The following is a 121,896-nucleotide window of genomic DNA, read 5'->3' on the forward strand; positions in this document are numbered from 1 at the left end:
CTCACTTGTCAAAATTTAATTTGGTGGGGTGATTAGCTCAAGCACTACTTTTAAGCAATTTTTATTGTTACCTAATATATGATTTATGGTTTAAATGTGATCTCATTTCTTTGCTACTTATTATAAAAAGGATTTGCTTTCAAAACTACTGATTCTTCTGTGAACTCAATATAAAGTGAAATTTGTTTTTTTGTTTTTAAAGATTGGCACCTGGGCTAACAACTGTTGCCAATCTTCCTTTGTTTTTTAAGGATTGGCACCTGGGCTAACAACTGTTGCCAATCTTTTTTTTTTCCTTTTTTTTTCTGCTTTATCTCCCCAAACCTCCCCTGTACACAGTTGTCTATCTTAGTTGGAGGTCCTTCTAGTTGTGGGTGAAATTTGAATCTCAAAGATGAGCCACGCTTTGTCCTAGACGCATCTGCCATGCACCAGGGAAAGGGGAAAGAAACCTATCTCTGATGTCTGATTGAATGGAAGGATGGGGATAAAGAAATCTTTAAAATTCCTTCAACTCTTGGTCACAATGGAATAAATGGTATGGAACTTGCATTTCTTCATATATAGCTATAAAACCAAACAAAATAAATGAGGAAACTATTTTTAAGGTTTGGACAACAGGTAGAACAGTACTGTAATTCCTAAGGTTAGAGAAACACAAAGATGAGCTACACGTTTGCTCCAGCTCTCGACTTGTGAGCCCTTTCCCTAACATAGCGTGAATACATGGAGTCCAAGTAGAGCAGCAGACTTGATGAGCTGAAGAGGCAGAGACTGGAGTTTGAGCTGCTGACATGTCTAGAATTTTCAGTACAGGGTTCTGGAGAGGAGGGAGCTGCACAAAGCAGGGATGTGGCAGAGATTGTCACAAGAATTCTTGCCTAAGGGCTGGGCTGTTCATGCATAGGGTGAGACTTGAAGTATCTTGCAAAAAGTAGCTTCTGTGGGGCTGAACGCTAAATGCATGTAACACAGTTAATACTGTGCTAGAAGACACTCTGTTCCAACCAGAGGAGAGATATCTCACTGAGCACCTTGGCCATTTAGTTGAGACTTAGGAAAGCACACTCCTTGGTCATAATAACAGATCCTTTAGCATGAACGACATCATAAGACTAAGAAAATAACTAAAATTGACCCAACCTTAACATAAAACCAAGTCTGACAGGATACAAAGAATACATCAGCAATTTAATTGTTTGGTAGAACAAAATTCAACACCCTATAAAAGAATGCAGCATAGTCCAGCCTCTCTATAACATATCATCCAAAATGTCCAGGATATAGTAAAAAATTATTAGACATCAGATGAATCAGGGAAAGGTAATGCATAATCAAGAAAGCAGTTAATAGAAAATTCAGATGTTGGAGTCATCAGATAATGACTTTAAACTAGCTATAATAAATATGATCAATAAGTTAAAGGAAAAGATGGTGATAATAAATGAGAGATAGGTATTATCAACAAAGAAGTTGGAACTATTAGAAAGAACCAGATGTAATGCAAATTCTAGAACTGAAAGTGTATCTAAAATGAAAAATGTACAAGATTGCCTTAAGAGTAGATTGGGGACTATAGAAGAAAGGGCTAGTGACCTGGAAGGCAAATCTACAGAAATTATTTTATCTGAAGATTTGAAAGAACAGGCTGTGAGAAAAGTGAGCAGAGCCCTTGTGGCCTATGTGAAAATATTAAGAGGTCTAATAAATGTGTAATTGGAATACTAGAGGGAAAGAAGACAGAGAAGGGGACAGAAGAAATATTCGAAGAAATAATGGCCCCAAATATCCTGAATTTGATGGAAAACATCAACTTGCAGAACCTAGAATCTCACCAAAACTTGAGCAGAAAAAAATACAAAGAAAACTACGCCTGAACACATCATAGTCAAGCTGCTGAAAATTAAAGGAAAAGAAAAAAAAATAAAATGACCAGAGAGGGCGAAAAAGGAGAACAATGATAGGAATGATGGCAAAATAAAAAGGAAGGAAGGAAGGAAAGAAGGAAGCAAAGAAACTAGCAATCAAGACTTCTATATCCAGGGTAAATATCTTTCACAAATGAAAGTGAACTAAAGACATTTTTAGATAAACAAAAGCTGAATTTGACACCAGCAGACATGAACTCCAAGAAAAGGCAAAGCATTCTTTAGGCTGAAAAAGAATGAAAATTCAGATCTACCAGGAGGAATTGAAGAGAACCAAAAATGGCAACTATGTGGGTAAACATTAAAAATATTATATTTTTTCTTCTCCTAATTTTTTAAAAGACAACCGACTGTTTAAACACAGACACACACCCACAAACACTGCCTGTGAGATTATACCGTTTGTAGAAGTACAATATATGAAAATAGTAGGACAAAGGAAGGAGTGTGTAAGTGGAATTATACAGCTGTAAAGCTATTACATTTAACACGACTTGAAACAATATTTACACTAAGTGGACTGTGCTAAGTTAAGGAAGCATACTGTAATCCTGAGGAACCAAAAGTCTTCATGCTAAACCCACTAGCAATGGCATTCACGTGTCTATTCTTCCACATTTTGTCAATGCCAGCGAAGGTCTAAGTTAGTAAAAGCAACTCTAGACGGCGTAAAAGTCATTTGGTCAAGGTAAACAGCTTTTGAAAATGATCTGGCATGAAACAAGGATAAAATTTAATGCATTTTATATCCGTGAGTGTTATTTCTGAAACCCAAATTTTTGACAAGATCTAACATCTAATAAATTCTTGAATTGGTATGCCTTGTGGTGTTTTCTGTGACCTTTCCTGGGAAAGGCCATATTACAAATAAGGAGTTTTCTTCTTGTTTTATTTACCTTTGCCTTTGATTCTTTGGGCCAATTTTTATTAGTCCATATGTATTTTTGTATCAAGCCCACAAAATTTCAAAGACAATTTTAAAAATGTGAAATATTTAATTGCAGATATTGGTTATTAGAATGACTATTGAAAATACTTTAATTAACTGTAGCAAATAATATAGAGATTCCATTCTGTAGCAAAAACATACTTTCAAAGGACACCTTCCTATACCATTTCCATTTGGATCCAATCCACTAATCCTTCAGAAAGCTCTACTCTACAAATTATAGTCCTCAAATCCAATAATCTGAGTTGGTGACCTCTCTACACATTGATTAATATCATATTATTACATTAAACATATAATTTTAGTGTTTTACAAAGACTGGCAAGTGACAATGTGATGATTTTGAAGACAATCAAAAAAGACTAATATGATAACACATAATTATTTGTTTGTTAAAGAAGGCTCTAGCATCCCGCATTCTGTATAATTTTAACAGAAGCAAAAACATGAAATACCTGATGATCTTGCAGGTTTTTCTCTTGGCAAAGATTGCCTTCTGCTGGAATCTTTGCCCTTAAAAATTCTATCTCTGGATCAGATTTTGATTAGGAACTAGAAATATTGATGTATGCGTCAAAATAAAAGGAACAGAGTTATAAAATAAGAGCACATTTGAACTATCTCCATTTAGAAAAGAAATGAAAACAGAACTTAACAAAAAAACTTGGGCCTCAGGACTGCATGCCTGGGTCTGAATTATCTAGCTTATTATTTCAAATGGGTGTAACGAACATAAGTGGGACAGGGAATTCTTTTAAAAACATGTTTATTCTCTTTGGATTCTAGTCAGACTAGCTTGACTTCTGAGGCTGGCCTCTCACCTTTGAGCTTTGTTTGGGACTATTGTTTCCCAGTCTGCCCTGCCTGGGATTCATCAGATTTGGTTTCTTTCTACTTGCTACCATCAACAGTGGTTCATCTCATTCATGCCAGGGTCCAGTTCAGCTCAAGAGATTAAAATTCCAATCCACACCAGTCTCCGTCACCCAGAGGGAGAATTTTGTGGCCCAAGTACCTCTCTAGGTGGATGAATAAATGGTTTAAAGGTTGGCATCAGTATGGCCAACTTAATGTCCAACTAGGACACTAGTGATATAGAGTTGATTTGGGAAAAATTGCTTGGTGCCTATTTTGATCATCTTTACTGATAAAGTAGATGAATATGATGCTTATTAACATCTACAACTCTCATAAAGAATGATTGCTAATACTCACAAACACAGGAATAGAATTCAAAACAAGTTGTCTAATTTCGAAAAATGGTGCTTTTCAAAATGAAAGAAAATTCCATATAGAAAACTCGAGTAATGGCACACACTCTTGAAGACAAAAGCCAATTCAAAGGACAAAAGCAAAATCAAATGGAACTGAGAGGCTAAGCAGAAAAACACGATAAACCGAAACACTAGAAAAAATCCAAGTGTTAGGACATGTTGAAAATTTATTAGCCCAAATTTGATATTTCCAAATTAGAAATGAATTTTATCTTCATAAAAATTTCCTCCTCAGAACAGTTGTTGCAAAAGGATTTTAAAATTTGCAATTTTCTTAATGCTGGGCCACAAATAATTGTATAACACTAAGTGCAAAAGTAAAACAAGTGGAAAATATGTATAAATCAAGAATAATCAAAGAATAAGCCATAATCAAGAGTAATCCATACAACCTTCAAATCCTTGTCCACATAAGGATTTGAGTTACGGGCTGCGCTTGGGTCAGATCATTGGAAAACAGTTCAGTTGGACATCAGTAAATATATAAAAGTGATCACAGAATCGGAAGAAAGGCCTCACGATAAACCCAGAAGCATTGCAGTTCACAGGAACGGGTTCTCTGCCTTAGACTAAACTATTAAAGGAATTAGTTTAGGTCTCCAAACGTATGAAGAAAGGACATAAAATGTTGTTACTATAGAAAAGAGACAACCTACAGGAACTTTGTAGTCAGGTGTATCCTATGACTTTGGGACAAAGGAAAACACTGTCGTTTTTGATACGCTGGATTTGTTTATTCAACAATTATTAATCTGTAGGTGATCATGTCAAACACTGAGCAAGATGCATAACATACTGAGATAGAGGCTGACACCTCAAGGCGTTTAGGGTCTTGTAGGGAAGCTAAGACATGTTTACATAAGACTAAAATGGAGACAACTATACCGGGAGTCCCAAGTCCATCCCAATCAGAGAAGGGAAAGATCATTTCCAGACCAGAGAGATCAAGAAGGCTTCAAAGTGGGAGTGGAGAGGGAATTTTGAGGAAATATTTCTGGAATGTTAGATGCAGGTAAGTTTAGGGAACAGCAGCATCACAATTAGCTTGGAGTAAAAGGTTAGTCACCTCAGAGAAATCTTAAGACTTTGAGCCACAGTTTGAAAATTACGTTATAGAATCTGACCGTTTAAGGTCTTCCTTAGCTCTCTAAAGAATCTGAAATTTATCTTATTGATAATGGAAGGAACTGAAAGTTATCTCACTGATCAAGGTAGTTTTTAAAGACTATGGAAACTGGGAGCAAAGTACAATGAGAAATGAATTGGGAAGGGAGGTGAAATGGACACAAGGTGATCAGATAACAGATCGTGGTCCAGGTAAAGACACTGGAGGAAGCAAACCATTACGGGACAAAAAATAAAGATTAATTTTCAAGGTAAAAAAATGACAACATTTAGGACTGTTGGACTACTTATCAGCCTGCATACCTAAGGGTTATGCTTTTTTTGTTTTTAACCTTTCTTTGAAAATAGTGTTATCTTTGACTGAGAATCTAATGACAAATCCTCTTTGGAATGTTATTCCAAATCCTTTTTGGAATATCTGCAGACTAGCAAAAGAACTTGAAATGTTTTCTTCTTGCCTATAAAATGTTAGAGAAACTTGCTTTTCAAAATATCGGCTGCAGGATGAACTTCCAGAGAATAAAGCTATAGAGGTTCCCTTTCCTTTTCTTTTTAACCCATACAGTCTGTGTATATTTTTCAGTGTATTTTTTTCTACACCCTTTAATATTAATCCTAAGTGATGAATGGCGGCTGTGGAAGGAAGGGGACTGAAGAAACTCTGTCAATTTGAAAAGAGTTCATTATTTTTACTCTATTTTGCAGAGTGTCATTTTAAATAAGTGCTAGCCTGGAGAAGGTTTTTATTGTTTTGAACCACAAGCTTTATATTACCTTAAAAAAAAAAACCCTCTCAGCCGCAAGTTGGATGCTTCTGGCAGCAATACAAATCTAGCACCACCCAGGGAGGGAGTGTATTTGCTTCTTCGCTCACTTCTGGCAGGGTAGAGGAATGCTGGACATTGAGAGACAACAAGGAAGGCTGCCCAGAGCATCGCCACGCTGCTCCCCGGTCCCACGCCTTGGGCCTCCTCCTTTTGGAACACACAGGTAAGTATACTGAGGTGCTGATTCAAGTGGAGCATCCTAGCTTGTTGGTTGCGTGCCATGGAAGTCAAGTGCAATGCCGTAAAGGGGCATAATAGGTCTCCTCAACACCGTCGGGGACCTCAACTTGACCTGGCTTAGGTCGCAAGGTTATTATTTGACCCAATAAATTGCTAAAAAGGTTCTTCTGTGTTTTATTATTACGTTATATCTTTTTCTGCCACTTTGCAGCATGCTTTCTATAGACCATGAAAAAAAATTAAAACAGCAACTGAATGTTTTTTACAAATCTGTAGCTAGTTGTTAATGTTATTCTTTCGTCTTCAGAAATTATAAGATCTTATAGCAATCTTTATTGGGGAAAAATGAAATATCATATAAAGTTTAGTTTTCAATGTCAATGTTTTAAAATACTGCACGTGGATAAAGGGAAGGCTTAGCATTAGACAGTGAACTGAAAAACTATAGAGATAAAATTTCCTATAGCACGGCAGTAGTCTCTAAATATAAAGCTCAATGTTATAAATTTGGGTTCTTAATGAATTTTTTATATCACAAATTCTGTTTCCACTTAGATGTCAGAAACTGAGCCGGAAAAGATAAAAGTAAAAACAGCTGAGCATTTTGAAAATGATAAAAATAACGTTTCTTGGTTGAAGGAAGGTAAGTCCTCTTGCTGTCAACTTTCTATCAATGTGAAAACTGTGCTTTTCTTTATAAACAAGAGATAGTGTGGGAGAAGGAGGAAAATGCCCCAGCAGTTTAGATGATATTAGTATTTCTGATTTTCCTTTTTCTTTCTTTTTTTGGGGGGAGAGGGCTAAGTGGTAGTTTGAGGCCCTTCAGTATTGAACTGTTTCTTGTATTCCCTGTGTCGCAGTAAATATAGATTAATTGTTGGTAAGACAGTACACATTTTCAACACAGATATACATTATCTGTGGGGTTCTTGTCGTGTTGTAGAATTTTCTCCTTTACAGTCAAGAAGACTAAAAAGTTGAGGACAAGTACTTTTTAAATAATAATGACAGAAAGGCATGCACGCTGTAGGAAGTAATATCTACAAATAGAATCGGCATTCACTGCAATTAGAGAAGCCGCTTTCCCAGGGGACAATGCTGTCGGCCACAGGCACGGCGTGCGTTAAGATGGTTGCCTGAAATACACTCACAAATCGATATGTTCTCCTATGGAATACAAATTTGGGCACTTTTGAAAAATGTATAAACTCATGATTGTTTACTAGAAGGTTTGGTTTTATAATCTTTTCATTTTGTGAACAGTTTTAATGTCTCTTAAAGGAAACTGATTTGATATTTTATCGAAATAGATATATGTCTTTTACACTGTTTCAAGAATCCATTCACTTGTAGAGACAGCTCTTACGTGGTTATCATCTCTCAAAATTGTTTTATAAGGTCATAGGCGTCTTTCATAAATGTCAAGTAAGGCCTATAACACCAAAACAATAATAATAATATCAACCACACTGACAATGTGTATTAATGATTATGCTGAATCGTCATAGCAACCCCAGGAAGCAGTAATTATTCCTAATTTTCAGATGAGAAAATAGAGGCTCAAGGAGTTTAACTAAATTGCCTAAAATTACAAAATTAGAAAGTGATAGAGCTGGGATTTGATCCCACACTGTATGACTCCACAGCACGTGAATGTAACCACCACCTTACACTGTGTTCCACAGGAAAGATGTTTCCGTTACCTGTCAAGGCATGACCTGCGCTCAGAAGTTTTCCTACAGTGCTTAAATCATCACCTCCTCCTTCCTGCACACCCTCACGTTCATTCTTATCCTTAATCCTGCCCTACCCTCACCCTCATTTTAAAAATGTTTACCTTTTGTTAAAAAGATCATTCCTTCTGCCCTATGGCCCAGTAATCAAAATTAATAGCTGGAGCTCGTCTCTACTAGAAACCCTATTTTAGGATAAAAGTTGGTACAGACATGAAGTATTTGAGGAATCATTTCCTTCAAAAAGTCACAGGGCGAGAAAATTCTCTAACTTCTCTCTATAAAAAGATCTTTAAATAGAACATTTTGAAAAACAATGTTGAAGTAAGAAATTGATCTTCCTTTGTTTTACTTGTGAACCCCAAATCCGTGAAGACAGAGATGTTCTTCACGACTATTTTGTGTTATTTATATGATTTCATTTTGCTTTAATTGCTCATGCTATAGGTGTCTCATCTAGAAATAAGGATGAAATTGGTAGATTAATCAACTGTTTCCTGAAGAATTTTCTTTTTAAAAAATTGTGTCCGTTAAGTACAATTTAGGCATTGAATTCTTATAATCTGTAAATGCTAATTTCCCAGGTGACCTGTTTTATCCCATTTGGACACTTCATTTAAGCTACGCTCAAATTATATGTACTATATTTCATAACAGGAAATTGAACTAGATGCTAGATGACAACATCTTAATTGGGAATTATCAGGATGAGTTAGTTTTCGAATTTAAATATCTCTTTTTTTAATGTTAAGAAAAAGCGTATATGTTGCTTTGTTAAAAAAAAAAAAAAGAAGGCAAAATGGTGCAGTGGAAAGACCACAGCATTTGAAGGCAGGCAGGCATGGTTTTTAAATCTGAGCTCAGCTATTCCCTACTTGTGTGACTTCGCCATGTGACCTAACGTCCCAAGCCCCAGATTCCTTACCCGGGCACTATAACAGCTCTTTGTGAATTTATGGAGAAGACATTTCATTATTTCTCTTTCCTTCCCTCTTTTTAAAGCATGCTTCAAAATAATATTATGTCTTTCGAGAGCCTGGTTGACACTTTGAACAATGTGCAATAGGAATAGCACTGTATATTTTTATAGTATTTTATGTAAATTCCTTCATTTGGTCCCTACAACAACTTGGTACGCAGTAGTAGTATTGTCCCCATTTTACAGACCAAAGGACTGAGGCTCAGAGAGACTTTGGATCTTGCTCAAACTTGCAGAGCTGCTCAGTGGCAAATAGAATCCTGAACCCGCGTCCTCTAGCTCCAAATTCTGTTCTTAGCCTTAAACCACTTTATCACAGTGACTTCTCCAACAGTTATCAATCACTATTTTAAATTTATCAAGCCCTTTCCCTTTTAAAAAAAGAATGAAATAGATGCTTTAAAGTTGTTCAAAAAAGTTGTTCCTGAATGACAAAAGTGGTTGGTTCTCACACCACAGTCTCTTGCCTCCTGCTGGAACTTCAGCTAAAAACTCCCCGTTGTGAAAATGTAGGGAGTCACAGCAATGCCTTGTCAGGGCTGGAGCAGGCACCCACTGCGACAAGCTACGTAAAGCACAGAGTGCAATGTAACCTCAGCAAGAATATCGCCATGGTTGCCAACCTCGTACTGATAGTCATTCTCACTTCTCATCCTCAAACATTCATTCAGTTTATCCAATGTGATTCAACATTTATTAATAGCAGCATTACTGGAGATAAGGCATGAGTGTGGTAGAGAAAAATTTCAAAAAAAAGAACCACAGTCTCACAGTCAACAAGTTTATTATGTAATTGTCTTGCTTTTGCCTGAAAGCTAAAGAAGCTCTGATTTGCCTTCCACTTTTCCTTGGACGAATCGTGGGCCTGATGGCCTCAGCAATGGTGTCAAAGAGCCGTGTAAGCCACACCCACAGCTGTTATCAACAATTAGGATGAACAGTGTCTGAGAAACACTTTGGCAGACCTGAAAATGCACTCATTGTAACATTAATTGAATTCTATTTTACCTTCTATCAAACCATCAGGCAATCCTGTACCACTATTGGTTATCTTGCCTTTAAATTCTAGACTTCTCAAATTTTGGATTTATCAGATTCCTGGGTCCCAAGTTAAGGAATTCAGGAGGATACAGGTGGAGCCCAGGAATAAATACTTAAGAGCCAAACAGGTGATTCTGGAGTAAAATGTCCAGGGACTAGACTTTGGCAAACCCTGTTTTAAGACAATCAGAGAAAGAAAATGTGATTTTGATATAGGCACCAGGCAAGAGGGGCTGGCTGCACTGTGCAACTGTGGACCACGGTGGACCAGAAAGGCCAGTGTTGAAGGCAGTCATGATCTACTTGCACAGGAGGAAAGAAGGAGATAATGCTGGAGCAGATGCACAAGAGGCTGGAATATGCCTGCTTTGGAGCTAGGGAAATGGGCAGATTGGCTAGTTATTTGTGGATGGATTAACTCAAAACGAGCGGGAAAGACAGACTGAGTTCCGACTATAGTTCAGTAGTTGGACATGGATTCTGGGTTGTCACTCCAGGTCTGAGGACCAGGACTAACATATGGAAGAATGGTTTGGGCATATAAATCTGTAACTGGTGTGTAGAGTGGGATGCGGCAGGCAGAGAGGAAAGGCGACAGCAGGAGAGATGATGATGGCTAAGACAGCAATACATTCAGTAGCCCTGAAGTGAGGAAAACACGACCTGGATAAAAGTCATAACAAGGAGAGGAAGAAAATAGGCCTGAATGTGAAAAACTTTATGAAGGAAAAATTGATATAACATAGAAATTGGGGGGAAAATTACAGGTGGAATAAGATGGCATGTAATACCCCATTAAGCCAGGGAGCATTCTGGGTAAGCATTTCAGTTCCTGCACCTAACACCATTTGATACGGAAGAGAAATATCAAAATGAAGGGATGGAAGCCTTTAAATTGTTGTCATTTGCAGTTTAAAATCATAGCATCACCACTGTTTGAACTGCACACAGTTTCTTACAGTGTCTCCCGATTTTTTCAGAAAAAGTTGGAAATCCGGGTTTCTATGTGAATGCCCTTGGTTTCTAAAGGTTAAGTAATAACAACAATAACAATAATAAAGTACCATGCAGGACAAATGAAACCAGGTTCTGTGAGTCTATTTCAGCCCATAGGCTACCAGTTCGTAACTTTCGTTCTAAGAGATTGTACCTCTAAACAAAATCTGTTACAATTTCCTGAAAACCAATTTTCCATAAACATTACTACACTGGCACATAAAATAAATGAATATATGTAAAATATTTGTGTATGTATAGATATACACACATATTTATATGTATGAGCAACGTCAAGAAATTGACTAAAAAATGTGAAATTAACAACATTGCAATAAAACCAGCCTTTAAAAGACTAGCTACCTATAATTGTTTTAGTGAAGCTTTCTCTTTATGGGTGTAACAGATAGAGGGACCAACAAAATCATCCTGAGTTAAAAATGCAGCCTCAAAGTACCAAAGTGTAGTTCTGTAATCTTCTAACCAGGTGTTGACTCGGTCCAAAAACTGCTAAATTGCGTAAGCCCCCAATGGGAAAATTCATACTTAGAGAAAAGATTTGATTAAAAAAAAGGGAGTGGAGGGCCATGAACAAGCTTTTTTTCCCACCTTTCGTAAATGCCAGGAATAAAAGAGCATGGGAGAAGAGAATTCTGCAGTTATTTTGAGCTAAGTATAGCTTCTGTTCTATAAGCAGTGACATGGTGACCATAGTCTTTGGTGATTTCAGAATCATCATTTAGATACATTTTAGAAGAAACTCCCCCAAATTTACTTAGTATTGATGTAGAGGGGTTGGGTCATCAGTGACTTGGCATCTGGAATGCATTGGTTATCATTTAATCAGAATTAATGAATATTAGAGACTGATTATCCAAGATACTGCAAAATAGCCTAGAGGTACCTAAAGCCGTGTTCCAAAAATTCCCTTCTCAATATAATGTAAAACCTCAGGTCCATAATACAAGAATTCCATCTCATTCCTGACCAATGTCTGTTTGCAAACGAGATGGAGAAAGTGAAAATCTTACCTCCATTTATTGACATTCGTAAGTTCACTGGACTTCCCTTAATTTTAAGTGAAGACAATTTACTTTATTTGCTCAAAAAATAGTTTCAGATCATGAGCATTAAGACAATTTCAAAATATGTATTTTATTCAATTCAGCAACCATTTGACGAGGCTCCTCTTGAACTCACAGACAACATGTTAGGTAAAGAAACAAAGATGTCAGACAATGAAAATGCCCCCGTTCCTGCCCTCAAGGAACTCATGTATTTAAGTGCTTTATTTTAACGAGTAAATATTAATCCATGTTAATTCCCTCACTCAGATAATTCTCATTTTTAAAAGGGCTCCTTTTTCTGTCCAGCTTAAAAATTAAGCCACACTAATGCCTATTTTAAATTGTTAATTTCCACAAATAGCATATCATGAGATTCCTTTTACATGTATACACAGGAGGCAGAATCATTAGCTCTTATTTCTGTAGTCTCCATTACTTGTGAAAATGTGTTACCTAATAACCAAATTACAGGAGAGAAAAAAGTAACAGCCAAATAGAATGCTTTTTTGTTTTTAAACATAGTTGAAAGGAGAAATTAGATGTGAAAATATGCCCTGGCAAGTCATATAAATAAGTAAAGTAAGCATAAGAACAAGATAATTTCACAAGGGCAATTGTTTTTGAAGCTTTGGAACAAGAGGATGTGATAGAGATCGGCATGGGGAAGCACTTTAGAATCAGTGGTCAAGGAAGTTCTAAGGGAGAGATATCTGAGTTGACACTTAAACGACAAGGAGTCAGCTGTGCAAAAAATCTTGGAAGAGTATTCCAACAGGGAGAAGAGCCTGTGCAAAGATAGGATGGCTCAGAATGGCTGGATGGGAAGGAAGGAGGGGTGGAAGGAAGGAGAAAGGGAAGGAAGCTAAAAGAAAATGAGGGAGGGAGGGAAAGGAAGGTGCTTAAGTTGGAAATAATGTAGGAGCTTGCTGGCCACAGTCAGGAATTTGGATATTTTTTCCTAATTGGAATTAGAAGCTACTGGAGATTCTAAGCAGGGGAATATAAGCAATCCCTTATATTGTATGAGGTGAAGAGCGTACACAGAAATACAATAGAGGATATTGTAGTTGACCGAGCAAAAGATGATAAATGTAGGATAAAACTGTGAAGGTGAAAGAGGGAGAATAGGATTTGGGATCTATTTTGGAGGTAGAGCCAACTGAACTGGTTGGTGCCTTGGCGTGGGGCAATAGAAAGAAATGAGTTAGGGCTGACTTCTGGCTTGAGACAGTGCATGATGATAATGCTGAATGGATAAGAATGAGAGAAAACCCGGCCGGATACGAGAGAACCAGCAGATCTGGGTCGGTCAGGTTAAGGGTGAAATGCCTAGGAGGCATCCCCAGGAAAATTGTCAGTTGGGCAATAGGATATATGAGATCAGTTGTCCACTCTGAGTAATGTTGACAGGGAAATTCTGCTAGAAATTTTGCTCAGACCTGAAGATTGAGAATGCATCTGTGGATGGGGAGAGTAAAGGAAATGAAACAAAGTTTCAAGTAGAAGAAATGGAGCAGAAAAGAACATTTCATCCTCAAAGAAGTGAATGAAAACGTGTGGCTGGAGCATCTTGACCCAAAATAAAGTTGGCATTTGATAAGTGTGGGGAGTTTGCCCAGGAACAGAGCCTAGAAGCTTTCATAGACCTTGGCCAGCATTTTGAATTCCAATAAACTCTTTACCCTGGACATACCTTACATACTCAAAAGAATGTAAGATAAAAGACTATCAAAGAATAACACACTATTTTAAAAATTTAACAATTACAAAATGAAGCTTTAACAGTTTGTATTAGTCAGGATTCTGCAGAGAAACAGAACCAAAAAGATGGATAGATACAAAGATGATAGATAGATAGATAGATAGATAGATAGATAGATAGATAGATAGATAGATAGATAAAGATTTATTATGAGAGACTGGCTGACATTATTATGGAGGCTAAGAAGTCCCGGGAGCTTCTATCTGCAAGCTGGAGGCTCAGGAAAGCCAGTGGTGCAGTTCCAGTCTAAGTCTCAAGTTCTAAGAGCCAATGATGTAAATCCTGGTCCAAGTAAGAAGTTCTGAGAACCAGAAGTAATCATGTCCAAGGGCAGGAGAAGATGGATGCCCTACCTGAAGCGGAGAGAGCAAATTCGCCCTTCCTCTGCCTTTTTGTTCTATTTAGCCTCTAATGGATTAGGTAATGCCCATCCACATTGGTGAAAGTGGGATTTTCTTTAATCAGACTACTAATTCAAATGCTAGTCTAGTCCTAAAAGATCCTCACAGACACCCTCAGAAATAATGTTTTACCAGCCACCTTGGATCCCTTAGCCTAGTCAAGTTGACACATAAAATTAATCATCACATAGTTCTCGAGAGGAAAGTAGCAGACACTGATTCTAGCTCAATTAATGAAAAGAGGAGTTTACTGGAAGGCTTGGAGGTGGCTCACAATCTAGAAGGAAAATCCGGGTCCAGAAGAGGCAGAAACTAATCTAGCTCTGGCGATTCAGATAACAAGACTTAACAATATATTCAGGTCAACATTCCCAGAGCAAATAAGATCCACATGCTTTTTTGTCCTCTCATCCCCCTATACTCATGATTCTAAATCCCAAGGAAGAAGGTTCAGTAGCGTTGGCCAAGAGTCGCCCTCCTGGCTAGGCAAGGCGGGGAACCTTGACTGACAGCACCACAAGACTACACATAAAGGGAGAGAGGTGTTTCTTTACAGGGTCCTAGCACCAGAATCAGGGATGAACAGATGCTGTATGGCCCCAAAATAATGTCTATTCTGAGAGCCAGTACCCATGACCCAATTTCCAGTACTTTTCTCCACAAGGGATAATATTTTCTTAAGAACCTGACATGTGCTGTTGATGGAGTGCTCCACATTTCAGGAAGGAGAGTACTCACTTTAGATGTATTGGCCTTCCACTGAAGTTCAAATGTCAGATTTTGATTCTCTGATAATCTTATTTTATGTTTAGAAAGTTCAGTAAAAGATGAGATCTTCTGTGTTCTCATAGGTCAACAAATTAAATTCCAGTGGCACATTCTACAGCTGACGGTTGAAATTTCTTTCCAAGTAAGCCTATAAAGTAGTAAGTTCATTTCTTATAAAATGATGACGTTGATCCCTATGGAATGGAAGGCCTAGAAGATGCCATGTCAGCCTTGAGACTATGACCAGATGAATTAATCAGTGCAAAGTCCCTATACGTTGTTAAACAGCAGATTTAAAGACTCTCTTTCAATGATGATAGGGCAGTACATCAAATCCAGAATGATCTTAGCTCACCATTATTAATTGCAATTTTATGAACTAGGAGAGAAGCAATCTGTAGAGACTGGGAACTGATCTCTCCCGTCTCAACAGGAAGAAGAAAATCATAGATAACTAGAAACTTCAAGACATTTACTCCTTTCAACTGAGATGTCGGTAGACTTATTCATTTTCCTATATGTCACAACAGCTGTTGATGTGGTACACTTAATCAACATTAGTATAAAGAGCAATCTTGTAGTGAAAGAAAAAAAATGCCTCATGTTCTATGCCTCAGGAATAAGGACATTCCATTTCTTGTAAATTCTACAAAGAGATACTTTATTTTTATATGATTATGGCCCATTTCTTTCAGCTTAGGAACAGCATTTAGAGAGAATATACTCTCTAATAAAATGCACCTACACTAGGTGTTCACCAGACCATTAGTAAAAAAAGGAATGTGAACAGAGCAAATGAAGACATCACTCTACAGGCATAAATCACTTCAACCATTTTAGTCATTATTTAAGCCTGTCGGAAAGTAAATGTGCAGCAAAGATGAAAAGCAAGGGCAATGACAGTAGTTTTGCCAGTGTATAACTTCAAGAAAAAATAGAGAGGACAACTCAGAGAGGCGTAGCATTAAATAAGACATCAGGCAGTTCTTCCTCTTGAGCTGAAATTCCACACCAATACGATTTGAAAAGAAACAGCTACCTTGCGGAAGTTAAGAAAGGCGCTTCATGATGTCTAATCTCAAATAACAGACAATAGGAAAGGAAAATCTACATTTTAGCTCTTCTTTCATGTAACAAATTTATTTTCTTTTTTATATTTAGAATATTCACCATCATAGATAGGAAATAATATTTATTCTAGAATTAAAAAAAGATATATATTAAGACTAAAGCATCTTGAATGTGAATTTCATAAAAATATTGAAAGTTTATATAGACATATATATATATATATATATATATACACACTCATATACTTAAATCTATAAACTTTTCTGGAGAATGAAAAATATATCAAAAGTTATTTTCAGACCACAATTAATTAAAAAAAAAGATTCCACTCTAAACTTATGTCTTAAAACTAATTTCTTAGACCAATAAGTGAAAATTCAGATCGCTAAGACAAACCATTCATACTATAAAAGAAGCATTTGTTGTATAAAATAATATAAATTAAGTAACCCAAATCAAGAAATCTTTTGATTTCCTGCAAGGAACAGACTTACACAAATAATATACTATGACTACCGTGCTCAAGGAACTTATAATTCAGGTGAGGAAACAAAATAGCAACAACACATCCTGTTTGCCATATGATTCAGACAAAAGCAAGTTCTTCAGCTGTGTTTGAAATTCGGTAGAAAGTGCACAACCAATCTGGATGGAATTTGTCAGTGTTAAATTTCACACACCAAACCATATGAGTACAGCCAATTCCTTAGAGACACGCAGGTTTCCCTTGAGATTAAAACAGAGCTTGTTGGTTTCTTTTTAATGGATTTAGCAAATTTGGGCTAAAACAACTATACTAAAAAGTCACTTGAAAAGAGCAGGATTCATTTAAAAATATTAACTTAGATTTCTTACATATGTTTCTTAAAAGATTTTTATGTAAATACTCTTTATTACCCAATCTTTTTTCTTTAGAAAAAAAGGAAAACAATACCTTCATTTTAAAATGAGGAAAAACAATAACATAAAGAAATAGATATACTTAATAGATAGTAAGGGAGCTCAGTTTGCTGAGGAAAATTGCTAAGTGAATTATTTCTTTAGTGAGGAGGGAAAATTGCACTAAGGACTTTTTTCTTTAGTAACAACACAACTTGGAAGCACAGTATATTTATAGGGTATGAATACATTGGAATGTCCAAATTCAGTACACTACTAAACCTCTAAATTCTGTAGGCCAACCCATTAATTAGGAAGCAACATTCAGGCCTCTGAATTCTAGGCCAAATTGCCAAGTATGAGTTCTGTAACATAACTTATTCTCTAATAGAAGAATGAACTTTTTTCTTCAGTTTTACTTAAGGGAATCGATCTCATGTTGGACTCTCCTGGATACAAGTAGCAGAAATAACTTGTTCTCATCATTTTAGAGACCAAATTAATAACGCTAATTAGGAATCAAATTTAATTTTCAAAAACACCATAGAGGGAAAAGTTACATGGTTAAAATATATATACATATCGGTATTATATATATATGTATATAATACATACGTTATATAAATAACTATCTTACTGAAACAAAATAGTTTATTCCTTCTTTCTCTCTGGCCTTCCAACAATACATTTTTTTACTATCTTCTATTTGTAAGACAACATAGTAGTTTCTGAGAGAGAATCAAACATATATAACACTCAAGGTACCTGCAATTAGTGTATGTGTGGTGTTGCAGGGGGAGGGAGTAATCAAGGAAACTTCACCATAAGTCAATAGATTTAAATAAAGGAAAAATGTTAAGCATTAAATTGTTAATTGTTCAAGGGTAAGGGGTATCTGGCTACTTAGCTCTGTATTTGAGCATCCAGATAGCCCCTGGAGCAGAGCAGATGCCCAAACATGGTATAACCACATGAATGAATGAATAAATTTCAAGGATGATATGAGATCCAGAGGTAGGAAAGAGCACAACCAGAATTCAGAAAAATTGGGAATTTAGCTGGGCTGTAAATTATGAGTAGAATTTCAATAGACAGTAGCATTACAAACTGATGGAATATGATGGTTTAAAGTGGACACAGAAAAGTATGTCAGGTGTTTAGAGCACAGCAGTTATGTTTGGCTGGAAAAACGGTATGTATGGGAGAACAGGAAATAAACCTTGGCTACATTATGAAAGGCTTTTAATGCCAGGCTGAAGAGCATAAACTGAATGTTCTAGAATGAAGAGAAGTTATCAAATATATCTGGGTTTGGAGAGGGAAGGCAGGCAGGACCTAAAGCTAACAGAATCAACTCTGTGCTTTAGAAAACATTTATCGTTTGAGGATCTTTATGAGGATGGGTTGGAAGCGTAGAAACAGAGATGAAGGGTAGAAATAGAGCAACCTGTTGGAAGGTTGTTGCATCTACAGATGAGAAAGAATGATTTCTAGATTGGGATACTGGTTGCCAGGGCATTGGAAACAAAGAGACTAGCACCCAAGTGTGCTGACCTCAAAGCCTTGGCCATGGACTAGGTATTAAGGGGAAGGAGAGAGAGGGAGTTTATAGAAAGCCTCTGGAAAGAAACTGGGATTGTGTGTCTGTGTGTGTGTTTGTGTGGCCTTATGTAAGTATTCTATGTTTATTTTAGAAAAATTAGAAGATGAATATAGCAAAAAATTATCCCAAATTTCAACACCCAGAGATAGCCACTGTACATCTTTTCTTATATGTTTTATCTCCCCATGTCAATGTGTATGTGTGTATTTGTATAGACACACATATGAAGTAGTAATTTTAATAAAATCTGATGATGGAATATATTTAATATTGTGTCTTCCTTACTCATAAATGAATATGAATACATTTCCAGATTAATAAACATAGATTTACATCATTTAAATGGTATACTCATGGTATTCCACTATTGAAATAATAAAATATATGTAACCAATTCCCCGTTTTGAAATATTCAGGTTGTTTCAAAGTTTTTGCTTTTAAATTTCAAAGGAATACACTCTGCATGTATTGGAATTTCCTTATAAGAGGACTAACTAAAAGCACCTTGTGGAATCCTCACATCTTAGCTGTGGCATTCAAGTGACAGTTCACAACGTATTGCACATCAGCGCTTCAGTTCAGTTTCATAAAAGGCATGTGCAGAAGGCCTTATCATGCTCTCGTTTTACACTTGAAGAAAGTCAAGGTCAGAAAAGGTGAAATAATCTGGTTCCAAGTCACACAAGTAATAGACAACAGGACCAGGTCTCAAGCCAGATATTCTGCTCCCAAATCCAGTGCTTTTCCATCATAGACTCTTCTTTGAAATATACTCGAAGGTAGATAACCAATAACCCCTCATCTGCACTCATTTTGACAACTAAAATTAAAGGAGACTGGAAAAGTTTGGGGGAAGTCATACAGATGATGCATCTTTAAACCTATTATTCATTTAGTTGGATTCTCTACACACCTATTCTTCAGCAGTCATGGTGATTTGAATGGGAAAGAGGACTTAGTTATGACATCAGGTGAAGATTCAGAAGCCGACTTATCTACAGATTGTAGTGATTAAATAGTTCAGAACGAATTACAACTTTGTAATATTACTGCATTCATATTTAAGAGATAAAAGTTGGAGTTCAGCTCTCATAATATCCAGTCCTTTAAGACACAGGCAAGGTATAAGGATTAATCATTTTAATATCTTCCCATTGAAGATGGCTCACTAAACAAAAGACATGGCTGATGGAGGAGGAAAGTGGAAATCTTATTTTGTTTGCTGATCTTTGTAAAACAAGCACTTGAAAATAAAACATATCACATCAAAGTATGGGGGAGAAATAACTCCAGTGGCAAAATCAACTCTGATCAGATTAAGAAACAGCAATATATTTTTGCATGGCTAATAAACAGATCAAAAACCTGCAAACCTAAGGATGTTTGGATGCCAAATCTAACTTTAATTTTCAAATATCCCTATCTGGTCCTATCATCTCTCAAGTAAGAAAATTATATTACACACAGCCCTGTTTTTTCATATTCAGCAGATAGCACCCCACTGTCAACCTTAGATGTGACCTTGATTTTCCTTGTTATATATAGAATTTTAAAAAATTTGTTCTCTTAAATCTTTAAATAGTAGGATTTAGCAAAGAATAAAAGACACTACTCTGTAAAAGCTTGAAACCAGAAGTAAACATAACGTATTTCAGAGAGCCATCACGAATACTGAATCCATTGTATTTTTCAATCACGAATTAAATACAATTATCCTTTGGTAATCAGAAGCCCATGAGTTTACAACAACAATATTTTTTAGTTAAAATTATAAACATTTTGTTTTTGGGTAATCAAGTGATACTTTACAAATCACCTGATTTCTTAATATCTCTCCCACAAAAGAGAAACAACAGCGATAACAAAACGCTGAAGGAAGGACTTTAATTCCTCGTTCTACATAACAGAGGAAATTAAGTCAAATATTTTTCTACCTTCCAAGAAGAAATTTAATGCAACTCGAAGAATTCTGATTCCACAAACACACTTACTGCTCCACACAGCACCCAGACATATGCAATAATAAGCATTCATATTTCTGTCTAACCAACTGAAACTACAGAGATTTTATGAATTTGGTATTAGTAGTAAGAGAAACTAAATGAATAACTTGGGGGTTAAACAGAAGTATAGTCTAATTACAGCCCTCCAGTGGCTCAAATATCCAAACTGTTCATTTCCACTAAGACATCCAGTCTTTTCGTGGTCTGTGGCAATTATCTTACAAGCTCTATCTCAACTTTCCCCAGCATATTTAAGTAAACAGGTAGCCTCTTTGGTTCTTTCACTTTGTTTTTGTAAGGACTCATTTTACAGCAACTAATTACTCAGAGCCAGGCAAACCAATTTGGACATTTATTAAAATTGTCCAATATTAAATTCGACAAGCAGAGAATTGTGCTTAAATATAAATTGTTTGTTCTCTTATTTAAAGTAAGCAGAGTTCAGAGAGAAACAGGTTTATGTCACTTCAGAAGAACCATTTGATAAGGAATAATATTTACTCTAATTAGTCAATCAATAAACATTGGTAAAGTGACGATACACTGGGAGGTATTGGACCAGAGCCTGGCAAAAGGCTAGACTGGAGAGGCAGATCCCACAGTATTCATTAGCCATGGGAAAGAAGTTGCTCTAAGGACAATGGGAAAATATTAACTGTGTTAAGCACAGAAAGGTCATTCTTAGATATGCCTTTTAAAAAGACCACTCTGGTAGCAGTGTGGATTGGAGAGGAGAAAAAGTGGATTGGTGGAAAGCAGGTAGGAGACCTTGCAGCAGCTGAAGTAGGAATTAAAAAGAATGATGATGTGAAGAAGAGAAATTTTGAAATGCATTGAGAATGAGAAAAGCCAGGACTTCCCGGTAAATTGGTTGTGAGGATGAAGGAGATGGAGACATCAACGACAGCATCTAAGCTATTGAGTAAATGATGAAGCTCTTTGCTCAACTAGAAACACAGGCAGTATAGAGTATACGCCACCCGGTGTGAGTTAAATAACTAAATGATTTTTCTTTAGGCTACCTTATTTGGAAAAGTATGTTAACCACTGTCAAGGTGTTAGAAGTGAAAGGTTCTGGAAATTGGAACTGAGTGTTTCTTGGACTTTGATTAACTAAAATGAGGTCCATCATATTTTCTGGTAGGCTCTGGAAGCAATAGTTAGTAGGGAGAAAAGTATCATGTTTAGAGTTTGTTTCATGTTTAGAGTTCTTTCTTTAGTCAGGAAGAATAAGCTGAAGATTTGGAGAGGCAAAAGAAGGATAGGGTTTAAATTAAGTTTCACAGCATCTCATGTTTTAAATGACAACTTATTTGGGGATTTACCGGAAAAGGAAATCTAAGGTTCATGATAGGTGTAAACAACTCATTCATTTTATCTTTGCCTTGTTACAAAGTGAAGAAAATGTCTTGACGAGCAAGCCTTTCACCCTCTCTCCATCAGTAAAAATGCTGCTGCTTTGAATGAATTGCAAGATGTAAAACAGATTTAGGATTTTGTTGATCTCTTCAAAAAGTTGACACGCACTTTAGATGCAACCTTAAATGGTGTAGAAAGAGGTTGTGAGGTTTGCAAGTCAGGGTTGTTTCTATTTTTAAACACAGTTTAGCTTTGTCATTCCCATGAAGATGAAGGAATATAATGAGCAAGTATGGGCAGTAAGGAGAAAATAAAGTAGGGGATGTATGTTTTTGTTAAACTATATTCAGTTTCATAAAATAAGGTCTTATATCGAGAACAAAATGCAACATCTCTGCCCGAGATATTCCTCATGAATCAAAAGATATCATGGATCAAAAGATACAGCACTTTAAAATATTTCCATTGCAGTATTTATACCCTTGGGAATGATGCAGTCAAGAGTCGAGTCTTTGGAACCACACTGACCTGTATTTAAAATCTGGATCTACTACTAATTAAACATAGATCTTAGTCAAATCGCTTAACATCATTGAGTTTCAGTTTCAAAAATTATAAATAAAAAATAGTAAAGGTTGCTCATCAGACAGAGTTTGCTGCCTACCCATCATCCATTCTTCCCTTCTTTTTTTTGAGGAAGATTAGCCCTGAGCTAACATCTGCCGCCAATCCTCCCTTTTTTGCTGAGGAAGACTGGCCCTGAGCTAACATCTGTGCCCATCTTCCTCTAGTTTATATGTGGGAAACCTGCCATAGCATGGCTTGCCAAATGGTGCCATGTCCGCATCCAGGATCCGAACTGGTGAAACCCGGCCTGCCAAAGCGGGACGTGTGAACTTAACCTCTGCACCACTGGGCCGGCCCCTCTCCCCTTCTTCTTAAGGACGCTCAATTTTGTTCATCAACCCACCTATCTCAATGTAATCATGCATTTCCAGGGAGGCGGGTTCCATTATGAGTCCCAGGAGTGGGATGAATTTTGATTGGTCTAACCCAGTGGTGGTGGTCCCATCACCCTGGCCAGTGATCGTTTCAGACAACAGTTTGTGAAACAATTCAGGACAATGAGATATGAGTGGTTGTCTGCTGAGAGCTTCTGGTAAAGGTTTTTGTTTTGCTTTGTTTCATTTTATTTTGTTTTGTTTGGGGGAAGGTGAGTTGGTTTGTCACTTATTTTGCTTTTTGGTTTGTTTTTGTTTTGTTTTGGCTTCTAAGAGTTCACAGGAAAACATTCTTTCCTCTTTTGGATGCTGTCAAGTCTTTATGTGATGCCTGAACATGGGGAAACCTCTTATTATCACAAAGGGAAGCAAGACTGATAATAAAGCCACACATAGAAACCAGAATGACATAGAGAAAAATGGAAAAATAACTGGTTCTTATAAATGTCGTGGAGCCATTGATTTGATCAATCCTCGAGCTACCCTATCTCTGAAATTGACTTGTGAGTAACAAATCACCTTATTTTTTAAGCCAGTTTGAGTTGGAATTTTCTGTTATTTGCAGCCGAAAGCTACTTTGCAGAATAAGCAATAATGAATGAACAGTACTGAGCACCCAATAAGAATGACTGTTATTATTATTTTACCTTTTTTCTGATGGTAACTTTTTAGGTCTCCTTCTGCCTTTTTATGACCCTTTTGAAGCCATCAGGGAATGTGTGGTTTCTTAGTCCTTTCTATATTCCCCTACAGACCTACAGCAGTGTCTGTCAACAGTAAGTGCTTATAAATATTGTCAAATTGAAATATAATTGAATCTAAACATCCTCACATATTGTACTGTAAGGTCTATTAATGAGCTAGAGTGGATAGATTTCACCAGCAAAAAGAGAGAACATTTTATAAAGAACAGTATGAGAAAAATCAATATAATTTTCATTCTAAAGAATGACATTTTTCATTCTAAAAAAATATACATTTCTATGAACTGAGTTTTAAATGCTAGAGCGATATTATTTTGAATTCTAAAGCACTGAGAAAAAGAAACTAAGAGGAGAAAACTTAAAATATGACAATATCCAGGTAAAACCAAGCTGTATCTGTAATAAAAATGGATAAATATTAAAAATTCATTCAACTGTTGCCCAAAGTACCATCCTTGATCTTATATTCATATTCCTGAGTGATAGCTTGAACTTTTTATGTTTGTATGCTCCTTCTTTCACTAGATAACTCTGCTCTCTCTCTGGCTTCAGAAGTCCCTTTAGGTCTCAATGTGTAACACAAAACTAAATAAAGTGATCAAATAGAAAGTAGTACAGTTAATTCTACCAATTAGCAAATATAACCACATTCATAAGAAGGTTTTCTTTCTTTCTTTTCAGTAAGGTTCAGACACTCATTCATCTTTATTTTTTTTCCTTAAGACTGTCTGGTGAATATTAATATCATTTAAAAAAATCCTGTTACTTTTAGTGAAGTCAAGTGTTGTGTTGAAAAGAGAAAATGGGGGAAAAAGGAGCAGATCTACAACAAAAAGTCTCATTTGGAGACAAAAACCAAGCTACCACTGATTTACATTACTCTAACACCCAACTAAAACACAAGTGTTTTGTTTTCACGAACCTCTAATTAAAACTGAGAATTCTCTTCGATCATAAATATGGGCAATATCACAATAGTTTTATTTTATGCTTTTAAAACATTATTTGTTTAAAAAATAGTTTTATTTTATGTGTTTAAAACATCATTCTGAGAAGGAGTCTAGAGGTTTCACCAGGCTTTCATGGTACAAAAAATAATGTTAAGGCCTCTTGAATTAAAGAACACAAATGGGCAAAACACTTCCAGAAATCTGAAAAACAAGGGGCAGAGGCAGGTTTGGCCAACACTGAACATCTGCTCCTTCCATCATATAATTTGTTGGTAGGACCTGAGGGGATTCTGACTCCTAGTGACCCTGGGTGCAGCAGAGCAGAACCCTGCCTGGTGTTTTTGCGCCACCCTCTCACCTTCCGGTGCTGATTCAGACAATGCTCCACTGCAGCTCATAGGGTTTTCATGGCACCGCTCATTAGGCCATGTTGAGGTGGCATCCCACATACCACAACTAGAAGGACCCACAACTAAAATATACAACTATATACTTGGGGGATTTGGTGAGGAAAAGCAGAAAAAAAGAGAAGATTGGCAACAGTTGTTAGCTCAGGTGTCAATCTTTAAAAAAAAACATAAAAATACATAACGGATACTTAATACTCCTACTTAAAAAAACCACCAGCTTATGACCTTCTTTTCCCAATGTCTCTGAAACTAAAGCAGCCAGACACACACAGCTTGAATTCCGTCTTTGCAATTGCTTCCAGATTCATCCTTACTATCATTAATAGTGATTAACAGTAAGTAACAGTAATTGGGTTTACTATGTGTCAGGTACCATGGTTGAAGCTATAGCTATCAGGGGGAACAACACAGGCATAGTGACAACACTGAGAGGCTCAAGTCTAGTAAGGCAGATACTATATATTACAAATAATCCAGTAAATACAGTTGTTATCAATATTATGAAAGAAAATCCTAGAGTGTATGATCTTAATTCTTCCAGCAACTCTATGAGATAGGTATTATTATCTTCATTTCATAAAAAGAAGTTTGAATTCAGAGACATGGCGTAACTTGCCCCGCATCATAAGGGGGCCACAGAGCTACTAGTATAACAGGAGAGGTTGAAATACACAAAATTAATCATAAAATAATAATTTTATATTAATGCTGACCCTCTTGAGGGAAGAGATCGTTTATTTATTTATCTTTGAAACTATCCGGTCTTATATGTGACAGGCAAACTTTAATGAATGATGACTCAATAAAAATAAAACACTGGACAAAATTTAAGTCAGAGGTGAAAAATGGGAGAACAAAAGATATTACACTCCTACATTCTTTCAGGAAGCCAAAGACAAGATCTGCAGACTATGCATTTGGAATAAGGTTAGGTTCATCCTTGGTAAAAACAAACAAACAAACAAACAAAAAAGGGCCATTCTGGTGAGTAATGTTTACAATGGTGGAGGCTGTGCACGCGTAGGAGCAGGGGGTATATGGGACATCTCTGTACCTGCATCTCAATTTTGCTGTAAACCTGAAACTGCTCTAAAGAAATCATCTTTGAAATTTTTTAAACTATAAATAAAAAGGCAAGGGAAATACTTTATATTATTCAATATTTGATGAGCATCTACTATATGGTAACAAACACATAGCATCTTGAACTGCTTAGTTCTCATCTATTTCAGTGCCTCCTAGGAGTACTGTGTCGACGAGGACTCTGAGTGGGATAAGGGTAGCAACACTGTCACGAGTACCAGAGGGGAAAAGGACAGCACGTTTGCCAAAGATTTGCCATTCTTGGTCACTGATCTTCCCAGCAGTGTGCTAAGGGGATTATCTTGTCCCTTCTCAGGAGAATCTCAGAGTGTAGTGGGAGATAAGGCCAAAGAAAGAGAAAACATACAATACACTGTGACAAGTACAGGAACAGAGCTATGTTCAAGATTCTGGGTCAGTCCAGAGAAGTGAGACAGGAGTTCTGCTTGGAGAAATTAATAACTCAATTTATTAGTTATAATGATAACAATAACAGTGTACATATACTGTATGCTTACAATTCACCTAGCACTGTCCTAAGCACTTACATGTTTTAATTCACTGAATTCTCTCAAAAATCCTATGAGATGGCTGCTATTACCATCTCCACCTTACAGATGAGAAAACTGAGAGCTAGAAAATGTAAGCTAACTTGCCCAAGATCACACGGTAGGTGGGGAAGCTGGGTGCAAATCCCAGATGGTCCAGAGCCCTAGAATGGTAACCAGTAAAATATGTGAAAAATACTTTTTTGCACTGGTATATTTCCTACAGAGATAAGTAAAATAACTTCAAGAACATTCTTTTCCTTAGTAAGAAACAAGTAATTTGGAACGATAGTGATTTAAATTCAATCCACATAATATTGTCAATGAAACTTCAAAAACATGGATCAGCTATACCAATTCCATGTACCCTTGATGTTAGTCATTCTTCAAGGACAGAGATTGTTCTTTTTGGTTTTGTTTTTGCTTTTTTTTTTTTCCAGAAAGGTTAACAGAGTTTTGCAGGAAATATATGAAAAGTCTACTAAAATTTTACTAGTTTACAATTTGGAATTGAGCTAACCTCACTCTATAAAATCATAGGGCGGGATTACGGAAATAGATCATAGGATTAGCAACAACAAATATCCTTGCCTTGTCACTTTTCCTGCTAGTCAACCTTCATTAAGTCTCTCTAATGAGAAAAAAGCTATAAATGAAGCACAACGTGACCCTTGCTTTCATGGAACTTTAACCAGAGCAAGTTTACAGTTTTAAGAGTTGCACTCGTGAAAACAAGTCTAATTGGGCTTTAAAACCAAGTTCAGTTCAGGATTTGAAAAAGCCGTTAGCCGGTACCTCTGCCACCCAAAGCAAGGAAAACAGTTTGGTGAGAAGGTAGGATGGTGGGAAGACCAGCGATCAGGGATCAGAAGCAGAGTTAATAATCTTGCAAGATTATTAACAGCACATATATTAACTACTTAATTTTTGACATTTTACACATTCTTTTAAAAATATATTATTTACTCACCACCCAGATTTAACAGATGTTAACATTTGGCCATATTTGCCTCAGATCCTTTTTCTTTTCTTTTCTTTCCTTTCCTTTCCTTTTTTTTTTTTTATTTTTTTTATTTTAGGAAATAAGCATCGCTTACTCTTTATTCTCTCTTACTCTGCATGAAATTAGCATTCTAACTGGAAACCCCCTTGAAATTCAGACACCCAAACCCCAACTCTTATTATGATAATAACACAAAGAGCCTGACCCAAGACTCAATTCCTTTAATCTGTGCAAACACCACGGGGGTGGGGGTGGGGGGGACACAGTGATGCCCATTATGCAGACGAGGTACAGAGGCTAGGAGAGGCTGAATCTTGCTCAGGCTAGTAAAAGACATGTGTGGGATCTAAACTCAGCTCTGCCTGTCTTCAAAGTCCTTATTCTTTGCACGTGACTACAATATCCCGGAAGAATAATGATATCCATCAGTCTCGACAGCAACCATCCAGTCTCAACTTCTGCCAAATCCAGGCCCCATTCATCCCACCCTTACCAAGCACATACTATCTGCCAGGCACAGTGCATTAAAAACACAGACCAACCAAAGAGCAATCAATCAGAGGACTGCTGATTTTACAAGGCTTCCACAGATCTATTCCAGTGTCCTCCTTCCTGAGAAAGCTGGGATTCACGGGCATCTCCTGCCACAGGACCACTGATGCTCCCAACCACCTCGTGCTGCTGCTAGTGCCAAGATAAATGGATTCTGTTGTTTGATTATCAATCACCCCAAAAGCCATGGGTGGAGAGAATCCTACTGAGGTTCCCAGACCACTAGCCTCAAAAGCCTTGAGCTTAGGATGTATTCAACTGCTTCTTCAGTCTCCTGCTCCATTTTATCTTGTTACCAGGGTTAGTCTTTGCAACAGGCCTACCTTGGACACTGAATTGCTAACCTCATCTTTTATTCCCCATTTTCCTACTTTGTACTGGTGAAACAGTATTAGCAGATTCATTTATTCTACAAATATTATGAATACCTCCCTTTTCCAGGTACTGTTCTAGGCACTGTGGAAGGAAAAAAAAAAATAGCCTCGATGTTTGTATTTTAGTGGAGAACGGTAGGCAATAAGCAAATAAGCAAATAAGTATACAGTATGTGTGATAATGAGAAGTGCTAAGGAGTGGAGACAGGGAGGGTATAAATAGGGTAGTGAAGGAAGGCCTCTTGGTTAGGTAACATTCTGGCAGGGACCAGAATAAAATGAAGGCAAGAGCCATATTTATATCTGGAGGGAAAGAATTTCCAGCATGGGAAACAGGCAAGTGCAAAGTCTCTGAGTCAGGAGAATGCTTGCCATGTTCAAGGCCAGGGAGTTAGGATGAGTCTGGCTGAGTGCAAAGAGTTAAGGCCACAGAGGATCAGAGGTTGGATCACAGAAAGTTTTAAATTTTAGTTCGAGAGGAATAGGAAATCATTATCATGTGTGGGTAACATGATCCAATTTATAAAATTTAGATTGTAGGGATAAGACATGTGGACATTTGGGAATTCGGTGGGAGAACTCATTAGATTCCATGTGTGTGGACAGATCTTCTTGAGTGATGTGTCTGTCCAGAAGAGCTTATTCCCAGCCAGGACGTGCCATGTACAGTTCACAGAGTATTGAAGTATGATCAAGGGGCCACCCACACTGGAATCACCCGAACTGCTTTTTAAAACTGAAGATTTCATGGGCTCCATTCAAGATAGGATGAACCAGAATTTCTGTGGCTGGGCCTAAATAATCTGTCTTTCAAACAAGTCCCAGTGAACTCCATGTGCAAAAATTTGGGACAACCACTGGAGTCAGGGAAAGCTTTGCAGAGAAGAGAACTCTTGAACTGAGTTCCAAAGACAAGAAAGAGTTAGTTTGTGGGGGAGGTAAGAGAGTAATGATGGTGAGGATCCCTCAGGGAGAGGAACCATCATGGATAAATATCTAGAGACATAAAATATCACCCAACCTTTAGATTCCTCCATGTGATTTGACAAAGCTGGAGAAACTTTTTTTTTAACTTTTACCCTATGCCAGGCATTTATGTGATCTCATTTTATCACCCCAATCACTGTGAAAGGGACTTTAAGGGAGCAAGGGTCAGAGAAACTAAGTGGCCTACCTAAGATTACTTGGCTAGTAAATGGCAAAGGCAGAATTCAAGCCAATGTGGTTTAACTCTGAAGCTTGTGATCTCAACCATTAATTAGACCGAGGAGAGTCAAATAACGAAGTTTGAGAAGTAACACAACAGATCAGGAAGTCCTTTGAATGCCTTTGTATAAGCCAAAGAATTCGCATGTTGACACGAAATCCATGGGGGATTACTTTGAAGAAATTTATACTGGGAGTGAAATGACCAGATGTGAGTTTTGACACGTGACCTCGAGTAGCAGGAATATAGGCAAGAAGTAGAGATGGTTAGAACTAAGTTAATGAAAAACACAATGCCTTAGCTTAGCTCCTCTAGAAAGCAGAGCTTGAGGCAAGGGTAAAGTGCTGATGGCTTATTTGAGAGGTGCATACTAGGGTGGTGGAGGTAAAGAAATAATGTAAAAGCAGGAGGCTAAATAATGGCCACCCAGAGATATCACATCCTAAGCCCTGGAACCTATAACTGTTACCTTGTAAGGAAAAAGGTGTTTGTAAATGTGATTAAATTAAGGAACTTTATTTGGAGAGATTATCTTGGGATTACCTGGGTGAGCCCTAAACTCAATCCTAAGTGTCCTTATAAGAGAGGCAGAGGGAGATGTGACACACAGAAGAGGAGAAGGTGATGCAACCACAGAAACAGAGATTGGAGGGGAGAAGTCACAAAATTTAGGCATGCTCATGGCCAGCAGAAGCTGGAAGAGGCAAGGAATGACACCTCCCCAGAGACTCCAGAGAGAGTACAGTTCTGCTGCCACCTTGATTTTATTCCAGTGAAACTGATTTAAGACTTCCAGCCTCAAGAATAAATTTCTGTTGTTTTAAGCCACCAAGGTTATAATTTGCTATAGCAGTCCCAAGAAACTAATATAGTAGCAAGGAAGGAAAGGGTGCAAAGCAATGGGATATAATGTATTATGCTGCCTTACCATGCTGGCCACCACTTTGCAAAGAACTAGAATCATGACATGACCTGGCAGGTGGGTTGGCAGGTGGAGGGTGGAGTTTTGCAGCCCAAGAGACTTCTTGAGAAGGTATGCAAGGAGAAATCATACTCCAGAGCATCCCATGAAAGGAAAAAGGGTGAGGAGTTATGTGCCTGAGTGCGTCATCCAGCCCCTAGGCAACTACTCAAGAAACTTGACTCTGTACCCCATAGTGTGAATTTCATGTAAATGCAGAAATAGAGGAGTTACTTAATGCAAATAGGACTCAGAATGTGGTACGAGAGACACATGCAACGCTGAGTCTTCGCCTCTGATTCCCTCTAGACTGGGAGCTCACAAAGGGTGCCAGTAAGGTGATGGCAGGGTGACACATTTGGCAAGAACATTGTCAAGGGAACCTGAGAAGGTGGTGTACAAGATTTGCATGCAACATAAGGGATAAGATAAAATTCAGGGATGTGTAGGAGATCAATTCAAGGGGACTTTCTGACTAATTTGCTATATAGAATTGTAGTTAATCAAATAAGGATTGGAGTCAAACAGATTTGGTTTCAAATCTTAGTCCTACTGCCCACTCTATATGTGATCAACAATAATTCAGTCTCTCAGAGTTTCTTCCCATCTGTAAAATAGAAAAAATAATATGCACTTCAGAGAGTTTTTAAGAAAGAATACTTGTAAAGCACTTCTCACAGTGTTTGGCACATAGCATTTGCTAGATAAAAAGTAGAAATGGTACTCATTGTTGTCATTATTGCCTGTAGTGAGTGAGGCAGAGGAGAGAATGAGGGAAGACATTCAGGAGTCTGACTTGGGCAAGTGAGAGGATATTAAGGAGTGCAGAACACTTGACGAGGTAGAAAATAAGGTGCTGATAGGCAACTCTATAGAAATGGATCTTTTCAGAGCAGCTTCACTGTTTTGCTCGACTGCCCAGACCACTAGGAAAAGGGGACGCAAATTATTCGTTGAGCCCCAGCTGTATGCCAGACACTAATTTTCTACATTACATGTGTTATTTTACTTGTCTTTATGACAGCCATTTGATTTGGGGTGTTTTGCCATGCTTTACAGAAGAGGAATCTGAAGCATAGGGAACATAAGTGACTTTACCAAGACTATCCATTTATAAATTGGTAGAGATGGAGACATGAACCTAAATGCCTCTGATTCTAAAACTTGTGTTCTCACTTCCTCCCCTCCCACCATCATATTCTCCACCCACGCTCAGGTGTACACAGAAAATGTATTCTAAAGTCAACTATATTTTTCTTGAATTTTCTGTATATGCAGCATATAAAGGCATTCAAATGGGGTTTGGCCCGGTGGTGCAGTGGTTACGTTTGCACATTCCACTTCTGCAGCCCGGGATTCGCTGGTTTGGATCCCAGGTGCGGACATGGCACCACTTGGCAAGCCATGCTGTGGTAGGCGTCCCACATATAAAGTGGAGGAAGATGGGCACAGATGTTAGCTCAGGGCCAGTCTTCCTCAGCAAAAAGAGGAGGATTGGCAGCAGGTGTTAGCTCAGTGCTAATCTTCCTCAAAAAAAATAAAAATAAAAAATAAAGTCATTCAAATGTATTAAAGCAATATTGCAACTGACAATACCAAGTCCTGGCAACAACACAGAACAACTGGAATTCTCATATGCTGCTAATGGATGTATAAATTGGAACCATTTTGGAAAACTGCTAAGCAGTGTCTACCTAAAGCTAAAAATATGCCTATTCTGCAATGCGGCAATTCTACTCCAGGTCTATACCTAACAAAAATGAGTGTTTATGTCCACCAAAAACATATATAAGAGTGTTCAAAGCAGGTTTGTTCAAAACAGCCAATCACTGGAAAAAGGTTCAATGTACCCCAACAACAAAATGGGTACATGAATTGTGGTGCCATCCTTAAAAGGAATACTACACAGCAGTAAAAAGAATGAACTACTGGTACACATAAAAATGTGGATGACTCTTACTGACATGATGTTAAGCAAATAAAGTTAGATATAGAAGACTATACATTGGATGATCCCATTTATATGAAGAACAGGCAAAAATAATCTATTTTGGTAGAAGTCAGAATAGTAGTTACTCTTGGGGCAAAGGTACTGACTGCGAGTGCAGCTCAAGGGAGCTGTCTAGGGTGCTGAAAGTGTTCTTTATCTTGATGGGTAGTGGTTACATGGGCGCGCACAAAAAATTAAACCAATCTGTACACTTAAGATTTGTGCACTTTCTTCTATATAAAATTGTATCTCAATAAAAATGTAATTTAAAACATTGAATAGGTCAATGAAATCTAGCCAGCAGACTCTCAATCATCAATGTCTGATTAAAACTGAGTTCCATCTTAATCAGATCTGTCTCTCTCTTTCATCCCCTACACTTGGCATTTAATAGGACTCAACAGCGTTATGTAACAAATGAGCACACGCCTATGACATTAAGCAAGTTCCCACCCATCTTTAAGTAGATCTCTCCCTGTTCCTCAGGTGAACGACAGACTATGGTGCCATCTGTCTCCATAGCTCGGGAGGTGGTGGAGCCATCCTCATACCTGGCCATACTTTAATTAGAAGAAATAAACCATAAAACCAAGCAGCAACTTTGCAGTGTGACACAGCAGTATTGCTTACATTAGGCCAATTTTCCACTTATGACAGCAGTAATAGCACTAAAAGCCAATAAAAGCGGTCTGTTCGTTCAGAGATCAGCTTTTATGGCTTATTCTAAATATTATCAAGTGAATCAAGAGCCGTCATTATAGTGTCTAAAAAGCCTGCATACCCTGTAAGCAAACAGTGTGACTTTGACAAATAATCATTAGCGTGCCTGTGTGAGGCCAGCGCTAAGGGAAAAAAGTCAAATAACTGATATTTCCGTTTACAGAAGTCATTAAGGTAATGTTGGTTAGTTTCAGAATAAATAAAATGGATTTCGTATGTAAAATGATATACTATCCCTTTCAATAATTCCAGCATTTTTTAAAATCTTATTTCCAGGCAGTTGAAGATATGGGTTACATTAGTTGTTTAAGCCTTCTTGGTCCTTATGAGTCTGTAAGGAAAGTTTGATACAGCTTCTGAGGGCTCAGTCCATTACACAGGCTCAGCCAATATTTCTCATGTTTCATTTAAAGCAAATCTCAATAATTCTGATTGGACTAATTTCAGATTTGGTGATTACTCATGCATACTATATTAAAAATGACTCGTTTGTAAGGAGTTCCTTAAGAAAAAATAAGTAAACCCAGTGAAACCAAGATATGTTTGCCTTATTAATGTGAAGCCTTCTCGTAGATTATAGGTGAAAACACAAACTTTATGCAGCGTAATTTGACAAAGTTACAATCTTCTGGACCAAGAGTTGGCAAACTTTTTCTGTAATGGGCCAGATAATAACTATTTTCAGCTTTGTAATCTATACAGTCTCTGTCATAACTATCCAACTTGGCTGTTGCGGTGTGAGAGCATAGACAGTACATAATCTAATGAGTATAGCTGTATTCCAACAAAACTTTATTTATAAAACAAAAACGGCCGTAGGCCACATTTGACACATGCCATAGTTTACCTCTGCCCTAGGCTATAAGGTCTATGTGGACAGGACTATACCTGCTTTATTCATATAGTATCCCCAGGTAGGTGTCCAGCACAGAGCATAGGTCAGATATTTGGTAAATATTTACTAAATAAATCTTGAATGAATCATAAGCCTTAAAAGTCCATAGAATTCATTGACCAGCCATATCTAGGCATTATTTTAAGAAAATAGTCAGAGGTAAATCAAATATTTTGCTCTGAGTACTTGTCACAATATTTGTTAAAAATACCAAGATAATAGAAGTAACATAAATATCCAACAATAGGGAAGAGGATGAAGAAAATATGTATATTAATAAGATGTCATATTAATCAGCCATTAAAAATGATGATATGTAATATTGGAAGAGTAATATTTAACACCTTTAAAATAACTTCAAATATATGAAGTAAAAAATTTTATTAGAAACAAGTATTTTCCACTGAACAAATATTTATTTAATACGTACTATAAATCAAGCACTATTCTAGACACTGGAATACAGCGGAAACAACATTGACAAGAATTCTGTCTACATAGAGCTGATATCATACTATCTATGATTGTTATTTTGTTAAAAAGAGTATACATAAATTTTTTTAAAAAGTTTGAACTATTTTTCACCAAAACATTAAAAAAATTAATTGTGGGGAAATAAAATCATGGGAAATTTTATTTACTTAATTTTGGTTAAGAATATTTATCAAAGCTGATTAGTTAACATGAATTGCGTCAATAATGAATCATCTGATTTTAAGTAATTATTGCCTAATTAAACACTCACAGGTCAAACTTGGGTTTTAGAATTTTTTAGCAGAAAGTCCTTATTTCAAATGAAATTTATTTTACTTACCAGGTTCTTAAATAGCACTTATTTTATATATATATATATGGTTCCAGGGCCTGTATTTTCAATCATCATAAATACTATTTGGAAACACAATATATAAAACAGATAAAAATTTATTAATATCAACTTTTTGGTAAAGTAAAATTTCTAACATTTATATAAGATGAGTGAGAATGATGTGGAGGCGTTTCTGATAACTATGGGAATTTTTGTGTGGAAGTCATGGATGACAGCTGCAGACTTTTATCAACCCAAAGAGGCTGCTTATTTCAGCAGTTTCCTTTGGAAGACAAACTACTGCGAATCTTCGTTCTTACAGATAAGTAGTTTCAAATGGTGCTGGATTTTATTCTCCCCTTTTTTTGTTTGTTTCCTTTTTGAGGAAGATTAGCCCTGAGCAAACATCTGCCACCAACCCTCTTCTTTTTGCTGAGGAAGACTGGCCCTGAGCTAACATCTGTGCCCATCTTCCTCTCCTTTATATGTGGGACGCCTACCACAGCATGGCTGGATAATCTGAGCAAATACTCACACCCAAGATCTGAACCGAGGAACCTGGGGCTGCCAAAGCAGAATGTGCGAACTTAACGACTGCGCCACCGGGCTGGCCCCTATTCTCCCTTTTTATACAACTCATTTTGTAAAACTGGTGAAAAAAAAAATCTTTAACAGAACTAATCCAGAGTTTACAGGAAGAGTAGTAAGAAATTTGGGTTTTAAAATTAAATCACTTGCAATATCTAATAATTTTTAGGATATTCCTTAATGCATATTCAATTTGGAGGCCCCTAAGTTCTTTGGTCAGTTTAAAGTTAATTATTTGCAGGAAATATTTTTGAAATATATCTTATAACACCAAGTTGATGAACAATGTCATTAAAAATTATATATCAGTGCTCATTTCTGTCAGATATTCACTCTATATTTCAAAAGAGTTGTTTATTTTGTTGAATATGATGACTCTAAACCTTGTTTTATTTTGATCAGTCATAATTTATCTGCAATCAAAAGCACCAAAATATTATAATCTGAATTGCCTAATTGAACTCCCTGAGACTAAGAAAAAAAATCACCTCTCTCTCCACACACACACACACAAACACACACACACACAGAGGCAGCTATGTCTTCATTTTATTTACAGTATTGACAGCAACCTCTTGCTTTTGAAAGGCCAATAAATTTTGTTATCAAAAAAGCAAATTGTGGACCACATTGTACATTTGACTACTAAGTAAATCTTGAAAAGCCACCTTTCAAAAACTACAATCGATTAGTAATGCCTGCCACTGGCACAGTACATGGAGAATGGAATCATATGTGTGCCAAGTATCTCTGTGCATCGGCTTTTTCCCCTCCAACACTATCAAAATGCTCTTATAAACCAAAACAAGAGCCCATACTTCTTTTTTAAAAAATATCCTCATAACTCGGACTTGAAATAAAGACAGACTTTTTCCCAATTAGATGATGTTCCTGTATTATCTGGAGTTTACTATTTTAGGGAGGATTTTTGTGAAGCATCTCCTGGGTGATGGCAATCATCCTAAAATACTCCTGGAGAGAAACAATTCTGTGATCTCACCCTGGAGCTTTTAAGATTTTCCTTTGGATTAAAGGTCTTAGCATCTCATTTTTAAGGAGAAAAAAGAGGTGATAAGTACTACATAAACACATATTTTCTTTAGAGTAATCTTCAGAGAAATTGTTGAGTTAAGTAAGTTTTAATGAACTAGCTGGGCTTAGCATACTCGTTATTCCACCTCTGGGATGAGCATTCACATCTGCATGAACCCTCATGCATACCTTTCAAGTCTCACTGATCACTGGGGTAAATCTTAGATTTGGCAGTCCTCGTACGATCTTATTCATCTTCCTTGCTCAGACAGCCTTTCTCAGGCAAAACTCAGGTCTCTGGCTGGACTTCCTTTGGCAACAGGTAGGCAGAACTATGAGAAGAATATTTGGAGATAGAATGAGAGCGGATGCTATTTGACCTGGATTGAGGCCTTAATGGCAAGAATTAGAAGGCAGATGGCCATGAACGGCTCTTTGAAGAGTGTTTGCACAACTTTACTTGCTAGCTGTCTCTGTAGTTATTTATTTCAGTGATCTCCTCTGGTCTCTTTTCCATTTCTTTTCCTTCCCAAAATCTTGCTGAAAGAAAATTCTAACTTAGTGACACAGGAAATATTCATTTAGGCTTTTCAATGAGAACGTGGAGAAAAGCATGGAAGAATTTAGAGGAAAGATAAAGGGGTTTTTACATTCCAGAAATGCTACATATTCTACCTGAACTCGCAATTTAAAATGTGCTGAGCCGTTTTTTTACAAAGTTAAACATACATTTACCATATGACCCAGCAAATCTACCCTATTCTCTAGGTTTTTACTTAAAAGAAATGAAAACATCTGTCCAAAGAAAGATCTGCACATGATATTCACAGTAGCTTTCTCCATATTAGGCAAAAACAGGAAACATTCAAATATCCACCAATAGAGAATGGATAAACAAATTGTGATTTATTCATACAGTGAACTATGCATCAGCATTACAAATGAATGAACTCAACAGTTTAGATGGAGCTTAGAAATATGCTGAGCGAAAGAAGCCAGACACAAAAGAGTACATTCTGTATGGCTTCATTTATACGAAATTCGAGAAAAGGCAAATTTAACCTATAGTGTCAGAAGGCAGATTAGTGGTTCCCTGGGGCTGGCTGGTGGTGGGTTGGGGGAGTGGTGACTGCAAAGGGGCAGGAGAGGGATTTCTGGGGAGATGGAAGTGTTCTGCATCTTAATCATGATGGTATTTTCATTTGTCAAGACTCCACCGTACATTTAGAATAGGTACATTGTTTTGTATGTAAACTATACTTCAATAAAGTTGACCATAATAAATATGCCAGGCAAACCGTGGCTTATGATGGGGATTGTCATTATTCCTTTAAAAAAAGTGTTTGAACCATCCCAACTTAAATCACTGTTTTTGAGGGCTAGCAGGTCACTCTTTTGTACCTTCTCATAGGATTTTCAGTGTAACACAGCCTTGGTGACCGTTGAGTCAAGAGGCTGAGATTCAAGCTCATCCTTGCCCCCAACTCTCTGTGAGAACTCCTTAGCTGGGTTAGTTACTTACCTGGTCTCAGTTTTCTCAGCTGTAAGATGAGGGTAATGGACTCCGTCACAATTTGCAAACTGGTAGCCCGTGGATCACATTTGGTCAACACTGGCAAGTCCAGTACCACGTAATTCTTGCAGAATCATCCTTGTTAAATCTTTGAATTAATCATCAATATTTAAGAATCAGAAAATTTTCATAGAAATTCCAGACTTCTGGCTTCTCTTCAAAAGCAAATAGCTGATGATACTTAATCTACATCACAAATGTCACCAATTAGCTGGAACCGATTAGCCACAACTCTGTTTATCCATGCATAATATTCTCCAGCGTGCCTAGCTTCCTACCAGGCCCTTTTCACCATTTACATACCTGCCTAGACCCTGGTCATTTTGAGTTTAGAAACCCTAAGCTAGATCAATGATGAATAACTGGGATCCTCAAGTGTAAACAACTTCCCAAGCTTTGATAAATGACCTATGATCTAATTTTAGGAATAAAATTTTAATGCATTAAAAATCTGTCCTGTGAAGTCTTTCACTCGTGTATATACATACTGAAAGCGCTCGTAAGCTGTGAAATTCCAGCCAGCCTTTTGCAATCTCTGGAATAGGACTAAGGAGGCAGTCACCCATGGCCAGAGGAAGACTCAATAATTAAAACAGCCCAAGACGTACACTCTGAGTCAGCCACTGATCCACAGGGGGGTGAAACACAAAACAGGCCTGAAACAGATCCTGTATTTATATGCGATGGCTCTGTGTTTTTCTTTTTTGTTTAAGTTATCATTTTGAGTTCAGAATTGCATATTCTTTATAAAATCATTTTGGAAACTGTTCTTACTTATTTATCCTGCTTTGAAATATTTTCTAAAGTGCTGCAATTAGCTGTACCTTAGAAATTGAAAGGATTCATCTGTAAAATCAACTGGTAATTGAGACTTGACTGCTTTTTCCAAAGTTGTTAGTCTACTCTGCTTGTCTATGTATTGCAAATTTTAAAATAATCTAAAATTTCTTATTTATTTGCACAATTCTGTGGTTTGCATTATATTTCTCAGAACTCTGTCTGTATTCTTGTTGTCTTTCCTTCCCTGGAGGGAAAATAAACTTTTGATTTATTTTTTTTTGTATTCTTGTCCAATTCTTATTTCTGCTTCAACCTGTTTCCTTTCCTTCTATTTTTCTTAGGGTCATTTTCTTTTTCAATTTTCTTGAATTGAATACCTATTCCAGTTGCTGTCCTAATAATAGGAATTTTCTGATGTTTACTTTTATATATATATATACACACATATACACATGCTTTTTTTTTTTTTTTTTTGCTGAGGAAGATTTGCTCTGAGCTATCATCTGTTGCTAATCTTCCTCTTTTTTTGCTTGAGAAAGATTAGCCCTGAGATAACATCTGTCCCAATCTTCTTCTATTTCGTGTGTGGGTTGCAGCCACAGTATGGCTTGAGGAATGCTGTAGATCAGTGCTCAGGATCTGAACCGGCAAACCCAGGCCACTGAAGCAGAGAGTGTTGGACTTAACCACTATGCCATGGGGCTGGCCCCTGGATGTTTATATTTGATTCATGCTTTAAATTTGGATATTTAGTACCACTGCTTTTGTGCTCTAAATACAGCATAATTTTATTTTAATTTCTTATTTGTCCTAATAACAATTTGGAGGATGATATTTAAACTTTCAATTGGCTAGGTATTTCTTTTTTTTTTTTTTTTGAGGAAGATTAGCCCTGAGCTAACATCTGCCACCAATCCTCCTCTTTTTGCTGAGGAAGACTGGCCCTGAGCTAACATCCATGCCTATCTTCCTCTATTTTATACGTGGGACGCCTGCCACAGTATGGCTTGATGGGCGGTGCATAGGTCTGCACCTGGGATCCAAACCAGTGAAGGCCAGACCACTGAAGCAGAATGTGGGAACTCAACCCCTGCGCCACTGGACCTGCCCCTAGGCATTTCTTTTTTAAACTGCCATCATTAATTTCTAATTTTATGTCACTGTAGTAAAAATATGGCCTGCACATTTTCTGCTTAGTGGAATTTATTGGTATTTTTCTTATGACCTCACATGTAATGGGTGAGTAACTTTTAATTTTTGTAAATATTCAATGTGGATATTCCAAATAAATATTCCACAGATGTTTATAAAGAATACGTATTTTCTGACATAATTCAGCCAAGTAACTTTTGTTATTGCAATCTTTATTTCTTTACTTATGCATAACTATATGTATTTTTTTAACTTTTGACAGATTGATAAAGGGATAGTAAGATCTCCCACCACAACAGTATTTTTCTCAATTTCTCTTTACATTTAACCTTGTGATATACACGGGGCTGAAGCCTTCTTCTGACCCAAAGGAAAGCACCATGTTTTACTTGCTTCCCTTGTTACTTATTTACAGAGGACACACACAATAAGTGCTTCAGAAAAAAGTAATTCTCATAATTTGAGATTTTATAAATCTATTGATACAAAATCTTTGGTAATAATAATTTAAGTTCTTTTGTAAATGAAAGGAAAATATTTCTGAAGCAGATAATCAAATATAACGTGCAAACTTCACTGAGGTGCTTCTCCAGAGGAGTTGCCAGAATCAAAAGCATTTTTTTTAATCAGTTGAAAAAAAACCAAAGGGGACACTGAGAATTTAATGGTTTAAAAAGGAAGGCTCAGAAATTAGAGCCAAAGCTCAAATGCCCAAGTCCACCTTTCAGAAGGTGAAATAAGCCTTTGAATAGATTAGTACTCATGTCAGATTCCCATTTTTACGTAACAAAATTTGTTTCCTAAAAAGCAACTTAGCTCTCACCTGGCAAGGGTCTTTGTCTTAAAATGTTTGCTATGCAGCTGCCATGAAAATACTGTTTTTTTAAAAAATCTGTATTAGAGAGTACAGTCCACAATTCTATAAAGTTAGACTACATTATTTTAAAATGTGATAGAAATACCTTCACAATGCTAAGATGTATGAGTTCTTACTTTTCATTCTGCCCTTGATAAAAATGAAGCTTCCTTTACTATCTGAGAAATAAGGGAAAATAAGTGTAAAATCTTTGTATAATTGGTCAGAAAAAAACTTATAAAAATAGAAGCTTCACACTCCCTTCTCTGCTCCCCACCCTCCTAGCTAGCAATTTTGGGGAATGACCCAACTTAATCCATTGATACAACATTGCTCAGAAGGAAGCTAGAATTGGTCATTCATGAGAACTCGACTAAGGAAATCTACGAGAGGCACATTTTGGCAGCATCCATCCAAGTGTGTCCATATGGGAAGGCTCCTCAGCCAATAGAGCTCCAATAAGGCCATCCCAGTGCCAGAGCATGCCTCTTACGAAGACAGATGCATGGGTTCAATGTTCCCAAACTTCTACCTTACTGATTTTTGACATATTCATATGCCATTTGGATTGATAGTTATTAATTTTCTCAAAAACTGATTCATATTTCAGAGATTAAATAAATACATGTATTTTAAAAGAAAACTGTATAGCTCCATGATAAGTAAAACAGCAAAGGAGTCATAGTTGCCATAAACAGTTTAGATTAAAAAACAATTACAGCTTAAATAAAATGTCATTCAACTTTATAAATTAAAAATTTGATAGTAGATATAAATAATTAAATACAAGTTATAAAAGATTGAATCAATTCACAAAAATGTGTAGCTAAGAATAAGTTCCTCAATGAAAAGAACAGACATGTTTATAAATACTTTGTAATAAAGGGAGATCCTGTTTAAGGCTACATAATTGGAGAAAAAGATATAAAAAACAAAATAATGTTAGAGATTTTTGTTGAATCAACTTTTGCTTCAAAAGACAGAAGTCTCACATTCTCTTTTTCTTCTAAAAATACCTACTCATTTAGAAAGGTCCAAAGGACATTATGGAAAATGTCCCTTATCCATTTAATGTTGCCATTCAGTTTGGGAAAAATATTAATGAAGCAACTTGATCATATCTTTCCAATGTCTTTACATAATGTGTCAAATATCTTCATAAAGCACTTCAGATGAGTGTGAAGTAAGGCTGTTCAGAGTGGGGAAAAAGCTTTTGATATTTGTGGATTGGTTAATGGATGAATGATTTTAATGGACTCTCTCTCAGACAGTCTCTCTCCAGACTCTCTCTCTTGGGGTACTGTTCCTGGTGCAGGATAAAAAGATAACAAAGCTATCATTTACTAGACACCCATTAGATCTAAGGCATTGTGTTTAACACATCTCATTTCAATCTCATTTACATCACTTCATTTAAATCTCACAATAACTCTAGAAGATAGGTACAATTATTATCCTCACTATATATCTAAGTAAACTGAGTGCAAGATCTGCTGAAGACCGTGCAACACATTTTTTAACTCCAGAGCTGGGCTCTTAACCACTGCCCTCAGCTGAATCATATTTCAAGGTTACAATTCCTCCAAGACCTCTGAACCAAGGAATGGATATAGTTCGGGGCCCTTTCAGGTCTAGAGATCCATGCACTGCTGTCTCCAACTATCTCCACTCTTGATAGCTCAATCCCACCTCAGAAGTCACAAGATGGTTGGGAAGGTTCTTTCATGAACTGTGTATTACTATGTGCATGGAGGGTGGTGAGGTGAGGTGGCATGAGCTGGGGTTGGGGGAAGGTGGGGGCAGTGTTCATCAAAGTCCCAAAGTCAAAAGAGTTGCCTAATTCCTCTCTTATCTCTTTCATCATTCACACCTGCTCCAAAACCTGCACTCTACCCTGGTTCTGCCTACTATTAGTGAAAAGAATATCATATTTCAGGGAATATTTTAATAGGTTAGTTTTCCTGCCTTCTTCATCTAGATAATTCTTTTTAATCCCCTATATCTCAACTTAAACATGACTTTCCCGGAGAGTCTTACCTGAATTCTAGCCTACTTTAATTTCTCACTGGATACACAACCCCCAAGAGTTCCCACAGCTCCTTGTACTTTCCCTATCAAAAGATTTATCACATGCTATTACTCCCTGTCTAATGTTTTCCTGAGAACTCTGAGAGCAAGGGACTGTATTTGCCTTGCTCACTGCATTTAACAAAGTGAGTCTTTAGCAAAGTAAATGTCATATTGTAGGTGTTTAGTAAATATTTGTTGCATAGATGAGTGATGGAATGTATAGTCTGATGCCAGCAACTATTTGATTCACCTAACTCACTTTGTTCAAATTCCGTGCTCACCAATGAGTCTTCAGGTTGCCTCTCCCACAGGGAGAGAAGGCACTGGTCATGTGGACTCAGGCACTTAGATTTTTGTGGTTGTTCTGTGAATTAGCAAAGCGATATTCAGTTCTTAGACATTCACCTAATGAGCCTGGTTGCTGTGAGATGGTCTCTGAAAAACAAATACACGCTTGGAAGATTAAACAAAAGCAGATTGCTAATATAAAGATGATGAGGTCCTGCAGAAAATGACCAAAATAAACTGAACAAGGGAAACAACTAGTATCCCCCCGACAATAGCAAAGCCTTTTAGAAGTCAAGGGAGGTCAGGAGAGGCTCAAGCCGTTCCCATTTTTCCTGAAGCAATCTGTATATTTTAAAAAATGAAGAAATACCAAGACCTTGTTGCAAAATCTATGCTGCATTTTAAATATTTATATTTTTAATCATTTCAAAGTAAGGCTTCATGCAAAAAGATAAAATGCAAAATGATTGTGCTAGCCACATGATAATTAGAGAATTTTTAAAGAAATAATAATTCAAAATGAACTTATTGCTTTCAGACATGAGGGAATAGGAGAATCTGAATCATCCTTCCACCTAATATTAACAACTAGAAAACTGGACAAAACGTAGGAAATAACTATTGTAGATATTGGATGATAGGAATTGCATGACTGTGATCCCTGAGAGAAGGAAACAAAGTGAATCCTACCATCACCCAGACCTTCTGCCTGGGGGTAATTTCTGGACTGTGGTATAGAAAGCGGAACCCAAATAGAGCCAGGTAATGTCATTGAGCTGAAGAGCTAGAGACTGAAGACTGGGGAGGCCAAATAGGATAGGATTTGCAGGGCAGAGAGCCCAAAAGGAGGAAGCTATGCAGAGAAATATTTGAGAAATTTGCATACAAGTCCCTCGAGGCATACCTTCTATAGCAGGATGAAACCCGATGAGCCTAAGCACGACAAACTTCCTGGGAAAGAGCAATTACCAAAGATCTGAAGGCCAAACATTTTCCAGACATTACTTTGGGCTGAGAATTACTTGAATTCTCATCAGCCAAAGTGGAAAAACTTCTGTGAATACACGGACATTCAGGAGAGATTCCAGAAGGGTCACATCGTAGAAGAAGGGCTAAATTAACCCTAGAGTCAATATTACTATAGGCCTACCCTAAAAGAACTTAAAAGTAAAACTTGGAAGAATTATGTTGATCACAATTAATTTTAATTGCCACTAGAACAAGTCTAACACACTTAGTGGTGTATAAAAATATCCAGCACTCAATAACATAAAATTTACAATGTCCAGCATAAAATAAAAATTAGTAGACATTCAAAGAAGCAGGAAAATGTGATCCATAACCAGAAGGAAATATCAGCTGATTAGAAACAGAACCATAAATAACAAATATGATAGGTTTCTACAGTCAAGGATGTTAAAACAATTATTATAAATTTGCTTTTATGATCAAAGATGTAAAGGAAGACACAAATGTAATAAGAAGGGAGGTGATTAAAATAAAAGTAAACCAAATGGAATTTCTAGACGTGAAAAATACAATGCCTAAGATAAAAATTTTCACCAATGTAATTAACAGCAGATTAGACACTGAAGACAAAAAATAGCAGTGAACTTGAAAAAATAGCAACAGACACTATTCAAAGCAAAGCACAGAGAAAAAATATTGAAAACAAAAACAGAGCATTATTGACCTATTGGACAATATCAAGCAGTCTAACATGTAATTGGAGTTTACAAAAAGAGGAGAGAGGTGAGAGACAGAAAAAAATATATTTAAAGAAATAATGACTAAAGATTTTCCAAATTTAATAAAAAGTATAAAGCCACAGACCGAAGAATGTCAAATAACCTCAAGCAGGATAAACATAATGCATGCACAAATCATAAAGTCCAGTTACGTGACACAAGTATAAAACTGCAGAGTGAATGATTATTTGTTTTGAATCTAGCAGTACATCTTTACGTATGTTACACAAAACTTATAAAGAAACAACTTTTAAATTATTTTATTTGACAATAAATAAGACCCAAATGAAATGGCCTTCCAGGTCCCCCTGAATCATCCCCCATGATAAACCCCTCTGCATTTACTAAAGGTGTCTTATTTCTTTTTAAAGAAAGAGACCTATTAAGACTGTTTTCACATCTTTTAAAGAGATTTTGTTGAAGACATTTTCCATTATGCTTTTCAAGTTATATTCCACTTAGATTTTTTTCCTCATCATGACTTACTTTATCAGATGATGAGTTTTAACAACGCATTATTTTCCATTTTGCTTTGGCTCCCAGGAATCTCAGAGTTAAATTTTATTCCAAGTCCAGTGCCTATTTTCACTCTAAAGTTACTTGTACATCTATTGATTCCCAATCTTTCCTCATTTGGCTCTTGCTCTTTCATCTTTGTTTAATGGTTGTATTGAAAGCAAAAATTATTGAACGTGAAGAAAGTCCATTCAACACCAGTTTATGTCAACAGCTTTCATTCACTGAACTCCTCTATGTACCAAAGACCGTGCTGAGGACTTTACATGCAGCATCTCATTAATCCTCACAGCAACACTGGAAGGGGTATTATTTCTCTGCCACCCAGATGAAGGAAAATAGGCCTTTGAGAGGTTAGATATGTTCCAAGGTCACAGGGCTCAAAGGTTTGTCTGACTCCAGTGCCTATGCTTTTAACCACTATCTTATCCAGTCTCTGTACATCCTGGGTGCATGAGTATAACAATTACAAAGTATTAGGGGTGATGATGGGGTCAATACCCAGAAAAGAAGATTCAAATCTACATTAACAGTCAGGAGGTAGAGAATGAAGCAAGGAAAATACAGTCACAACCATCAAGGGAAGTTGCAACTGAGATGCTGAGAGGCCACAGGTGATGGAGAGAGTGAAGTTGCTGAGGTTTCAGATCTAGCAGATGTGTATTCCACATGCACTGTTTTTGAAGCATAGATGTTAGAATAAGAGGAAGAAGGGACAAGCCAACAGAGCAGTCAGGAAAAAGCTATGGTGTACTGACTCCTTAAGAGCAATAGTCATGCCTTTGATTTTAAAAATCTAGCACTGACTCTTGTGAATGATTCAAAGCTTTGACCACTCCAAGTCTTTGAGTAAATATCAGACAAGGCAAAAGAGAACTAAACTGAAATACAATATTTTCTGCTTATGGACATCTGATTTTTGTGCTTTTATCCAGAATTGATGGAATTAAACTTTAAATCCAGCACTGAAGTACCTATATTCTTACGGTTTGAGTAACTCCTTCTGCAAGGTCTGTTTGGTACTAAAGGAAATTTTTCAAAAAATCTGGGGTCTGCAAGTTCTGCAAATGTTATCACCTTGAGAAAATTACTTCTCTCCTCTGGATTTTGTTTATCCATCAAATGGGAGTATTATCAGTCGGGTTTCCAGCAGTAAAAAGATGGCACATTCTCTAACTGGAAGAGAGTTTTATAGACGGACTATTTTCAAAAGTGTAGGCAGATGTCAGGGAAACCAACAAGAGAGCTCAGTACCTTGGAGCTAGCAAAAATAGGGAAGAAAATCATTAGCATTCTTTACATCTGAAAGTGAAAGGGGAGGCAGCAGTTATGGGCCCCCAAGGTGCTGCATCTGGAGAGAGCAGCTGTATAGAGATGGTGGTCTGACAGAGGCTATGACCCTTCAAGAGGGATGCTGCCCCCGGTGAACCTGAAAGGAAGAATATTGAGGAATAAATAAAATACCAAGACATTTCTCTCCTCCCACTCTCTAATCTCATGATAGGAACTCCTTGCCATTGCCTTAACACAATCAGAAGATGAAAGGCAAGGAAACTGGTATGAGTTCATTTGTGTCCCCCCAAAGACATGTTGAAGGTTTAGTCCCCAGTACCTCAGAATGTGACCTTATTTGGAGACAGGAACATGCAGATGTAATTAGTAAGATGAAGTCACACTGGAGCAGAATGTGTCCCTAAATCCAATATGATTGGTCTCCTTATGAGAAGATGGCCATGAAGACACAGAGACATACGAGAGAATGCCATATGATGAGAGACAGAGATGAGTTACACAACAGCAAGTCAAAGAGTGCCCAAGATTGCAAGCCACTAGAATCTAGGAAGAGGAAAGGAAGGATTCCTCTATAGGTTTCAGAGGGAGCATGCCTCTGCTGACACCTTGATTTTGGATTTCCAGCCTCTAGAACTGTGAGACAATCAATCTTGGTTATTTTATGCCACCTAGTTTGTGGTCCCTTGTTATGGCAGCCACAAGAATCTAATACAAGAGTGTACCAGTGCAGTCCATTCACATCAGACTCTCACTACACAGAGATGGTTGGAAAAGGGTAGAAAGTGAATCTGGAGGAGCAAATAAAAATTAGCTAGGAGAGGGGTAATCTAGAAAGCCCTGCTCAGCTCTAATTTCAGAGACAGCCATGAATCGAGCAGACAGGTCCCTGCCCTTCAAGTGCTTCCATTTTCTTCCAACATGACCAAGACCTGAGTGGAAGACAACTGATTGCTTTATTTAGACTGATACAGGTCAGTTGTTCTTGAATGACAACGTGAAGTTCCAACCCTTACTCTTTCTTTTAGGTTTCTAACATTGACTACGAATAGAATGCATCCTGGGACATGGCTAGAGCTGAGGCTGTAGAGCCCTTGGACAAAGGGCCACATAATAAAGGATCTTGTCTGCCATCCTGGGACATTTGAATACAAACTGAGAACTACTGGGCGCCACCGGTCAATTTTAAGTAGGGACTGACCTGATACGTGCATTATCTTGCTCTAGTTAGTTAACGCTAACTTCAGGATCTTTCTCTATTAGATCTCTTGTAGCTTTCTTTACCTTTTTAATTGTTTCTCAATTTTACACATAAAATTTAATTATAAAAATAACAGGTTCACCATTAGAGTATGCCCTTAAAAATTTAAAGAAAGAAATTATCTATAGCCATCACCTACTGTCAGCATTTTTGTGTGTTTCTCTCCAGTTTTATATTTTATTGCATAAATAACATTTTATTGTAAGGTTCCCTAGTGATGGCTATTTATATAATTTTAGAGTTTTCAATATTTAAAACATGCTTCGATACATACTCATACATAAAGCTTCGACTGCATAGTTTCTTTTCCCTTTCAATAAATTTCCAACAGTGTGAAAGCTGGGTTAGAGCATATGAATATTTCAAAAGATTGTGCCAATCAGTACTCTCCATCCGCAGTTGAGAGAAACTCAGATCGTACTAACTTAAAGATGAGACTCTACTGGCTTGTATGACCGGATAGTCTAGGGATTGATCTGGAGTTATGGCTGCATCCAGAGTTTATGAGTATCTGTGTGTGCATATAGATGTGTATGTGTGTGGTATTCTCAAATGAAGTTATCTGTCCAATAAGTGTACTGTAAATATTTTCTCCACATATGACTTTTTAAATTTTCTTAATGATGTCTTTTAAAGAGCAGATATTTTAATTTTGATAAGCCCAATTTATTAATTTTTTTATGGTTCATCCTTTTAGTGTCCTGAGAAATCTTTGCCAACTCTAACATTCAAGTGGCAAAGACTTTTTCTTTATTCTAGAAAAGGACAGTTTTTGCATTTACATTTAGATCTATGATCCACTTAAAGTTAATTTTTTGTGCATGATGTTAGATGAAAGTTAGGATTTATTTAATTTGTCCATATGAATAGCCAGATGTTCTAGTACCAATTGCTGAGAAGACTATTCATTTCGTTCATTGAATTAAGCTGGCATCTTTGTCAAAAATCAGTTGTTTGGTAGGTTTTAGCGCACATATCTTACACATATGTCCTTAAATTTATTCCTCAGTATTTAACAGTTTTTGATGCTATTGTAAATGGCATTGACTTCAAATTTATTTTCCAATTCTCTCTTTCTCTCTCCCTCCATCTTACAGCCCTCCTGTCTATGATTCTCCTTTTTTTTTTTTTTGCCTCTTGCTCATATTCTCTCCTGCCACAAACAGGTTCTCTCCAAGAGGAAAAATGACCACTGACATTCCTAAACCGTAACTGTTTAAAGTTCATAATCCAAAAGGAAGAGAGTTTTCCCTGTTAGCTCCATCAAAAAATTCCCAAAGAAGTCTATCCTTGAACTGCCTGAGGGACTAGATATAACAGGTTTTCAGGAAGTGGAAAGAATTTGCCAAAGAAACCCCTTTCCAATACGGACGAAAAGTACTGGAATGAAAGGCACTGGACAAAAGGATAGGCAATCGAGTCCTCTATAATAATCATGACATATGTTGTCAAATTGCTTTCTAGAAAAGTTGTGCTGATTTACACTTCCATAAACACTGTACAAATAGTCTCTTTTTTCATAGATCTATGTTCTATTTGATTTTCATCATCAAACCTCTGAACTTTATATTGACTAGATATTTTTCCTACCACTGATCTTGCCCTCCTCTCTTTGTGGACTTTGCTTAGCCCACAAAGTGTGGCTTTTCTTGGGCTTCACAGTGAGGACAAATTTTAATCCACTTCCAGGGAATTAAAAGCATCTGCTAAAATCGCGAGTATCCATCTAAAGAAGTTTATTTAAGCTTCTATTTACCAACATAGAGGAAATAGCCTGTCTACATTGAATTGTAGTATTATTACGTTAAACATGTTGAGAAGCTCTTAATTTGGACGTAAATTATTAAAAGGGGAATTTCTCACAGTCAGAATAAACGAGAAGACCAATATATTATCATTTGACCATTTCCGTTGCTTCTCCACACTTCTAGAAAAGGAGGGGCATATCTTATAACCTTAGGCTTTCCTGTATAATGCATTATTTATTTTACTGATGGAACAGAAAGTGGCATAGATTTTCCAATATTATACTAATTTCTTTAATGTCACTAGCGTTCCAATATACAACACTTAGAAGAACTAACTGAACAACTGGGTCCTGAGATTCTCAAAGAGTGAATATACCTCCCTAAATTAGAATTGGTAACATAAGCTTTTAATAGTTACTGTTTACAGTCAGCATTCCATCTTACAGAAACCTTAGAAATTAGTTTACACAATAGATCATCACAGGGAGTGTTGGTAAAAAGGCCAAACCATGTCCCTCAAATTATGGGTACATTTCTGTATGACTCAGAGAATCTGGAACATAGATACATAGATATACACATCTATGTATGACTCAGAGAACCTGAAACATAGATAAATGTTATCTTGATTCCAAGAAAGTGGCTTTATTTTCACTAGCAACAGTTTATAATATAATTAAGGTCTTAACATTTCCATCTGAATTACAAGTACCTGTCATAAAGAATTATTCCTTATCATGGGGAAACTAATAGATAAAATTCTTTGACTTTGTTAGTTTTTGCACCATTACCGGGAACCCTGAATTTTTGATGTATTATTATTATTTGTACAAAAAAAGAATTTCAGTTACCCTTTTCACACCTTAAATTGGTTCTATTCTAATAGAGAGAGAGGAGAAGGTAGATCCTGATTTTGAGTGTAATTTACAAATTGTACTAATTCTCTAGATAATTAAGTTTTTTTGCATAAAATTCTCAGGCTCCACAATCTAGACATAACCAAGGAGTTAAAGTATTTTTCAAAGCTGACAGAGGCTTCCTTCAGTTGCTATGCGTTGTCCCTAATTCCCAGTGTTTAGAGAGAACATGAAGCACAGTTGAGGAATAGGCTGCTTACAGACTCCCGAATCACAGAACCAACGGACTTATTCCTGCTTATCATGAACCAAATGTCAAGAACAGCCCAGACTCATCTTTGGCCCCTTTATTTGTGTACTTGTGATGCCTATAAAATTACAAAATATTTTTCATAGTTTTGTTTTACTAAAAAAAGAAAATTATCAGTCATTAGTACACTCTACTTTTTATGCTGTCGTTTATTAATATGTATTTTAAATTCCTTTTAATTTTCTCGTAATGACATATCTCACAATAACTTCCTCGATACTAAGGGATCAGCCTGGTTTAAGAACTTCACTTGCTTGTTATTTTCACTAATTGAACTATGCACCGTTAATTGATCCATATCTTTCATCTGCGCTTCTCACTTCTTCAAGTTGGTTCCCGACTCATTCCAAAAATTATTACTATAAAATTATAGGAAACAATATAAATGCCCTAAGTCTATTACCGGTCACATGCATAGGAATATTATGAAATTATTAAAGAGAAATGTTAAAGTAGAAAAAAAGAAAAAGAAAAACTATTGCATATAATAAGCTCTCACTTTTTAAATAAAAGCGGGGGTGCTATTATATGCATAAATCATGTATAGAAGAATACGCAAGAAACTACCCACACTTTAATCTCTATGAGAGGTGACTGGTCACCCCATTGAGCTGGGGTGGTTGAGTGACAGTAGGACTTCTCAGTTTCATTTTATAATCTTGAGAAAAAAACTACCTGTTTCCACCACTATAATTAACTTAAGTAATGGACTTCTTGATAATCCTTATTTTTTAGAAGAAAACTTATTTCCACTTTTTGGTTATTAAGCGCAACTATCTCTGCCACCTATTAGGGAAAACAGACTTGTATTTATTATTCCAAAAGTCTTCTAAGTGAAAAGTAATTTTTCCCAATGTTCAGGGGAAGGAAAGCCCCAAAAAAGTTTATTTTTGCTTTTATATCCTTTGTATCTAAGATGGATTATGTTATTTCAGTTTGTACTCACATCTGTTTATAATAACGTAAAACGTATAAAACAAAATAATAATTGAGAATAATTGCACAAGATTGAATAAAAATAAGCAATTTTAGAATGTTTGGGGTTGAGTCTTTTTTAAAAAAGATTCTTTTAAGTAGTCTTAAAATATGACTTTAATTTATCCATTAAATTCAACAGAATTCAAGTACCGACTTTATAGCTGTTAAAATCATGCAATTGACACTAATGTTTTATCATTACTATTTAGCATACAATTTTTTTGTAATTGGAACTTGGTTTTGTTATGTACAATTACCCAAAAAATGTAGTGTTCTGAAAAGAATATTAAAAATATAAATATGCCTACTAAATAACTGTTATTTAAATCAAACTATATAGATTCATAATTAACCTTATTTCTGCATTTGTTAACCCCTTTTTTTTTTATTCTGCTGAACTAGCTATATTATATCAATGATGATCATAGAAAAGCTTCTGGATTTTATTTTGTTTTGTTTTTAGATGTGATTGTACATTTTTAATATATTTAAATATTTTTATCTCCTAGAACAGAATTTTTCCCTTAGGTTTACTTGATGCAAGAGTTTCAAACTCCTCCAAATGGGTTATGACATGGTCTTGTTGGATGTTTCGTGTTCAGAGTTCAAGGTCTGGATGAAACAGTTTGAATGTGGAAATAAGGTGGACAGATAATCCTTGCCCTCTCCCACTTACAGCAGTCAAGGCTCTGGGTATCCGACAACCTTTCATGTCGCACTCGCCTTTATCTAGTCAGCTCCTTCCACGCTGACCTTCCCATTGGCCACCACACACACACTTACCTCCGAATCTTTGCACTTTATGTTCCCGACGAATGACGTGATCTTTCCTGTCCACATGCTCACTTTACCACTTCACTCAGGTCTTTACTAAAATATTTCAGTAAGGATCTACCCTGCTACCCTTTCTAAAATATCACGTCTTGCTTTTCTGCTATATTTCTTCTCCTTAGCACTTAGCACAACTTAAAATATTTTTCATTTTACTTTCATTTTTTTTATGGTATGTTTCATGAACAGAATGTTAACTCTATGAAGATTTCTGTTTGGTTTTTCTGTTGTTGTATCCACAGAATACAGTGCTAGGCATGTAACAGGTGTTCCAAACATTTCTTTTGAATAAATGAAAGGCAATACAGTGCCTACACAACAAAGCCAGTTGGAGGCAAATAGCTCCCTCCTATAAGTGTGACACATGTTCTCCAGTTTACCGTGGATGTCTCATTCCTATTAGCTGGCCCACTTTATTGATTTATGTTGTTTGCCTGGCTTTGTTTAACTTTTGAGATGATAACCTTGGAATCATGAGTCTAACCTATTACTCTCTAACCCATCTTAAGGGAACTACTTAGCTCAATAATCCATTTGACAGATATTACTATAACAGCTTATATCCTCAGTTGAGACTGGCTCCCCACTCTACCCATCAAAAGAAGGTTATTCATTGATGTAAATGAGGTGGCACTTGTGAAAGGTTTACGTGACATTAGCATGACCCACCATATCCAAATGGAAAATCACAGCATGTAATATTTTACTTTACTTTAAGCCTAAGGGATATATTGAGTAAGAATTCCACTCAGACTATGTGTATTTCCATTTCCAAAATTATTTCAAGTTTGCAAAAACCTTCTATTTTGTTCTCTTTCACCAAGTAACAGGTTTGAAGATTGATCAATTACATATGACACATAACTTCATTGAATCAAATCAAATCTATATGAGCTGAAGTCAAATTGCAGCTTCAAAGCTAGCATAGAACCAAAAGACTTAATTAAGAACAGAAAAGATGTCACCCTTTAGATCAGCACCTCCTAACCTATGCAGAATGCTATTTTGAAGACTCCGGTTAAGGAACTAGAATTGGCACACTGTATCAGTCAGATATTGCCATAAAAATACTGTCTAACAAACCACCCCAAATTTCAATGGCAAGTGACAACAGCATTTATTTCTTACTTGCATATCTATGAGTCAGTTGCAATTTGGCTAATCTAGGCTGGGTGCAGTAGGTCTTAGCTTGAAGTTGCAGATTGGGTCCAGGTCTCATCTTTCTTGGACTAGCAACTATCTAGGCATGTTATTCTCAACGCAAAGGGCAGGAGCCCACATCTGAAGGTAGATTGCTCTCATCATATTCTTGATCTTGGCCAAGTCAAGTCACAAAGTTAAACTCTCCCAAAAGTAGCAAGGATGTGTTCTCCACCCTTGTTCTGAGCCAGAGCAAGAGTGTGCAAGTAAAATGCTATTTTGGTGAGTGAAAATTTTAGACTAATAAATTAATCTAATATACACTCTATTATATGCAAGTAGACAGAGACCTAGTATACCTATAATCCTAGACCTCATTATGCACAGTCAGATCAAACGAAATTCACACAGTGCCCTTATTATGGCTAAGATGAACTCCCAACATAGAATATGAAGACTGAAGGCTGTGGCAAATCACTTTACCTTCTGGACATGAAGTTCTAAGAACGCAGATGGTAGAAGTGAAACTCTACAAAGCACTGGCATCTCAAAATCCTGAGACAGCAATAACCACACAACCTGAGGAGTCACTTTGTCTCCAAAGATGTGGGCAGAAACCACCTTTTTGCAATTTCTCTAATGGAATTACAATTAACCACAGGCTTGTTGTGGAATAAGGCTCCACTGGGTATTACAAGTTTGGCTTAATGAATACAATTCAATAGTGTACAGCGTAGTCTCTAAGCGTCTCTGGAAAGGTATTTAAACAGTGATTTCACAAATATTACTTTTAATCAGATCACACCGGCACATATCATTATTTTATGGTTTATCTTTCTCTAAATAGACTAAATTTTATCAAAGATCACTTTTTTAGCCAAATGTGCTATATAGTTTTGATGAAGTCTTCTTATTATTTGACAATCTGCCCACTAAACCTGGCTTCCCCTGAAAAGAACAGTGTGCTGAAGAAAAATACATATGTTTATGTCTATAAATCCAAAGGGAACACAATATTTTCTTGGTCCCAGATTGCAAGATGCTTCCAGGACAAACAAAGGATTGCCAGTGGAAACTCTGGATATTAGTATTTGAAGTGTTCTGGGGAAGCTGGAAATTTTTGTGAAACAAAAACATACAGTAATTTGAAATTACACATATTCACAGAACAAACTTTTGCCAAACTGGCCGCTCAGAGACTATTTTTCCACCCAAATAGTTTAATGGTTTTTCTTTTAAGTATTAGTTGAAAATATTTACCTACAAGCTCAAAGGAATGTCCTGGAGTTGATTGAAATTTGGAAAACATTCTGAGTTTTTAAAAAATGATTCATTATGAATAAAAATACAGAATGTTTTCTTGTCAATAACAATAAAATCTGAAACATAGGGTGTGGCCTCTTCTCAATTACCTAAAAAACGTCATTGACACCAATAAAGTTATAAGTAATTTAAAAATTATATACTAAGAGAATAGAATAAATAAGTACAATGAGAGAGATTTCAGACTTTAGCTACACAAGATGAGAAGAATCAAGAATCCCAAACTCAAGAATTAAGAGGCCTGACTCAAGAAGTTGCGAGAAAGTGTTGAAACTCCAAATCTCTCAAAATATTTACTGAACAGAGAAAAATAACTAGAACAGATTGTAAAACAAATCCCTTGGCTTAAACCAGTAAATGGAAGAGGGGACATAAAATTTGCACAACCTGACCATGCCCTTTGTTTAAAAACAATAACTTAATAAGCAACGTGAAACTCGAAGTTCTCCCCAGATTTTAAAGCAAAATAGCTCAACATCAGCTGGATCCGTGGATCTAACTATGTGCTATAACATAGGCCACTTGGCATACTGTTCACTTTTTTGCCAGAAAACTCCCTCGCCTCCTCAAGAATGTTTTTCATTAGAGTTAGCAAATAAAGGAATTTTAGTTCTTTATTTTATGACCACTGGCATCAGCGGTTACCATTTGAAATAACTACCGTATCTTAGCAACTCTAATCTTAACAAAATAAATACAGCAAGGAGCAAACAGGCTTCATGCCACGCTAGTGTCTCATCAACATCCAAAAAAGGGAAAGGGAGGAATAAAGGGAGGATGACTCTCATCACACTGGTACTCTGGGCTTGGCAGCTCTCCCATGGCCAAAAACATTACATTTCTTTCCATTTTCACAGTAGGGGCACCTGCAATGATATATTTCAGGAAAAAATTCACTTAGACCTACAGGGACAGCCCTGATGGAGAGAGGGAAAAGGATGATTAATCAAAACACAGAAGATATAAGGGAATAAATAGAAATTTAATTATTTTCTGCTCCCTTTTCTCCTGGGACATGGTGGTCACAACAATGGCGGCATCTGTTAGTTTCTGCTAAATTTCATCCAAACCAGTGTTCATACTTTCACAGCATGCTAAGTTTCCTCCCTTAGACATGAAAGCCTGAGGTAGCTCTAAATTTTGACTCAAATAAGAAAGAAGGCAGAAAAGAAATCTTGAGGGAATGAATGAATGAATCTAGTTCTGTCCTCTCGAATTGGTTAGGAAATGTTAAAGACACAAAGCTCTTGAAACCTACTTCATACCTTTGGATAGATTACTTAAATCCCTGTTCAACTTGGTACAAACACGCACATCTGTCCGAAGTCAGTCTGAGGCTTTGAAATTTAAAGGAAAGATCAGAGATGTTGTGGCTAGACCAACTTGAGTACAGACATCCGTGTTGTAGTTTTCTGGCTCTATGAACTTATTACATCCCACATAGCGTCTCTGAGCTTCAGTTTCTTCTTCAGGTAACTGGGATAAAATTCACAGGAAGAAAAGATGGCTGTGAAGTCATCAATTGGAATAATGTTTGTAAAACAACCCAGCCCATTTCCTTCTAAGTTGATTTACCATCAACAAAGTTAATTTGCTTTCTTTCTCTTGATTTCCTTTCATCTGAGTCATACAGGCCACCATCAGCAAACACATCACACATGGCAGCCTACTCAATACGATCCTGTTATACACTAACCAGGTTTATCACCACTCCCCAGAATGTTCAGCTCTTGAATTCTTTGGTTCATTAACTTTTGAATTTGTTGCATCCTGTCCATCTCCAATTTTGAATGGATATCTTGTTTAAGCCTTCATTACCTCCTGTCTGAACCATTGATTGCAAGAGCCCAAACATTGCTCTTGTCCCTTCCAATCTGCTGCCAGCATTCTCTTTCTAAATTTGACCATGTATTTTCCTGCTTTAAATTCTCCTTTCTATGATATATGGGGCCTCCAAGTTCTGAGTTATGTGTATTTCTCAAGTCCCATTTCCTGGAATTCTTTCTACCCTGAACCTTACACTCCAATCGAATCAGTCTGCTTCTAATGCTGCTTCATGACTCAATGCTTTGGCAATTGTTATACCCTCTACATAAAATGCTTTTTTGTCCACTTGATAAATTCCTTCAGAACCCAACTCAAGTGTTATCTCCCCTGTGAAGACATTCCCCCAATCTCTTTAGAAGGTTGATAACATTCTGCATGGGACCGTGGCAGTACAATATACTGTCTTTATAGCACTTAACTACAATGCATTACAATCATTTACTTCCTTTGTGTGTCTCTCCCATTAGACTATGAGTCAAAGAGTCCTGAGGTCAGAGATTACGGTTTAGTATTCCCACTGCTGGGCATAGAGCCTGAAAGTAGTAGGTACTCAATAAATGTTAGCCCATCTCCTCTACCACTCTCCTCCCTGCCCTCCAAATAATAAAAAATATGGATTAAATTGACTTGTTTGAACTTTCATTTTGATCATCTTGACTGAAAATTTTACTTCGTTTGTTAATGTAATGTCTAATATAATCTAAAAGTAGAGTAAGCAACTCTTTACCACAGAAAATAGAAACTTACAACTTAAGAGAAAAAAAATTTGACGTTATTTTTGTGTTCTTTGAATACTTCTAGTTTCTGTTTTCTTGATGACTGTAATCTCACTTTGTGTGTTTGTAACCTTGACTCTTCCTTAAGGTTCTATCTCATTCTGCTTCTTGCTACCCTCACCCCTCCTCCTTCGTATTTCCTTGGCAAACTCCCACAGCATGTATACAACAGGAACAAAACCAATGGCAATGATGATGGGGATAAAAAGACTTACTTTTTCTATTAAAAGGTCATAAAATTCTGAGTTTTAAGACAGATATAATCTTACATATTAAAATTCTAACACAATGGAGTTTCAGCTTGGGTCGGTGGTTCAAAAGTTGGTACAGTGCCTAAGATAAAAATTCTATAAATTTAAAGTCCTCCAAGAAAACTCTTAATACATTCATATAATAGATAACGTACGTTACACAAGTAAGAATACATATGAAGTGCCCAAGGGTACAGTTGACGATCTTAAGTTAAATGTTTCTATAATCCTACTTTCCTGGTAGGCTAAAAAATAATACTTCACTAATTCTCCCCAACTCCAGGAGAGTCACCCTCAACCATCTAAACCTAAACTAGTCCCAGCCCTGTAAGAAATGCTGCCAGAGAAATACTGCCTCTACCTTACTGCCAAGAGGGTGTCAAATTTTATCTCGTGCATGCTGAAGAATATCTTGAAATGGAAATGAAACTATAGAGGGGAATATTATCATTATGTGTGAAAATGGAGAGAAATGACAAAAAGTCAGGGAAAGAAGAGAAAATAAATTCAATGATCAGAAAATAAATTCATTCAAGTAACACGGGTTGAGTTCCCACCATCTGTTTGGCACCATATCTGGTATTCAGGAAAATAAATTTTTAAAAAATTCTCTATCCTTCATGGGCAGTCAGGGAGACAGACAGACGTCCATGGATTATTATGCTGTGACCCAAACCTTATATTGTTCAAGAATATTCTGTTCGAGACCTATAATCATGAATTGTTGAGCAAAGAGTCACATCTAAACATAATATTGTGAGTTACTATTCTGTGAGAAAAAGAGATTTACAAATCTTTAAGATGGCAATGTTGTTTTAAGGATAACAAAAAATAAAGTTCTATTTTTTTCCTAAAAACTTTCTTTACCCCAATTGTAACCTACTTTCTAAACAGTACACTAAGCCTTGCTTTTATAGTTAGGATTGCCAAATTTTAATACAGAATACCAGTTAAATTTAAATATCAGATAAATGATGTTTAATTTTTTAGTATTAAGAATATCCCACATATTTTAATATAAATGTAGGCTTTTGTCAATTTCAGTATTGTCTATCCCACACATCGCATAGGACATACTCATACTAAAAACTTATGTGTCATTTATCTGAAATTGAAATTTAACTGAGGAGTCTGTACTTCTATTTAGTAAATCTGGTAACTCTGTTTATAGTGGTGCCCATCCAGTCCTCAGACTCCCCACTTTGAGGTCACTCTCTGTTGTTTTAATGGATGCAGTGGATCACACGATGACTGAGATAGAAAGCAGCCTCCTCAGCCTTGTGTATACAGCAGAAAGGTTTCCTAAGCTTGTAGACTTAGACAATTATATTCCCAGCTTCTTTCCTAAACGCTTCTGGTTTATCGCACAAGTCACAAAGTGTGACCTTTATCCTCTCCTCCTCCTGAAGAAAACAGAAATTTTCTAAAGGGATAAAAATATTGAAAATTTAAAATGACTATGAACTATTTCAAGAATCTCGAGGCTGTCAATACTTTATGCTTTTAAATAGTTGCCATGGTTCACCCCAGAAGCATCTGCATATTTCTGTGGGTTTTTTCAGGGTGTGTAGTGAACTTTGATATCTTTGGGGAATAAAAGAACTCTCTATCTGTCTATCTACACATATATATTTAACAATGCAAGTTATTGTTATATAAATGGAGGCTGTTGTCAATTTCAGTTCCCTGCCATATCAAAAGAACAAAGCAGGCGGGAAGAGCAAGAGGATCACCTAAAATGCCTACGCTAATAACAAAGCCAGTGTCCTAAATTGGCAATGGCAGCCCTCCTCGGTGGAGATTGTTTTTAACACCATCAGTAGGCATTTAAAAAAATTGGATGATGACAGGAAGAGTACATTTTAAATTGTCAACCTTCATGATGTCCTTTTGAAGAATAGCAATTACATAACTCAGGGAGCTTTATTTTGCATTTGAAAAAAAAATACATATAGAAAGCAATTTGCTGTCTTATGCAAGACTCCACATTCTGAGTTACTTATTTCCACTATAAAGTTACTTATTTTTTACGATAATCTTTTTTCCTTTTATTACCCAATTACTGGTTAAGGTTGGAATCAATGTTAAGTAAACACTACAGAATTAAAACTGTTTTCTCTTTAAATTATTAACAAATTCATTTAAACAGGCTGTCGACCATATGCCATTTCTTAATTATATTCAAAGTCCAGTTTGTAATTTTCCAAGGGTCACACACTTTTTTTTCCATCTCTTTGGCATTCAAGGAGTTTGCTAATACTATTCTAATATTTTGTTAAAGTTTTAAGTTGTTTCCTCTTAGGTGATGAGAGAGGAAAATTTTATGCAAAAGTAATTTTATACCACCAAAAAGTCATTTGGTCTTCTTTTTCCTAATTCTCATCTTCTTTTGAAATAATTTTAGAAAAGAAAACTCTTTAAAAAATGCAGACTTAACGCCAAGAGAAATGCATTGCAAGTACCCTAAATAGTTAATGTATTTTCTAAATGAATGATTTAAAATAGCTATTAAAGGAGAGGAAATGAGCTTAGGTTTCTAGTAATGACTTCTCCTCTTCAAAATGAAATCTGTAAATCCCTGATTGCAATTCCAATCCCCAAAGGACCAGCAGTTCTGGGACCAGGGCTCACTGGCTTCATGTCTAATAGCACCAGATAAGTAGCGTGATTTTTATATACGTAATTTGGGAGAATATTCAGAATTTATAGTCCTGGAGACAATTTATGAATGAATTTCCTTTTTAAAGTACATTACTCTAGAAATCAACTTTTCCACCCAAATTGTAAGCAGAGCACATAGGAATGTGAGAGGCATGGATATATACGTACAGAGACATATGTATATGTATTTATATATGCATGCACACACATGCACAAAATATAAGTACCATTTTATTCATAAGAGCATAATGATTCAGCCTGTGATTGTTAATAAAAATGCATTTCTAACCATCAAATTTGAGTCTATTATTCTAAGTTAATTGCATTTGCCCTAAAGAGACTTACAGCTGGCTGTCAGCCTGTTTGTGTCAGTTTCATTTTATTCATCAGTCAATCTTGTCTCCTCTTCTTTTTACATCCCATATATTGATCAAATAGATTTGTTAGCATACCTCCACAGCTTTTGTAGCATTAAAAAAAAAATAAAAAATAATCTCCATATTATCATCAGATGCATTTGATTACTTCATTCATTTGCCTGTTATCTTAATTGCAATTTCAGTAGCAAGAAGAAGCCCTTTTGACAGGCCCATAAGATTGCCATTAAATATAATAGATGGAACTCACTCAAAGAGGCATTGAGAAAAAGTTCAACATGAAAAAGTCTATACGGCAGTGGTCAATGGCATCTCTGCTTTTCAGTCGGAACAGAGAATACTCATCATGGTAAACATTAGTTCTTTACTGAAGTGTATTATGAGTAGACAGCATCTTGTTAAAATTCATCCTCAGAAGAGAATGTACTATTAGGTGGTGAAATGGATTAAAGAAATAAATGGGCACCATGATCCCATTTGAGCCAAAGGAAACCAGTGAGGGAAACAGAAGAGCAGGGAGGTTAGGGTAGAAAAGTAGTTAAGGTAGAAAATCTTAGAAGAATTAGAATCTTCCTTATGTGAGTCAAGTTTCGCAGAGCCGAGATAAAAGGCATCACAGGGTGGGGAGATAATTAGCAGATCAGAAGGAAAGCAGTTAAAAGGTGACCCTTACCTCCTCCATTACTCAGTCTAAGAAACTATAGACAATTATGGCAGTATTTTCTCCAGGGATGCGTGATACAGTTCCTCCACATATCCTCCAAGACACAAAGCTCTCTCAGCATTGTCATTACATTGCTTGAGTTCACTGCTTTTTATGGAAATTCCTTTACATTGCACCAACCTTGTCTTTCAACCTTGCTTTAGATCAGTGATTCTCAAACGGGATGATTTCATCCCCCACTCCCCACCCCTAGGGACATTAGGAACACCTGGAGACACAGAGGGAAGGTGCTACTGCCATCTGATGAGTAGAGGCCAGAGACACTGCTATGCATTGCACAACGCACAGGACAAGCCCCTCAAACAAAGAATTACTCAGCCCCAAATGACAATAGTGCCGAAGTTAAGAAATCCTACTTTAGATGGATGACGGAAATACACTTCAAGCTAAAAAACAAAAAACGACATCACAGTTCAGCAGCAGTGCAGTGAGATTTAAGCAACTCTGAGAGACAGAGCAGTACAGCAGCTGCACACAGAATTTCACGCTCGCCTATTAAATAATACAATTCATTACCTAGACCCCAGGAACAGTTGAGCAGAATATAACCCCAATTTTGAGGAGAACAAAGAAAAATGAAAATCATTGCTTGATAGAAGGAAGACATTTCAAAGACCTCCAAGACAAACCAACTGAAAAATCCCCAATAAAAAGACTCAGCAAGAAAATTGTGTCACAGCCCCTAATCCTCAACAGACCTTAACAAGATGTTCATGAGCCAAAGACTCATGTCTGCAGAAGACAAAAGGCATAGGAAACAATGTAGTCTAGAGGAGGATTACTGTTAAGAGGCAGGAGAAAGATAAAACAGATTCCTCAACCTTACAATCAGAACTCCTAAAAAGAATAACCAGAAATGTGCTAAAAACCATGTCACAATAACTGTTATATCTTTCTGCTCTTGGGAAATTAATATTTAGGTTAGGCCTGGGGCAATATTTTTAAAACCTTTTTTTGATGGATGCTTTTTACCCCACCTGACTAGACACCCCTGCCACCAAACCACTCCCTGGCACAGATGGCCAAGACATTTGCTTTCTCAAATACTCCATATTTCCACAGCCACCCACCAGACAAAAATTAGATTACCAATGCTTGTGTAAACTTTCCAAGCTCTGACACAATAAGATTCCAGGAAATGTACATGCACAGCTAAAAGCAGCATTATACATAATGCACTGTAATTCCAACAGACAAGTTGCTATCTTCGATAGATATACACATTTTCCATGCCAAACACATGAACGTCAATACATTTTTCTCAAGTTAAAATGGAAACCATTTAACAGATATAATGGGCACAATGAATTTCATTTTGCATTACTAATGCGGCAGAGAAGGAGGGAAGCTCTGGCAAGGATTGCAAGGAGACCAAGAAAAACAGGAAACAACTTAGAAGCTATCATTGCTGTCCAAGCTATTGCCCCAAAGCGTGTCATGGAATCCAAGGGCCACTGAGACGTCATGCTCTCAAAAATCTAATTCCACATAAACAAATTTTCTACTTATGGGAAAGAGGAAAAAATGGACAAAGTAATACTTGCATTTTTGCAAAAAAGATCAAGAGAGTCTCACCGTGTGTTTTCCCCAGTGTTTCTGAAGAGATATGATCATGGCCAACGTAATTTGGGGGCAGATTAATTGGAGGCAAACGAGTTAAATGATGTGTCCTGTAAAAGAGAGTTGTAAAGATGATGCAGGAGCCCAAATCCCCAGGCTCTGCTTTTACCACTGGAAATACATGTCCCCCAAGACTCCTTTTCATTACTGTTGTAAAAATGTCAAAAACAGCAATACACGTCATTGGCCCTTACCCTTCTCTCTAATCTTTCTGGCATCTAAGATAGTTTATTCAGTCATTGTACCCTGAAGAATCTTTTTTTTTTTTTTTGCTGTCTACTATATTTCGGTAATAAACTCTAAAGCCTTAAACAAATGTTATTATTCTGCAGTTTAGGATGAAGGTTTTGAGCACGTTATTGAAATCAGGCAAGACTTCAATTCTAAGCTTCTCTCCACTACTTATGAAACAAGTGAGCTTGGGCAAATTACTTTCTCAGAGTTTCAGTTTCTCCATCTGTAAAATGGGTATAATATTCCCCATGTTAAGGGTTTTTAGGAAGGAATAAACAGGGTGCATCCTTCAGGAAGGATTCCTAAAATCCTTTTAGGAAGGAATGTGTGTAAAGCATTAGGTGTATTAATAGCTGTAATGGCAAGCAGCAGCAGGGACATCACGAAACATTCTGGCCCTCCTGGGGTCAAATCTCTGCTCCCACAGCCTCCTGGTTCTGTGTTCTTGGGTAAGTTACTTAGCCACACTAAATCTCAATTTCCTCACCTCTAAAATGAAGCTAATAATAATAATAATGCCTTAAAGGATTGTTATGGGGATTAAAATGAGATAATAAAAATATAGGGCTTAACAATTCCTAATATAAATCTCATTATATTTTAGCCATAGTCATTCTTTCCAGCATATATACAATGAGGACACAAACATCTTTAGTAGTAGAGTCCGAAATAATTGGTGAAAGTATCTCGGAATGTAAATACATAGATAGAGATAGACTTGGAAAGAAACCAATTGGAAGGAAAAGCATGAGCCTTTCTTCATTACGTTTCTCATGAGTTCCAGTGATGATTTGCCTTTCATTGATTTTATTTTTGCCCTTAGAACATAAAAACACATCTCTACATAATGAAGTGTTAAAAGTGGAAATACGACAATGTTCAGGAAGATCAGACTTAGTGATTCTTCCAAGACATCCTACTCTCAGCACCTGATGAATTTTTTGGCTAATGTGCCATATGTGGTATCTCATCTAATTACAGAAATCAGTATCATCACAGTCAGTCCCACAGCTAAAAAACATTGTGGCAGCAAATTGGAGATGAGGTGTAAAAAACGGTGGACACAGAAAGTGAGGAATATCTTTGACTGTGAAAGGTCAAGATGAGTTAGTAACCTATTAACTTGGCTCACTTTTCAAATGACGAATCAACTTTTATGAGAAATATTCAGTGTTTTCAAACTGCTTATCAAGATCCTCATTCTGTCATCTTACAGGCCTATATTACCGAAATTTTTAGAACATCACTTAATATCTTAATTGTTAAATTACAGTGACGTGCCCTGGAGAATGAAAATAACTCAAACTTTTAGCTTGTTTCTGTCTTCCGAGGCAGAATAAACTTTTCAAAATGAGGTGCTTCTAAGGTGCACCATGTTTTGCCAGATGAGAAATAAACCAGATTGGTAGGATAGTCAGCGATAGAAAGAGAAACAAATTAAGTACTTATAATTAAAGCTTGAGGAACGAAAGAATTCACACTTTCTTAGAGCTATTATTTCAGACAGTCTGGTGTCAGAATTAAAAGCCAACCAGTGCATCTGTTTATATTGCCAAGCATTTTCACAGTAAGAAGGGCTAGGAAACACATATTTTTTAATTAGGGTCCAAATTCCAAAGAACACCAAAAAATAGTATGTCAAAAATATATGTTCTTGTGATTTGTATTGTCCAATGTCTAAACAAAGACAAAAAATTATGTTTCTTACTTCTCCTTCACAAACACAAGTGAAAGGATAAAAAAAAAAAAAAGTAGTTCTGTTGCTTTGGCCGCAGACTTCCTTTTTTGTTATCCTGCTCGCTTCTGGCTTAGCTACTGCTTTTCTTTCCCAGGATGAAATAGTGTAGGAAAAGCCGATTAAGCGAGGTTTCATTCACACAGAAGGTTCACCAGGATGGCTCAGTTACCAAGCTTTAAAAGCTGAATTACAATGGCCACCTAAAATGACCATTTTACACTTTAAAGTACATCTCGTATTTTAAAAATTTGAGTTAACTCTGCTTATCTTGAAGCTTGAATAAAGGAAAGTCCTCTTTAAAATCCATGCTGATATTTAGAGTGTGGTAGTCCTTAAATCTATCATTAACCTATTTTTACTTCTCATGAGCAAAATTAGAAGTATTTTTTGCAATTTCAAAGATCACTCTTTGGTCAGTTGAAAAATAAAATAAAGAAGTAGTGTTTTATACACAAAAGTGAATAGACTTCATTCCCTCATCTATTTATTCAACAAATATTTATTGATCGTCTACTATTTGCCAGGCCCTGGGCTCGTGGTTGGGGAATGCTGAGTCAAACAGGACATCACTGCTTCTAGCATATAATCAGAATACAGGCGACATGATCTCTAATTGGGAAGTACAGGGTTCTGGGGAAGCACTTAGCAGTGGAACAGTGCTGGAATAGACTCAAGAGATGATAGGCTCTCACATCTTTTATTTGATGGAGGAAGAAACTAAGATCTAGAAAGGTGGAGCTCCCAAATCACAGGGCTCTTTAATGGAAAGATCACAGGACTAGAATTCATGTCTCCCAATTCAAATCTCATACTCTCTGTATAGCAATATACTTTTCCCCAGAAAATGATTTTTCCCCCAGAACAGTAATGGCCAAGCCATGAAAGTCAAGTCGGTGGACTAATAGTTGGAACTGTGCTTCGAGAACAGAGAGCACAGTCAATATCCCCCAATTGTATGGCATCCTGGATGGTGAAGAGGGAGTGTTTAGAAGTCAGACTCAACTGGATTCTAGTCTTGAATCTTCTGTACCTAACCAGCTCGGTGATGTTGGGCAAGAATGGAACTCAAAATCATTTGGATTTTTAAAAATTTTTCAAATCAGGATACCAGTATCTACATGAAAGGGGTAAATTTCATGAAATAGTGGAACTGAGTAGGTACTCATGTATATAAGTCCCATCCCCTCTTTTCACTGATGTAAATTAAATAGGACTGATGAAAGACCAGGTCAGTAGATACCACATCTCAGTTTCTTACTACTCATTTTAGCATAAGATCCAGTCTTTAATTTGAAGCCATTTTTATAAATCATTTTTGGCACACCTTCACAAAATTAAACATTTCCACTCTGTGAACATTTTCAGAGTTAGAAAGCAGAGACTAAACAATTAAATTTAGAGAATTTCATCAGGATACATGCTTTAAAAAGAGATAAGAAGAAAATAGAGTCAGAAGAGATATCCAAAATTAATTAAACTTCCTATACAATTTTGTGAGTCTCTTTCCATTATGGATCATGGAAAGACAACTTAGCTTCGGTAAAGGGCATTTGTAGCCTCACATATTTAGGATGTTCAGGTAGACAAGCTTCCGAAGCAAGTAAGTCCAGGGACCCAAAGAGGAATTCAGTGCTCTGCCTTTACCTTATTTTCTAGGCTCTTTGGCCCCTTGTTTTGGCTTTGTTCTCAGACTTTTAACACATGGTAGGAAGGATGGTTTCTGTCAGTCATGAGCATACATTATCTTTCCACCACACAAAGCAGGAGCAGACTCATCCTCAGCATGCTAATCTCAAGCCTCAGAGAACACCCTGATGGGTACTACCTGACTCTCAACCATCCCATACAAACACTATGGCTAGGATACAGAGGACTTGGGTTACCACGTCACTCTGCATGTAGCAGAGGTGGGCAAGGCCGTTCCACTCAAGCTACATAGAATAGGTCCTGCAGTGGGAAGTGGGGTTCTCCTTCCTGAAAAAAAATAATGGAAGGGGATCTTGGACAAGCAAAAGCAAATGAGCAAACAAAACAATAGATATCCATGCAAATAATTTTTTAATTTCCCTTCTTTTAGGATTATCCAGCTCAATTCAAAATCCTCTTGGAGATTCTGGTAGGTTCATCCTTATTTCTGTGTATACATTTCTATACTGACTGACGGGCACTTTTGGTGCAATATGATGAGAGGAGAACTCCATCTTTGCCCATGTCCACAGTACAGTTGCTGTAGCACTGGCATACAAGTCATCACGTATCTGCATTGTTCAAGGCACACTAAGATATGTTTTTACCTTGAAGGTGCTTATAGCCTATCTGTGCATACATGTTAGAGAACAAAAGGTTAAAAATTGTGTACTTGTTTACACAATACATGGATTCAGAGTCTACCACATGTAGGACCCTATGTTAAGTTTTGTGGGAGTACAATAACCTCAGTCTCTGTCCTCGAAGGACTGGGAAATCTCTTAAAGATATCATGTTAAGCTAGAGTTAGCATAAAGGACTCCATGTCTAAGTTAACATTTGAGCTGGGTTTTGGAGGCTAAGTAGAAGTTTCTTTCAGGAATAAGTAAAGAACGGTATGCACGAAGGGGCCAAGAGAGAAAAGTGTGAGATGTGCTTTCTCATTTAGTTAGAAGATCACACATATGAGAGGGGTGGGAAATAAACAGCAAGGTAGCTTTTAAGCATTCCTCAATAAAAGTCTGCCTAAATATGTTACGACGCTTCTGTATGAGGCAGGACTGCACAGTAGCTCTCTATGAAGACGCAGATCTAAATGAGCACCCCTCCAAGACATATTAATGAGGGAAAATATCCAGCTTCACATTAATAAATACAGGATGGCCCATTTGCACTTAGTGAAAATCAAACATGCATATGTTCACTAATGTAAGCAAAAGGTCTGGAAAAGAGTTATTTCCAACTGATAACAGGAATCACCTCTGTAAAGAGCAGAAAGAGTGATGCCAGCAGCAGTGGGGAATTGGGGATTTTTCTTTTAATTTTACACTTCTGTATTGCTTGAGCTATTTTTTCACAATAAAAATGTATCTAGGGGCCGACCCAGTGGTGCAGTGGTTAAGTGCGCACATTCCACTTCGGTGGCCCGGGGTTTGCTGGTTTGGATGCCAGGTGAGGACATGGCACCGCTTGGCATGCCATGCTGTGGCAGGCATCCCACATATAAAATAGAAGAAGATGGGCACCAATGTTAGCTCAGGGCCAGTCTTCCTCAGCAAAAAGAGGAGGATTGACAGCAGATGTTAGCTCAGGGCTAATCTTCCTAATAAACCCAAAATCTATCTATATGTTGCTTGCTTAATAAATAAATATTGTTTACATAAAAGAAAGCTTTCTATTAAAGCATGGGTTAAATTACTGGCAGGATAAGGAGTCTGGTCTTTTAAAAATTAATTTTATGATTATTTTTGGTTGTCAATGGGGCAGGTAGCTAATACCTCGAGCTACATGTTAGGAAGAATAATATTTGGCAGGTGGGATTAACTTGGAGCCAATAAACAAATAGGCAGGTAGTGCCACATGAGCTTTGAAAGATCGCTTTCATTTACGTAAGGATGGAAACCAATTGTGAGGGATTAAGGAATGAGTAGATAATGAAGCGGTATGTGTTAAGGACTCCTCTGAGGAATTAGTGATGGGGAAATTAGTGCAGGGAGGGTTTCAGGCTATGGTGCCCTCAGCATCCACGCAGAGGGAGGAAGGAGTCAGTAGAGTGAGACTGAAAATGCAGGGAAAGGGGATGCTGGTGGATACAGACGCACCTGTGGATGGCGAAAGAGAGAAGGATGCAAACCCCTTTTGTAGAGGTTCATCTTTAAAAGGAGGAGGGCCCCTTCTCTTCCCATAGGGGATGGAATAAAATGCAAAGGACCAGAGGAATTTTGTAGTAAAATGCAAGCGTAGGAAAGTGCACCAATAAGACTATATGTACACTTTTGGACTGTGGTTCTCAGCCCTGGCTACCTATTAGAATCATCTTGGCAATTGTTACCAATTGTGACGCCCAGCCTGGACTCCAGACCAATTAAATCAGAAAAACTTGAGGTTTCTTCAGGCTGAGGGGGTCCAAGGCAGGCTTTAAAGAGGAGCTGGAAAGATTTGACTAGGTGAAAAGGAGGGGAAGCCTCCATGTGATAACAACTTGAGCAAAATCTGAAAAACTAGGGGCCAATGAAGAAATTAATTTGCCTAAAACAAAGGAAGCAAGGAGGAAATGGGGAAGAAAATAGAAAAGCTGGCCTGTGGGCAGATCGCAAAGGATCATTACAAATTTCTAAATTGCAGCAAAGTAGATTTATGTGCTTCTCACTACTTATGACCATCAGCTGTACTAAGTAAAAGAATCTTCTCAGTACTGTTCACTTTCGCATTTCCAAATGCCATCAGAACCCCTGGCACATAGCAGATGTTCAATAAATATTAGTGGAATGAGTAACAATAAATAAAAGTATAGCTCAGATGTCAGCCTAGCCCTCTCTTCAAGTGTCTAGAATCCTTGAGGAAAGCAGAATTGTCCCATAACTGATCCCAAGTCACTCATTGCAAATACTTTTCCACATCTTACTCAGGTCTACCTAGAGCCTCAGCTGGCTTCACTGGATATGACTTCAATCTCTTTATTCTTAATGCCATCAACAATAGATTGTGCGTGTAATAGATTTTTACTAAATTTCAACGAAAGTGAGAAAATAACAGGGAAGAGGGTGTTACCATCAAAGCACCAGCTAGAAAGTGACTTAAAATCAAGAATTAGATAGCCATATTGTTAACTGTGGCACTTGGCCTCCTCATTGGCCATTATTCCACGCTGAGACGTTGCCTCTTGTCATCTTGCTGAACTCCTCTTTCCCTCAAGCTTCACCAGCACCACCCAAACCACAAATTTGAGCTTTTTCCTATGTAGAGCAATTTAACTATGACCATCTCCTACACCAGGCTTGGGGGGAACTCACTTTTAGACCTCAAACTTTCCAGGAAATTATTTTGCCAAACCAAAGATCGGATATTAACCCCATCCCTTTTAGGGGCCTCAAACTTTTATAGCCAATTATGATTTTAATTTAGTGCAAGAAGGATTTTAGGCAATGGGCAACTTTTTCCTTCTCTCTGTGCAAAAGAATGAATTACCCAGGGAAGACAAGTGGAAAATCTCCCACCCCATAACAACAAGCGAGGCCCCATGAAGGAATAAACATTAATTATTGGTAGTCCACAAAACAATATGTATCCACCTTATTGTTGAGAATGGTCCTTATCGCTGTTGTTGGAGAGTCTCAGAATCGATGTCTTTGTCTCCAAATGTCATCACGGTACCACGAGCGGTGGTGTGAATACAGTGGGCACGCAACACATGTTGCACTAATCATGATGATAAAGGGTAAAGATGAGCTACTCTCGGAGATTTTATACCTTATAATAATAGAGGTAATAATAGCTACTTTGTATGTCCGAAGTCGTTTAAAAGCATTAACATTTCACATGGCGCACATCCTCAGAAAGCAGATCAATATTTATTCTTCCAAGTGTGTGGAGTATACAGTTGGGGCACCTCGAGGTGAAAGCGTCACCCTGCCAGTGTCAGCCTCAGAACTTGGAAATCGCATCCCCCACTTCATTATGTCAAAATAATAAAGTGACCCTGGCCAGTCGAACATATTCATTAACGGTTAGGGGGGGAGCAAGGCGGAAGGAGCAGACAATAAGGCTTTGGGAGCACACAGCGCTAAATAGCCGTCAAGAAAACAGGGCTATTATTTGGTGTAGCATCAGTTCTGAAAGGGAGAAAGACCTACACACACATGCACACACACACCACGGCAAGCCTGTTTAGTCCTTCCAGACGAGAATTTTTGCGACTCCTGGTCCAAGTAATTTCATTGCCACTAATTGGGAGGGGTGAGGGAGCGTAGTAGGGACTTCTTTTTGCTCCCTCTCTTCTCTCTTTCTCTACCCCCCCCACCCCCACTTTAGTGTGTGTTTCGCTGACTAAGGAAATCAACCTTAATTAGTAATTAACTAGGAGAGGACTCTTCAAGGTCTAGTTAAGCAACGTCGAGACGACCACAGCCTGTTCTCAGAGCCCATTAAGAGGTAATCATCCCGCGCAACTAACAAGTCACAGACCAGACTTTTGGAATTTGGCTCTTTTGTTCTGTCAGTTTGAAGAGTGCGGCGCGCGGGATGCAATTTAGAAGGGAGCTCTTTTCGAGCTTTCACTCAGGAAGGCGTCGGGAGCTCTGGGGGCAGAGCTTAGCTCAGAAAAAGGAAAAGAACGCAAGTTTGCGTTGACAGCTTGATCCCGGAGAGAGGCGGCGGCGGCTCGTCTAGCAGGTCCTCTGGGTGTGGATGAGGCAGCGCAGGAGCCTCGGTCTTAAGCGAACGTGCGCTGCCGATGTTACAGGAACAATTACCTTCCTGTGCACTGCTCGCTGTTTGCTACCGCTGTTTCCTTCAGTAAAACCTCTTTTCCCTTGCCAATTGGAGCCTGTTAGGCAATAATATTTTTCATGCACGATATACATCCTAAAATGCCCTTTTGTGTTTTTAATACATTTACAGTTGATAACAATAGGGCTGTTTGGGCAGGAGAGGTAAAAAAGTGATTGCTACAAATGCAGAGCAGTGGTCAGTGTTGCTGTGCTTAAGGGCTGCCGGTCCCTGGTAAGGGTCAATCCATCCCGCCCGTGAGCAGGGAAAAGGAGCAGAATGTGATCAGGTTGTGGTCTTTTTCTTCAAATTGAAGCTCACCTTTTTAATAAAGAGCTTTGTTTGTTCAGACTTTCTTCTCTCACCTGGGAGGAGGACGCTATTGTACAAGCATGGGGGTCGGGGGCATGCAGCTGCCCCATACTTGCATATGTATTTGGCTCTTGGAGTCATCATGGAGCCTTGCCTTCAAAGCCCAAGGAGGATGAAGAGATGAGATAACTTGTTCCATAGATAAACCACCACTTGGAAGAAGTATCCACCAAAACACTAGAATCCTTGACTAATACATTACAGCTTGCTGTTATCACAGCTCCTTTTGGTTTTGTTAAATGAAACCAGATACTAATGATAAATAATAAATAGACAACTTATATCAGGGAAATCAAGAGAGGTTTCTGTTGTTACTCAAACATCCGTTTGGCTAGAGTTAGAAAAGTGAGTGTATATATGAATCATCTGTTATTTGCCTAATGATAACAATGAGTTGGTAGACGTTTTGAGAACCAAATAACAGTTTTACTCGTCAAAAGTAAGAGTTTGACACCAGCCCACAAACAAATACGTATTTTTATGAAGGAACATACTGGTGAAAAGAATTTCTGTTGTTATACTAGGGGTGAAATGGATATCCTACATTCATCTACAGAATAAAGGGAACTATACTGTGTGTTGGTAAACCATGTTCACTTTCTTGAAAGAAATAATACAAGATATTAGTTGTTCAACATGTATTATGGTATCCACCAATGGGAGCCAATATACAGTTAAGTGGATGGCTCTCATATCTAACAGCATGGATTCAAATCCTGGCCACACTATTGTTAATTCTATGATCTTAAGTAAATGTCTCCAACTCTCCAAGCCCCCGATTTCTTAACTATTATAATGGGGATGGCAGTAAGAGTACCTACCTCATAGCATTTCTTATAGGATAAAATCTGATAAATATATTGTACTTTGTACAAATCCTGGAATTCAATAAATACTAAATATTTTTATCATTGGTATTCTATAATAAACACTGAAACACATTTATTGATTAATTTACACGTGCGTTGTATTCCATAACATTACTCAGATTTATTAACAGTAGCTGCTACAAAAAACAGCTCCCAAATCTTCAGTGGCCTAACTTAGTAAAAGTCCCTTCTTGGTCACCCAAAGCTCAACGCCGGTAGACCTTTCTGGGTTGCTCTCTACCACGTGGTGACTCAGGGATCCAGGTCTTTTTCATCTTGTGCCTCTGCGATCCCTAGGGGGCTTCTCAGGGTTTGCTACTGTATTCTTTGCTCAAAGTTTCCCAATAAGTAAAGAAAAAATGTGGAGAAACATGTGACATATTTTAGGAGACAAACCTGGAAGTGAGGCCCATCATTTCTGCCCACATCCCTTCTGCCAGAACTATTTGCATGACCCCACCTAGGTGCAAAGAGGAGGGAAAATGTAGTTTCACTGTGTGTCCAGAAAGAAAAAGTAGATTTGGCTCAGTATGCATCCAGCCAGTCTCTGTCACCAACGTAAATCTTTGTGAGCTAAAGATAAAGTAATTGACAGTATTTTCCTTAGCCATATTTGAAGCATTGGCTACACCATTATACGCAAATAAGGAGCTTTCTGAATATACAATGTCCCTAATATATGCACTGGCACTATGGACCACTAAATTCTGATACACACTCACCTTCCTTGGCTGTCTCTGGGTTTTTCTTCTACTTCCTGACTGTTCCTCCTCAGTCTCCTTTGCTGGTTCCTCTTCTAACATGTGTACCAGGATGCTGATAATTTTAAAACAAATTTTTCGCAAAAAGTGTTATGCTTTTATGAAAGAAACAGGGCATCTTCCCTACTCTTCCTCTAGATTCAGCTCTTAATTCATCTACTCTGGGAAGACTTCTTCTGTTACGGAGCCTGAGCTGTGTGCCCCTCACTGGTATCCCCATAACCTTTGTCACAGCATTTAGTACATGGAATTCTCAGCATCTCTTTATTAGACCCTGCTATTGGACTAGAAGCTGTGTGAAAACTGACTTACATCTTTTATCTGAGTTTCTACTCACCTAGTACAGTATCTGCCACATATTAGACCTCAATACCATTTACTGAATGAATTAAGGAATTTTGAGGTATAACCCAGCTGTATATCTTAGTAGGTAAAGAAAACCATAATACAAATGAAACTTGAGTGCTGTCTAACAAAGAATGATTAATGAAGAAAATTAATCAGAGGGATATACATTTTGCTTTATAAAAGTATGAAACTCTTGTTTTTTTGTTTTTAATTTTTAACATTTTTAGCACTATACTTATAAAAGGCAAACAATCTTGAGTGTTTCACCAAATTCCAGTAAATTGACTTTGGAAATATTTTCCTCTCCTATGCGTATTCATTCAATATAACTAGAAGGCAGAAAAAGGACAAACAACTTAGAACAAACATACCAGGGATCCTTCTCCAAAACTTTTGTGCTATATTTAAAAAAACAGAGACCATCTCTGAACCTCTCTGTTAGTGAAACATGATTTTTTGGGTAGCTTAACACCAGTTACAAGACAAACAGTTCCTTCTAAGAGATAGGAAAAAAATACTTATGCTGAATATGGGTTATATTTCAAATGAAACTTTGATCAGAGAAAAGATTTTTGTTTATAAAGATTTTTCCAGGCACAGTGAAACACAAAATAATATAGTGTTATATTTTCTTCAATATTTTTAAATTATTGTAGTATTTTAGATCTTATTGTAGATATTCACCTCTACAAAACGTCTTTCTTCATACCAAAACTTCTAAAACTTAGGGGTAGTAAAGACTACTGTTTGCACATTTTCACTTCCAAATATTGAAATATTTAGCACACATTATCCAAATAAAAGGGGTGACCTATTCAAACTGATATCATCAAAGTTCCTCCTTTGCATATAGTTTATATTGCTTACTAATTACTGTTATAATACTACTGTATTATCAATATTACTTATTATATTACTTTTACTATGATGTTACTATTTACCTATGAAGTCTACTTTATCCAAGGCAGTGCACGATTGCAGTTAAAAGCTCATCTTTTCTGGAACCAGAACTCCTGTGTTTGAATCCCAGCTCTGCCACTCACTAGCTGTAGTTATAATTCACAACTTTTTACCTTTACTTCATTACCTTTCTGTGTCTCAGCATCCTCATATATAAAATGTGGATAGTAACAGCTGTTAGCCCATGGGGTTAAGGTGAGGATTTATGTAAGCATACACATTGAAAGCCTCACAGAACATTGTGTAGCCCATCAAAAGCCTCTAGAAGTATTTAGCTGTTACTACCTATTGAGAGAGCAATATATGTTCAACTTTTCTGCTTTCTTATTTCCGTTTTCTCCCATTCATCCTATTTTAACCTGCCTCTACCCTTACCCAGCTATTTAAATTGTTCTAGCAAAAGTCACCCAATTGCCAAACTTAGTGGTTTGTTTTCCAGCCTGGAGTATTCTTGCCTTCTCTGCAGCATTTGGTCCATTAATCATTAAAGCATTGGTCCTTTTTCTTGAAATGCTCCTATTTCTTCGGTGAGGAGAAAGAGGTGCAGAAAACTTCAGAAAGACTGACATCATAGTAGCTCAGAGAAAAATAGTGTGGGTGAAGGGGAGAAGTCTGTGCTTGGTTTACAGGTTAATTTGAAGGAGACTAGTTAAATAAGAATAACTGGAATCCTGATTTCACTCTACTTTCCCTATAATTCATCCTCCATGTTGGCATTTCTAAGACAAAAATATGATCTTATTTTATTGCTACTTAAAACCTTTATTTCAGGCTCTTAAATAGGAGTTAAGGAAACTTGGATATAGTTTGTGTGTTGAGGGGGTGGGCACGGGTGGGGAATCTGTATTGTATGTCTGCATATGGTGCATTTTTCCAAGGAGAGGATCCACATATTTCCTTAGGGTCCTCCCTAAACCCCCCCGAGATCAAGAACCACAGCTCCAATGGCTAAAGTTTAAAATCCACAGATAACATAAAAAGCTTCACCTTAACTCCCACAGTCCCTTCTCTCTCTCTCCCCACAAAGCTCTTTTATGCTCTGCTAAATACTGTTTTCCATCCTTCCATGTTGAACTGTGTACATACCTCTATTATCCACTTATCACCTGCTACTGAAGTTGTCTTAGTGCCTGTCACCTCACTGAAGAGTGAACTCTGAAGGCAGGGACCAGGTCTTATTCATCTTTCTGTGTCTACCAGCAGTTAGGATATTTACTGGAACTTCTATAAATGTTTCCTGAACGAGTGAGTGAATTATTGATTGCTGTGTTGCTCTGAATTCATCTGTTAGATTGGATATTTTTTGGCATTTTCTGAGAGATCTTCTTTTAATGAACATTGGTGAATTCACATGATTACCATACTCTTCCATACAGAGATGAATTCAGGATTAAGGTGCTATGTTTCACATGAACTCCTTCAAATTGTTTTAAATTACATAAGCCTCATATTGATGAACAACTTGGTAGTTGGTGATGGAACAAAGATTTGATACCACGATTTTTAAGTCCTAGGAGGGCGGCCTTCTTTCCACTAGCACCATTTGTCTAAATTGGGCTCATTTTAAAGTTATTTCAACAATAGCACCACTATATATCTTGAACTGTAAAATAGCATTGCCGCAGTACAAGCCATATACTTAGATAAAGAGGGAGAAACTGAGGCAGAAGCAAATGATATATTTTTTTAAACATCAATGTAAAGGACTTTTGTTCTTATCACTAAAATATATTTTCCCTCCATTGTTTCATCTTCATGGATTCAAGAAACACCAAACCTCTTTTGATCCAGAAGAGAAACAAAAGTTTCTTACAAATGTGTATAAAGAAGTTGGAATTAGGCGTGCTTCTGGCATCTTCACTTTTTACAGAGAAAAGGATTCTGAAGCAAGGAGAACATAAACAGTATACACTGACTCTTGACACACCATTGCTTTCTTAAACTAGAATAATAAAAATTTGCAAATGAACAAAAGAGTGGGAGGTAGATATCTGATTTACAATGTTTTTGAGATAAAGAACACTATAAAAAAAGATCAATGTGAATAATAAAGCATTGTTAACTGAGTCGTGACACTTCTAGTGACGACTTCAACAGCAGAACTGCAAATGAGCACCTTGTGCCACTTTCAAAGTGGGAGGAAGACATATAATTAGAATTCTTACATTGACGAGAATTCAAGAAAATCTGGGGAAAAGTTTATTGAAAAAACATATTGACATATCAGTATTATAAATTACTTTCTCTTATGAAACCAAAAAAAAAATTCTTTTGTTGGCTAGCTCATCATGGCACAAAAGGTGTTTCATGAAAAGACATACCTGCCTTGAAAATCCTTTTCTTACATTGAAAAATATCTACCATATATTTATTCTGTAACTTTCCCAACATGCAAGCTATATTAGAGAAATATATTTTCAAAACAGTTTTAATCTCCATTGTCTTGAGTGCACGTATCAACATTGTCATGTCACTTATCGAAATCCTCATGGAAACCTTGGATTTAGTCAAAACTAATGAATCTGTTTTAACACCCTTTACGAAAGTAAAAGAAGATATAATATTATGTTTTCACTTAACATACATTTTCATCCATCTCCTTTCTTCGTTGGATGGTTAAGGGGGAAAAAAACTGTAAAAATTACGGTGATGTTATCAACGGCAGTGTTTTAATAGAGAACAGAATTGGAAATGGCATTTTGCTGAGTGAACTTCTAAATGAATGAAAAAAAAAAAAAAAACAGAAGGGTGAATTTTCTCCTGACGTTTAACTCGAGTGAAGTCTCAGAGGGTAGATTCGCAAGTGTTGAAGGAAGCTCTCTAACTGACCCCATTACTGCCTCTGGCACTTGAGAAGGCAAAGGGGCACTTGTAAAGTCAGACAGTGAGCAAGCATGGCGGAAATTATAGCGTGTTGAATGAATCCTCTGCAGGGTGCTCTCCCATCTTCAGAGAACACACTCATTAAGTGCTGCCAACAAGAAAACTAAGCGTTTTTCTTTATAAAAAGTGCCACCTTTTATGGAACATCTGGAGCCCATCCAAATGGCTTCCAGAATAGGTGATAGAACATAATGAAGCAAAAAGGCTCAACCATTGAGGCTGCAACATCAGCTGCAGCATGGAGTCATTTCTGCATGTGAACTGGGGTTATCCATCTGCCATTATCATGTCCTTGGAAGATGGAGGAAGAATGCAATGTGTCTGGTCCATGTCGAGTCCTTACCTGGGACTTTGAATCAGTATGCCAAAGCCCTATTTACAAACTTAGAAGAAAATATCTTTTGGCTATTTCCTGCAGTTTACTAATTCGGTTTTATCCACACTCAATTATTTTCCCTCTGCTTGTTAGTAGTGATAAAGATACACACGGGGATTGGGGTTCTACACCCACCTGGTGTTTCCTACAGCGTCCGTTGTGATCAAGAATAAAGGTTAAGATACAGGGGAAATATACAAAGGCTATGGATGCTGCACTCTTATACATATCCAATGCAGAGAGCAAATCAGGTTTTAGTCAAGAAAGAAAGACAACCACAAGGAGTGGGGGGGAAAGAGAGTACAAAAGTCAGATTGACCAAGTGCTGTCAGAGGAAGAGCACAATAAAAGAGGATCAAAGATTAGGTGTAAAACAGTGATAAAAACAAACTCCTCTCTGAGAAAAACACACTGAAAGAATCCACAGCAGCCAAATATTCATTTGTATGTGAATTAAATTGATTGCATGCAACCTGGTTGTTGACCTGGTTCTGTTCTGGGATGCTCTTAAAATTGGGTAGTAGGCCGGGAAAGGAAATTTCTCAGACTTGAGTTTTTGAGTTGAAGCTGGGACAGGGCACCAGCCTTTAAGACTCGTTATGATAGCCCAGAGTACAAGAATTTGTCAATAGATTTCTCCTATTCTAGGAGGAGAGAATGTAGATCTTTCCGCATTGAGGTACTGCAACTAGTTTCCTTGAAGTCTAGAAAAGTACATTTTGCTCAGAAAGGAAAAGATGGAATCATTTCTAATTCTAACTGAAACACTTTCATAAGCATATATGGGCCCACAGTACTGGATACAAGTATTTCTATCAGTGCTCTACCCCCGTCTCAGCTGACTTTAAGGAAGCTGTGCAGAGATGGATGGTGGCAAGAGATAGGACTTCAGAGCTACAACAAACTGGGTTTGAGTCTTAGCTGTGTGACCTTGGGTAAGTTGCTTCATCTCTCTGAGTTTCAGTTCCCTTGTGGCTCATAACAGGTGCACAATAAATGAAAACTTTGACGCAAAGTGTCGTTTTCACATATTAACATCCTGCTGGAAATAGTCAGACTAAAAGGATAGTACAGAATAGTGAGACTCATCTGAAGAAGGTGGCACTTTGGCCATAAGATATGCCAGGTTTTCCATTGCGCTCTGTTTCATGTAATTTATTCAAAATTAGAAGTCTGCCCCTAACTCAGACGTATAGAATCAGAAATTCTGAGAGTATGCCACAGCAATCTGTGTTTTGACAAGCGCTCCAGGTGATTCTGATGAATGCTGAAGTTTGAGAACCTAGGTATGTCCTTGGTTCCTAGGTATCTAGGTGTGATACTAGGTATGATCAAACAAGATCCAGGTGGGCTCACGCCAGCATGATGTATAAACCATGCGCATATACCAGTTGGACCCAATTAGCTGATCACCCATCAAGGTATTCTTCTGAGAGCAACCTTGACAATAGCAAATGTACTTCCTTGAAAACATCAGCGATATCTTCGGATGACTTATGGAGCTCTCATAGAGAAAAAATCCTCTTTCCAGTCTGCCACAGTTATTGAATTGGAATCGCCTGGTATATTTATGCTTGTTTGCATCACCGAGGGATGACTTCAAACAAAGTATGGCTGGCTCATTTCAGGTTGCAATATTCCATTAGCTCATTGGTAAGGAAGCTTATGCAACCCAGGAGGCCCTACAGTTCCATCTTAAGTATTATTCCTTCAGAGCTTCTGTTACTGTTTTCAACCTTTTGAGCTTCTGCAAATGTATTTGGCATTCAATTAAAGTGAGATTAATCCAAAGCAGATGTAGTAGGAAAGAATCGCTTTGTTGAAAGCCTACCCATCCGAAGTACTAAATTATAAGCACAGACACAAACAAATCCATAAGTATCAATTATTTAAAATGCATAGTTTTATATAACTCACTTGACAAAAACACAAACACCAGTGAGCTGAAATGACCAGCTTTAGCTTTACGGCAACAGAAAAGTATTTCAGAAGCCGAGGTCCTAGAATTTCAGAGTCTTCATCTCCAGTCGCAAAGAGCAACTCCAATTTTACCCAAAATTCTGACTCTTAGTGCTCTGACTGCTCTCCTACCTCAGACCTTAGATGTCTGGAGAAAGAGGCCAGCAGAACTTCTTTGTCCTATACCCTCGGAGGGAGAGTGTGTGGAACATAAAATCACCTAGAGAAATCTAAGACATAAAGAGCAGCTGTGGTAATGGTTAATATTGTTGTTGTTATTTCCTAAGCGGGACAGAGCCAGAGAACTCACCTACTAGACACACAGGACTTCAGCCAGGCTCAGTGATCCTTTTTCTGGGACACCCTAATTGATAGACGGTCTTAAAGTGGAATCAGGTGATTAATCTACCCAGCTGATGGGATGAGGACCAACACTCATCATCTCATTTAGCAGTGCCCTGTAAATACTGAAGACCGCCTTAACAATGATAGCTTGACATAATCATATGCATCAGAGTCCCAGGGAGTGGGACAACAGCCAAATTGCCTTCTCTCCCATCATACAAGATCTATCTCATTGCCTTTTTTCCTCCATTTGAACCTTGGCCTCAGTGGGGATTTCTGACCAGCCATTAGTCATTAAGGGGAATTACATTGGTACAAAAATCAGGTTAAAGATGGCCTAGAAGAGATGCCTGTGGGCAGTCTATCTGTTGACATGTTTGCCTCCTGTAAATAGAGCACAAAGTCCCCAAAGGCGCAACCATGCCTCACTCATCTTTATCTCTCCCACACATACCACAGTGGTCAAGAGGAAGGACTGCAGCCTCCAAATGCCTACATTCAAATTCTTACTCCACTCTTTACTAGTTTAGGAATACAACCATGAATAAGGCACAGCCCCCTTCTTTTCTAAGCTGCGTTTTCCTCACTAGGAGAACTGAACTTATAAGACCTTCCTCAGTGGGTTACTGTGAGGATTAAATGAGAATTCATTTAAAGCACTTAGCCAGAGCTTCTCATAGTGTGAAGTGAATCTTAGCTGTCATTATTGTTATTATTATAGCAGGTGCTGAATGAATGAATGAATGGATGAATTGGTGTGTAGGAGATGAAAATAACTGACATCTACGGTTTATTCCACATCCAAAATTCTATAATACTATTCAGTTTCCAAAGAACTTCATACCTGAAAACTTCTTACCTGGAAATATTTCACCAGTGCTGGCTATTATTGTGCCTGTTTGGGATGCGATATAACACAGGGAAAGTGCATAGGAGTAGAAGCTAGAGAACCAGAATTTAAACATTTCCATACCTACCACTTAGTAAGCTGATAGATGTCTACATTCATTCAACCTTTATGCCAAGCATTGCACCAAGCTCAGGATACCAAGGGATAGGCCGCTTCCCTCATAGTGGGAAAGACATGCTTATAACAGAACGCCATGGAAGCATAGAAGTGACCTTCTATTTAGCAAATCAAGGAAGGCTTCAGAGACAGTGAAATGTCCATGAGGGCAGGAAACCGGTTTCATTCATCTCCATCTTCCCCGTACCTGGCAGGATTTCCAAGTACAGTAGCAATTGACAAACAGTTCTTGTGTAAATAAAATATCATTGCCTCTGAGTCTTGAGTCATGATTCGGAGTCCAGAGAGGTGAGACAGGAAGAAGGGAACTCTAAGCAGAAAGAATGATTCTTGTAAAGGGCATTCACAAAATTGGGAAACGCAAATGTATGTGTGTGGGAGGGTGCTGTCCGGAGGAAAAGAGCTGCAGATCAGATGAGATTGTGGCTATGAAAACGCTGTGTGAATTGAAAGTGCTGTACAGCCTTGTTATTATTGTGCTGGTCGCTGCCCTCCTTCTGACCTCTTTAGCATCCCGCATAATTCTGCGATGGGTTCCTCATTCAAATATTCACTAGCTCCAGGGCCTTCTCCAAAATGCCCTAGTTTTCTCTTCCTCCTTTCTTTATGAAAATATTTTGGAGAATCACTAAAGAACAAAGACCTACAATACTCACCTTCATCATTCCTTTCATTAAACAAAGGAAATACTTATAACACTTTCCAAAGACTACAGCTATCAATGCATCAGTGTAGGCACACTGACCACTCCAGCCACTAATGTTTCCATTTGACCGTCTTGGTTTCTAATCTATATCATCACATTAGTACCTTAATACACTCATTTTAAAGATCCCTATTTTTAACTTATTTTGAAAAGGAATATTTCTTCAATGAAGAAAAATGTTTTTCTTAGCTTTTATGAAGGCCTTTTCCATTGAAATGCTCATTTAAGAAAACTTGCAAGATTCAAGAAATTTGGAAAACACGTGCTCATTACAAACATTTGGAAAATTCAGAAAATACTTTCGTGAGTGGAGGTTTTGTCAGAGAATCTTTCTTACGTGTAATTTCCAGGTTACCGCCATAATGAAGAATAAAAATTAATGATGCAAAGATTGCCTTGTACATTACACCCAGACACCATCCTAAAAGGAGACCCGACACTGCCACACATTTCTGGTTTCTGGTTCTGTCGCCATTCGTCAGAGTTAGTTCTGAATGCTGAAACTCACCTCAACGCTTTCATTGTAATTTCAATTTGGTACCAATTGATGGTTCCTCGGGACAGTAAGTCATTCTTTCCTTGCCTCAGCTTCTTAAAACTTCCACTCCTAATCTTATTTTGCTGTCTCAGGAAGTGAAAATATGACTTCAAATAATTTTTTCAAGAAAGGTTTTGTTGGGATTTTAAGAGTAGTGTATTTTCTTCTGACCACATATGATGAGAACACCTTACTGTACTTTCACACAGAAGACAAGTTGACTGAGGATAAAATTAGCAAGGCATAATCTTATTCCCTCAAAGTTTTAAAAATGTCGGACCATTGCTTGGCATTTAATTTTGTGCAGGAATGATTGGGTGACAACCTCAGGACACTTCTCTTCCATGACCTAGTTTTGCTCGTCTGGGTGCTTGAAAATGATCTTTATTTTCATAACTCAAATACTTTCCAGGACTGTGGGTCCCTTTTCACTAAATTTTTAGCAGTGAGGTACACACAAAAATTGTTTCTACTTAGAACATACACTTCAGGATTATCTTTGAACAAAGTTTATATTTAAATTGTTTTGGTTTTTCCCTCTTTAGAAAACTCTTTATGTCTTGGGTAAGATCTCTGTGCCCTGACCTCTAGATCCACCATCATTTTTATCATTATAACTTTAATACTTTGTCCTTTGCTTTTTAACCATGGGAAGGGCTTTCACACTTGCTCTCCACATTACCATTGGTATTTTCTACAGTGTCAATTCTGTGTTTTACTGCCCCTAATTTAGATTTTAATTCTGTAATTACAATTTTGACTTCTTCAGAATCTTTCTTACTTCACCGTGTCCCTTTGGATCTATCCTGTAGGTTTTTCATCTCAATTTTTTGCTCCTTAAGATATCTCCTCTTTTCTTCAGAGTTCTTTGTGCAACCTAAGGAGAGCCTCAAACAATTTTTGAAAATCTTCTTCTGTTTATTGTAACAAACTATATCTGGATTGGTGAGAGTGACAAAAAACTGTGGCTCTCTGGTCAGATCAAAAAGCATACCTCTTCCAAAAAGGTGGCAGCCCAGTTTTCTGGTGATTTCTGAACCAGGAAGAGGGGACACAAAGGATGTTCACCTCACTCTCAGCAGAGCCAGACTCATGGGATTCTTCAGCTCACTTCTGATGGGTTTGATATGAAGTGTAAATTTTTCCCAGACCCACGTTTTGTGGATGTGAGCATTTTTCATTTTCTCTATCGTCAGAGGTGTTATAGGAGGAAGCTAGAAGAAAGAGTATCAAGGAATGCTGTAAAGACTATTTTAAACTTGGAAGCCTTGACTGCAATGACTATTTGACCTTTGGAAATAATTTTATAAAACTTATCATTATTAGTAAATGAAACAAATGAACACTCTTTTATAAAGGAGACTTGTTTTTTCCTTGAAATGGCCCAAACACATCATAGAATTGTCCTGTTATTTTTAAGACCTGAAATTTTAACCTAACTTTGTGCTAGCTTGTTTTAACACTCTAAAATATATTCAGAATAGTCTACCTTAACAGGCTGGAATGCTGAATATTTTATGCTTGGACAAAGAGCAAACTGTAGGTCTTTCGCCAAGCACAGTCAATGCACTTAAGTATGGGTTACCAAAAACGCTGGAGATTTTTTTTTCTATTTATTGTTATAGCTCAAATCCTTGTGTCTCTGGTAGGCTTTAAGTGACATAAATATGCATTTCCATCTGCACATCCTTGTCAGGAATAGTTCTGCTGGGAGGTGTTACGCCACCCAAGTACTTCCAGAATAGAGTCTGTTAATCCGGTTACCACTATAGAAACTCAGAGGAAAAGTCTACTCAGGCCACTACTGCAGCTGCTGTGGCTGTAAATGTTCCAGCAACCACACCCTGGGTACCAATGCAAGCATAAGAAAATTGAATTTTCTTCAGGTGAAGAGGGATGTAGAGAGTTGAGTCTATTACTCACACCAGTAGTCTCCAAAGTTTTTATTGTAAATCTTTGTCAGTAAAAAAAGGGGAAAATAGCAAGCCCATCTTATGTATATGTATATGCACACACACACAATGGATACATATGCTGCTGTATTAACTGCTATATACATTATAAAATATGAAAATACCTATAATGTCAGGATTTTAAAAAATAATAAATGTAGATAGATGCTCCAACCCCGTTGGATAGACTGGTACCTTCCCTAGGTATATATATGCCACTTTGGAGACCACTGGGCTAAACTTTCACCAGATGGTCCACCAGGAAAATAGATCTTAAGCCCCCAGTTAGGCCTTTGATAGATTCCATGATACATTGGGCACACGATGGGCAAAAGGAGCTGTGAACAAGCATGTGATTGCTTCTCCACTCACTTCCTCCTCTTACCTCTTGCCTCTTCCTTCTATTGTGGCTTGACTTCTGGCCTCTCCAGGGCCTCTGTATAGATTTATCCCTATCTTAAATTTATACAGGCATATCACAGATGGATACTAACCCTTCAAGGCCTAGAAGCCCACAGGGGGCCTGAAAGGCTGTCAAATGATATGTCACCTCAGAGCCCACATGACACAAAGACAAGAACCAGCCAAATAAATCAAATCCAATCATCAATCATCCAATAAATATTTTTCAACAAGAACTTATTGATCTATAAACACAGAATGTGTGTCTTTAACTGCCTAATTCCGTATAATGCAGGAGATTTCAGAATTACCCATGAATCTAGTTGTGTAACAAAATTCCCCAGGAAGGCAATGAATACGGAAAAAATCTTCTACCTCTCATGATGGTGAAAGACTATCTTTTCAGGTGTAGAAAATTGGAGACTTGAATCAAAATTCTTTTGGAATTGACAAAAATTAATTATTTTATTGTAAAACCTAGAATTGGCCAGAAAACAGCAGAAAAACTTCTCCCAATCACTGTTGGTGTGAGTATATATTGACGTGATCTTTCTGGTAGACAATTAGTAAATTATATTAAGAGCTTTAGAAATTTGGTCATTAATTCAATAAATCCTTCCCTATGAATTCAACCTACATAAACAAATAGACATGTGAAAAGATTTATCAAAATAATGTTTAATAATATTTATAATAGCAAAAATTGGAAACAATCTACATTTTTATTGAATGAGGTAATTGTTAAATAATTTATGATACACTGTGCAAGAAATGCTAAGCACTCTTTGATTCCTTACTCATTAAGTACATACTACATCCCAGGCACTCTTTTAGGATATAGCAATTAATTAATACAGACAAAGCTTTCATAAAGGTGATATTTTAGCGAAGAGTAAAAGAGACATATACTCCATAAACAAGTAAATAAATGCAAAAACAGTTTCAGAATACTGAAAAGCACTACAAAGACAATGAAACTGTATGTAATAGAAGTGGCTGGCGGTGAGGGGTTGGGACCCTCATATACAAGGATTTCTCAAGAACAGCACTATTGGCATTTGATAGGATATTCTTTATAGTTTTTTGGGGGGATGTGGGGGGGTTCCTGTATATTGTAGGATGTTTAGCAGCATCCTTGGCCTCTACTCACTAAAGGTACCCACCCCAGTTATGACAACAAAAAATGTCTCCAGCCAAATGTCTCCTGGGGGGCAAAATCTCCCCTGATTGAAAACCATTGCTTTAGATTTAGTGCAAGGGAAAGCCTCTCTGAGGAGGTGACATTTGAGCTGAGACCTGAGTATGTTTTTAAATAATCTTTAGGATATAGGGAAATGCTCATGATATAATGGTAACATATAATATATTCAGTAAAAATCCAACATTGTTTTTGCTTTTAAGTCTCTATCTAGACAGACATTGTAGCCCAGTGGGTAGGTGAATGGACCTGGACCCAGGCTGCTTTCGTTAAAATCCCAGCTCCAACACTTACTGGTTGTTTGACCTTAGGTAAGTTACTTTACTTCCTTATGCTCTGGTGTCCTCAACCAAAAACTGAGGATGACACTACCACACAGGGTTGCTGGGTATTAAATAAGTTAATATATGCAAAGGTCCTGGAAGAGTGAGTAACATATCTTGGAAGCACTATATATATGGTACATATGTAATATATTATATTTAGAATATATATTCTAAATATAATATATATTATATATAATTCTAGATCTGATATATGTACACCAGATATTTCCATTTCCTTTTGGAAAACAAATACAATAACGTGTTAATAATGGTAGAATTATAGGGGATTTTATGTGTCTTTTTATATTCTTCACAGTTTTACAGATACAAATGCAAATGTTGCTTTCAAATAAAAATAAAAATCAATATGTATTTTAGCACAAAAGAGAGAATTTTTAGACTTGCACCAGGATCAACTGGCATAGCAAGCGTGGGGGAGGAAGACCGATGGAAGATGTGCTCAGAAAACCTGTCCCAGGCAAAATGAGTCAATTGTCAACTGAAAGCCCAGACACCCCACATTCAATCTGTCAGTCAGTTCATCAGTCATGTGAAATTTATTTAACACTTGCTTTCTGCCAGACTCTGTGCTAGGTGCCGGGGAATTGAAGATGAATGGAGCACGCATCTCCTCAAGGAGCTCACAACAGAATGGGGAGAGAAATACATCCGCAATCAAGCACAGTACAATAAACTGAAGTAGGGGCTATAATGGGGATATTAACTCAGGCTTCTTGGGGCTCACAAAGGGAACAATTAATTTCAACTGAAGTGGAGGACATTTCACACAGGCGATGACACTTGCATTGGGCTTTGAGGGGTAAGTTTGGAAAACGGAATCATTAGTAGGAGTTTTGGTTTTGAGCAAACACATACGTACAGTGCTTCCTAATCAGATATCAGCAAGATCGATTAACCTGGAGAGAGCAAAGTCAGAAGGGACAAAGGAGTTACACCCTAGAAAAGAATCCTGATCTCTTAGCAGAGTGCCTAGTTTCATAAAGCAATTTGTGAATGTAAAGTTGAACTGTCACAGGAATTCGAAGACATAAGATCAAGTACTACCTTTGCCCCTTACGAGCTGGGCAATCTTGGACAAACCACTAAATTCTCTGACCTTCCATCTACTTCCTCATTCATATAATAGTGATAATAATACTTTGCAAAACTGTTGTGAGCCTCAAATGAGATAATGCAAGTAAGAGACCTTAAGTGACATTCAAATAGTTGGGTTGAATAAATTGTGATGGTTTTAACATAATAGAGAATATTTTGAACAATTATAGTTTAATTTTTAACATTTATATTTTAACTTTGACAGTAAAAAAAATTCAACTGTATATGTAATACCAATTGTGCGTGAGTTTATAGCCTGATTGGCTTCATTTATTTTTTTCAGAGCCCTAAACCTATCACCAAGCCAAGTGCACCAAGCTATAAAAACCGCTAGCCAGTTCTTTTTCCTGAAATAACATAATCTTTATTTCTTGAGACACTTTATACAAACATTAAACTGAAGGTAACTGCATAAAAATGAAATGGAGGCTCATAATTGCAAACTGTTTTCATGTCTGAAGAAGATTCAACCACCTCCTAGGAGCGAATTACTCCTTGTTACAGCTTAGGATGTGGCTATAAAAGTATATCACTTAGCCTATGTCTGTCTACACTGCAAAATATAGTCATGAGCAGAAAACTGAGGTAATTATCTAGAGGAGTTAGGCCAAAAAACCCATTTCAGACCCCAAAGATCAAAGTTGCTTTGCAGATGTCAAGGAAGCGTGGGGAGGGGCTGTGTTCGCCCTTCTTCTCTTAGTTCTTTCTTATCATTTAATCCTTTTCACCTTGAACACTCACTGCTATTATTTCTGGAGAAATAATATTCTTTTGCTTTTTTTCTCTTTTTTTGAAAGAAGATTTACTAAGGCTGATGGAAAAGGCTTAACATGTCCTCTTGTCAGGGCCCTTGATAAACATTCCATCTAACATTTTTTTGAGGCAGAGTTTTAGTTGAAGTGCTGCAGAAGACAAATTAAAGCCACGATATATAAAACTGCAGCTTTAACTTGAAAGTCTTTAAAGGACATCTTCCAACCAGAGCTGGCATTTGAAAACTAAAGAAAAAAGGTGCAATTTATTTATCTCCTTTATTCCTCTTTCCCCTCCAAAAAATGAATTAAATGAACCCAAGATTTTGTTTTGTCCAATCTAACAGGATGTAGAAATGGAACACTCCATGAATTATTTCCATTCATTTCAAAAAGTTGAGGATATTTTAGGAAGCCTTCATCCCTCAGCTTGAGAAAACTATCCCATTCAGTTTCGAAAAAAGAAAATGTGGGTTTTTTCTTTTTGAAAACACAGCTTCTTTGAGTATCAATGACCTTTCTTTATGCTTTTGTCAGTACCGAGAAATTCTTACCTTCGCAATTTTGTTCTGTCTTTAGCCATAGTATCAGTTCTCAAATTTTGCTTAATGTAAAGATAATAGTACTCTACATAGCTAGAAAATGTAACTCTAGTTCTTTCTAATAATTCCCACCATATTTGATCATGTTGAATGCTTTCCCATATTTTGTGTATTGTGTTGTTACTTATCAAGCTTTGGAGAATACAGTCCATATATTCTAATAATAACAACAACAAAAAACATTTCTGACATTGGTGTAAACTTTACAAACTTTACATACAAAGGAAACAACTTTTTTTCCCTCTACAGTGTCACTTCAATTAACTACTTTTACTAACCATGATTATTTATTAGTGGTTTGGTAGAGTATACCTTGAAATGTCACTTGTCTACTTTGATCTGATGCCAACTATATATAATTACAGTATTAAATTCTAAGCTAGAGTATAGTTTAAATGCAAGGAAAATATAATTCACCATTATAGCTTTAAAAATGGTCCATATATTTGAAATACACATTCACATTAAGTGTTTTGGTGTAGAATTAAAATTAAAATCACCCTGCCTTAATAGCTTATCTAATAATTTTCAAATAGGCTTCCAGAGTTTACCATTCACAAGAAAATCTTAGCAACAAACTACTTTTTTCAAAAGGCAATTTGGCAATAGAATGGATAGGTTACTTGAGAACGTGAGACTAGGAAAATATTCAGGTAATAATGAGCTATTAACATTTTGTGTGTGTATGTTGCTTTGCTTTTTTTTTTTTAACTGGTTACATTATCAGAAGAATATTGCTCAAAACATCATTTTGACTATAATGTATAAGATGTCTTGGGGAGGGTTGTCACTGTAGTTGAGACCAATGGCTACTGAAATAGTCCAGACTTGAGCACACAGAGAATTACACCTGAGTGATAGTGATGGGAATGAAAAATCAGAAATAGACTTATGAGATATTTAGAAGGAAGAATAAATAAGAACTGGTAAATTATTGGGTGGAGGGATGGGACAAGTCAAAGATTATTTTTAAGCTTAGGAAACTGGAAAAAAACAACACAATAAAAAGAAATTGAATTGTGAATTGCCTAGGGATATCCAGAGTTACCTAGTCTGGGGAGAAGAAGGAGGGGATAAATAGAAAGAGATATAACAATTGTAAGGATTTGGCCAGTATCTCAAATAAAATATCCAGTAGTCAGTTACAAGATTGACACTGCAATTCGTGATGACCATGGGCCTCTTGGGGACCAAGACTATTTGTCATTCTTGTTTGAGTTCCCCTGCATCTTGCACAGGGCTGGGCACATTGTTTACGCTCAGTAAGTTTGCCTGGCTGGCTGGCTGACTGACTGACTGCACAGAGATTCAGGGGCCAACTTCAACAAGAAAATAATTAAGTTGTGAGTGTGGACAAACACAACCTTCAAGGGTGGGGTACAAAGCAAGGAGCTGAGAGGGGGCCGGCCCTGGGGCCAAGTGGTTGAGTTCGTGAGCTCCACTTCGGCGGCCCAGGGTTTCACTGGTTTGGATCCTGGGTGTGGGCATGGCACAGCTCATCAGGCCATACTGAGGCAGCATCCCACATACCACAACCAGAGGGACCTAAAACTAGAATATACGGCTATGTACTGGGGGGCATCGGGAAGAAGAAGAAGAAGAAGAAAAAAGATTGGCAACAGACATTAGCTCAGGTGCCAATCTTTAAAAAAAAAAAAAAAAAGGACAAAGTCTTGAGGAATAAATATAATGAAGGAACTGGAAGAAAAAAGAAAACCAATAATAGAGACAGGGAAGGTCAGTCAGAGAATTAAACCAAGAGAGAGAAAGGGGAAGGGAAGGGACGGGAAGAAATAAACAAGAATGGAATCAGAGGAGCTGGGAAAGAAGAGATGCTACTTATTCATAATTTGAATGCATTTATATATATAGAATTAAATAGAGAATACATGGATGCAAAAATTACAGTCACATTTAGTGAGCAAAAATGAAAATCATTAAAATGTTTCCTTAATAACTTAAAGTAAATAAATTAATAGCTCCTGTCACATTGATTCATCTATTGCATGTGGGTACTCAATAAATGTTAATTGAATTAAATTAATAACATTTGCTCAATGGTAATAAAATATTAATTAACTGTCTGTCTTTTCTGTTACTTAAGTTTATGCCCATTGGTTCTGCAATTACCTCCAGCCCAAACATGAATTTTCTATTTCACTGATCTTCAAGATACACTTCAATTTTTTTCCTAAGAAGTATAGTTGAGTTTCTAATTTTTGTCCTAATTTTGGTGGTTTTTTTCTGTTGAAAAAAATTATTTTCTCTAAGTTAATGTCAAGAACTATGTATAACATCCCAAATATAGTTTCACGAGTTCCTTATTTAATTCCAAAATAGTTTTCTCTGCAGAAGATGTGATTCCACTTTTCATGTGTTTCTCCTTTTAGCTTATGCTACTTTATAATACTTTGGGTACGATGTCAAATAACACCGCAAAAGAAAGAATCTGGGGAAATTATTGCTAGCATTCCATCTAAAAAAGATGGAAGATGTCAGCAACATTCACCCAAAAATTGTGACTCACTTCAGATGTCAGAATTCTGGGTTGAACAGACTGGGTTCTGAAATGTGTGTATGTCAGATGATTTTCTAATGAGCAACAGATAGTTCCTACTGGGGAACGAAAAAAATAAAAATATAAACAGAGATATAGAATTAAAATAACTTTATGAATGGCAGCTTAACTTCTCCGTAAAATTCTCTCAGTACAAGCTCAGTGTCTCCAAATGGTTGCTTAATGTAGCACACCACTTACATTCAAAATGCTATACTTATAATTGTTGCAAAATTAAAAAGAGAATCATATACCACTTGGCTGTATACTGTATTCTCCGCATGTTCTTACATTCCAGTAACCTCTATCCAACTTTTTTTTTGTTACTGAATTACTTTGTGCAAAAGCAATTTAAATTACATGCAGCCTGACTACGTGTGATAATTTGAACTGATTGTTAATTAATTCTGTAAGTAAATAGCTGCTGCAATCTCTATACTCATCAAGGGTTCGTTATCTATCAGCTCTTTCTGAGCTGCTCTTTAATATACAGTATAAAACGGCTGCAACTGAACAGGCAGGGTTCCCCAAGTTCGCAAGAAGGTAGTCTTGCTTTGCAAAGACCGTTCAGAGAAAGACGCATCTGTAAAGCTGAGCTATTTGCAAGGCTCAATTTTGGTAGGTGACATATCATTGGATTTAGAGTGAAGAGCATTTTGCTGATGAGCAGTCTCAGCAGCTAGGAAGCAGAGATAAAGCCAGGAACAAATCAGAGAAAATGTTGTATAATATAAAGGGACCAGGATAAGAGCAAAGCTTTTGGAATCCACTAGGCCTGGGTTCAAATCTCAGTTCTACCATTTCCTAATGAGGAAGTCTTGGGCAACTTATCTAAATAAACTATCTAAGCTTTGGTTACCATCATTCATCTGTTAACTGAAGATGCCAATTTATACATTTCCCATCTGTTCAAGGAGGCTGACAATATCTACCTCCTAGAGTCTTTGTAATGCTTAAATTAAATAAGGTACATAAGTGGTAACACGGAAATTGATAGAAAGTGCATGCAACTATGTGTGTGTGTGCGTGCGTGTGTGTGTAAAGGGGTTCTTTTAGTTTCAACCTGGGCGATTTTGCCCCATAGGGGAAATTTGGCAATATCTACAGACATTTTTGTTTGTCACCACCTAGGGTGATGGGCGCTACTTGTATCTCGTAGGTAGAGGACAGGGATGATGCTAAACATCCTACAATCTCCTCAAGACAAAGAATTATCTAGCCCAAAATATCAATACTGCTCTAAGTGTTCTAAGGCATAAACTGAATGGCTGTATGTGATATTAGCTGGTTACTGGACACTTCGATACACAAGTAAGAAAAAGAAACTAATTATTATTTTTATCATCATCATCATTATATCATTAATTTGGTAAATCTCCCTTGGGTTACAGGAAGCCTAGAGTTTCCCAACTTGTTGAGCTATCTACTCAATATTGTGTTAATTTCTATCAACAATAGATGTTTTCCTGAACCCCTATTTCTGCCAATCCTTTTTAGGGTGAGTCAAATCACAGCTAAGAGATTGAAAGCCAGCAGCATAAGTGGCAGGGAACAAAAATTAAACATTGTAGAAAGCCAAAGCTGTTTGTAGGCTTAGAAGAGAACAAAAATGGCCTAAGACAATTGAGTATGCCATACTGTAGGCTCCTGTGCCCGTTCGGAGCCTTTGGAGAGTAATGATCTCATGAGTGGTTCCTGAAAATCACTGAGGCACGCAGCTCAGGGCCTGTTCTCTCTCCTTCCTCCACTTTGAAAAGTGGCAGTGGTTCCCAAATTTGTCTGCAAGTTTGCCCCACCTGGGGAGCTTCAAAAATCCCCTGGAATTGTGATCTAATCTGTTGGGAAGGGGTAGTCCAAGCTTTAACAAAATTTCCAAGTTTTTAAAAAATTTCCCAGGTAATTCTACTCTGCAGACAAGTCTGGGAATCGCTGCCCTAGGAGATGGGACCAAGTAGCGATTTCTATCTGCCCCAAACGAAGAAGCTACTTTTGAAAGGACAATGAAAATGGACTTGGCAAAAATATATTTCTTGCACTGAGCTGTGTAAGCATAGTCAAATCAAATCAGGTTGCCAATGTTATTATTTATTTCAGTCACTCAATGAACATTATTGAATTAACCAGGCGTTGGGCTAACAAGGAGAATGTATTCTCCAGAATGCATTTTTACCATCTCTTCATAGTGCTGCCGAGTCACCAGGACTGTTACTTGTTTTAGTCTTAAGATATCCCTGGGAATCAGTCTGGCTGTGTGTTTGAGAATACCTTCTGTTAACACTTTTCTTGATCTTAGGACTCTGTTTAATGAGTATAGATAAATTACAAATTAATTGCACCACTACCCACTCTGGTTCTCTAACACGTTTCCACGGCACGCTTCTCTTTCACACACTCCTCAATACTGTAACTTAAGTGGTTATTTCTCTGCTGACTTGTTTGATACTTGTGAAAGCCAGGGACCACGCCCTCTTAGTCACCACCATACCCCCAGTGCCCGGTCCAGTGCTTGTTATATAACAGACCCTCAATTATTATGTAGGAATGAATGAATAAAGACGAGCGCTCTGGAAGACTCGAAGCACCTAGGCCTTCTCAGCCTTCTCTCTGCCCCTCCAAACCAGAATCTCAGTCAAGGACTTTGCTAGAGTTTCCCTGAACATCTCTAACAATTGTGCCAGGTGGGTCTACGGAAATGAAGCGTGTTCCCAAGAAGCACACTCCCAAAGCCATTTAGACTATCATCTGGAAAGATACCTGGCAAATACCTCCTTTATACAGGGGAGGAAACTGAGGTTTATAGAAACGAAGAAATAAAACGATGTGATTGACATCACATACATTACCGAATAGTACTACCCAGCATTTAAGACCCTTTTGTTGCTTCTTAGATCCATAATACCCTATGACACGAAGCTGACAATATACTTCGAGAGTTTGTTGATCCAAGTGAATAAATTCCTTGATTCTCCCAACCCATCAACAAAAAGTCCACAGTAGAAATAAGGGTTACAAATTATTGTGATACATGAAACTTGTGTGTAAAATTTTGTGATTATTGCCCTCTTTTATTCTCACTTATATTTTCACTCAAAATTATCCTACTCAATAATGCTTTAATCTTTTAAATAAGACTTTATTCTTACTAAAGTCTAGAATTTGAAATTTTCTGTAAACGTCCATTCTTAGATCACTAGGTCATGTCAACTATCGTGGGTTTGTGTATGTGTGTTTTCTTTTCTCATCTAGATACGCAACTCACAAATGAAAAGCATGCAGAGGAGAAACCCATTAATGCTATCGTTATAAATTCAGTATCCGAATTCAATATCACAGATGGACCAGCCAAGGAAACCCCCAGTGAGAAAAAACTGTCAGAATCCAGCACATCACTGTCCTCCCTTGAAGAATGCCAAGCGAAATTCTCCTACCTCCAAACTGATACTTCAGTTCATCAGAGAGACACTGATGGTATGTTTCTCAGAATCAACCTTTCTCTAAACAAAGCTCCTCAACCCCCAGCCCCTGTAAAATCATCACATATGCTGTTACCAAAAAAAAAGTCTTTATGAATATTAAACAGGAAGACTTCGATTTGAAAACCCTGGTGAATGACACATGTCAAGGTCACTTTGCAACTATGAGGTGCTTGGCAGATTGTTTGCTCTTGAAGCTGGGCATCAGAGGCAACGTGTTTTAAAAAGCTGGGGCGAGGTGTAATCATTCTTGCTATGGGGCTATGAAGTGGACAAAGAAAAATGGCAAACTTTTTTCTCTTCTCAGATCTGGGACTATTCAGTCCATGAGTCTAGGATGAGAGGAAATGAAGGGAGAGTGGAATGGTATTGAGATGCTGGAAATGTATAAATACAGACTGTATAAAATATCAAGATGCTTACAACAGCAACCTGTGAAACAGTGTTGGTTCCTCTAGGTAATATCATTTCCTCGGCATTCCGATCAGTGCAAACCTACACCAAACCATCCCTGTATACGACATCAAAGGCACATTCCATTTGCAAAGCCAATTTCAAACTGATTTGGTGCTATGTGATCAGCATAGTCAAGTTCAAAGTCATGGTCTCCACACCAAGGCATGGAATTGTACTCGGGTTAACTTTGCAGTAACCTTTACAAGAGACATAAACCATTCAAGAATTTTGTAGTGTTCAATATCTACATTTGCATTTAAAGAACGCTAGGAGTTTCCCAAAGGAAAATGTAATATGGTATAGTTTCTGGTTTACATTTAAATTCATATCCACTTTTTGAAAATCAGAAAAAAAATTAAATAAACTTTGTATAACAGAACTTTGGAATCACGTTAGTTTAACTCCTGGCTCTGAAATTTATTAACTGTATAAAATTGGATAAGTTTTTCCCCATCTCTGAATCTCAGTTTCTCAGTTATATAATGGAGCTAGTAACACACCATAGGGTGTTTTGAAGATCAAATGAAATAACATGTGTAAAGCATCTAGTACAAAACCTGTCACATAATAGATATTCAATTTTTGCTTTTATTGTGATTACAGTTTTAGAAAGTAAGGGGAGAGAAGATTTCTAACATATGTTATATATGTGGTGTCTTGTTCAAATGTTGTCATGGATGCTTTTGATCAGAAGCTACAGACACAATTGCCTGTGGTTGCCAGGAGATAATATGAATAATAAAGTAAACTGGAAGTAAATAATAGGGATTGGTGAGGACTATGTCAAAGTGAAGAACATATGTCTCATCGAAAGGTCGATGCCTCTACTCAGCTCCAGCTGCTTGCTGCCAAAAGGAAATGCAGGCCCAGTGTTGCCAGATCTAGAGTGTTATTTGAAATCTCCAAATTTTTAACTGTTGACATTAGTTCTATTCCTTTTATGAAGCTCCAGACACTCCCAACAACACACAGCTTTGGGCCAACTTTGGCCTGTAGGCTGCCAGGTTACGACCTCAAATCCAAGATGATTCGTAAGTTTCTGGCTTTATTAGAGTTTGACACTAATCAAGAAAACAGACAATACAGGAGAGTTCTCTGCAAAAGCATTCTGACGCTAGAGCATTTTATCAGATTGTATCAGGGACGCATGGATCTTACTTGCAATGGATCTTGGCCGTAATGGTCCCAGCATTAGGAATTGCCATTGCATGTATCCACACGGCACAACCCAGTGTCCCTCCACAACCACTCTGATTTGTTGTTTCAGGGATTCTGGGGAATGGGAAGGGCTGAGGCAGCTAGCATGATACCTGAACCCTTGTATTCTTAGGGAAGGGCCAAAATGACTACTCCATTCAAATGGCAACTCATATCCAGGAGCCTTCACATAGGAAAAGAACCAATTACTCTTTCCTCAAAAGATCAAAGGAGATTCATGAGGATGGTTCAATTAGATTGTTTCCTTAAGGCCTGGGCTGAGACCAATAGGATGCAAAAAATTCCAGTTTTAAGCTGACAACACATGTAGTAGCCCATCCTTCATCTCCTCTGCAATGTAAAAAAAAAAACCCAACAAAACACCGAGGTAAGAGTTTTTGGTACCTGGATAAAAGAAAGAGTGAAAAATCCAGATTAAGGCTCACAAATAGTGATAAGAAACTCTCATTATCCTAAAGAGCAAACATCAAGGAAATCAAGAATTAAGTCAGACTCACTTCCTTTTAGGGAAATTTTGATAGTAATTAATTTAAGGATGCAGAAATTGAGAGCTGGGGTCATTGTTCGTACTGAGATAAATACAGAAATATCTTTCGGGAACAGCAGGGGAAACAGAAGGGAAAAGAGAAGATTGCATCCACTTTCATGTAGTTTGTGGTTAATTTATTTTCAAATGTATAAATGAGTGCATAGGAATGCATGCTTAATTGCTAATATCTATTATTTATATACATTGCCCCACTTAAAACAGGATGGAAAAACCTCACACATGCAGATTTTGTAAAATGTGTTACATCCATTAGCACAGTTCATGGTGTGTGCTCTGATGGGAATTTAAAAGGATCTTTACTGCACATCACACGCTATGTGCTGCAACATTACTTTATTATGAAATTGTGGCTCATCCTGTGTGGTCCCTTTCCCTAATAAAATGGAAAAAGTCCACAGCACTGTCTGTGTCTCTGCTTCTGTTTCTGTGTTCTGATTGCAAAAGCATCCCCATGGATAATAAAACCAGGGATGCACACGATCTTAGAAAACAGCCTCCTTAAAAAGAATCCTGAGAGTAGACCTAATTGATGTATAATTTTGAATTTGAGACGTCTCAACCAGGTGGAAGAGGAAAATCATAAATACAAGATACCTCAAAAGAATAGTCTTAATTACACCATGGACTACTGAATAAAATGATTACATTTTCTACACTGTAAATTTCATACAATTAAATGCAATAGTGTCACCTTATAAAATGTTTCAATTTTATAATTATTTCAGTTCATTTGCTCAGAAAAAAACATAAGCACAAATTTACTAAGTATCACCCAAATCTAGTCATTCTAGTTCTAAAGAACTGACTAGAATGTTAGTTGTGCTTGTCTGAACTTAAATAGATCTTGACATATTTAAATAGCTACTAAAATTGATAACATCAGGGATGATACCCCAGCTAGAGAAAGGCGTGCAGTCATACTTTATTTATTCCCATTCTACATTACAGAGGGTTTTTTTCCCCAAAGAACATAATTTTGGGGGAGTGGGAACTAATTTTTATACTTTTTGACCAAAAACTTTTAGGAATCAGTCCGAGCCATTGTATCATGAATCTCATTATTACACCAAATTCTCTATGATAGCATGTTAACCACTAACATATTAGAATTCTGGGTTTGGGCCAAGTTCTTTTTTTTTTTTTTTGAAGAAGAAGATTAGCCCTGAGCTAACATCTGCCACCAATCCTCCTATTTTTGCTGAGGAAGACTAGCCCTGAGCTAACATCCGTGCCCTTCTTCCACTACTTTATATGTGGGACGCCTGCCACAGCATGGCTTGCCAAGTAGTGCATAGCTCTGCACCCAGGATCTGAACTGGCGAACCCCAGGCTGCCAAAGCAGAGCACATGAACTTAACTGCTGTGCCACTGGGCCTGGGTCAGGCTCATTTTGCCTTTTTTTTTTCCTTACTTTGTTTTGGGGTGACTGGAGGAGAGATTGTGGTTTATGTGGCATCACTTCCGGAAGAACTATTTTCTCACTGCTTTAGACAAAGATTCCCAAAGCAGCTGGAGGGACATTTCTGGAGTTGAGGAAGGCTACAGGAACTACAATGGGCAGCTACAGCTGTCTCTTGTCCCTCCCTCCTCCTAATCCAGGCATCATGGGGTCAAGATGGACAGCTGGGAGGGAGAACTCGGGAATCAGAGGACCGTTTCCATGAGGCTGAGCTCAGGTGCATTTTTGGAAACTCTTTGCATTGTTACCTTTTCTGCTATAATTAAACATGATTCTTTCTAATGAGGCAGATTCTCTCTCTTAATTAGCCAATCCCCAGTTGTACATTTAGCACTTCTGGAGGCTGCATTAGTCCTTCAGTGTCATTAGGGTATCACTTAGCGCGTTACAGCCTGATGTCCTGAAGGTACCCTAGGGGTGTAAAAGGAAATGAAACAACCCTAAGAGGGTTTTGTCATGGCTTCTTGCTCACGGCCAAATTCCACTTTGGCTGTATGGCCTGCAGGTCTTAGATCCATCTTAAACCTTCTTTAATCCAGTTTAAGAAAGTAAGAAGTGGGAAAGCGAGATGGGCTCTCTGACAGCAGCGATGAGAGCCTATGCCAGGATACCAGGTGGTTCCATAAGGGAATTTAATATACAGAGAACTTGTCACCAAGGTGTCAGAAGAGGTGGAAAGCCAAGTAATGGAACGGTGAGGCCACCCAGAACTCGGCAACAGGAAAGCTCTGCCACCTCTTTCCTTCGTCCCTCCCAGTCGCTAGTAGGCCACTAGTACTGACATTAGCTCATAGAACACTAGTAACTAACCTTTACTGGACATACCACTAGTAGGCAGCATTAGCAGGAGCCATAGAGAAAAAGGCAGTCAAAAAGAGATAAAACCAAGGGGAAGATACAAACACTTCCTAAGACACCACTCAAAGCAGGGAGGCGGGAGGAGAAATACCCCGGGCTTTCCCTTCCTCCCACCCTTCCACTTCCTGCCGCTGTCTCCTATCAGCTGAAGCCAGCCAGACGCCACTCAATGGAACCTGGAAGACAGACGACAATGGAGGGATGGCAGGATCAGGAAGCCTGTAGCGTCCTGCACCATGCTCCAACGTGAATGGAAGAAAGTGTGAGAGTCAGGAAGGGCAGTCTGCTTCAGAGGTACGGGCTCTGGAGGAGACAGTTTGGGTTCAAACGACAGCCCCACCGCTCCCAGTGTTTCCCAAACTCTCTGAGTCACAGTTTCCTCATTGATAAAATAAGAATAGTAATAGCACTCAGCTCAGGGTTATTTAAAGACCTATGTGAGATGTACATAAAGGGTGGAGGACCCCAAACTTACTTTACATGAAACAGTTGACATGTGTAACAATGGGAAAGAGAGCCCAAGCTTTGGATCCAGAAAGACTTAGATCTGAATCCTTGCTTTGGCACCTTACACTTGAAAGATTTGGGACAGTCAGTGATAATCTCCTAGGCTTAGTCCTTTCATCTAAAAAATGGAGAGCACTTTCTTTATATCTTATTGTTCATTTATTCATTCATTCAACAAAATATATGGTTTTCTTGTAACTAGGGTTCTAGTAGGGAAGAAACAAATAAACTAATTAGTTTAATATCATTCTGTGGTCAGTGCTACAAAGAAAAAATAAAGCAGAGCGTTGTGAGAGTTTCAGCAAGGATGTGATTTAGAGGAAGGTGTTTTAAGCTAAAGACCCAAAGGTTGAGTAGGAGTTAGGTAAAGTTGTGAGGGTAGAGTATGCGACGCAGGCCAAAATAGAGCATGTGCAAAGGCCCTGAGCTAGGCCCATCCCAGGAGCTGAAATTTAGCCAGTGTGGCTAGAATGCAGCAAGTAAGGAGGAGAGTAGCACAGGAAGTCAGAGACATAGGCAGGAACCTGGTCACACAGGGTCTTGCTGGCTAGGGCAAGGATTTGCAACTTTAAGGGGAGAGTGAGTGGTTCTAAGTTATGATTAAAAATATCACAGGTGCTCATGAATTTGAGATGGGTTCATGCGGAAGCAGCATCTTAGACAGGAGGCTACGGTTGTTGCCCTGATGATGGCTGATGGTGCCTCGAACTAAGGTGGTGGCACTGGAGGTGGATAGAGGATACGAATTCCAAGTAGGAATTGGAAATCAAATCAGCAGAACTCTGCTGAGAATTGGATGAGAGGGTAGGATGAGGAATTAGAAATGACAAGAAGGAGTCCCAGTTTTCTGCCAAATTCATCTGAGTGTTCAGGAGCTGTTTCCAAGAGAAAAGCAGAGGAGGGCAAGGTTTGCAGACCATGGGGGTGCTAGGGAGATTCATAATGCAATTGGGCCTTGCTAAGTGGGGGATGTTTGAAGACACTGCAGCCGACATGTGGAGCAGGTGGTTAGATGCACGGCATACGTTTTCTTATGACAGAAGGAGTGCTAAGCACGGGCTATGACTTTAAATATCCTGTTTACTAAACATTAAAGCCCCAAGAAATAGTGCAGGCAAGGGAAAATAGACCCACTCAGGAGAAGGGGAAGTCTAACACTCTTTTCAAACAGTTGAAGATTTTCCGTCGAACCGCTTCTGTTCCTTTATGCAAACAAAAATTGGCCATATGCAAAACAGTTTTGCCTGCTCGGGTAGAATTATTTAATTTGTCTTTTAGGAAAAGCATGGGACACACTTGAAAGTTTGGAAAAATCTGTTTTCAATTCATTAATGTGGCCGTGTTTTTTTGGGCAAAGTCTCCACCTTTTATAACCAAATAAAAAGAACTGACTTATAAACAGAAAAAAAAATGGGCTCTATTCTCAAGTGCAAAATACAGAAGTGGAAGGAAACAAATGCCAATTTGGCCAAAGGATTAGGCCAAAATATTTTTTGGTAAATAAAATCTAGGGTATACATCAGAAGCGGAGCCCTCCAGAGCCGGCCAACTTGAGGGGACCTTGGCAAGAGGAATTGAACCAAAAGGTTATATGCCCTCAGGAAATTGTAAGGACATTTTACAAGCAGGTTCTTCACACTCTGATAGGAAACACCAGCTCCTATCCTCACAAGTCACCCTGCACCCAACCCGACTTAACCTCCCAACCAAAATCTCAACCTCGCCTCTACAAAGGACAGAATCTAGTGGCATCATTTTTAGATGCTCACTGCCTGAGGACATCTCTTGAGCCTGGAGCCTAAGGGATCACGGAGTATTTGCTTGGAATATTTTCTACTGAGAAGCTCTTCCTTGCCAGGGGCTGCTCTAGTAGCAGTCTTGGCATTGATAAAACTTGATGAGGCTTCATGCCCCCGATCTTTGACCACCAACATGCTCTCTTCAGAAATGCACAGGCAAAATAGAGTCTAGGTACTGTACTCACTCACTCCTGAATTTTTGTGGGTGGCTTGTGGCGACTTATGAAATATGGGTGAGTTGGCCATATGCTAGAAGCTGGCTCCAAGTGAATAAAATACACCCCGTCTGGCAAAGAGATGAGTACATACATCATAAAGGTATTATGGGATATGCTGCCTAAACTATAAATACTGAGTAATGGCCACAGCACCTGCAACAATATATGGCAATTAAAGTCGTCGTAAAAGTCATGGTGTGGTTCTTTACCACCATCTTACTGGGAAGAAAGGAAAGGAGGGTGAGAGGCAGTGATGGAGGGAGGGTGAGATGGGGGAGGAAGGAAGATTCCTGTTTACCTACATTCAGGTCTAGCTTTGGGCCTTTGTACAGTGTTTCTAAGAGAAATTAAAATGGCTTTCTTTAAAACATTTTTTCCCTTTTAGAGCAAATTTCCAGGTTCTCCCTTCTCTTAAAGATTAACAAGTATATGAATAATAAAAGAAAAACAGTTTTCTGGAAAACACTGTTAGAAGTAAACCAATGGGGCTCTAAGAACACTTAGAACAGCCTACCACACGACTCAGAGAGCAAGTTTCTCCTATGGGCTCACACAGTCTCAGTCGACTGAAGTCTGAAAACTAAAAGCAAGCATTCTTACTGGGAAGAAAAACAAATCCTTATGAAAATCTAACTTTAATCAATTGATAAGCCTATCAAGGAGGAGAAAGTTTGCTCCAATTCATGGTAGAATGTTACCTTCGACCATCGGCTATCTTTAGGATACTGATTTTATTGAATTAGGTGATCTATCATGGGAACATTTGCCACCCTTTACAAAACCTTCACAAGTTTCTGAGACTTTGCTAACTTAAAATAAAAAAAGAAAAGTTATAATTTTAACAAGAGAACTGCTACATCTTCTAACTAATTCCCTTTATGGAAACAAAAAATACAATAATTTATAACCCATCACAGCTGTTTGGCTTGAATTACCAATTACCTTCAATGCCTTAGAGATACTTTTCAGATTTTTGCAAGTGTGCATAGTAAATTTTTAAACCAATTTTCTTAAAGAGGATTGATAAGATTTATACCCTTTTAGGCAAATGATGACATAACTCATTTAACTTGAATATAAAAATCAAGGTTTTACATAACTGGAGGAAAAAGGAGACAGGGATTAAAAATAAAATACAATAAAAATATGATTATTTAAAAAATCATTTATATTAGGTTTCAAAATGTGCTTTTCGCTTGCATTTGAATCTGGGTGTGGCAGATTTGTGGGAATCCACATCAAACAAATAAGAAAGCCTTGTGACAAGAAGCCAGAAATTTGCACAGTCTCTCCTTGTCCCCAACTCTAATTGCTCCTGAAAGCTCCCTGCACTTGGGGAGGACTGGCGATTTTTCAGACAGTTGCAAGCTTTCCAGATAGGTGGCTAATTGTGTGGCTTCCCAGCACCTCTGCAGGCAAAGTAAATACAGGAGTTTAGAAAAGTGACAGCACTTTTTAAATAACCAGATTATGTAGAATCAATAGGAAATGCTCAGCAAGTTAATAAAGCAATTACTTAAGTAGAGTGAGTGCTGGTGCGGGGGAGGGGAGTTTGAGAGGTTAGCGATGTACATAACCCCTAATACAGATAAATAATTAAGAGTTGGCTCTGAAGTTATCACGCATCCCAGCTCACACGCCTGCCCTTCCCCAACACCCCCGTATGTGCCCCTGTTAATTTTCTTTCTTCTTCTTTAAACAGAGGAGTGCGCTTCTCTCATCCTCACCTGTCTGTTTTGCCAGTTTTGGGACTGTCTGCTGATGCTCCCGGATACGTGCGAAACGGTGTGTATCAACCTGTGCTGCCCCTCTCACAGGTATCACCATACCTCAGATGAAAGCCACTCTCGGAATGATTGTAACTGTAACTGTGATGTGGACTGCAGCCTTTTTGAATCTTGCCACGAGACCAGCGAGTGTCTGGAGCTGGCCATGGAGATTTCAGAAATCTGTTACCGCTAGTGCCACGAAGGAACCACGTGCTGGCAGACCCTTTGGCCGCACAGGGAAATTGCATTGCAATGAGACTGTGATTTCCATGTGCTGATCTGTAAGGACTGTACACATTTTTTGGATGCTATCAACCATTTTATTCTGCACCTGTCTAGGAAAGCTAGTATTGTCAACTCAACCGTCTTATTCCAAATTCCACAACCGCATGGCTCGCTGAAAAATAAGATCTTGATCACATGTGATGAACAAATCTTAAAAACCTCTTAAATGCCATAGGTACAAGATGTTTCTTGACTACAAATAGCATGCCAAACACTCTTGTTATTGCGCTCATTGACTTGCATCATGGATTCAACTTCATTCACAAATTCAGGACAAATTAGTGCATTCTTTTAGAATTGACACACATTAGCTTGTCTTTCTAATGGACTCATGCATAAACATTATGCATTGTTGGTTATTATTAATAATGTATTGTATAACATCATTTTGTAATTAAAAATTTATTTATACAGTCTCTTAAAATTCACTTATATGTACAGTTTAGGTAGAAAAGGGAATTAAATGAATTAGAAACCATGTTCCTGTAATTACAACAGATGTCTCTAAGACATCTCCCGTGAATTTTGAATATGATGTACTTCGAGAAAGTACTGTAATTCTAGATCATATTATTATACTTCTATGACTATGTCATAACAGGTTATGCATATTCTTAATTTGTTACAGAAAGGCTCTTCTTTATTCTAATGAGCATAAATGGGAATTATGTGCAAGTTTCAAGAAAATGACCCCAGATAATCAATTCTTCATTTTCCTCATTTCTGTTGGGTACAATAAGCAAGAGGACATTAAAACAGAATCAGTTCATTTTACTAAACTTTGTCATTTGTATAGGCACCCAAAAGAAATACATGTGCAGGGATGTATTCAGCACTGACTTTCCTAATACAGCATGTGCTTCAAAAAGCATAATTTTGTTTTCTTTTTCTGATAATTAAAGTAATTCATAATTATGTTAAGCACTTCTTCATACTTACAAAAACAGTTTTTTAAAGATTTGATTAAAAACTTGGAAAGTGATTTTCAACTCAAACAAATTATAACAAATAATTTGGGAGGAAAACACATGTAGGTTGAAGTTACTCTGGAATCTTCTCTACTTTTGGTAGGCATGACTTTACTCATTAATGTGTGCTTATATATTCCCATGGAGATATCTCAATATATTCATTGAATATAAAAAAGCAGAAGATATCAATATCAAAACAAAGGACATGAAAGTGAAGTAGAGACTAGAAGGAACTTTTTGCAATCTAGGCAAACGACGACAAATTCCAAAATATCTGTTTTTGCCTGACTTTAGTAATTTCAGGCAAAAACACTTGTTTTGTTTCTATAGCAAACTAGCACATTTTTCTGTGCTGCAATAAATTCCTCCAAACATTGAAAATTAGTAACCTTTAAAAAAATATTTTTAAACTGCCTCTAAAAATGTATCTAACTGCTCCTGTCTTGCTCCTGATAGCACAGTGCATCCGTGGTTAATGCCGGCTTCTTGTCTATCATTATTCACAAGCCACAGAGCATGAGAGTGTCCCACCCTCCTTTGGAAAGCAGTCTCTCTGCTTTTCAGAAGCTCAGACAGCTCTATACGCTACGCATGGAACTTGCAGATCATTAGGAGGGAAAAAAAGTAGAGTCTCAGAAAGGAAGGGAAACTAGGGCTGTTCTTATCCAATATTCTCGTTATTCACAAGAGAAAATAGAGGTCCCAGGAACTGACTTATCCAAGACTGTTTAGTGAGTTAATGGCAGTGTCGGGAACTCTGACTGGAGGTCTAACTTTCTAACTACAGGGCACTGCTCCATAGTTCTCCACTTCTTAGTCCAGCTGGGACACAGTGGTACGGCTGTTCCAATGGTTCAAATGTTAAATACCTCTAGCCTGGCTCATAAACAGTTGCTACCTTGAACCTCCTTAGTGCTTTCCCCATACTTCCAGAGATCCTGGCCCCTCTCTAAGCACCCACCCCACCTTCCCATGGTTCAGCCATGAAAAGAACCTGCAGAGAGTCTCTGGAATCCTGTCCCAATAATATGGTATCTGGTGTCATTGGTCAAGCCATGCCATACTGGTGTTCAATATTTTGACTATCATCCCCTTATTCTTTCTGGTCTATATACCCTTAAATTGTGCAAAGATTATACATTTCAAATGTGACTTGAATGCTTGTCAATTAGAGACGTAAAAATTGCCAGGTCCTATTTTATAAGGTGGTCAGAATACTACAAGGTCTTTCTGTGGCCTCTCTTTCCATGGTCTATTAACTTGTTCCCCACTTCCAGAATTCACCATGCTATCACAGAAAGGGTCGGTTATACAAAGTGTGAAATTTCTTTTCTTTATAACCAATAATAAAACATCATCCTTTTTGCAAACATGAATGGCTCTTTCAATTGAATTCTTACACAATAAAACACACGCAGCTGGGAAAATACAATTGCAGAGGTAAGACAGATGAAAAAGGAATGTGGTTATTGATTAAATATAAATATCAGAATCTGAGAAAGCTCAATTTTTTTCCGGCAATGATGAAGGCCTGTGATTACAAATAAAGATAATGTTATTCTTTAAGGTGAGCTTATTAGGGAACAGAGTATTCCTATTTAAGGAAGTAGACTAGACAAAAGAGATTTGAGAATATACAACCTTTGTAGGGAGTGGAGAACAGAGATTTTTTTTTCCCATAGCAATATAACCAGATAGTTACATTGTCTTTGCTTTGCTCAATGGATTTTTATAAAATCCTTGCTTCTCTAAAACACTACAAAATATGGAAAGAAATCAAGTTACATTTAACTTGCTAATGAAATTTTTCCACTACATAAGCTGATAGGCCTTCAAAATTAATTATCAATGCTGGACAAAGTTAATATAGTGAAAGTCGCTACAGTTTTTTCCAAGGGAGTAAGAAAACATATTCAGGCAGAGAAATTTTACAAATAGGAAACATCATGTGGTGGAAAATTAGCATTTTTTTCAAGGATAAATGTGTAGGTGGAAGTGTTAGGAGGACAGAATTCTTTATCCAGTGCCTTCAAATCACTCCATCTATAAAATGAAGCAAAAGAATAATATGCACACTTACGTAAATTGGTTTGACTGTAAGACTTTTGCCCATCGCATGCTAAGTTCCTCCAGGCCACACGAACTGATGACCTGTGATGAAATCTAAGTACTTGTTTGTTGGGTGTTCTTTGAAGAAAATATCTGAGTTAAAATCTAACCACTTGCCATATATAGCCTCATGTGAGCTATTTAGAAAGGCAAAGTGGATGCAGAACGATTTTCTAGTGATTATAGTCAACATGGGACTAAAATTGTATCATTGGGCTCCTCTACAGAGGAAGACAGCTCCTCACATTACTGGGAAGGAACCCAGACTGTAGGGAGGGGGTGAGGAGTGGAGGTAGGGGCAGGACCTGCATCATTATTTGCATAAAAGTGCCACCTTCTGGTCTACCATCTTGATAGACTTCACAGTCCTGCTTTTGCCACTAGGTCTAAAGTAATGGTTCTCAATTAGGGGTGATTTTGCCCACTCCCACCTGGTGGGGACATTTGGCAATGTCTGGAGACATATTTGGTTGTCACAATGGAAGGAGGGAGGATGCTAGTAGCATTGAGTGAGTAGAAGCTAGGAATGCTACTAAACATCCTACAATACCCAGGACAACCTCTAACAACAAAGAAAGAGTTCTGAAAGTATTTCTATTAGTCTCCATGAACCATCACCAAACTGACCTTAAAAAACTGTTGGCAACAGGGTTGCCTTATCAATAGATAAAATAAAGGATGCCCAGGTAACTTTGAATTTCAGATAAACAACAAATAACATTTTAATATAAGCATGTCTCAACCATCGCCTGTGACATACTGATGCTACAAAAATGATTCCTCTCTTATCTGAAATTCAAATTGAGCTGGTTGTCCTACATTTCTATTTGCTAAGTCTAGCAGCCCTTGTTCAAAAGACTCCACAATTTGAGAAGGAGTTTATGGAAGTGGTGACCCTTCAACTCCCTCCCTGCCTCCAAGAGAGGAGGAGTTGTTTATCTCTTTGTTCAGAGGTCAGGATGTTCATTGCCCTACATTTTAGTGCAGTGTAATTTAGGTCGGGGGAGCCTGGCTTCAACAGCAGCTCTGAAGCAGGATGCTCTCACTTTCCCTTCTGCCCCAGGCTTACAGAGGGCCTACTGCCTTAGACTAAGTTGGCCACGGCTCCTTCTCTCCGCTTCACATCTCTGTTGGCAACTGAGGAGGCCCCTCAGCCAAGGGCTATCTTGATTCAAGGGGTAGACAGCAGAAGTCCTCACTTAGGCCTTGACATCTAAACCACATTTTCTGATTCAGTCTTGGTCAGAAAGACCCATCTTGGTTGGTGCTGGCACAGCTATAAGGGAGAATTTTCCCTTATCTAGCTACTTTCCTTTCCATAAAGCTCCCTCTGTCAAAGCTCTGTGGGGAAAAGGGGTGAGTAGGAGGGTCAGACTGAGCATTTCTTGGACCTGGATTGCAGTACCACCTCCTAACACTCAACTTCACCGTGCACTCTTGTTACACTGTTAGGAGTGAACCAGAGAACCCGACATCTACCCTTCACCAAATTATTCTTATTTATTTTACAGATGAGAAAAATATCAAGTACAAAATATTTGATTAAGTACTTTAGATACATTATTGCAATTCTCTAAACAGTCCTGTGAAATAGGTTCTATTACTATTCCTCTTTTCCTAGGAGAAATAGAGACAGAGAAATTAAATCACTTGCCCAAGGTCACACACCAAATAAGCAATTGTCACAAGGTTTGAACTCAGATCTGTACAATCCAAAGCCCGTGCTTTGAATCACAAAGTCTAAAAGTTGTACGCACGAAAAATGATCAAATCAAGATAAAGTTCAAGTATTCATTTCTAAAGCAAAAGTTATCAGAAAAATATAATGACTACATTCAAAGGAAACCACTCACTGATAGCAAATGTTTTAAAAGTTGTTATCCTGGGCAATGATTAGAATTGGAAACATCTTCAAAATGCTTTTAAGATATGTAGCCGATAAGTAATAAATGCAAAGTCAATGTATTGCAATTTAATCTTTATGTCACTAGCTTTGCCCCATTCATCTATGGTTCTGAAGGCTTACCTTTTAGCATTCCATTTTAGCAGAGCCACTTTGATCTCTGCCTCAAAGTCCATCCCGCACACAGCACCCAGGCCAGCCCCTCATCAGCATTCCGCGAGAGGTTCTAGGAGCGTAAGTTGTTTTTAATCAGTCAACAACACTACAGTCAACGAAATGCATTCTGATACTTAGACCTTTTATCTCAAAAGCTATGCAGAAACCAAGGTCACAGTAACCTCTTTTATGGTTTATTGTTCCTCAAATGTACTTAGAGTGAATTTACAAAGCCACAACTTATTTTGTGGATACAGAGCTTTCACTAGGTTCAGCACTCTCCAACATCCTCTTTGTTTCCTCTTTCAGCACTTTCTGCCTATGTAGTCCTCATTTAATATCAAGTTCCCGTAAATTTTTAAAAAAATAAAATAAGAATATTGAACACGGGTCTCCGAATAGCTAAGCTACTCATCATTTGTAATTGAGGCTCTTCGGAAAGCTGCATTAACGTTTCGAATCACTTCTGCACAGCTTTGCAATACTGGGTGCAGGTCCCTGCAATGGGGGAGGAAGGCAAGAAGGCAGGATGGTGCCAGTGCTGTCACTCTGCCATTGTTACAATCAAATAATTGCTGATGTGGGCAGGGCAGTAAACCACTCAGCTCAGGAGGTGATTTAGGGAACTACCCCTGGGAGGTGAGGTGGAGACCGGGTTCTACATGTTGGAGAAGGAGCTCAACAGATCCACAGACCTCATGAAATTGTCTCTTAGCTCACATTTTTGATGACTCTCATTTTAAGCAGTAATATGCCTAAATTCATAGTTTTTATCTACTAGTCACATTTTTACAATAATGTACCAGCAATGTATTAGAAATAATTTGGAGAATAAAGGAGTCTACGTAGCACCAAAAGCCACTGTGATACTTGATCAACACTGTGATCAGCTACCAATGATACTTGCACAATATACCAGGAAACGCTAGGTTAGATGAAAGCAAGAGGGAGACCAATTAGGTGGCCAGTCAGAAGGCTATTGACCAACTCCAGGCAAGACCTAGCAGAGGCCTGGACTAAGGTGGTGGTTGTGGAGTGAGTGGTTGTGGGGGAGAAAGAAGAGGCAATAGTCATATCTAGAAAGGGCCTTGAATGCTAGTTTGCTGTTGATTTAGGAGCAGATGAAAAGACACTGAGGAGTAGCAGGGGATTATACGATTAAAGTTGTGTGGGAGAAAGACTGACCATGCAGCAGCGCACAAGACAAATTAAGGCAAGGAGAGACTGGAGACTGACAAAGGAGCATTTGCAATAAGGCATGGGGTGATGAAGGCCTGAAATAGGATGGTGACAGCGAAAACAGGAGGAAAGAGATGGATGGGAAAGAAATTAGAAAAGGACCATTAGTCCTTTCTCAAACTCTTCTTATTTTAAGACTCAAATATTCCCTACTGTCTATCACATATATGAGTCATGAAGCCATTATTTTCATTAGGGAAGAAATGAGTTGGGGAGGGGGGGAGTTCTATTCCAAGTGGAAAGTCAAGGTATATTTTTAGCTACATTAAGCCAGCCTTCTGCTGCTCTGCACACTGATGTAATTCCAACATAAAACATAATCTATAATATTCCAGGGGAACAAATCCAATTCTCGGTCATATAAATTTTCATATAAGTCCATCACAATTCATTCCCAAAACATCTCATTCTCTTTGAAAGCTGGAGCTGCAGCAAGTGATCAAAAAGAGTGGTTTAAAATTGCTCTGGAATTTCCAGAGATGCTAAATCTAACTTGCCTGTGGTACAGGACCAATCCCCCAAACTTTAAATCAGAGGTAAAGCATTTTATGCTTTAAAAGATATATTCCTCAAAGTTTATCACAGTGTATTAAAGTCAAATGTGAGTTATCACTTACCAAATCTGGAGCTGATGTCTCCCCTTGATTACCTAGGTAGGCAAGAATAAGTATCTTCCAACCAACATATTTTTTACCTTTTCATCTGCCTCTTGCTATTTGCAATAGAGTGAAAAATAATAGCCAAGGAGTGACTTTGCAGGGTTGGACGAAGTGCAAATCCCATCAGACTATAGCCTAAATTGTATTCCAGGCCTCTGGCAAGTTCTGCTGCATGGAGAAGAATAATGGAAACTGACTTCTCAATAGCTGGATTGGTCCTATAGGAATAATCAGGGAAAATTCATCTGATGAACTTTCAGCACATTTGCATTGGCTTAGAACCCAGTCTATATATTATTGGTCATGGCTGAAATTTCCCTCTCTGCCCTTGCTGAGGGTTTTCTGCATGAGGGAGACCAATGCCATGATCAGGATTCCCCTTGAAACACTAGAGCAAGTGAGCAGAAATTTTATAACTAATACCATTTATACAGGGAAAATCCCTGTCAATTCTTTGGTTTTATCTGTCATAAATGCAGCAACTATTAGTCATTCAAGTTCCCCGTAGGGGCAGAGGGAGGTGGGAGAGTAGAGGACATCCTTTGGTTTAATGTTATCTTAGAAGGGTTAGCTTCTCCGTGAGTGGGGGCCGAATAGTTCCTAGGCACTCTGGACGAGAGGAGCATCCTAAATGGTCTCAAGCACTCTCCCTTCTAGTCTTTGGGGTGTTTGTGCTATTAGGAGATGCCTGCTCCAGAATACACTATTATAATGCAAGTATATTCCATGAAAAGACTTCATGTTAGCCTGTCACAGTAGACAAGAAGGTCAAGGCCTACAAACCCTCATGAGTTCAAATCCTGCCTCCAAGTATTTACAACCTAAATGCGTTGAGTTCCTGACTATACCACTCTGAGCCTCAGGTCCCTCATCAATAAAATGTGGTTAATAATACCTATCCTATGGATCCTTGTGAGAAGTAAAAGAGAGAATTCAGCAAAACCTTTAATGTGGGTTTAGTACATGCAGTAAATTTCACTAAATCTCAGCTATAATTATTATTAGTATCACTACCCACTTCATTTGTTTCTATAACACATGAGGAATGTCTGTGCTTTACCTCTGCAATGCTCCACATCATAGCCAATTTTTAAGACAACCTTTTTCGTTATTCCCTGGTTACTCTCCAGCCAGTGTGCACCTCTAATTCCCGGATCTCTTTATTTTTCCTTCTCTTGTCATACTGTACCCTTCTCTTTCAAGATTAGGATAATACTTACTGCAGTAGGTAAATTTAACCAGCACTTACTTTGTGCCAAGCCCTGTATAAGCAGTCTTTCATGCATTATCTCATCGAATTTCCTCAACAATCTCTGAGGAAGGTATTACCATGCCCATTTTTCTCATGAGGAAAGTGAGACTTGCAGTATTTAAATAACTTTCTAATGCCAAGGTCACAGGAGGCAGAGTGGAGATTTGAACTTAGGAGTTTATCTGATTCCAAAGCCCTGGTTCTTAACCACTTAAGCCATAAGATGACCGTGGTTGAAGGCCAGGTTGGCCAATTCAAGACTTTGGGGATTGAAAAAGGGAGGGCAGTGGGAGTGCCTGCCCTTCTCCTCAACCTGATCAGAGGGGCATCAGTGTGAACGCTCAGAGAGCTTGACATGTGCCCCTTGTCTTATGGGAAAGAGATGGACTGCACCAACTCCCACTCAGGAAAGCAGAAGGGTGAGCCGTTTGGGCAGCAGAGTGAGGGAGAGTGGCCTTCACCCAGAGAAAGCCTGCCCTCCCAAGTCAGCATGAGCAAGGATTTGTGTGGGTGTTTCAGATGTGAGTGAGGCACATGGGAGAGAGTTGGTCCAAGAGCTACCTCATGTCCTGTCTCATAGGGCCACCCAAAGTGTGTATGAGACTTCAGCAAAAACAAAATTAGGTGTGCAACACCACATCCTGGAGAAATAGGGTTAATTTTTCCAGGTCAAAGAAACTACAGGTGGGAAAACATTCCCTATGATGGGGTCTCTGAAGAACCCACAAAAGACACTATGAATGAAACTGGCACCTTACATATATGCCAGATCCAGAGATGACACTAGCTTGCAAGGGTATCAATCAAATTAGGAGCTTTTTATCTTCTTTCCCCTCCTCTCTCTCTTCAACCTGTTCAGCCTGGGGAGAGTCAGCAACCACGGTGAGCAAAGGAGTTCAGAAGGAAAAATGGTAGCCGGAGAAAGAGAAAGGGTCCACATACCTCTCCTCCAGCAGCCAGTTCACACGGCAGTCATCAACTAGAGCGGGAGAAGACATTGGCTGAATGAACCAGAACTATGTATTATTGGTCAAACAAAGTTATGAATTGAGACTGTGTTTATGATTTACAGGTTGTCTAGTTCTGAACAGTAAACAGGATGTCATGGGGCCTCCCTGAGTTTACATCCAAGGGCCAGGGAAGAACTCACTCTGTGGAATAAATGTAAAGGATGGTGAGAGACAAATATAAAGTTGCTTTTATGATTGTGTGCCGTAAATACTACTTGCTCAACATATTGGTGATATTTGTTTCTTATAACCCCATGAAAGCTTCGTAGGGGCTCTTCTGTGTCGATCATGTCACAACTCAGCCAAGAAAGGGCCAAGAGGTTCAGTTTCTGATTTTCTTCCTAGCCATCCTCTAACTCGCTACTGCCAATTTAATCTCTTCTGACTATTAGGAAACTATTAGTTTTGTCAAAATAAACTATTATTTTTCAAATAAAAATTTTATTATTGAATACGAGGAGAACATTATCAGGATTTTTCTTTTCCAATGGATGAACATATGGTCATACGAGGTAAGCAAAACTGTAGTATTAACAAATCCTCTGCTTATTAGAGTATACGAAGCTTTGTATAACATACCTTGTGATGAGGAAAGGATCTATCTGTGTTTCAGGTGGGAGTACTGAGATGATGATGGAGTGAAGGGGCCTCTGCAGGTGATATCACAAGCTCCTGGCATCATTGAGTCAGGACTATGGCACCACCTACTTGAATGTCCCATGGAAGAGTTTAAAATAGAAGTAAGTTGACTTTCGGTGCTATGTTCTGGATCTGCCAGAATTGATTCTTTTTTGGGATTTTTTTGCTGAGAAACATTCACCCTGAGCTAACATCTGTTGCCCATCTTCTCTCTCTTTTTTCCTCCCCAGTGTCCCAGTACATAGTTGTATATATTCTAGTTGTAAGTCCTTCTAGTTCTTCTATGTGAGTTGCTACCACAGCATGGCTACTGACAGATGAGCGGTGTGGTTCCACGCCTGGGAACTCAACCCAGGCTGCCGCAGTGTAACATGCCAAACTTTAACCACTAGACCATCAGGGCTGACTCAAAACTTGATTCTTTTACTTGCCACGAAAAGGGAGTTTTCAAAAAGCAGGTGCCAGAGACAACCCAGAGGTTCTTCATGCTTTCTGTTGTCCTGTAAAGCTTATACTATCTCTAGATATTCTCTACAAGGTTTTCAATCCTCTGTCTAGAGGTGGGTGGGAAATTTCAATTACTGGACAGTTCTAGGCTCTGAAGATTGTGTGGCCCCATAATTAGAGGGGAGAAAAGACAAAATGAACATTCACAGCTACAGCTGACCAACTGTATGAAACCTTTAAGTGAACCTTCCAGCAGGTGGAAGGGGTGTTCTGAGCCTTTTCATTATGTTCCCTGTGGTTAGGTGTGTGCCATGGGTGAAATTTCAATATGGCCCCCCCCTTTGGTGGTAAAATCCAATTAAGGCTTTCTTTGGGACGAAGGCAGATCCACATTTGTGGGGCTTGATGTTTAAAACTTGGGACAACCTCTTTAAGAATCATGAATACAAAAATATCCTGGCCTTGCAATTTTACAAAAACATATTAGCACGTTGAAAGTGGCTCAGCACAAGCAAGGATCCTGGAAGCTTAAGTTTCATTAGCTTCAAAGTAAATAACTTCTGTTTGGAAGACAATAGAACAAATTTTCCTGCCATTTATTGATGGAGATGTCGAATCAGAAAGGACTTCAGCAGGGGATCTGCATGTGTTCCCATTCTCCTTTGGCGTAGACAGTCCTGTCCTCCAGGACAAGGGCACAGCAAACCTGGCACATCGTGCTTCAGAACAGGACCCCAGGCATCAGTCCCATCTGACAACTTGAGAAGTAAAATACAATGCGCCGAGAGGTGTCTCCGGCTCCTGTTCAGGATTCTTCCCAAGGATTCCCCATAAAGGTGACATAATTGCACATAGTTATTCCAGCAAGTGCTTACAGCTAAATTATTCAGTGGGAGCTGAGACTCCAAATTTCAGTTTTAACTTACCCTACCGTTTTCATTTCTTCTTTTCCATCTTTAATTTATGGTTGTCTAAAAATCTAATTAGTTATTAATCCTTAGGAATTATGTGCTACAAGCATGATAAGAAACCAAAGAGGACTAAAGAGAGGAAAAAAGAAGAAGAGTCAACTGTGAAAAATTCATTCATAGTGAACTTCTACAGAGGTGGGGGCTTAGCCACAATTACTCTAAATACAATTTAAAAAGTGAAACCCTTCTTTAGCTAAGCGATAGTATTCCAGCATCTCCCTAAGGCTGTTTGGCAGCACAGGAATTTCAAGCAGATGCTTTGCAGAAGAAGCATTCTAAGATCAATGGTATAATATTGCTCCTGCTTGGAGGCTCATAGGGCATACTAAAGGCTCTGAGAAGTCCTGCAGTAAAAATAATCTGTATAAATATACTTAACTCAGCATTTTCCAAACATATATTAAATAAAGAAGCCTGCCTATTATTAAGGGCAAATGTATTTGAAACATTGGTTGAAGTATTTATTTAATGTTTTTAAAGCATACAGATGATGCACTTCATTGGGTATTGCAATTCTTTTAGATAATTGTACAAGACAGTTTTTCAGAGAAAATCAAATGACCCACCCCATCTTTGTAACCACACTGCTTCAAATAGGAATCTGCACCAACATGGAGCATCCATCTGCTTTAGCTCACAGAACTAAAATTTGGGAATCTTTTCAATATGACATCCAAAAGAAGATTTTGATTCTGCCACGGGGAAATAGTGACACTCTCTTTTCTTATCTTTCTCTTTGTTTCATGGTATGCAACTTGCTCTCCCCTCCTCAGCCTCTCCATGCCTCTAAGTATATATCTACGCTTTTATTATTTTTTCTTTTAACTGCTCTCAATTTAAGAATTGGCAAAATGCTCATTTATTTACTAATGTAATTCGTAAGAATAGAATGGAGTCACAACTTTGGGGAGTTTCATTCACATTATGCCACTTATGTAATAACTAGCTTGTTTCAAGATGGCCCCCCGGCTTTTCACACAATCCCGACATCCTAGGGTATACTGGATACCTGCTGGCTTTCAGAGAAAGCTGCTCTCCAAATAATAAAGAACCTGTAAACTTCCATATTAGCTAATTCGTTGTCAGAGATTCAGTCGCATATTCAATAATTCATCTGTTTGAGAAAGAAATTAGTCTTGACCTCTGAGAAGCACCTCACCCCTGGGGTATCGGGATTGTTTGCAATTTCATTCCAGGGTAAACGCGGAGAACAGAGAAGTGGGTGCCACACTCACTCTGGGAATTGTGGAACATTTTGTTCATGGTTTCCAAAAACTAAAAAGGACCAGACAAATAAATCTATAATGCATGTTCATAATAATCTCTTTGGGCAAGTCATTTAAATTTTCTAAGCCTCAGTTTGCTCACCAGGAACATGGAGATCATACTCATCCCTCATAGTTATAATAAAATGAAAAAGTGCGTGGGAAGCGTTTAGGAGAGTGACTGACACATAGCGAGTATTCAATAAAGAATAACCATTATTTAAATCCAGAGGCCTGAGGAGGACTCAACCCCGCTTTTCCCTAAACTATCAGAGTAAGATGGACTTTTCATGTTCAAGTTTCAGTTTTGATTAACTTTCATGTTGGAGTCTTTTTCTTTTGCATCATTAATATATAGTTACCAATTAGTTATTAGTCCTTTGAAATTATGAGCCATAGCCTGATAAGGAACCAAAAAAGGCTACAGAGAGGGAGAAAGACGAATCGTTAACTATTAAATGTTCATTCATAATGAACTTGTATGTAGGTGGGAGTTAAGCCACAATTGTCCTAAATTAGCGAGAAATTTACATCACTGAGAACCACTCTGCCATCTCCATTACTTGGAACTGTTAGATTTATGTTTGAGTAAAACTGAGCTAAATTGGGCTAAAGTCACATTTGGGGGCCTCACTATAAATTAGCCTGTGAAATCATTGAGATGGAGGTGAAATTTCCAAAAGCTTAGTCTTCGTGGGGAAAATGAACAGACCAACAATTCCTTAGCGTTAGCTCCGCCCCTTTCCAATCTGTTACTTTTACGTCCAACGTCAAAGGCAAGATCTCCTCATTCCAATTGTACCCTGAACGCTCTCCGCCGTAAAATACGGTTTAAAGGCCAGCTGCAGTGTGGAGCCTTTTCTCGGAGCCTACAGTTTCAAACAAACGACTGGGCAGAAGCCAGGATCTATATGGGCTCACGAAGACTGTAAAACATTTGGTGCCGAGTGGAAAAAGACGCCTGTGAGCTCTGCCAGACGTTTTCAGCTTTCTTGCACCTGTGCCAAGTGTTTTTCAGCTCCCCTACCCCTTCCTTTTGAAGGGGGGTGCGGGGCGGGTGTTGGGGAGATAAGCAAGCTTTCTGAGGGCATATGCCATGGGAATTGAAAAACTTGTTACCGCCATTAGACACTCGTTCCTGCCCAGGCCCCCTTCTGAAGGCAAAATGAGGACCTCTAGCCAATCTTGATAGTGAAATTCGGAGCATCTGAGCCTCCTTGACATTCATCTCATCCCATCGTCCGTCACCGTGGATTCTGAAGCCCACCTCCTCCCCTGCCCCATCCCGGCTATCTGTCTCGTCTCTCTGTCTTGAACTCTCAGATGAATCACCCCTGCCCATCGTCGACACCAAATTGCCAATTATTTCAAGGAAATAATTTGCACGTTGAGACAGTTTGTAACATGCAAAAATATGTGTGGAAGAAAGTATATGTTTCTTAAGGGAAGAACACCCAAAATGTTTTCGGATGAAAGTGTGAAAATGTCTAAACATAGATGACATGATACAGATCATGAGAAAGTCAATTTGAAATTATCCTGGAACCTTGCGATAATGTTTTCAAAAGAAGGAGAATTCATGGGAAGGGAGCTCCCCCTCGGACCCTGCACGGTGGTATTGAATATAAAGAGTTGCACAGGAGTGTGTTTCCTCCCATGCGCCATCTCAGTTAATTCGACAAGGTAGGGGTGTGAGGTTTCTTATTGTCCCTATTTATAGACAAGAAAACTGAGGGTTAAGAAGGTTAAGTATAATCAAGTCACACTCCTAGGAGGCAGGGCTTGGATGTGATCCCTGGTCTCCTTGTCTTTCAGCTCTCAAACACTGTTAGGCTGGCCATGTTCCTCTCCAAGAGAAGCCCCTTCAGCTCTTACAGTGGTTGATGCAAGAAAAATCACACTTAGAGATTCATTCCTTTGGCATCAACTTGGATCTCTGTTAAGATATAAATGTTCTCTTAAGACAAAATATACAGCTTCATCAGCCACTTTACCTTATCAGGAGTGAAAAAATGGAGTCCTTCTCTCTGGGAGTGTTTCAATAGATAGAGAGGGCAGAAGCATCGTTGGGCTTCTACATATTGGAATGGAACAAGAGGACAGCAGCTGCTGGTGGGATCATGGTGCCAACGAAGTCCTAAAAATGTAAACTGCAACTTGTCACCTCCTTGCTTAATACCTCAAGGTTCATGCATTGTTCCCCTGATGAGTTCCAAGCTCTTCACCATGATTTGCACCATGATCTTTGCACAAAGCTTCCAGCCTTAGCAGGACCACAGTCAGTTCCCCCAACACAAGGAGTTCTTTTCTACCGCAGGCCGTTTGCTTTTGCTGTTCCTTCGTCTGGCTAGCTGCAAATCACTCTTCAACTCACTGATTTGGGTCTCTTCCCCCCTGAAACCTCCATTTAGATGAGGAGGCCTTTGTTTCTCTTTCTCTTAGCACCTTTTAGGTATATAAAAGGTATGTAAAGGAGAGTCTGGACTTAAAAAGGCTAAGGTATTAGACATCTATTTTCTAAGGCCCAGTTGTTATATAACATATATATGTATATATAACACCTATATTAGTATGTATATAGGTGTTATATATACTGCCTATGTATAGTGTGTATGTTATATGTAATATATACATATATATTAATAACTATCAACTTGATTATTATTTTGTTATAATTTTTTTATTACTGTTATTGGAGTAGTCCCCATTGACCTGAGAACTTGTTATGTGCTAGGCACTGGCCTAAGGAATTCATATATATTGTTTAGTTCAATCTTCATTAAAAAAATACATTAAAAGGTATTACTGCTCTCATTTTACATATGAAGAATTAGGGCTTAGAACAGTTACGATATCTGACTGAGATTTCTTAGACCCAAGATTAAAATCTAAGTTTATTCAAAATCATTTATCATCAAAGACAATTGACTTCCAGTTCGTTATTCCATCACTCAGACCCTCAAAAGAAAGCAAAATACAAAACTCTCTCCTCTTTATCCATCTTTTCTCTTCTTGCATGCACATACACACACACATACACCAAACTTAAGTAAAACAACAAAAATCTGTTCCATGATGAGAGAAAAACAAAAAGCAGGACGATGAAGGCCTCAGTACTGTTGAAACGGTCCGCTGAGCATCTTGTTGCCATAGCCATCCATCCACTCCAGAAGTACATCTTCCTTGTGATTTGAGCTTTTCCCTAAAAACTTCTGGACATAGCCAGCCTGTCGCTTTAGCCCAAGAGTTCAAGCAGAAGCCCATTAGCCCCATTCAGAGATAACAGAGGGTATTCCAACACGCACCAGGCGGTTCAGTGAGCTCTAAGTTTTCCTCCAGCTCTGAGACACAGTCCTTCTCATTTACAAGTAGAGACTTGCTTAAAAGCAAAGCCCTGAGCTGGTGGGTAAAGGTCCTAGTGATACTGGCCTTCAGCAAATAAGTTGGCCTCAATAAACCGAGGTATTGGATGCCATTAGGCGGGTACTCAGGATGGTGTTTTGGCCGGTTGGTGGAGACCGGGCGGTGGCCAAGGGCAGTTGAGTGGACAAGATACTGGGCAGCCCTTCCCTTGCAGCCCCAGCAACTCTCCTTCTCTCTGTCTTAGGTACCATGGTCCCACATATGACCTCATTTCCATTCATCTTAACATTCACTCAACACACACCAAAAGTACAGTGTATTGAGTACAATGCTGCAGACAACATTTACGTGCCTAAAAATGTCCCTTCTAAAAAGAAGGGGAGTGAGGGTTTGGGAAGGGAGAGGGAGAAAGAGAGAAAGGAAAGAAAACAGAGAGCAGCCGCAAGGGTGGGCACCATGGGTCTAGAAGAATTCGGATAATCCTTCCAGCTTAGACGTTCTGAATTTCATCCTCACTTAATCTCCTGTACCTCAATATCCCCATCTTTAAAATGGGAGTAATTACCCTGGCTTCTTCATGAGCTTGTTGTGATGTGTGGTGTCAGAAGAAAAAACTGCTCTATCTGCTGTCAAGTTCTTATTATCGCTCCATGAGCGGCTCAAAAATCATTTTTCCTAGGGAGGCACCTAATCTTTTCACATGACGCAATTAGGGAAGAATTCTAAAGGCCTCCCCAGTCGTATTTGCAGAGCTGGAAACTCTCAGCAAATGCTTCCTGCACGGTGCCATGGCCCAGTGGCGAAACATCAGCCCCTTCTCGATGTAATGTATTTCTTTGGGTTGCAGTGACTCTTCCACTAACAGGCAGAGGTGCATTAGTGGGAGATTTATGCTAATATCTCAGCCGTGGAAATCATGAGGCTCACTATATTCTCATTCAGTCCGAGACAAGTAGCCAGGGTATGTCCTTTAACAGGATTTCCAGGAAGGATACTGCAGCTTAAGAAATGCTGATTTGCTGGCATTTATATATTCCAGGAAGAGGGCTGTCTTAAGTGTATCAGAGCCTAGGGCAGAAAATTATTTTAATACCCCCTCCTCCCTCCACACATCCCCA

General features: G+C 37.9%; 1 protein-coding gene across 2 annotated transcripts; it reads left to right on the forward strand.

Moving 5' to 3' along the window:
* Positions 1–6,132: 6,132 nt before the first annotated feature.
* MDFIC2 (MyoD family inhibitor domain containing 2) lies at positions 6,133–107,132 on the forward strand. 2 transcript variants are annotated; one of them, XM_070493093.1, is made up of 5 exons: positions 6,133–6,266; positions 6,839–6,926; positions 67,778–67,816; positions 95,449–95,670; positions 104,443–107,132. In XM_070493093.1, exons 2-5 carry the CDS (start codon positions 6,839–6,841, stop codon positions 104,700–104,702), a joined length of 609 nt encoding a protein of 202 aa, XP_070349194.1. In that variant the 5' UTR covers positions 6,133–6,266; the 3' UTR covers positions 104,703–107,132. The 2 variants fall into 2 exon arrangements, with proteins under 2 accessions (XP_070349194.1, XP_044610795.1); XM_044754860.2 differs by lacking the exon at positions 67,778–67,816 and having other exon boundaries at positions 104,443–104,852.
* Positions 107,133–121,896: the final 14,764 nt, after the last annotated feature.

Source organism: Equus asinus, chromosome 21 (assembly GCF_041296235.1).
Source record: "Equus asinus isolate D_3611 breed Donkey chromosome 21, EquAss-T2T_v2, whole genome shotgun sequence".
Taxonomy (NCBI): domain Eukaryota; kingdom Metazoa; phylum Chordata; class Mammalia; order Perissodactyla; family Equidae; genus Equus; species Equus asinus.

Coding starts and splice junctions, on each gene's coding strand:
- MDFIC2 (XM_070493093.1), top strand. CDS start 6,839: ATGTCAGAAACTGAGCCGGAAAAGATAAAAGTAAAAACAGCTGAGCAT. Junction 67,817..95,448: donor AAATCCTCTTGGAGATTCTG/GTAGGTTCATCC, acceptor TTTCTCATCTAG/ATACGCAACTCACAAATGAA. Junction 95,671..104,442: donor TCATCAGAGAGACACTGATG/GTATGTTTCTCA, acceptor TTCTTTAAACAG/AGGAGTGCGCTTCTCTCATC.